The 144,179-nt window shown below is 34.8% G+C and overlaps 1 protein-coding gene across 1 annotated transcript; it reads right to left on the bottom strand.

Annotated features, from left to right (window-relative positions):
- Positions 1-49,909: 49,909 nt before the first annotated feature.
- Positions 49,910-108,336, bottom strand: LOC149560462 (histone deacetylase 6-like). Its single transcript, XM_089824692.1, has 8 exons — positions 108,216-108,336; positions 107,356-107,892; positions 76,920-77,360; positions 76,682-76,824; positions 51,144-51,234; positions 50,908-51,047; positions 50,578-50,644; positions 49,910-50,383 (listed from the first exon to the last, which is right to left on the bottom strand). Exons 2-8 carry the CDS (start codon positions 107,887-107,889, stop codon positions 50,345-50,347), a joined length of 1,455 nt encoding a protein of 484 aa, XP_089680818.1. The 5' UTR covers positions 107,890-107,892; positions 108,216-108,336; the 3' UTR covers positions 49,910-50,344.
- Positions 108,337-144,179: the final 35,843 nt, after the last annotated feature.

Below are 144,179 nucleotides of genomic sequence, written 5' to 3'. Positions count from 1 at the left end.
TCTTACAATTTTTAGAATTGTTTCCTCTCTCAATCATTTTGCCTCTGCTTTGTGCATTCAAAATATTTTGTGATGTAGATCCACCTTACCTTTTCCTATGATTTTCCTCACTCAAAATAACACCAATCACATCATCAAATTTTAGGGTATTAGATCCAGAAACAAAATTGCACACTGTCATTACCAAGCCATTTCAACTTTCAAGCAAAGAACACAAAATCAAGAGATCCCTAATTTGTTCATCAAAATTAACATTTACGAAAGATAACTGACTAGTAACTTTATTAAACTCATTTAAATGATCTACAACATATCTACCTTCTTACATCTTCATATTAAAAAAACTCTTCATGAGAAATACCTCATTTACAGTGGAGTTTTTTCATACAACCTTGCTAGGGTTTGTATCAACTGATCTATCATCTTCACTTTTTTTATATTAAATAAGTGGGTGAAGAGAAACACCATTGCAAAGTTGTTTCTCTAAAGGTATTCATGAACAACTTATTCATGAACCTATAATCATGAGAAAAATTACTATGTATAGTTTTTAAAGTCCTAACATGAATGATAGGATCACCCTTACCATTATAAGTATCAAGATAAGTTATCTCAATGTGTTGTGTGATAAAAGCATGAAGGATGTCTAAGGAAGAGGAATTTTAAATATCACATGTAGGATTGTTGTACTTATATTGAGTCAATTGAGCCAATTTTTATTGTAAAGTGATAAGTATTTGAACCAAGATACTAATGTTGGGATTAGAAGACGCAATAGTAAGCATAGATATATTGGATGTATTAACAAAGTTTTTGTAGGAAGATGAGAGAATATGTAAAGATGTTTGAAAAGGATTGGAAGGAATGAGAAGAGGATTGGAATATGTAAAAGGAATGACATTATATGAAGGTAATGAAGAAGGTATGGAAGTAGGAGGAATACTTCAGGGAAGTTTAGGGTTAGGTGTATCACCTAATCTAGTGGTTCCATGAAGGAATACTAATTAATAAATGAAATCATTCACAATACTAAAATAGTTCACACTTATGATAGAACCAAAGTTATCACCAAGAAGGAAAGCAAACCAAGAATGGTAGGCTCCTTATGGTATAACCTACAATGATGTAGATATGTCCTTGATAGATGGGGATGTATGCTCACATTGTGCTCAAGCTTCCAAAGGATGGGGGTTTTTACCAAGTAGGTATATGGATGAGGGTTTCAACAATGGAGGTATGGAGGGATTTCAGCATTATGATGGTTATTTGGTAGTTTTTAGGCTCCCAAAATAGTATTATAAGTTTGCATGAAGGTGGTTGATGGATTGTGAGAGGGAAGGGCTTTATTTATAGGCCATGGGGTAGTGAAATGGATGGTCGGGGTGCAAGTATGCAAGATTGGTGAGGGAGGGCTAAGATGCTTTCAAAGGGAAGCACATAGATTGTGCTTGTTTAGAGCCAATAGGGGAGTGACACTTGTTACAAGGAGGATGAGTGTGAGGGGATGGGATAAGGGTTGGTCAAAGGGAGTAATGAGGGAGGTTGAGTGTGTAAGAGACATGTAAGATTCATAAAGAGGGATGTAAGAGGCATTAATGGCATGTTAGAGCCATTAATTCTCTTGGATAGGGATGGAAGGGGATTAGGGAGACTTTTTGACTTTGGCCTTGGTTAGCAACTCTTAACCCTTGCTTAAAGTTGTGCAAATGTTTAGGAGGGGGATTAGACTTAGTTTAGAAAGGGGGTTAGGGGGCAAGTGGCTTAGCTTTGATGGGATGGGTTAGTTAGAAAGCTAAGTGAGGTTAATATGGGTGAATGGGTTGGATTAGGGGTTTATTAAATAATTTTTAATAAATAAAGGATATGGGATTAAATTTAATAGATTTGAGGATTTATTTAATTTAATAGAGGAATAAGGTTTTAATTTATAATTTGATTTTGGGTTATTGTTTGATTTTATCGATTGAACTATAGTTAATTTAATTAATTAATTAACTAGGGGATGACAATTAATTAATTAATTAATTAATATTTAGTCAATAATATCCTAGGAGATGACTAAATATGATTACCTAGTGGTGTAATTAGATTTAGATGTCTACATTAGGAAGACCAACACTTATAGGATTAGATACTTTTGTAGAACTCACCATGAGGTGGTGCACAAGACAAAACACTAGGAATAGAGGTGGAAATGCTAATAGAATCATTTTAATGTATGTGAAAGGAGGAGTGTATCCTAACTCTTGAGGACATTCCACAAAAGGCTTAGCATGAGTATAAATAACGTAAGATATACCATGCAAGATGGAGATGTTATTATCATCATGAGTAATAAGATTCTTCACATCTCCAATAGCAGCAACACTTGGAGGATTTTGTTTTACTTTTATAAGCTAATTTTCCATATTCTTGATATTATCTAATGGTAATAAATAAGGTATGGAAGTAGGAGGAATACTCAAGGAAAGTGCAGGGTTAGGAAGAACAAAACTTAAATGCTTAGAAACTTGTCTAGAAGTTGTCATGGGAGGTAGTTTATAATGAAAAGACTAGGAATAGAGGTGGAAATGGGAATAGAAGGTTCAACAAATGTGGAAGGAGGAGTGTATCCTAAATCTTGAGTACATTCCATTGAAGGCTTAGCATGAGTATTGATAAGGTGAGATATAGATGAAATATGGAGATGTTATTATAATCATGAGTAATAATCTTCTTCATAGACCTAATAAGAGAAACACTATTGATATTTTGGTTCACTTGCACAAGCCAATTTTCCAACTTATAAAACTCATGAGAGATCTTATCAACTTGAGAAGGAGGAACTCTTGAGGCTTCATCTTCATCATGGGAAGAGTGAGAACATTTATTCTCCATGGTAATATTGATATCTTGAGAAAAATGTTGGTATCATCATGGGTCCTAGGAAGAAAAAAGTAATTGTGATCAAAAGAGGCTATGAGTCTAAGCCTTCTCCTTATGGGAATGCTATAGATTTTACATAATGTAATAAATCTCATAAAAGGGGAGATCATGAAGGGAAACTCTAATGATATATAACCACACAAATTTCATTGTAACAAGGATCATAAAAAGAGAGATCTAACCTTACAAGATAGATAAATCTAACTCTAGAAGATATGTAAAGAAGAGAATGCACAAAGGACCACCCTAACTCCAAAAAGAGAAAGGGCCATAGGTTCACCAAAATAAGGAAAACACCTAATGCACAAAGGGAGATCAAGGGATAAAATCCAAAATTAAAAGTGGAGATGTATCGGGTTCAGTAAAATATTTTAGTGAAAAGTGTGTTGGATTATTGTCAATGATGTAAACTTATGAGGTAAATTCATCAACATAAAACTTTCCACACAATAAACATTTAATACAAGAGTAAGTGAGGATTCCAAACATAAACCTAAATATAATCCAAATTAGAAACCCAATTAGATGAAGGAGTGCCAATAAAAAACCAAACTATATCAAGGGAGTATGGAAGAAAGTTTTATTTCATTAAATATAAATTGGTTAAAGATATGCAATGTAAATGTGAAATTGAACTAATTTATTTAATGACAAGTGTAAGATAGATCTAGGTGCAAAATATATGAAATTAGCCCAATAAAAATGTGAAAATAGGTCTATGCTAAAAGATCAAATAAATCATGGATATGAACATGTGACTAAACTTTCGACTACAAATTTGTGATCATGATAGAAAAATCTAGTTTTCTCAAGCCTCTAGGAATAGGTTTACTTGGTGGTAAAAATTTTAGAAACTCTATAGGGAGATGAACATGTTCTTGGTACATAGTAGAAAAATTAGCCAAACATCTTTGAGAATGTTGAGTGAGTGGTTTTTAGATTTGTAGCCACAATTTGGATATCCTACTCTTGCCTATAGTAAAACTTAGCTTCTTTTTTTATAAAGGATTTCCTTGTTCAAGCCCTATATTGAGGAATCAACCTTAAAATTAGAATGTAAAACATGAAGAAAGAAAAATGTAAATATTCACCTTTTTAAAAGAAACCCTTGTCAATAAGTATCTTTCAATGCTTGTGTGTTGTCAATGTTGAATTTGCAATGAAGATTGTAGGAAATCCCAATAAATGCAAGGGATCTACCAAAACCACATTATGGAGTTATAGATGTAAATGTACATTAATGAAGAAGAATATCAATTCCTTAATTTAGATCTCCTTCCTTGATGAACAAAAATGCTAATTCTTAAGGAGGAAATACTCACAAAGGATCCTTGAATCTTGAATGACTTTAATGCTTGATGAAAAATCTACTTGCTTAAATACTTGGGTGCTAGAAATTGTTCCTTTCAATTTATTATATGTCTAGTGATTGTCTAGTGGATGTGAAAATGAGGTGGCTATGCTTTCTTTTGTGCTAGTTTTTGGGTGTGAAAATAATGCAATCTAATTAGATCACACAATTTCCAAATTTGCAACCTGAGACTAAATTATCCCTAGGACCTAAAGTCCATGTGGAATAGATCAACCCACGTCACCCTATTCCAAAATAGGTCAACCTGTGTTGACATACTTTGAGTATGGCCCAAAAGGAACTAACCTCAAGGTCTTATAAAGTGGATAGATGAAAATGTAAGAAGCAACATAGAATAGGAGAAAGAGGTGATTAACCATGAACCTATCCATGGTTTATAAGGTCACTAAAGGGTGGGAAATGGGTACTTTAATTTTAAGATGGTACAATGTGTGACATAGAAATTTGTATCCATTTATTTAGTGTCCATTATGGGGTCCACACCCCTATTTCTAACACATTTGATTTTTTTTTGTTGTAGTTACCTTAAATAATATAGCATTTTAGCTAAAATAATTTTCATTTGTTATTTTTCTTGGACTACTACAAATGTACTAAGCACTATCATTATATTCAGTATGTTTGTTCTAATTGCAGCAATCAATCTTACATACATATTGAAAATGAGGTAAGGGGAAAGACATGTCCCTTCACGGGACATGTCTATTCATTACTGAGAGATTAATATAACAATAATTGATTATGTTCACTATATATCTATGTGTGTGTGTGTGTGTGTATTTAAATTATAATATATATATATATATATATATATATATATTACTATTATATTAATATATAGATATATATTATATCCCATAAAAGATATATATCTTCAATAGTCTCATAGGATCTATCCAACATAAGCTATGAACATTAACACTTCCTCTTAGCTAGGGAGGATAAACATATGACAATATATTACCTCAATGAAATATAAGAATATAACAATATCAATGATCAAAATATATTCAAAATTTTGATATCACATTTAATATCATAAGTATAGATGTCCAAAAGTATTATATAAATACTTAAAATATTCATAAGGTGTTTACACATGCATTCTCAATAATGCTTACCATATAAATAGTCATGGTCTATTTAAGGAACTTAATCCACCATACATTTAATCTTGAAAGCTCAACATTGGGTGAAATGATGACCTCTCAATAGTTTGTACCTAAGAAATATGATTCTTGATGATGCTAGTGATGCAAGAGCATCCAGAGGTATAAAGGCAATCCTATGTCACCCAAAAAAAATGTACTTAGACTTAGTTTTTGTTTTAGGTGTTTTCATTTCTGGATACCCATTTAGGTCAAATAAAGGTTCCAACTCTCGCAGTTCTACTATTAGTGTTCTAAGATAGAGTTTTTAATCACCTTGGGATACGTATAAATGCTAGAAAAATAGGATTATGTAATTGAGCCATCATTTTGGTAAACTAGAAGGTTTAAATTGGTCCAAATATTTTCATTGTAATTTAGAGCATTCCAGAAAAAGAATCAGGTCAAAAGGCCCCACAGTTTGAAAGTTATCGCAGTTTTTCAATTTCTGGAGACATCCTAAGAATGCTTCAAAGTTAGGTTAGGGACATTTAATAACCTTGAATAGGGCCTAAAAATGGGGGACAAGAGAATTTGGTCCATAGGGCTATAGAGCACTTTGAGAGCTTTCCAAAAATATAAACGGTTCGTCAATCGGAGCTACGGTTTAAAAGTTATGCCTCCTGAAAGTTCGATTACCGTTTCTAGATTCTTCTAATTTTGCACCGACTTCTAATGTGACTTCTAGAGCCTTCTATTTGGTCGGTGGATGCCTACTAGCACTTTCTAGAATGTATTCCTAATCCTCAACCCTTTGGGGTCTATTTAAGAACATTTCTAGCATTGTAAAAGGTAGTTCGAAGTGGAGTTTGAGAGGAGGTACTAAAAGGAGAAATTATCTCCAGATTTATACTATTGTAAGCCCTTAGGGCATGTTTTGAGGTCTATTTTGTCTGTACTGAATGTAATAGCATATTTACATAGTTAATACAATTTTCTCTTTCCTATTGTGTCCATTCTGTGCTTGGTTTGTTTCCCCATCAAGTGGTATCAGAGCAGGTTTTCCTGAGTGTGTAGACAAAGTGCCGACTGTGAGGCAGTTTGCACTAGGATTGTGTGGTTGTGGGTTTGAGTTAAGAAGATGCCTCCATGAAGAGAGTGTGGTGGAAGACCCAGAACTATTAATCCTGAGGAGGTTAGAGCCCTCCAAAGGCAGGTACAAGCATTGTAGGAGGAGCTCCATAGAGGAACAAATGTTGCTGCAAGCGACGAAAGTGAGGATGACAATGAAGAAGAAGAAATTGGACCAGAAGGGGAATTTGATGGAAAAGTTTTGAATTGGGTAGAAGAAAGGCTTTTTAGGGCCATTACTAAGTTTGGGAAAAGACCTATAATTAATGTGGGTGTATTTTCAGGAAATTTGAAACCAGATGAGTTGATCGATTAGATCAATGAACTAGAAGAATACTTTGAGTATGAGGATATCAGGGACCTAGATAGGGTTAAGTTTGCAAAGGTCAAACTGAAAGGACGTGCCAAAATTTGGTGGCAAGAGGTTCAATTGGAAATAAATAGAAGAGGAAAGGATAAGATCACAAGGTGGGATCGCATGGTGGAAAAACTAAAGAAGCAGTTCATTCCTATGGACTACGAGCTTGATTTGTTTAAGAAGATGCATGGGTTAAAGAAAGCTGGAAAATCAATCCAAGAATATACGGAGGAGTTTTACTGACTTTTGATTAGAGTGGGACATGTAGAAGCAAATAAGAAGGTTGCTCGTTATATCAGTGGGTTGCGACCTAGCATCCAGGAGGAATTAAGTCTGGTAAGAATGACCAGTGTTGAGGAGGCATACCAATTTTCCCTACGAGTTGAAGAGAATCTGAATAAAAGGTTTGAAGGTTGACAAAGAAGGTGTGGTCAAGGAGGAAGGAGTAGTGGTAGGTCATTTAGAGGCTGAAATGAAACTCAAAAGAAAAATGAAGATGTGGGTACTAGCAGGAACCAGATGAATGAGGGTTTCAACCGCTCCCGTGATCAGGACTTTGGAAATCAAAGAGGAAGAGGTAGAGGACATGGACAAGGAAGAAGAGGTTTTTGTGGTACCTATTTCCATTGCAATGAAGAAGGTCATCATTCCTTTGAATTCCCTCAATGACAAGGAAGGACAAATAGAGAGCTGAGAGTCAAGCTAGGGTTGCTCATGTAGATGAGGATGCACAATCATCACATTTAGAGGATGCAGAAAGAGGAGAGACTTTAGTAAATGAAAGGGTCATACTAAGTGGTGAGATTGAACCAGGTAAAGGAGGAGTTTATTCCATACCAAGTGCAAGTGTGAGGATAAATGTTGTGATGTGATCATTGATGGTGGTAGCACTAATAACATGGTATCAGAGGAGATGGTCTCTAAGCTAAAGCTCAAGAGGGAGAAACACCCCCAGCCCTATCAAATTGCTTGGGTGAAAGATGATCATAAGGTCATGGTAAGTGAACAATGTTTAGTGAAATTCAAAATTGGGAGTTACCATGATGAAGTTCTCTGTGATGTTATTCCAATAGATGTTTTCCATCTATTGTTGGGAAGACTGTGGCAGTTTGATAGGCATGCAGTACATGATGGTCATGCAAACACATACTCTCTAACAAAGGATGGGGTTTGCCACAAACTGAAGCCCATGAAAAAGGAAGGAAAAAAGGTATGTAGCAGTGCTAGGATTTGTCTTGTTGATGGAAGGAATTTTTTAGATGGCATGAAACATCAGCGTATGTGCTATGCTTTGATTCCTAGGAAAGATAAAAAAAGGTAGTAGTGAAATACCACTTGAAGTTCCAGATTTACTAGGTGAGCTTGGAGATATTATCTCTGATAATGTTCCAGAAGGATTGCCACCAATAAAGAAAATCAGTCATCAGATAGATTTAATCCCAGGAGCTAGTTTTCCTAACAAGGCTGCTCACAAGATGACTCCTACTGAAACTGAGGAGCTAAACAGACAGGTGCAGGAGCTATTAAGAAAGGGCTTGATTTGAGAGAGCCTGAGTCCATGTGCAGTACCTGTAGTACTGGCACCAAATAAGGATGGAGAGTGGAGGATGTGTACAAACTCTCGAGCTATAAATAGGATAACCATCAAGTATCGATTTCCTTTGCCAAGAATGGATGATCTTATGGACTACTTGAGTGGAGCTCAGTACTTCACAAAGATAGATCTCAAGAGTGGTTATCACTAGATACGGATTCGAGAAGGAGATGACTGGAAAATAGCCTTCAAGATCAAGGAGGGTATTTATGAGTGGTTAGTCATGCCCTTTGGATTGATGAACACCCCAAGCAACTTCATGCGGCTTATGAATGAGGTACTTAAGAAGTTCTTGAAAAAATTTGTTATTGTCTATTTGGATGATATTTTAATTTTCAGCAAGACTTTGGAAGAACATTTATTTTATATTCGTAGTGTCCTTGAAAGGTTGAGGGAAGAGAAACTGTTAATTAATTTGAAAAAGTGTATCTTTGCAAAAAGGGAGTTAGTCTACTTGGGGTTTGTTATATCACCTGAAGGTCTCAAAATGGATCTAGAGAAGGTAAAAGCCATCTTGGAATGGCCTACTCCAAGGTCTGCTACTGAGGTAAGTTCATTCCATGGTCTGGTTAGTTTTTACAAAAAGTTTATTAAGAATTTTAGTGGCATATGTGCACCCCTGACTGACATAATAAGAGCGGATAGAAAAGAGTTCAAATGGACTGTGGCAGCTATGAGAAGTTTTGAAATGCTGAAGAAGAAGGTGACAAAACAACCTGTGTTGGCACTTCCAAATTTTAGAAAGGTTTTCCAAGTGGATTGTGATGCTAGTGACAGTGCTATTGGGGCTTTATTCAGCCAAGAAGGTAAGCCTATTGTATATTTTAGTGAAAAATTGAATGATACGAAAAAGAAATATTATGTTTATGATCAAGAGGTCTATGCAATAGTTCAGGCCTTAAAGAAATGGAGGCATTATTTATTGCCAAAGGAATTTGTCTTGTATACTAATCATCAGGCATTACAGTACCTAAATAGCCGAGGTAAATTGAATCAGAGGCATATGAAGTGGGTAGAGTTCTTGCAGAGCTTTACATTTGTGTTGAAGCATAGAAGTGGAAAATGTAACATGGTTATAGATGCACTAAGTAGGAGACAGTTGTTTCTTACAGTAATGCAAGTTGAAGTAGTTGGGTTTGCTGAACTCAAGAATCTGTACCCTGAGGATCCTAATTTTGCTGAAGCATGGAAAGCTTGTAAAGAGCCTGTTGTTGTAGACAGAACTAAGTGGTTAGACTATCTGATTCAGGATGGTATGTTATTTAGGGGTAGTCAATTATGCATTCCAAGGAGTTCCTTGAGGGAAAATTTGATTAAGGAGAAACACAGTGGAGGGATGGCAGGACATTTTGGTCGAGATAAGACCATTGCCATTCTCAAAGAACATTATTTTTGGCCTCAAATGTCACAGTATGTGAAGAAGTTTGTACAGAATTGCCAAATTTGTCAAGTTGCCAAGGGATTTAGTCACAATACTGGACTATATCAGCCATTGCCTATTCCATCAAAGTCATGGGAGGACATAAGTATGGATTTTGTTCTTGGATTGTCGAGGACACAAAGGGGTAATGACTTAGTATTTTTGGTGGTTGATAGGTTCTCCAAAATGGCACATTTCATCCCATGCCACAAAAATCATGATGTTGTCCATATTATAGACTTGTTTTTCAGAGAGGTGGTAAGACTACATGGTCTTCCAAGGAGTATAGTTTTTGACAGAGATACTAAATTTTTAGGGTATTTCTAGAGGACATTGTGGAAGAAGTTGAGAACAGACTTGAAATTCAGTTCCACCCATCACTCGTAGACTGATGGCCAAACAGAAGTGGTAAACAGAAGTCTGGGCAATTTGCTGAGATGTTTAGTTGGGGATAAGCCCAAGGGATGGGATTTGATTCTACCACAAGCAGAATTTTCTTACAATAACTCTATAAATAGGAGTACTAGTAGATCACCATTCCAAATTGTATATGGAAGTAGCCCAAGGACTGCACCAGAGTTGAGGAAGATAGAGCAAGGGGAGAGGACAAGTGCTGAAGCTGAAGAATTTGTTGAACATATCAAGCGTCTACATGAGGAGGTTCAGGCACACATTACCAAGATGAATCAAGAGTATAAAGCTAGGGCTGATCAAAGGAGAAGACATAAGGAATTCCAAGTAGGGGATCTAGTCATGGTACACTTAAGAAAAGAAAGATTTCCAGTCGGTACTTACAACAAGCTGAAAATGAAGAAATTTGGCCCCTGCAAAATTCTGAAGAAACATGACTCAGGAAATGCATATGAGGTGGAGTTTCCAGATGGTATTCACATTTCTCCTATTTTCAACATTGCAAACTTAACAGAGTATCATGATGATGGTGCAGATGAGGAGCCGATATTAGAGCCATGTCCAATTCCTGCTTCTAAGAAGGAGGAGATAGATGACATTCTAGATCATCATGTGGGCAGGAGTACCAGAAATAGGCAGTGTGAAGAGTATTTGGTCAAGTGGAAAGGATGGTTGATTGAGGACTCAACTTGGATATTAGCAGCTGAGGTTTCCCATTTGGGATTTCCTCTACCATTCATAAAGTGACAGGGTCACTTTTCAATTTACCCTGGGTGTCTGATGCAGGAGCATCCAGAGATATAAGGGCAATCCTCTGTCGCCCAAAAAAAATGTACTTAGACTTACTTTTTGTTTTAGGTGTTTTCATTTTTGGATACCCATTTGGGTCAAATAAAGGTTCCAACTCTCACAGTTCTACTATCAGTGTTCTAAGATAGAGTTTTCAATCACCTTGGGATACGTATAAATGCCAAAAAAATAGAAGTATGTAATTGAGCCATCATTTTGGTGAACTAGAAGGTGTACATTGGTTGAAAGATTTTCATTGTAATTTAGAGCATTCCAGAAAAAGAATCAGGTCAAAAGGCCCCACGATTTGAAAGTTATCACAGTTTTTTAGTTTCTGGAGACATCCTAAGAATGCTTCAAAGTCAGTTAGGGGCATTAAATGAGCTTGAACAGGTCCAAAAAAATGGGAGACGATCTAAGCTCATCCATAGGGCTATAGATTGCTTCAAGAGCTTTCCATAAATGTAAATAGTTCGTCAATCGGAGCTACGGTTCAAAAATTATGTCTCCCGAAAGTTCGGTTACCATTTCTGGATTCTTCTAATTTTGCACCGACTTCTAATGTGACTTCTAAAGCCTTCTATTTGATCGGTGGATGCCTACTAGCACTTTCTAGAATGTATTCATAATCCTTAACCCTTCGGGGTCTATTTAAGAACATTTATGGCATTGTAAAAGGCAGTTCAAAGTGGAGTTTGAGAGGAGGTACTGAAAGGAGAAATTATCTCCAGATTTATACTATTGTAAGCCCTTAGGGCATGTTTTGAAGTCTATTTTCTCTGTACTGAATGTAATAGCATATATACACGGTTAATACAATTTTTCCTTTCCTATTGTGTCCATTCTGTGCTTGGGTCGTGTCCCCATCAGCTAGAGTCACCCTCTTCCATTTCGTCATCAAGTTGTGCAAGCCCATATGTTGATCAAACAACAAGCTCTAAATTTTCTTCTTAAGCTACGCAAAGCTTGTTTCTTTACACAAGCAAAAAAAAACTCTTCAAATTCCTTTTATAAAATGTCACAAAAAAACATTACTCAAATTAGGGAAGGTCACTGAATTATCAAAACCATCACAATTCAATTCTAGCAGAATTAAATGTCATTCCATTTCCAATGGAGAGTGCATTAAAAGAACAATATGAATTATAATAAAACAAAGGATCTATAAAAATCTTCAAGTTTGACTATTGAAGTTTTTATTGGAATTGCTTTGTTCGAGGCAAGGGAAATTAACACTACTTTGATATCATGTTATTTTTCTCAGACTATTGCAAATGTACTAAGCACTTTCATTATATTTGGTATGTTTGTTCCAATTGCAACAATCAATCTTATATATATTGAAAATGAGGTAAGGGGAAAGGCACGTCCCTTCATGGGACATGTCTATTCATTATTGAGAGATTAATATAATAATAATTGATTATATTAATTGTGTGTGTGTGTGTGTGTGTGATATTATTTTTAGTTCCTGCCATAGGCTGGATACTATAGCATTCGTTGAAATGCAACTTTTTAATTTTTAATTTTTTGTTTTCCAATCATATTAGTTTATTTTTCAGCTACCTTTTCCATCTATAAGATATGGTGTATTTTTAATGATTGAAAAGAAATTATTTATTTGAGATTTGATTGGTTATTTTTGCTACAATAGTGGTAGTAGTTTCATACTTTTACCTTTTTTGTGCAAAACTCAATAAATAATTTTACAAACTATATACATTTCACTCTTGGAAATCAAATAAACTAATAAATAGTGTCAACCAATCTAAAAATAACTATAAATATCTTGCACATGTTATTTAATTAAAAAATTGATTGACAAAATAAAAACGATTGATTTACATGAATTTGGGTGACACTTCACCTATAACCTTTCGATTTTGTTTATTATGATAACCTTGCTAATATTGATTATTAATATTAATATGTTTTTTGCATAAACTACAAATATATAAATATATTCAATAAAAGTATATAATGATAAAAATAAATATTACAATTTTTATAATATTAGCACAAATTTTATTATGTGTATAATATAGATTTTTATTGCATATTATTAGTTCCTACAGGAAACTATAGCATTCAATGCACTTTTACTTTTTAATTTGTTTGTCCAATTAGAACACTTTATTATTCAATTACTTTTTGAGCTATAAAGTTTTCATATTTATTGTATTTAAAATAATTCGACGTAATATATTTATTGATAATTTGAGTGGTCGTTTTGTGCTACAGTAGGGAGTGCAACTTTTTCCTTTACTTGTTTGTCGAATCAAAATAATTTATTATTCAATTACTTTTTGCAACTATAAAGTTTTCATCTATATTATATTTGAAAGAACCAATAATTTATAAAAATATATTTACCTTTATTTGTTTGTCCAATCAAAACAATTTAATATTCAAATTTTTTTGCAACTATAAAGTTTTCATCTATATTATATTGGAAATAATTCATAAAAATATATTTATTGACAAATTGACTTGTTGTTTTGTAGGGCTTTTAATTATTTATACACAAAATGTAACATATTACTTTTGAGACTTTATACATTTTATTATTATATAAAATTCATATTATTTTCTTCTATCGGCAGGAACTAGACATTTTGCATCCTTGTTTAATATTTTGAACAATATTATAATTCATAAGTTTAGTCAAAATAAAACAATGTTAAAGAAAATAGATTCTTCCAAACAAAACATATTGGTATCTAGCCACTTCATCGTACAACAAAATAAGCTAATTCAATCATATTTTACTTAATTGACCACACAATGATAGAAGAAAAAGAAAAAATAGTTAAACAAAACAAAGCTCAATAATCTAAAAATTCTTTATCAAAAACTATGTTCATAAAACATTTGCAAATACTTTCTAATTTGGATATTAATTGCTTATAAAACACTATATTTATTTTTCAATGGCAGGAACTTGACACTATGTGTCCTTGTTATATTAATATCTAGATATATATTTTATATCTCATAAAAGATATATATCTTTAATAGTCTCGTAGGATTTATCCAACATAAGTTATAAACATTAACAACATTTACAATAAAGAGTGTCACATTTTATTGAAATAATGTCACATTGGATTTATGCATGTTCACATTTAATTATGTTATTCTCATCACCATTTATGACATTTTTTCTTGTACGATTTCTTGTAAATTTATAACATCATAAGAATGCCACATTTTACACAAATTTTCTGAATTTTAACTCAAGTATTTTAGCATTTTTTTTAAATTTTATCCTATTTTATTTAAAGATTGTCACATTTACTATAAATATTATCACATTTGAGCTAAATAATGTCACATTTATAGAATTATGTGTCACAGTTACTATTACAAAATTTGATATTTAAGAAATCTAAATGCTAGGGAGCACAAGGTTGAAGAAAATTGTCAAGTGAATTCTAGTATTCATTATAGGAAGGCATTGAAAATAAGAATTTATAGCTCCTGAAGGCTAAAATGGGCAAAAGAGGCAATCTTGATTACAAAAGAAGCAAACCTCTTTGACCATAATGGAAATATAATCCAAAGACATCAAGAGGAATAGAATATGTTAATAGATTTTAATGTTATTCATTAGATTGTTTTCTAATTTTTGAGTTACTAATCTATTGGATTTTACCTTGTGGCTCTATAGGTGTAAATTTTTGTACTAAACTGATTCTTTTCTTTGTACTTTCATTTTTTAATCATAGACTAATTTAGACATCTTGTGTGCTTGTGGACCAAACTTGTAGGAATATGTTCTCCCCTATTTTGGAATTTCATAATACCAAACCCCTTAAGATCCCACTTAGTTATAATGTTTAGGGAGATCAAGTGAGCTATCTATCTCAAATGAATAGTTCCATAAACACTATACCATCCTTTGACAACACCATCAATGTCATAATTATCAAATATGAAAAAGAAAAAGAACTTGTACATGTTTCCACAAGGAGTTAGGAAAAAGTGACATTGGGGGGGGCAACTAAGATCATCAAAGACATCCCTTCAACATGTTGAAAATACTGTTTGGTGGATCAGTTACAAAATATTGTTGGCAATATGGTTAGATAGATATCTTGATGGTTGTAGTTTACGTAAACATACATTTAGTATTTCATTTAAGTAGTTAGAGGTAGAAAATTGTCTAAGTATTAGATAGTTTGTAGCAGCATAGAGTACAAATCTTAAGAGTACAGATGATGCACAGAGAGTTAACTTATGCATAGTTGAGGAAATGTTTGTGATATTGTCATGATGACATTTACCAATGCACATATGGTTATGGATAGTACAACATAAGTTATACTAAGATTAACAGTGCAAGCATTTAATAGTGCAAAATAGAGCATGACACTAAACAGAGTTGTATGACTTTAGAAATAATTTTGGTTACAAAATAATTACTAAGTTATGTTGAGCCATCTATGTGGATATTATTCCATAAGTTATTTTATATTATGTCAAGCATGTGAAGGCATGAAGTTCAATAGTGCAATTTTACGATTGTGCAAGGTATAAGTAAAGATCTTATCTTACACAGAAAAAGGGGAAGTTGTGTGATTAGATGTGACTTGCGAACTACTGTGAAAACTATCTGCGAGCCTTATGTGATGTGAAAACTAATGTAAGATTAGAGCACATGCAAATTACAACAACAAAGCAAGTATTGAATGTATATCTATCTTGTGAAGGAATTGAATTGTATAATTGCATGTTAGGGTAGTGGGCTCTTCTTGCATATATTGTAATTGTTCTACCAAGTCCTAACAGGGTTGTAGCAACTCTTAATAGAGTTGAGGCTTCTAACAAGGCCTAATCCTCTAACAAGGACTCAAGACACTAAATGTACTTCATAGACTCCTAACAAGGTCAATATCCTTAATAGGATCCTATTGTTTAGTGAATCATCTAGTGGGTATCATCTCCACTGGGTTTTTCCCTTGGCCATTGTTTCCCTAGTTAAAGAATATTGGTTTTATGAGTTCTCTATGTGCATGGTTATATTTACTATTCAGCATTGTTGGTTTACTTTCATATGCAAGTTATAAAGTAATTAACAATACTCGATTGTGGGCAAAAGTTTGTAATATACTAATTCACCCCCACCCCCCCCCCCTCCCCTCAGTATTATCTATTTCTAACAATTGGTATTAGAGCATAGTTATTTTGAAGAGGCTTAACAACTTAAATAAGTTAAGTAAGATCCCAATGAATATGGAATAGTTGAAGAAGAATCTTGAAGAAGCCCTTGAACAAATTGATCTCCTTAGTGAAGAGAGAGATAACTTGAAAGATAGATACAAAGATGCAAAAGTTTACATTGGCAAACTATAACATGAATTTGATGATCTTAAATCTAAAAAAGAACCTTTTTCACAGATCGGTGATAATGATGATACAGAAAATCTCAAGAAAGAGAATGAGATATTGAAACATGAGTTGAAAATCATTAAACTAAAGTTGAGTCTTAAAATTAATGGCAATAAGAGTGAACCCAATATAAAATATGAGAATGCAGACCTTAGAACCAAGATGATTCAACTAACATCTGAATTAGATTCTATTAAGATAGAGCATGCAAAGTTAGAAAAATACAACATCATGTTGGAAATCTGATTGAAAAGATCATTATTGAAGAATGAAGAAGATTGATTGCAAAGAGGAAGATTGTTGATGAAGAATGTTTTCAATCATTGTGTTGTCACTAATGTCAAACCTGTTATTTGTTGGAATGATAATTGCTTATAAGATCCAAGTACGATCACTTAGTTGATTGATGAAGAGGATTTAATCAATAAGATGTAACAAAAGTACCTAAGGGAAAGGTTGAGTTATGGTTTTGTATTGAAGTGCAAGGATCACTTAAGACAATGGTAAAATGATGTATTGATAATATACTTCAAGATACAAAGGTTGGCCACACTTAGAAACTTTAGAAGTATAAGTTGTAACAAGGTTGACTACAAAGCTTAACTAAGTTCATTAGTGAGTGCCGAGCAACCTAATTCAAGCCAAGAAAATTTTTAGTCAGAGCTGAACAAATGCAAAATCTAGTGTGTGTCGAGTGATATAGAAGGAGTGGAGCGTGTTCAGGTGCTAAGAAAAGTAATAGGTGTTGAGCATTAGTAAAACTTAGTGGATGCCAAGTGAATCCACAGTAGGTGTCAAGCATCAGTAAAGTGTAGTTGGTGTCAAGTAACATAGTATGTGTCAAGCACCAGAATTTCAATAGTTTTGAGCTATTGCATTATTTGAAAAGTCAAAGATTCACCAGATCTAAGCTAACAAGTTTGTTACCTTGAATTTTGTGAACCAAATGGAGGATAAGGACGATGAGCTGGAGGCACAGAATTTTAGGTAAACCATTTTTGAGTGAATTCAAGAGGATTCTTCAAGATGTTTCTAGAAGGTACAAGATATGGGTTAGATTCATTGAATCCTACCTAATCCATTCGAACTAAAATTAAAGGAAGGAAGAATCAAGCGATAAAAATATTTTCTAGACTTCTATTTAAGGATTCATAGGCCAAGAAGCAAGAGTTGTTGGAGGTGCCAAAATTGCGAAGTGATTGAAGGGTGTCAAGGAGAAGACATCAAGAGGAGAAGAAGAACAGAGCACAAAAACTCTACTTTGACAAGTGGTCATAAAAAAGATTGCACTAGTACATCGAGCATGAAGACTTAAGGAGACAAATCTTGAAAGGAGAACAAGTTGTCAGAGTTGTAGAGACTGAAAGCTAGGCAAGTTGTGAAGAGTTGAACAAAAATTTGAAATTTGTAAGATAAGTTGTGAATTGTAATCAGATCAAAACTCCTTGTTGTTACTCTCTAACAATTGTATCAGTTAGGGTAAAATCCTATGGACTTAGGTTGGTTTAACAGCCATTTGTAAATCCTTTAATAGGGTGGAATTCCAAGTGAATGTTCTAAATTCCTCTAAGCAGGCCCACTTCTAAGAGGGTGGTTAAATCCTTTAACCAGGTCACATTTAACAGTTTGGTGTAGCCTTTAATAGGACAGGCCTTTCATAGGGCATCACTTCAAAAGAGTGAGAATTGAGTAGCATGTTACTAGTGGTCTTTCCCAAATTGGATTTTCACGTAAATCACTACGTTATGTGGTGATCTTTCATGTGTTATGCTTGCATGTTGATTTACAGTAACTTGCTAAGCAGGAAAAGTCTAAACTAGGATGAATGAACAGTTTGATGGGATCACTTTACTTGATGAAAAAGTTTTAATTGGACATTTGGACCTTGAATAATTGATTCACACCGCCTGCGCGCCACCCCCCCCCCCTCCCCAACCTCTTAGTTATTCTAAAGCATTTCTAACACATAATTGTGAAAGGAGAGTTGATACAAGCAGAAAAATAGTTAGAGAAACTTTACACAAGTTCTAACAAAATTGATGAATAGATATCTCATCAAAGACCTTGTTATGACAAGACATGCCTTGGATATCTTCTTGGAGAGAAGTCAGTAAAGAAAGATGGCATTATGATAGAATCATATTCTATAATAGAAATCCCTAAAGAAAAGTTCAAGTGGTCTAATGAAGTTGAGAGAATTAAATTGACAGAGAAATGTGATGAACATAGAACAACAGAGCAAGTTGAAGAACCTAAGAAAGATGATTTATCTAAAGAGGTAAGACATGAATTCAGAGGTAGATGCTACATGTGTAATGAAGTTGGACATATGAAGAAATATTTCACAGGTAAGTCTTTTAAACCTATTACTAATTTCTATTGTTATAATTGTCATGGTTATGGACATAAGGTAGTAGAATGTAAGAAACCTAAGTTTATTGATGATAATAAGAATAGCAGAATGTTTAAGAAAAATAATCCTACAAATAATGGAAGAAGTAGATCTCAGAGTAGATCTAATGATGGAGAGAAACCTAATGGAGAGAGAAAGTAGTTTTTTTGTTACAAATGTAAGAGTCCTAGACACATTGCAAGAAATTGCAGAGCACCTAAAAATCAAAATAGAAACAATCAAATGAGAAATGGATCTGTATGTCAATTATGTAATAACTTTGGACACAAAGAAAGATTATGTAGAATGGACAGAGGAAACTTTAATAGGAACCCTAAACATAGAAGGAACAACAACAGGAATGATAGAAGGAATAAAAATGGAGGTAACAATAGTTAGAAAGAATCATTCAATGAACATGTTGAGGAATTCAAAGAAGAATTTGTGAAGAATTGTAATCTAGGGAGTTCACAGACAGTATTGGAAGAGAAATTCTTTGATGCACTTGATGGAAAGTTGAAGTCAAAGATTGTTCGTGGTTCAACCTGTCTAAATCAAGCTATTATAGAGTTGTAGAGCATCAGTGGTTAGAACTGATATTAGAGAGTGAGTTAGAGATTGCATAGTTAATAGAAGGTAGAAGACATTGAGAGAAATCTATGATTCAATGTGCAAGTCTTGGTATGATTGCAATAAGCAGGAATTGTAAGAACAAGGTCACTTGTAAAGAGAGATAGTATTTTGAGTTTGTGGTAGATACACATTCAATATGTAGTGTGATTTGAAATGATTTAAGGATTGCAAGCGAGATTTAGTGTACCATTTGTTCATGTGAAGTGTCTTGAGAAAATTGAAGAGTGATTTGATAGCAATTAAAGTGCGTGGTAAAGTCTATGAAGCCAAAAGTTGCAGAAGCCCTAAATCATGAATTTGAGGTATTTTACAGAGTATTGAATCTAGTTTATTGTAGTGTTTATAGTTATTGAGCAATTTCTATTCAAAGAGTGCATGATGTTAGTGATAGACCAAGGTATGAGTTCAAGAAACACCCATTTGTTTCTTTATTAGATGATCTTATAGGTGCATTTTTGCAAGTTCCAAAAAATGTGTTACACGTAGAGGATATAAGGAGTTATATACATTGAAAAATAGAGAGAAAGAAGAAAGTAGAGAAAGATATATTCCATCCTCAAGGAATCTAGCATGTCAAGGTAGGAATTCAATGAGCTAAATGGAATTACATAGGAAATAAAGGCTAGTGAGCAGTCTAAATTGTTAGCAGCAACAACTATTGCAGTGGCAAGACCCCTAGAAGAAGTAATGGTGGCATAGCCATGTGTGCAAGCTCCTATTGCGCCATATACAACAATTTCACAAATGCAACTATTTAGAGCCAACTATGAACAATCAAGGAATCAGCTAGAGGTGGGAGCACTTGCTACTCAAAGGAAGTCAAGAAGACTAATAAAGGTTAAACAAGAACCTACAAAGAAAAGGTTCAATCATATCACCAATGGACCAGGAAAGAGAAGAAAAATCATGCAAGTGACCAGTTCTAAAAGCTTAGAAGATGATTCTAAAGATAGACATGTTGAACAAGATGCACAGGAAGCTAAGATATCTACAAGCAAAAAGGCATGGAAACCAAAGGTAGAGAATTTGAATGTGTAGATTATAAATGATGACAATTTTTCACAGTTAAATAAATTTTATAGCATGTATAGTAGTATGGATAGGAGGAAATTAGAGAATACAATAATAAGAAACATGATTCTGAGGAATAAGAGATTTGATAACATTCAGAATAAAATTCCTAAAGACCTATCTAATAGGTTGATTAATAGGAAGACAAGAGTACTAGAAGAAGAATTGAACATGAGGATTACATCCATAAAAAATTTATGTGGTGTTGGATCAAAAGAAGAATTTAATAAAATTTTAAAGGGTATTGAGCCCTTGCTAAGGAACAAAAGAAGAGAATTCCTTCTAATGGGAGGCAATTAAGAAGAGGTTAGGCAAGAAATAGAAGAGGCAATAGTAAAGTACATGTTCTTAATGCCTAAGGAGAGTGCGCAAACTAAAGATGATAACCTAGTGTATGTGGAAGTCCATACACCTTACAGGGAAGAGGAAGAATCAAAGGAAACACAACAAGCTCTATCACAACCTCATATTGTTATGGGTATTGAATCCATGCAAGTGGATATTATGCACATAACTGTGGACACTAAGGAGAACCCATTTGTAGAGTATGGAGAAAATTTTGTTGGAAACATCAGTAATATCACTAATTATTCTAGTTCTGATGATGAGGAAGAAGAGAAAAAGAACAAAGAAGAAGAGGAAAAGAGGAAGAAAGTAGAAGAAAGGAAGAAGAAAGAAAAATATGCGCAGAAAGAGGTTGAACAAAAGAAGATAGAAGAGGAACAGATAGTAGAGGCTACTATAGTTTCAGTAGTGTTAGCAGTTGGAACATTAGTAGTAGCATCTATTCCATCTAATGATGAAGATCGAAAAGAATTAGTGGGCACCTTGAGCAAGTTATTCAAGAAGAATACAACTATTAAGTCTTTGGAGAAGACTCTTGTTGAAGTCTTGGAGTGCATGTAGAAAAAAATTTCCTCAACTATAGAAAATTTAAACTTGCAAGCCAAGGCAAAAGAGCTGGTGAACACCTTTGATGAGGAATTCACAACTTTGGCTGAAGTGGAAGTAGTGCAAGCACAAACAAATCATGAAGCAACCTTATTTATCACATTGTGCACTACTATGCACAACAATTTGAAGGAACTTGATGGAAACATCAACGAATTAAGAAAATGTGTAAGAATTTGTATGGATAGTGTGTACTGTCTTACACTTACCTATCAGATTTTGATGCAAATATCAAAGGCCATATGAGTAAGCTTCAAACACTCACTACAAGATTGTAGTGACCTAAGATCAAAATTGAAGATTCTGAGAATGACATTGAGAAGATCCACAATGTTGTTGGAAACATTAAATGTGGCAAGGAGAAGTTAATAAGAATATTCTCTATTCTCAGAGAATATTCAGCACCTAAAGTTATAATTTTGTAGAGGTAATTGGAGGAATTTCTTTCAACAAAGAATTCCTATGACAAATTTTCTTATACTGACCTAAGCACAATTGAAGTGGAATTTTATGCACTTTGTGCACTCCTTAGTATATCAAATATAGTCAAAGGAAACTAGAAGAAATACTTTGATAGATTGAAGATTGATTTTGCAGATTGCATATCCAAAATGACAAACTAATCAACAACAGGCAACAAGTTTTGTGATACAATTTTGGCACTTTTGCCATTAATTTCAAAGGGGGAGTATTATGTAAAGGAAAATTTGTATATATGTAAATGTATATGTAAGGGGGAGCTTATGCATGTATCAATGTAAAGCAGTGATAAGAAATGTAATGATCTACCAAAACATGAATAAAATTGTTATGTTTTGAAGGTGATTTTTGTATAGTTACTTTTATTTTGCTTATGTTGTGTATGACATCATTTTGGGACTTATCCAATTTTCCCAAAAGTTTCCATCGATGCCAAAGCGGGATATTTTTGGCAATATGGTCAAATAGCTATCTTGATGGTTGCCATTTATGGAAACATACATTCAGTATTTCATTTATGTAGTTAGAGATAGATAGTTATCTAAGTATTAGACAGTTTGCAATAGCACAAAGTATGGATGATGTATAGAGAGTTAGCTTATGCATAGTTGAGGAAAGTATTATGACATCATCATCATGATGTGTACTAGTGTGCATATGTGTACAGATAGTATGGCACAAGTTATACTAATATTAATAGTGTGAGCATTTAATAGTGCAGAACAGAGCATGGAAATAAATAGAGTTGTACGGCTTTAAGAATTATTTTGGTTACAAAATTATTACTAAGTTATGTTGAGTAGACTATGTGGATATTATTCCATAATTTATTTTATATTATGTCAAGCATGTGAAGACATGAAGGCCCACAATGCAAAGTTTTATGACTATGCAAGGTATAAGTAAAGATCTTATCTTGCACAGAAAAGGGGGAAGATGTGTGATTAGATGTGACATGCAAACTATTGTGAGAACTATCTGCAAACCTTATGTGATGTGAAAACTATTGTAAGATCAAAAAACTAAAAGTTATAGCAGCAAAGCAAGCATTGTATGTATACTTATCTTGTGAAGGAATTGAATTGTATAATTTCATGTTAGGGTAGTGGACTCTTCTTGCATACATTGTAATTATTCTACCAGCTCCTAATAAGGTTGTAGCAACTCCTAACATGGTTGAGGCTTCTGACAAGGCCTAGTCCTCTAACAAGGACTCAAGACACTATATGTACTTCATAGACTCCTAATAGGGTCAATATCCTAACAAGATCCTATTGTTTAGTGAATCATCTAGTGGATATCATCCCCACTAGGTTTTTCAATTGGCCAAGGCTTCCCTAGTTAAAAAATAATGGTGTTATGAGTTCTCTATGTGCATGGTTATATTTACTATTCAGCATTGTTGGTTTACTTTCATATGCAAGTTATAAAGTAATTAACAATATTTAGTTGTGGGAAAAAGTTTGTAATATACTAATTCAACCCCCACACCCCCCCCCCCCTTTATTATTTATTTATCTCTAACAAAGACAATATCTCAAATATCCATATTAGGAATTATAAGTATTCTACCATCAGACAATGACATCCTAGATAAAGCTCTCATTAACATGATTGTTCCCAATAACTTGGATGTGGAAAAGTTCCAAACCATGGTGGGATTTCTCATTGCACCTCATTACATACCATTTTCAATAGAAGATGGTATGTCACCAAATCATCCTTATAATTCTCCAATACATATAGAAGTCTGCATTAATAAACATTGAGTCAAGTGTGTCTTAATAAACAGGGGAGAAGGCATAAATATGTGTACTTTGAATATGGCTCATGACTTGTGATATTCAAAGAACATAATAGATTTCAAAAGAAAATTCACTATCAAAGCATATAATGATAAGGAGAGATATTCCAAAAGTGTGTTAGTAATATGAATTTGAGTAGGTCCAATTTAGAAAGAAACAATATGTCAAGTGACAAGTAGGAGATATTTTTCATAACAAGTCAAATTATGATACTATTATTAAGATTTAACTATGTATTTTTTGAGTCAAAATCATCAAATCATGTTTCATGAGTAGTGATTCACATGAATCCATCTCTCATGATGATAAATGGAACACTTAGCACTCTTTAGAGCTAGGTGATGCTCACAGAGGTGCAACACTAGGACTTTCAGGAAGGTCACCCATCCCAGTACTACTCCAAGTCAACCGTGCTTAACTATTGAGTTCCCTTCACAATTAAACCAACTCTTATTGTAACCCCATGTGAAAAATCTTCACCAAGTATTGTGCCTTATGAAGCATTTATTAGAAATCCCCTTCAGCTCATCAACTGATAAGTAGGATATATTTTTTTAAGTAATTCAAATTATGATATTGCTATCAAGGTTTAACTGTGTATTTTTTTGAGTCAAACTCATTGGCTCATGTTTCACAAGTATTAATTCATATGAATCCATATTTCATGACAATAAATGGAAAACTTAGAACTCTTGGATCTAGGTGATGATCATAGAGGTGAAGAATCGGGACTTCCTTGGAAGTAACCCATCCTAGTACTACTCCATCTCGACCACGCTTAACTATGGAGTTCCCTCCACAATTAAAACCACTCTACTTGCAACCCCATTTGAAAAACCTTCACCAAGTGTTGTTCCTTATGAACCATTTATTGGAAAGCCCATTAATCTCATCTGTTGATAAGTAAGATATATTTGTCACTAATAAGTCAAATTATGATATCGTTGTCAAGATTTAACTATGTAGTTTTTTAAGTCAAACTCATTGACTCATGTTTCATGAGTAGTGATTCATGTGAATCCATCTCTCATGACAATAAATAAAACACTTAGGACTCATTGTATTTAGGTGATGCTCATAGAGGTGAAGCGTCAAGACTTCCCTGGAGGTCACTCATCCCAGTAATACTCTAGCTTGAGCATGCTTAACTATAGAGTTGCCTTCGTAGTTAAACCCACTCTGCTTGAAATCCCATTTTCAAAACCTTCACCAAGTGATGTGTCTTGTGAACCATTCATTAGAAAGCCCCTTAAGCTCATCAATTGATAAGTAGGAGATATTTTTCCATGGAAAGTCAAATTATGATATTGGTATAAGGATTTAACTGTATAATTTTTCAAGTCAAACTCATTGCCTCATGTTTCATGAGTAGTGATTCACACAAATCTAACTATTGTAATGTAGAGCCTAGTCAAACTCAAAGGTTAATTTTTCCCCACTTTATTCGACATGGTTTCCCCCTAGATTTTTCTATGGGGGTTTGGGGCAACGCCCCCATACTTTAGGGGTCAAGGGCCAACATCCCTTGTAGATTCCTAAGGTAGCACCCTAAGCGTGGTCAATGGGTCAAGAGTTATATTATTTTATTAGTTGAATTATTCTAGCCCTAATTTTGTAAGCATAAAAAATCTTGTATTAAAAAACTTAGAGTTAGGGATTTCGTAATGTATAGTGACATTGTAGCTTCTTGTGGAGGTATTGAACTATAAGGGATTACAAATTGTAATCAGGTTGTAATCATTTGATAATAAGAATGTTAGACTCCTTGTTGGTGGACATAGCCCAAGGGTTGGGGGTGTAGACACCTAAATCTAATTAAATAATTTAAGTAATCCTATTTATTCATCTCCTAAGGTAACATTGATAATGTATTTAATATATAATTAATTGAATGTCATCCCCTAGTTAATTAATTTGATTAATCAACTATAGCCCAATTGATAAAATCAAATGAGAAATCAAAATTCTAAATTAAATAAATGCATAATATCTATTTAATTTAATCATAAAATCTCATTTGATTTAATAAATCATTTTAAATCAATCTCCAACCTCTAACTATTCCTAAATCCCTATCAATAGTTAAATCCAACACATTTACCCATGGTAACCTCACTTAGCCAACTAATTAACCCACGTCATAAGTGCTAGCCCAAATTCATACCTCTTACATGCCACTTGCATAATAATCCCCTCCTAAGCTAAGCCTAATCCCTTCCCTAAACATGTGCACAACTTTAACCAAGGGTTAAGAAGTCCTAATCCAAAGCAAAGTCAAACTTCTATCTCATCCCTCTTACATTCCTATCCAAATGACTTAAAGGCTCTTACATATATTACTTACATTCCTCTTCCACACTCCTTCTCCCTTTGACCCTCCACTTTAACGATCCCCTCACATCCAATCCCCTTGTGATACTTGTCACAAGGCTATGGATTTGAAGAAGCAAAATCCATGTGTTTCCCTCTCCTTGCATCCTAACCTTCCCTCATCCTTCCTCCATCCTTCCATCCTAGCCCACCATCCTCACATAATTGGCCTATAAATGAAACCCTCTCCCTTCACTATTTAGAATCAATGAACTCTCATGCAAACTCATAATGCCACTTTGGAGACAAAAAATTTAGTCATGCCCTTACCATGCAAGAATCTATACTCATCTTATACACCATGTTTTACCCATTGAAGGTTTGAAGCTCATTTGAGAACACATATCATTACCTTGGACACATCTACCCATCAAACGATGCTTGGAATGTCGATCATATGGTTTTCATTCCATTTTACATTTTCTCTTTTAGTCTAATCTATATGTTTTTATTGTGTTAGTTTGTGACTGTTAGCCTAATGCTTGATTTTCTTTGCACACTAATCTAATAACATGCATTTTGGTACACCTAGTGGGACCCCGCAAATGCATCATCCATTCATCTATTTTAACTTTTTTCTTGGCTTGTAAAGCTAACAATCTAATGTTTGATAGTTTGTAGTGTTTTGTGAGTGTTTTTGTTGTTTGTACAGGCTTGGAAACATGCTTAGAAGATAGATCCATGCTTCATAGATTTCAAAAAGTGCATAAAATTTCTTCCAATAGCCCAAGTGAATTTCCTTTTTTACCATTTTAGTACATGTACTACTTCCTATAGTGCATTTGTAACTTCTTTAGCATATTTACATATTTCTGTAGTGTCTGGTGAACACTTGCATAGCACATTGGACAATTTAAATCGTGCATTTAAACCAAGTTTTTGCAAATTTAAAACTTTATTTAGCACATCTAAATCCTCCCATAATGCATCTATGCATTCCTATAGCACATATATTAAATGTTGTAGCGCATCTGCATATTCTACAATTTTTGCACTCATTGTTGCATCATAAGACCTAAAAATTATTTTAGCGCATTTGATAAATTATGTAGTGCATTTGCCTAGTCTTTTAGTGCATTTGGTAAATTGTGCAATGCATTTGATAAATTTTGTAGTGCATCTACCTAGTCTTTTAGTGCATTTGGTAAATGCTTTGGCACATTTGATAAGTTCTATAGTGCACTTGCCTATTCTTTTAGTGCATTTAGTAAATGTTGCGGTGCATTTCATAAATTGTGTAGTGCATGTGCCTAGTTTTTTAGCACATTTGGTAGATTCTGCAACGTATTTGATAAATTTTGTAGCACATTTGATGTTTTCTATAGTGCATCTATAGAACTGTAGAACCTTAAGGATCTAACTAAAGAAGAAAAGTATTTCTTTTTAACAATTGTTGTTCGCATGCTTTCATTTAAAATCATTGTCTTTGGAATTAACTTGCATGCAAAAAGGATAAAAATGAACAAACTCATCACATTTCAATTTGGGTACTAAATTTAAACAAATGCAAACTCCATCTTGAATGCTTAAGGGGGTTACAATCTTTTTGTTGGAATGAATGCATAAAAATCAAATACAATCTTGAATGCCAAGTATCAATGAACTAATGCTATGCTTCCCACTTTGAATTTGGGACTACAAACGAACAATCTCCTTATCCAAAAATTCTTGAATGCTTAAAGGGACAAACAAATCACAAATTTCATTTTTGAGTTTAAAATGAATGTTCCAAACACTTCAATTTGGGGCTTAAAAAAAAAATCACAAAATCTTGAATTCTCTTAAAGTAAAACGCTCTTATTCCCATCCTTTTGAAAAGTTTTCATGCGTGATTTCTTTTGTTGACTCGAGTTATTTTGTTGACCAACGTTATCAAGTTGGAAAGAACATTTAATGTTAATCACAAGTGTCTCCAATTCATAGATAGAAGAACCTAAAAGCTTCAAAATTGGGATGAACCAAGTGTCTTACATGTCTTAAGATGTGTTCTCCAACATATCTTTCAGCTATCTTTTATTTCTTACAAAGTAGAACCATTGAAATTACATGATGCATGTACCAAAATTTGTTAGCAAGATCATTCACAACAACCTAGGAGTTCTTCTAACGAGTTCATCATCCTTTAGGAAGTGTCTCCCCCTTGGATAGAAGCTCAAACCGGTAAACCCCTCCGGTTGGTATATTAATGAGAAGAAAGGTAATCTTTTTTCTCCATTTAGGACAAGTTCAGGTGATGTATTTTTATGGTATCCTGAGGTGGGAAAACTTTGCCATGATTTGAGCATGGTCTAAATAGATTCTTAAGTGAATCACACACGTAACAACTGTTTGACATGAATCCATGGATCTAATTACAAACCAACTAGCAGCTACCATTTTAGCCTTACATCAAATCCAATTTGACCTTAGGGATAAAGTGTGCTTGAACTATCTTATTTGAGAAATGACCTCATGGAAAATATTTGTTATGCATACACATCTATCAAAGTTGGTTATCAAATGTCTTTTTTCCAAAAAGAGATCTATTATTTATCTCCCTCAAAGTTGTTTTGTCCTTTGAGGTATTGCTTGTTCATTTGATCCAAAAATATTGTCTCAAAGTCAAACTAGGGAATACTTAGCATAGTCATTGCCTCATCAGAGATTCATCCAAGCTTCCAAAACATTGTCATCATAATCACACCCATTCTATTATCCAACATTTTTTTCCTCTACTATCATCATTTCTAAAGTTTTCAATCAAGTCCTTTTCTCATAATATCCTAACTAGCCAAGTTTTCTTTGTCATTTTCCACCCCATTTTCCATCTTCCTTGGAATCAGTCCTTCCTCCTATCATGAGCCTAATCTAAAATCCATTATGAGGTTACTTTTTATTCTTATCTAAACTTTTAGCATTCATCCCTACTCATCCTTCATCTCTATCCAATCCATCATCAAAGCATGATGTCACAATCCTATTATGATGATTTTGGTTGTCCCACCTATTCTCCCACTCCATCCATTTCCAATGATGATGAGGATCTTGTTGACCATGATGGCTATATTTAAATCTTTAGATATCTTTCTCCAAACATCCTCCAAAATCCAAATATTCCTCCAAACTACTCCACCATGCCACCATGCGTACCCACTAGTACTCCTTATCATACCTTTGACAAGGGAAATCTATTATTGCACTTATCCACACCTCCTTCCTATCTCATAACCACATATTTCCCTCATACATCAATCATGCCTCCATTTTCCTCCACCTTCATATCCCAATCTCCACCCATCCACAACAATGCTAGTATTTACATTCTTAGTCCAAACTCACCATCCCAATATCCTCCACACCATTTTCTAAATCCTCCAAACAATCCTAGTTATAAAATGTGTCACTCTAATCCCCTTACTCTTCCCAATCTAATTTCATCCATGCATCCTACATATCCCCTCTACCTTGTGTGTTAGTCTCCCATATTTCATTCCATCCCATGTTACCACAAACCCCTTTCTCAATCCACCTACATCCCTCATTCCAATTCATATTCAATACCCTAATCCATCGCTCCTCCATCAGTAAGTCAAAATAGTTAACAAGTCTCCTTCATGCCTTCATATGTGAACTATCTAGCCATGCCATCTCATACCCCTATTTCTAAACCATTGTTCAATCATCCAAACCAAAAATCTTCTACCATTCCTGTAGATAGCTTTACACACTCTACTTTTGCCAATCCTTCATCTCAACCTCCAACACACATGTCTCCAAGGATTTTTACAAGGAAACCAAAATAAAACCCATCTCCCACACCCATCATTCCTCTTCCATCATCCCATCACTATCATCCCTATTTCATATATCCCACTTATCGGTCCCCTTCCATATCCTACCTCCATCCATCAAATCCCTCCAAATCCTATCCACATATCCTCCTAGCATTACCTAAATCCCATGTAATGGACCTATTGAGTCCATCCCCCATTAACTCATCCTCGTTGAAGAACCTCCCACCCATCCATCTACCTCATTTAAAGAATTCATCCATACATCTCCTATCGCACCACCCACTCTAATTCAATCCTATCAAGATCTTGTCCAAAATCTATTATCCTCCCTCAACCCAAATCAAAATCCTATCCTTTCATCCTCTCTTCTTCATGCTCATACATCCCCTCTAATCCATGGTGATAGATCCATAGAAGAACTAACTATCATTTCTAAAAGTCCTTCCATCTTCACCCCAAAGTTCTCATCCATCTTATTCCACATCTATTTTGGGCCCTTATCCTACTACTTATTTCCAACCCTCCATTTTGGGTCATTATATACCTTATCTAAATCCTTCACCCTTTCCATCCATTTTGGATCCTTATATACCTAATATGAATCCTTTATCTCTTCCATCTATTTTGGGACCTACTCCTTCCTCGCTTACATCTATTTTAGGTCCTTGTCCTTCATTCCCTCCATCAATTTTGGGAAATTGTATGCATCCATTTCATGTATTCCAATCCATCACTCCATCCCCTCAAATCCAAAAGATATATCATCTCATCCTTGAATTGCTTCCAACCTTCAACCTCTATCATTCCATCCATAATCTCTCCATATCCTCCATGCAACTTTTTTCATATCATGGCTAATAGAAGCAAATTTGATTGCCAAATTAAAAAGCATAAATCCAAAAATCCACAAAAATCCAAGTGCCAACATGTCCCATCTAAAAAACATGTTCAAAAAGAAAATCATTTGATCCAAACAAAAAAAAAAAGCCAAAATGCCCGAAAGGCCCAAGCTAAAAAAGTCAAAAATCATGTGGATACCTTGGGTTCTCATAAAAGATATGTGTCCCAAAGAAAAATCCCAATCGGCATACATTCCCACACTCAAAAAGCCTAATCTATTCATCCTTTATCTAAATCTCCATAAATGCATCCTTCATCCCACCAATTCACTTTTAGTCCTTATGCTTCTTATCTTACATTTCCAAACCTCCATCTTCCAACTTTACTTTTGGTCCTTATATTTTTCCTACTCCATTTTCTCCTTAACCTCATTCAACATCATCTTTCCCACTACTTCATCACCTTTTTGGGTGTGTTCCAATGATGATCTTTCCAATTTCCTCATCCATTTACCCACACGTATTATGTCTTCTCATTAATTATTTGCCAACTCTCACCCACCATTCCAATCATTTAATACAATATTTTTCAAGCTTCATAATCCACCCATCCTACCAACATCTAAGAGTAAAAATCCATTGAAAAAAAAGCAAAATAAAAAATAAAATAAAGAAAAATTAAAGCGTCCACTGGTGAAAACTTGGCAATTCAAGTGCCTTGGACAAGTACCATGATGAAAACTTGGCAAATAAGTCTCATGTGTAATCCCTCAATCTAAATTATCTACACATTAAAGGGCACATTTCACTACCCACCATATCCATCTCATCCCACCATACCCACCACATCTCATCCATTTCATCTATCATCCTCCTTTGCATCTTGATAAAAATAAAGGCCACCACCAAATGCATGCTTTTGGTCACCTTTTTGACATCTATTTTCCCATCAAAGTTTGTATCCACCTAACCTTTATCCACCCAATCTTTCTTCCATATAACCCCTCCACCTCCCATTTTTCAAACTAATCCACCATCCATAGTTATCCCATATCTCCCTCACTCACTCACCCTTCACATCCTAGTTTCCATCTACCTCCACCCTCCTCTTATCGTCCAACCTTCCATCCTATCATACCCCTCATAAGAAGACCTCATGAAACACATAGCATAGTTGGGGGAACCATATTCCTTGGATACCATGTTGTGTTCTTCTTTCTATCCCCCCATTCTAGTCCTATTTCCATCTAGTCATCCTCGAATCCATTCATCACCCAATCCCTATCTTTTTGCATTCCTCTACCAAAACCTTCTATCAATCATAGCCTTTTCTTCCATCCTTGCACCTCCCACCATCTCTCCATCTTTCCATCACCTGGTACATCCCTTATTATTGGTATCTAGCTCTTGGCTATCCCCCTATACCCTCATGTCATCCATTCATATCCTAAACAATCCTAGAAATATACCATCAACTGCACCATCCCATTGCACATCTTTCAACTCATCCAATCACCTTCTTAATCCTCTTCCCATCCTTGTTGCAAGCCTTGTTCACAATCCAATAATCATCATTTGGATGCATCTTTCCCACTCCTTGTCTTAAGTTATATCATTCCCCTATTCATATCACCATATCCACCATCAATCCCAGATTTTATGTTATTTCCTCATCCTAAGCCTTTCACACTATCTCCTCATCCTGAGATTTTTCACATTGTACCATATCAAATCAATTATGATATCCCATCATAGTGATCTTTTGTACAATGCTCCTTGTAAATATCTTGGTCAAATTGTTGTATATCTAGGAGTTCATCCTTGTCTTAGTCCCATTGTCTATATCTCAATTTTTGTGTTAGTTTATGTCTAACCAAAACTTGTAGTTCCCTTGGTCTAGTGCTTTAATGCATCCTTATAGATATTCCTTGTCATCAAAGTGTTATCCTAAAGGTTCTAATTTCCCATCTCATATCATCATAGTCCCAGATACTACTGATAGGTCCTTGTAGGATGCATTATTCCTCATGTCCAACCTTGGTCTACCAGTATCCAGTCCTACTGATCTCTTTGGAAAAAGGTTCCCCTTGATACATTTTCTTTCAAGTTATTCTCTTTTTGTGATTTCAAGTTTGGTTTTTAAATTATCTTTTCTGAGAAATTTGGTTGTCTCCTCAAGGTCACCATGATCACTTTATATCATTTTGTGCTATGAATAGGAAAATTTGAGAGCAAGAACTTGATCAGGTATTCTTTTTCTTTTTCTTTTATGCTCATGAGTCAGTCAAATGTGACGCTTGCATATTCCAAACATGTGATCACTTCTAGTTGCATGATGCACTTGGGACATATCATTGTCTTGTGAGTTACCTAGTATCATTTCTACTTTGATTCCTATAGGATTCATGTATGATGGTGGGGCAATCCTTCTATGTTTGTTTTGAGTCAGTCCTATGTAATATTGGTGAAAAGGACTTGATGTTCTTCGTAGCCTTAGCATGTCTACAATATTCCTATATCAAAATAATTGTTCAACTACATGGTGGTGCTCCCCTTTGGAAAACCCCCACGCTCAAGTTTCTATGGATTCCTTCCCCCCTCCATTCCATAGAAACACGAGCCATTTTTTCAAAATCATACCAAATCCAAGATAAAATCCTATCCTAGCATCAAATCAAATCAATCCTACAATCATGATCCAACCACTCTATCAATCCCATAATATCCAAAGTTCCCCACCTCCTTTCCATCTCTCATATCACTCCCCACCCCCCCACCTCCTCCCTGAGTCCTCAACCCATGGTTACTCTTGTGTACATGGGTCTCCTTTGTCTCATTCTTGCATAGTGAGAGTCTGAGTCCCTATTAATCCTCTTTTAGCCACTCTGTATTCCTCCCTCTTGCCCCAGATTCTTGAACTTTTCAAGAAGTCATCAGGCCTTGTCTTCTCTCCCCACCACCTTCTTGAGGGGGCATCACACAGTCCAGTCTCTCCTCTTCCTGCTCAAGACTGGGGCAACTTTGTTTCTTTAAAAAATCTTCTTTATGTCATCTATCTTTGAACTTCTTTGAAATAGTTTTGTTCCAACACTATCTCAAAGAGGAGGAAAATGTAGACACCTAAATCTAATTACATCATTTAAATAATCTTATTTATTCATCTCCTAAGGCATCATTGATTAAGTATTTAATATTTAATTAATTCAATGTCATCCCGTAGTTAATTAATTTAGTTAATCAACTATAGCCCAATTGATAAAATCAAATGACAAATCAAAAGTCTATATATCAATTAAATCCCTATTCTCCTATTAAATTAAATAAATGCATAATATCTATTTAATGTAATCTCAAAATACCCTTTGATTTAATAAATCATTTTAAATCAATCTCCAACCTCTAATTATTCCTAAATCCCTATCATTAGCTAAATCCAACTCATTCACCTATGCTAACCTCGCTTAGCCATCTAATTAGCCCACCTCATAAGTGCTAGACCACTTGCATCCCTCTAACATGCCAATTGCATCATAATCCTCTCCTAAGCTAAGCCTAATCCCTTTCCTAAACATGCGCACAACTTTAACCAAGCATTAAGAAGTCCTAAGCCAAAGAAAAGTCAAACTTCTATCACATCCCTCTTACATTCCTATCAAAATGACTTAAAGGCTCTTACATGTATTAAAGGCTCTTTAAGGCCTCTTACATTCCTCTTGTACACTCCTCCCTTTGACCCTCAACTTTGACCATCCCCTCACATTCAATCCCCTTTTAACACTTATCACAAGGCTATGGATTTGAAGAAGCACAATCCATGTGCTTCCCTCTCCTTCCATCCTAACCTTCCCTCATCCTTCCTTCATCCTTCCATCCTAGCCCTCCATCCTCACATCCTTGGCCTGTAAATGAAACCCTCTCCCTTCACAATTTAGAATCAATGAACTCTCATGAAAACTCATAATGCCCCTTTAGAGAACAAATCACTCAATCATGCCCTTACCATGCAAAAATCTATACTCACCTTATACACCATGTTTTACCCATTGAAGGCTTGAAGCATGTATGAGCACACATATCATTATCTTGGATGCATCTACCCATCAAAGTATGCTTGGAATGATGATCATATGGTTTTTAGTCCCTTTTACATGCTCTCTTTTAGTCTAATATATATGTTGTTATTGTGTTAATTTGTGAATGTTATCCTAATGCTTGATGTTCTTTGCACACTAATCTAATAGCATATGGGGTGAACCACCTTAAATCTTTGTGTCTTGTGTTCTCTTCTGTGTGATTTATTTTTTTCTAATGTTGGTTATGTTTGCATGTAATTGTTATTTTTGACTTGTTAAACTTATTAAATGGTATCAGAGCAAGGTTGTTTTATGTTATCCTCTGTAGGAAAATCTCATGATTGAGTGAGAGTGATGATAGATGAGTGTAAGATGAAGGTTGAGAATTTTAATGGGAAAAACTTTTAGTTATGAAAAATGCAAATAGAGGACTATCTTTATTAGAAGGATTTATGGTGTTCATTGCAAAGAAAATCCAAGAAACTGACTACTAAGACAGATGAGGACTGGGATATTTTGGATCAAAAGAGAGTTGAAAGTATACCTAGCACATTTTGTGGCACTTAATATTATGAAAGCTAAGACAAAAGAAGAGTCGATGCAAACCCTAGAGAAGTTGTATGAAAAGGCTTCTACTTTAAACAAGGTATTTCTCATGAAGCATATATCTAATATGAAGATGGTAGAAGGTGGATCTATTATAGATCATTTAAACAAGTTTAATATAGTTACTAGTCAATTATCTTCTATAAGTGTTAATTTTGATGAAGAAATTAGGGCTTCCTTGATTTTGTGTTCTGTGCCTGAAAGTTGGAATGTCTTGGTAATGGTTGTGTGTAATTTTGTTTCTAGATCTGATGTTGGAGCCACTAAATGTTTTATCTCCCCAAAATTATTAAGTATATATCCCAAGAGAATGGGATTTATGGCCCAATTGTGGACCATCGAATATGAAAACCAATCAAAAGCCCACGTAGATAAATATTTGTTTGAGGCACAAGTACACTTCCCAAATTCCTCTATTGAGGTTAATTTATATGTAGCACATCCAAGGTCCTATGATATCATCATGGGAATAAATTGGTTTAATAATCACAAAGAAAAGGTAGATTATCTTGTGAAGACGGTAGAATGTCTAGACAGCCAAGGAAATCTTGTGAACAATCAAGGAATAATACATGAAGTTAAACCTCGTCAGATCTTAGTCATACAACTTAAGAGGTGTAGAAGGAAGAGGTGTGAAATTAATGCAGTAAAAATAAAAGAGCTGAGAGAACCCCTAAAAACCACTTACCAAGATGATTGAATCTTTGAAGATGGGGAGATTAGAGAAAGATTGAAAGAATATTTTCAAGAAAAATATACATATTTTAGAAATTTCCAAGATGTATTTCCAAAGGAATTTCTTGACCTACCCCCCTTAGGGTAACTATAGATGTGGTACACATGGTAGAGCCCATATCAAGAACATTGTACTGCATGACCAAAAAAAAATTGAAAGAATTACATGTTCACTTACAAGAATTTTCAGAAAAAAAATTGATCCGATTGAGTGTTCCACCTTGGACAGCTCTAGTGCTATTTGTCAAGAAAAGGGATGGAGCCATGAGGTTGTGCATAGATTATAGAATGCTTAACAAAGTTACCATCAATAATAGATATACATTCCCCAGGATAGATGACTTATTTGATCAAATGAGGGGGGCAGCGAGAAATTCTAAAATTGATCCAAGATCAAGTTATCACCAACTTGAAATTAAGAAAGAAGATGTTGGAAATCTAATTGAAAAGATCATTGTGAGAAGAAGATTGAAGATCAAAAAAGGAGATTGTTGTTAAAAGAATGTTTTCAATCATTGTTTTTTCATTGATGTCAAACCTGCTATTTTTAGGAATGAAATTTTCTTATAAGATCCAAGTACTATCACTTAGTTGATTGATGAAGAGGATTTAATCAACAAGATGTAACAAGAGAACCTAAGGGAAAGGTTGAGTTATGATGTTGTAATGAAGTGCAAGGATCAGTTAAGACAGTGGTTAAAAGGTGTATTGATAACATACTCAAAGATATAGAGGCTGGTCACACTTAGAAACATTGGAGGTGATTGCAAAGCTTAGACTAAGTTCATTAGTGGGTGCCGAGCAAGCTAGTTGAAGCCAAGCAAATTCTTAGTTGGAGCCGAACAAATGAAAAATCTAGTGTGTGTTGAGTGAAGATTAGGTGTCGAGCATCAGTAAAATGTAGTTGATGTCGAGTAACACAATATGTGTCGAGCACCAGTATTTCAATAGTGTCGAGTTGTTGCATTATTGGAAATGTGAAAGATTCACCAAATCTAAGCTGACATAGTTGTTATCTTGAATTTTGTGAACTAGTTGGAGGATAAGGATGATGAGCTGGTGGCACAAAATTCTATGTAAACCCTTTTTGAGTGAATTCAAGAGGATTATTCAAGAACTTTCTAGAGGAAACATAATATGGGTTAGATTCAATGAATATTACCTAATCCATACGAATTGAAATTAAAGAAGGGAAGAATTGAGTGAGAAAAGAAGTTCCAGACTTCTATTTAAGGAGTCATAGACTAAGAAGCTAGAGCTGTTGGAGTGCCAAATTGTGAAGTGGTTAGAAGGGTGTCAAGGAGAAGACATCTAGGAGAAGGAAGAATAGAGCACAGAGGCTCTGCTTCGATAAGTGGTCAAGAAAAGATTATTGCACTGGTACATTGAGCATGAAGACTCAAGGAGACAAAGCTTGAAAGGAGGATAAGTTGTCAGAGCTGCAGAGACTGAAAGCTAGGCAATGTGAAGGAGATGAAGAGTGATCTGAAATCTGTAAGTTAAGTTGTATGTTGAAATCAATTCAAAGACTTTCTAATACTCTCTAGCAATTGTATTAGATATGAAAATCCTATGGACTTAGGTTGGTTTAATAGCCATTCGTAAATCCTTTAACAGGGTGGCATTCCAAGTGAATGTTCTAAAGTCCTCTAACCAGGCCTACTTCTAACAGGGTGGTTAAATCCTCTAACAAGGTCACATTTAACAGTGTGTTGTAAGTCTTTAACAAGGCAGGCCTTTCATAGGGCATCACTTCAGAAGAGTGAGAATGGAGTAGCATGTTACTGGTGGTTTTTCCCAAATTGGGTTTCCACATAAATCACTGTGTTATGTGTTGATTCTTTATGTGTTATGCTTGCATGTTGATTTAAGTAACTTGCTAAATAGGAAAGTTAAAGCTTGGATGAATGAATGGTTGAATGGGGTCACTAGACTTAGTGAAAAAGTTTGAATTGGACATATGGACCTTGAATAACTAATTCACACCCTCCCCCCCCCCCCCCTTCAATTAATCTAAAGCATTTCTAACAGAAGATATTCATAAGATTGCCTTCAGAACTCACTATGGGCACTATGAGTTCACAAATTTGTCCTTTAGACTAACTAATGGCCCTATTTCTTTTATGAATCTCATGAATAGCATATTCCAAGATTGCTTAAAAATGTTTGTACTGATTTTTATCGATGATATTCTCATCTATTCCCAAAATGAGGAAGAGCACCGAAAACATCTTGAGATAGCATTGCAAACATTACAACACAAGTTATATAGTAAGGTATCTAGGTGTTCTTTTTACCAGAAAGAAATCTAGTATTTAGGACATTATATCAGCTAAGGGAATAGCAGTGAACCCTGCCATGATCAAGGCAATCAAAGAATGGTCAGTGCTTAGGAATGTGTCAGAAGTTAGATGCTTCATGGTTTGGAAATTTTTTGAAGGAAAATTGTTATGGATTTCTCGAGGATAATGCATCACATCACCATCCTACAAAAAAAAGGGAATAAATTCATGGGGTCTAATAAATGTCTTCAAATATTTAAATAATAATCTGATCTACGCACAGATACTTAGGGTACCAGATCTTGAGGGTCATTCTGGGGTTATAACGGGCAGATCAGGAGAAGGACTAGGGTATGTCTTGATGCAAGAATATGAAACCATTGTTAGATATATAGTCCACTAATATAACTAAGAAGGGAAGGAACAATCTTAACCATATGAGCAATATAAACTGAAACCACAACAAAATACTGATACATAATAACACCAGATATGTTAACTAGGGAAACCCTTGATCAGAGGGAAAACCCTTGTGGGGATAGTACCCACAAGATAAAGTATTGATATAAATATTCCTTATTAGAGGATAGACCCTATTACGAGTCTATTACAACATTCAGTACATATGAGTCCCTATTAGGAGACTTTGAATCCCTGTTAGGAGATTCCAACCTTATTAGGAGTTGTGGAAGGCTGTTAGACCCACTACCCAAACAGCTTCAAGGGCAAGACCAATGAACCCACTGTCCAAATGATCTCTATATTATTCCCTACAAAATAATAGAACTGAAACTGCACTTTGTTCCTCTATCTATGTTCTATCAACCAGACTTATACTCCTTCAGATCTTCTAACCAGATCTCAAATCTTACATCCAATAATCCCTTGGATCACTTACACGCAATCAGTAAGCACTATGCTTCTTTTCACACTTTGCACTTCAAGAATGATCTCAATACGCGTCATACACTATCACAATTAAGGAAAACATCTTTCCTTTATACCATGTCTTCATAATAATTTCTTGAGTCGGCCTTGAGGCTTTCCCAATTAATTAAAATAAGATAATTAATTAATTATAATTACAATAGCACTGTCAAGTCACAATCTATAAAAAACTTCACATGTGTGATACTAAGGCGTGTGCACTCGCTGACTGTCCTCTATCACTACCTGATTGTGCATCTCTTCATTACATCTCATATGTAAGATAGCCAACAAACATCAAGAACTGCTTTCCCAATACTTTGTCTCTGAACTGCTCTCTATAAATCAAGTGCAACTTCAGTACGACATTGACTTAGACTTTGCGCACTTGACCACATCATCAGGACATTATGCCAAACATGTTCATAACTACGCATGACCAAACAATCAAACCATTGTTCATACGATCAAGATCTTTGTCAGCTACTCTTCTAGTCTTTACAAAAACCATGTTATGTTGACATCAATGACAAATCAATCATGAATGCAACATATCAATACTCTTCAATTCTCAGGATACTCCCAAAGACATTGTTCAATACCAAATACCAAATACCAAGAGTCCTCAATGACTCAATGCATACTAGATACTCCCCCATACAAGAAGCATCAACATTGAGTCCAGTCAAACAATAGTGCTTTTTACTACTGGATTGATGCACTCCCCGCATCATCTGCTCAAAAGTAGGTAGGGACATAACCCCAAGCATACCTCTCAAGTACTCAAATGTATCTTTAGGAAAAGGCTTCGTAAAGATATCTTCAATCTGATCTTTAGACTTACATACTCCAATTTGATCTACTTTTCTATTGTTGTCTCTCTCAGTACATGATACTTAATAGATATATGGTTAGTCTTAAAATGTAATATAGGATTCTTAGACATACTCACTGTACTTGTGTTATCACCATAAATGATAACAAGTTCTTCAATCTCAATTATGATGTCCTTCAACATTTGCTTCATCCACATAACTTGATTATAGTTATTTGCTCATGCAACATACTTTGCCTCAACAGTACTCTGTGAAATACAATCTTGTTTCGTGCTTAACCAAGAAACTAATTTTCCTCCAAGAAAGAATGCTCCACCACTGGTGCTCTTTCTGTCATCCATATTGCCTACCCAATCAACATCAATATATGCACAAAGTGTGAAATCACTCGATTTGTCATACCAAATTCCATAGTCAAATTTCCCTTTCAGATATCTTAATATTCTTTTCACTACGACAAAGTGATATTCCTTAGGATTAGCTTGAAATATAGCTAACTGCATTTTCTATATCTAGTCTGGTGTTAGTCAGATACTGCAAACCTCCGATCATGGATCTATACTTCTTCTGCTCAACTGCAAGTGTCTCATCTTTGCTCGATAACTTGTGACTTGTTATAATAGGTGTACCAAAAGGTTTACAACTTTCCAAACCAAAACTTTTTAACAAATCTTTTAGGTACTAAGGTTGTGAAATGAATATGCCATCATTGTTTTGGACAATCTATAGTCCTAGGAAAAACTTCATTTCTCCTATCATGCTCATTTCAAATTCATTTTTCATCTCATCAGCAAATTTATCACTGGCTTCATCATTACCTCCAAAAATTGCAATAATCAACAAACCATCTTCAATCTCTTTCAGATACAAGTTATTGTCTATCATAACTTTAGCAAATCCAAGCTTTGCCAAGTAACTATCTAACCTTGCATATCAGGTTCTATGCACTTTCTTCAGACCATAAAGAGATTTCTTTAATCTGCATAGCATGTCTTTATCTTCTGATAAAAGAAAACCTTTAGGCTGCTCAATATAAACATCTTCTTCTAGTTCTCCATTCAGAAAGGTTGATTTAACATCCATCTGATAAACCTTTAATTTATTGTTTGCTGCATAAGCTAGGAACATCCTTACTGCTTCCATTCTTGCTACTGGTGCATATGTTTCCTCGTAATCAATGTCTTCTTGCTATGAATAACCTTTACAAACAAGTTTGGCCTTGTTTCTCACTTCTCCTCGCTCACAAATCTTATTCCTAAAAACCCATTTTGTTCCTATCACATTCTTGTCTTTTCATCTAGGAACTAACACCCATGTATCGTTCTTTACTATCTGATCCAATTCTTCCTTCATTGCTTGGATCCAATGATTATCTTTGACTGCTTCATCTATGCACTTGGGTTCAATGTGAGATATCAAACATATCTCCTCATTTACTTTGTTCCTTGTCATGACATCTTTATCTTTACTTCCAATTATCTACTCAAGAGGGTGATTCTTTGTCAAATTCTTGTTAGGGGTAGGAGTTGATATCTCAACCCTTATCTCTTCTCTAGGTTTAGAATTGTATTCTCCTCTATGCTCAAAAGTTGTTAAGCTTATTCTTCAAGGACCTGAAGCTCTGATACCAATTGTTAGAATATATAGTCCACTGATATAACTGAGAGTGGGGGGTGAATTAGTTATCCAACTAATATCACAAATAATAACTATAAACAATCTTAACCATATGAGTAATATAAATTGAAACCACAACAAGATATACATAATAACACTAGATATGTTAACTAGGGAAAACCCCTGAGGGGATGGTACCCACAAGATGATGTACTAATATAAATATTCCTTGTTAGAGGATAGAACCTATTAGGAGTCTATTACAACATTCAGTACATATGAGTCCCTATTAGGAGACTTTAAATCCCTGTTATGAGATTCCAACTTGTTAGGAATTGTGCCAACCTTGTTAGGAGTTGTGGAAGATATCTAGGCCCACTGCCCAAACAGCTTCAAGGGCAAGACCAATGAACCCATTGTCCAAATGATCTCTATATTATTCCTTGCAAAATAATAGAATTGAAATGCACTTTGTTCCTCTATTTCAGTCATGTCAACCGGACTTCTACTCCTTCAAATCTTGTAACCAGATCTCAAATCTCACATCCAATAATCCCTTGGATCACTTACATGCATTCAGTAAGCACTCTTCTTTTTTTTGCACTTCACACTTCAACAACGATCTCAATATGCATCTTACACTATTACAATCAAGGAAAACATCTTTCTTTCATACTATAGCTTCATAGTAATTCCTTGAGTCGATCTTGAGGCTTTCCCAATTAATTAAAATAAGATAATTAATTAATTACAATTGCAATAGCACTGTCGGCTCAGTCTATACAAGACTTCACATTTTTGATATTAAGGCTTGCACACTTGCTGACATCATCAACTAACTGTCCTTTGTCACTACCTTAATGCACGTCTCTTCATTGCGTCTCATATGTAAGATAGCCAACAAACATCAGGAATTTCTTTCCCTATACTCTGTCTCTGAACTGCTCTTTGTAAATCAGGTACAACTTCCATACGAATTCAACTCAAACTTTGCACACTTGACCACGTCATCAAGACACTGTGTCAAACATATCTGTAATTACACATGACCAAACAATCAAACCATTGTTTGTACAATCAAGATCTATGTCTTCTACTCTGTCAATCTTTATAGAAACCATGCTATGTTGACATCAATGATAAACACAGTCATGAATGCAACATATCAATACTCTCCAATGGTCAAGATATTCCCCAAAATAGTATCATCAGCATTTATGCTAACAACCATTGCTTATGAATATAGAAAACTGAAAAACTATGAACAAAATTATGCACCACACCACTTGGAGCTAGCAACCATTGTCCATGATTTGCAAATGTGGGGACATTATCTAATTAGGAAACCATCCGAACTCAAGTCAAACCATCATAAATTGAAGTATCTATTCACCCAACCCAATCTCAATGCTCGTCAGAGAAGGTGGGTAGAATTCTTAGTAGATTACAATTTTGAGACTGGTTAGATCAAGGACATGCAGAATAAAGTAGAAGATGCCTTGAGTTGTTGAAGCCATATTTCAGCTATGGTAGCAATAAATAATGGGCTCCGAGAGTGGGTACTACAATGTCTACCAAGATATAACTTTTACAATGAGGTTCGCCAAGCACTCCTTAAGGATTCTCAAGATCCCTAGTATGAAGGATACCAAGTGGAAAGAGATGGATTTTTAAGATATAAAAGTAGGATATATATACCTAAGGATCCAAAGATTCGAAAGATGATTTTGAGGGAGACGGATGTCGCCCCTTACTCAGGACACTTGAGACTAATCAAGATGTTGGTTGATATAAAATGTTTGTACTTTTGGAAGGGCATGAACAAGGAAACGGTAGAATATGTGTTAGGTAGCCTCAAATGTCAAAGGGTTAGGGTAGAGCACCCAGTTAGATTGTTACAACCAAAGGAAGTTCCCAAATAGAAATGGAAAATAATCGCAATGGATTTTATCCAATGGTTAGCCATGACACCAAACAGGTATAATACCATTCTGGTAGTTGTGGATCAACTAAACAAGGTAACACATCACCTCTAGAAATTTAGCAAATGGACCACCAAAAATAGCTCATAAGTTTGTGAGAGATTTTCCCACTTCATAGAGTGCCAAAAAATATCATATCTAATAGAGATGCTAGGATGACATCCAAATTTTGGCAAACATTGTTTTTAACTTTAGGAACAAAGTTAAACATCAGTTCAACCTACCACCCAGAAACGGATGGTCAGACAAAAAGGGTAAACCAAGTGTTTGAGGATCTCTTAAGAGTATTGTTGATGCAAAAGTTTGCACCCCTTCTTGAGGTATGCCCTCAAGCAACCTTGTGTAACATAGAAACAACCTCCAAGTGTGGGACTTGTGCTCTAAGGTTGAATCTCTACAGAAGGTCGACTTTCTTGCAATTAGGATGCATTTAAACTATTACTTGAGAGGAAAAAAGAGAAGGATTGCATAAAATTAAATGTTAAAATGGAAAGGGGGTGATGCACCAAATTATAACATGGTTAATACCTCTACCTATAGATGCACATAACATTAATAAAATACCCAAATAGATAGTTCCAAACTCCAATCTACCTTCTAAGAACTTGTATGCAGGTTAAAACTGATTAAATACTAGAAGGAAATAGATTTTCACTACACAACAAATACCAGCATAATAAACACAACTTGCAAATAAACTAAGAAAAATGAAAAGAAACAATTAAAACAAGGCAATAAACATGCACATGTTAATGACTGAAAGAAGAGGTAAAACCAGAGAAATTTCTTTAATGAGAGGCAAAAGGAATACATTCACAAAGCATAAGACTACTGCAAAATGCAAATAGAGAAGAACCCAAAAAATATTTACAAACTTTGCATTTTATAGGGTTTAGGCATAATCCAGATTTTACATTGAAGTTCAAACACCAACCACTATAGAGTTAAAGTTGCAAAGGGAAATAAATGAATATTAGAATAAAATCTTATCTTTGAAGCGATCTGATCTTGGAAGTGATAGGTAAAGCCAAAATGAGTGCATCCATCTACTGAAAGGACAATCATTCCTTTGCAAAGAATGTTAATTGGGCATGGAGAAGCATTAATGTCATTGTTACAAGGCTCAAAAAGTCACTCAACATTAAAGAATTGACCTTGGAAACATGTGGCTGCAACAAATCAAATCAAGCCAATGTCAAAAATATCGGGATGGGATGATGCGAAGTTTAACCCACCTGCACACTTGTAGAGTTGACTTGTTGACCTTCACCAATCCACTAGAAATAATTTGCTTGTGAAATGGGAAAGAAAATGGCCATTTAACATTTAAAAAGTATGCACACCATTAGCCTTGAGAAACGTGACATTGGCATGGGCCCACAACACTCCTTTGGCATAATAAATCTCAAACAAATCTGATATGGCATAGTTTCCATGAAAAGGTACCAAAAAGGGATATCATGAAAAGTTGACCCCCAGCCACAAGGCACAATTATGGGACTACCCCAAGGAAAACACTGCAACACCACCGCATGAATGGTATGGAGACATGTAGCATGGAAAATGCGGAAACACACAAAGTTAACGCCCGCCATGTGAGTCCAACTCACTTAAGTATTGAAAGGATGCACCTGATGTGAAACCTAGGACACGTAGCAATAGTGTGGGTCTTTGAGCATGAAAGAAAGAGGAATTACCACTGGTTCATTGGAATGATGAGATTTGGCAAAAATGGAGGAAGGGTTAACACGAAATGTTGACTTCAAATTTGGCGTGTTAACCCACCTGTGACATATACCAGCCCATTGAAAATTTCTCAGACCGGTTATCTATGATGGGTTGAATGGGTGAATGAATAGCCAACAACTATATTACATGGATCGACAATATCAATGAGAGATGTATCTTCCCTTCGTCGAGTTCACCTATAACAACTCATATCAATCTATCATTAAGATGGTACCGTTTGAGGCTCTATACAAGCATAAATGTAGAACCCATGTAAGTTGGAATAGAATTGAGGACTAAATCATCGTCAGGCCTAAGATACTTCTAGAGATGGAGGAACAGGTAGTTTAGATCTGTCTAAGGTTGAAGGAGGTAAAAGACCGGAATAAAAGTTATGCAGATGCAAAGAGAGTCCCTAGGGAATTCTCAATGGGAGAAGGTTCTCCTAAAGGTTAAACCACTTAAAAGTACTATCAAGTTTGGTAGGAATGCCAAATTAGCCCCAAGATATGTGGGACCCTTTGAGGTACTGGAAGTCGTAAACCCTGTGGCCTACATAATTGCTCTACCTCCAACTCTTGCCAGAATGCATAATGTACTTCACGTTTCTTATCTTCATAAATATGTAACCAGCCATGAGCATGTTATTGACTAAAATCTCTTGCAAGAATGAGAGTCATAGGTGGTGGAATTAAGCGGCTCAAAATATTAGGGGTTCATAAGCTCTTCTTGCAAAATTGAGATATCACCTAGTGCAAGTTCCAATAGGACCAGTAACTAAAGAAAATGCTACTTGGGAAGATTGTGTGGGGATATAGTGTTGCATAGCCAAAACCTACTTGGATATTAAGTTTTTCTCAATTAAGTAATGTTGTTAGAACCGATTAAGATACGATCCAATGCACCTTGTGAATCAAGAATAGATTTTTTCAGAATCCAAAGTATCTTTTATAATGCCAAGGCCAGATCGGCAGATGCATTAGTTGTAAATATAAATGCTTAAACATTCAAATTATCTTTTATAATGCCAAGGCCATATCGTTAGATGCATTGGTTGTGATTTCAAATGCTTATACATCCACCCAGTGATTCATCCAAGAAGACCAAAATGGTCAAGATGAAGGGTGCAAAATGGCAATCATTGAACTATGGTTTATGCATGCATGATAAAAGAAAGGAACCATCAATAACTTAAGCAAGTAATATGAGATGTTTAAAACATGTGTCAGCTCATGATAGTCCTTAGTATAGTCATGTTGTCAAGTCGAGTGGTGGATGATCGGGTACATAGTACTTTGACAAATCCTTGGCCAATGTAAGTTAGTGGCATGTTTGTTGTTGTGATCACTAGAGGTCAGGGTTGCTAGCAGTTAGCAGATAAGTGTATGGAAGGTATCCTAAGCCTAGTTGGCTATTTAGCCGACACTCTTAACACCAAGTTACTCAATGGCTAGATAGTGGTGCCCCAAACCTAATCCTAAGGTAGGGAGGGCCTTTCTCAATAGAGGTTGTGTGGGGAAATTTAAGGGTCCCCGATTGGGAGGTTAAGCCCTTGGCAATGCTTCTCCTCTTCTCTAGTAGCCAAGGCTTGCACAACTCAAGGTCAAAGTCTATTTGCAAGACGTCTGAAATTCGAGTACCTTACTTTATATTTATGTTATGCATTTTCATTTATGTAGTGTAGTTAGAAAATATGGTTAAGATTGGTTCTCTTTTATTTGATTAAGAAGCACGTAAATCAATTATTTCTTTACCTGAATATGAATAAATTGAAATGAAATGATAATCATGCTTAGATGATACTAAGGAAGTTATAATTGTCTTTCATGTTACCTTGAAAGGAAATGTTATTTCTGGTTATTTCCAAATTATTATATAGTATGAAAATTTGGCATGTTACACGACCTCTAGCTTCTACTCGCACTAGCAACGACTACTCATTCAACTTAATGTCATCTAGCGTAAAATCAAAACCACCTCACTTCTCCACACCCTATCTCTCCAAATCATTGATGTCATCCTCTTCAAAAACCACCTCAAGTCAATAAAGATCAGATTGCAAGTGTTTGGAAAACTATTCCCTCTTGATAAAATAAAAGTTAAGAATTGAGAAATGAAAATAATTTGGGTTATTTTTTGCCTTTAAGTGCTATTATGAAACTACAACCGAGTTCTTATCAATAACGCACCGAGTTTTTGACAAATGCTTGGCAAGTTTTTGCCAAAATATCAGCAAGTTTTTGGTGTCAGCAGACGTCATAAAAACTCATGAGCCGAGAAAACTCGGCCAGTTTTTGTAACTCGAAGAGTACTCTGCCAATACATGTATGTGACAAACAACATATCAACTTTGAAATGTTTTATATAAATTGCTATCAGATACAGGCCTTGGTATTTGGACCAAGAAAGATCACAGTTTTTTCAGATAATGGACTCAGAAATCCAAAGGAAAAAGAATAAGAAGCCAAATGTGATGATTTCTAATGGGGTGCAGCACGCTGATGACTAGGTCTTACATTATTTTTTTTCAACTTTTGGATTAACTCTTCTAAAGATGTCTTCTTTTTATCAATTTCATTGGTATGTGAACACATTATTAATTTTATTTTCTTAATAAAAACTTAAGAATGCATGTAGAAAAAAAAATATTCATACTCACTGTATGAAAAAGGGGAGAATAATTATTGTTCAAACGATAGTTGTAGCAGTAATTATATATATACATATATATATATATATCAGAATCAGATAAGAAAGAGCACGTTCTCACAGAAAATGAATGCATAAATCCAGAGGAAAACAAATCTGAAGCCTAATGTGATGTTTCAGTTCTTGATAGAGCACAGCAAGCTAATGACTAGGTCTTAAATTTGAAGAAAAAAGATAATTCTATTTTTGAGTGATTCTCTAAAGCTTTTTGTTCTCAATTTTACTGTTATCACTTATCTGCAAACAGTTATAATTTACATGTTTAATAAAAACTCTGTTCTAAGATTACTTATGCTTTTTCATCTATAAGCGTGCTTTTTCCTCTACAGATTTTGTATTGTATATGCAGATCTGAGACAAGTTTCCTACCTGACTGGGGAGACAATGGGGTTGCAAGCAGAGTGGATTTAACCATGGAGGAAACTCTGTAGTTAACCACGCTCATGCTGGAGTAGTACCGGGATGAATGACCTCCAAGGAAGTCCCAATGCTTTGCCACTGTGAGCATCACCTAGATGCAATGAGTGCTAAGTATTCTTTTCAATCTCATGAGAGATGGGTTTGTGTGAACCACTACTCATGAAACATGGGTCAATGAATTTGACTTAAACAACTACACCGTTGAATCCTGATAGCAATTTTGACTTGCTATGGAAAATATCTCCTACTTATCAAATGTTGGAATTTTCCTTGTGGTCCATCAATGATTGCCTATCTGGGAAATTGAGCAATGCATATTATTACTGAAAAATTCTCCCTGTTCTCATAGTTACTTCTCATATGTCCAGAAGGCATGTTAGCAAGGATAGGGCCTAAAAATGACAAAAAAATGTAAGAAGAGAATGCCTAGTAAGTTTCACTATACAGATACATTATGCAGTCTGTATCTGCTTTATTACGAGTAGAAATGATTGCTCTCTTTGGCGACGAGGGAGCTCTTTCCATCTCAATGAGTTTGTCACTTAGTCTGGACTCTTCTGTAATGATTAAAGCCATCAAGCTACCACTCAGTTACGAAGTCTGTATCTTCTTTTTATTATGAGTAGAAATGTTTGTTTTCTTTGGTAATGAAGAAGTCCTTTTCATTTCGGTGAATTTGTCGCTTAGTCTGCACTCTTCTGTAATGACCAGTGCCATCAAGCTACCACTCAGTTGCGAATTAAAATTCTGATCCATTTTACATGACATGATCACTGATTAAGAATGCCATTAAAGCCCATATAATCCCAATTCACCCTGCTATAGTATTCCATAAAATTTCATAGAATCTATTCTACTTTATGTTTATGGACTGTAACTTGCTTGTGGTTGTACACATAGGTCCGTAGTATAGGTTTTCTGTTTATACAGAAGAACTATGTTGTACAATGTGACCTGCTAACAAATCTTTGTCATTCACATATCTAATAAAGGGTGCTATCAAATCTCAATTGGTGGATCCTAGGTCATTGTAAAAAGAGATCTTTTAAAATTATAACAAAAGAGCAATTTAGTCATTTTGTCTGAGTAGATTCATCTGAGAGGGCGAAAGATATACACACTAATGACATGAATATAATAAATGACTTCTCAGTAGAATACATGACAAACAAAAAGCAAATAAAACTTTTGCTGTTTCGACTTCCCCAAACTGCAATGGAACTTTAATTACAAAAACCCTTCATAGCGTTACAGGAAATTGTTCAAATTTGTGAAATCACAATAGGGTTTGACATCATATTACCAAAATTAGTAATTTTTGAATAACCATTATCTGTATTCAATTTTTACAACTGTACCTAATTGGGCAAAATACACTGCTTCGAGCATTTGAAGTGGTAAAGATAAGATCTTTCATGTGACTCATTCTGTACATGTAGCTTGCACTTGTCGAAAAGAAAATTCATCTCATGAATATGATATTTTAAAAACCAAAACATGCCGATAAAATGGTTTGTCCTTGAAGATGTGCAACCACTTTCTTAGCACGAGTTATAACTTTTGCGCGTCCAAACATCTGATACCAGTTGGCAATAATTGGGTGCTTTCTTTTCCGTATCAATGTGCTCATCCAGCTTCAACTCATATCAATGTCCAACTCATTTCCATTATTTGTCTGCTTATAACATGACATAGTTTCAAAAATTCATGTTAATTCTTCTATAATAATAGAAATGTGAACTATATAGAGATTATACCAAAAATTTCTCAAGTTATAGCTCTTGTTTTCTGACTTCCGCTTATATTACCTTCAAAAAAATGGAAATAAATCAATAGTTCATTTTTTAAGGGTAAACATTAAGTGCTTACGGTAGGTGCACCACCTTCTTCGTTTACTGTTTTCATGGGCTCAACACTAGAAATAGGCACTAATGTTCTGCAACCATTAACAACTCTTTGTCATATATAGTAATTCAGAAATGCTTCTGTTGTAGAAATAGATCTACACCAAAATAGCAAAAATGCTAGAGTACAACCAAACCATAGTTCAAAATCTCCACTATAAACTTTGCAAAACTAGTAAGCATGATAAATTTGTCCTGTAAAACTATGGAGCATGTTTCATGCTACTGTGATTTTGGTAACGAAAGCAACTCAAGCAGCACTTATAGAGCAATAAGTAAATTAATCACTTATTACTTGTTTTCCTGCTTGACTACAGATCTCTCACAACCATCTGCATCACAACTTTGGGCTTTATGGTCTTCCTCAGACTCTGAACCAATATATTCCCCATCCCAGATTCGACAATTTGACTGTCGTTCCATCTCCTCTTCTTCCTATTGAAAGAGAAAAATCTTATATTAACAGGAAAAGATGTCTGTGCTAGATTCAAATAAAAAGGTTCAAACAGTCATTAAAAGCATTAAACTTACTTCTTCAGGAAATTCTGTATCTGGTGGCCTTTCTTGAAATGGTACACTGGGAGCATGTTGTATTTTGCTCAGCTGTTCTAGCAATGCATTTCTGTAAAATTCCACCACAACGCCCAAATAAATATGCATAAAGATCAAATGAAGATTTCTAATTCTCCGTATATAAATGTACTTCATATATCAAAATAATATCTTAGAAACATAACAACAGAAAATTGTGTTAATTTTGATGTTCATAATTCGTGAAGTTTAATATGGCCTCAAAGCACCATGAGTAGCATTCTGTTAAAAACATAAGAAGAAAATATTTAACACATTAACCCCCTAAATTCCAACGTGAAATTGACTCACTCGGCGACTACGATGCCACATTCACCTCAGCCTTGGAGAATAAAGAGGAAATAAAATGTGCTATCACCAATATTTCATCTTACAGTAAACTACTCAGAAACAATCATATTGGCAGGGTCAAGCTTATCACTGGTGATAACAACAAGAGCATAACAAATCAAAGGAGCTTCAAATTTGGAACAAGGAGTAGAAAGAGTTAAGGGAGAAAGTGACACAGCATGATTGCAATCCTCCAATTGATCCAAAATTTATGGACGTGTCTTCTGAGCATGTGGCTACAAATGGTAGTGCAAGTAGAAAGTGAGTTCATCTGAGACCTGCTAGGTGCACTCATTTGGCACCTTGCAATATTAGTAGAATCCGCCCAAGGCCAAGCCTATCCCAAATAAAAGAAATTGAAGTGTGAACCTCTTTGAATCTTGACAGGTCAAGTAATTTAGTTGTGTAGTTTTGGTCTTAACGGGTGGCATTGAAAAATTGACATGGAGAAGAGACAATAAGTGAAGACGGCCTCAACCATTTGTTGTAGAACTAATTTCTAACAAGCCGTAAGTTTTGACTGTTGATTCACGAATTCAGCATGATGCGACCTGCCTTCATTTGTAAGAGGACAAATCCAACTGCTCGAGGGTGAGTCTTGAAGATGTTCTAAATTGCTTCGTTCAGGGAGATTTTAAAATAACATTGTCGGTTAGTTGAACTTCAATGCCTTCGATCCATTTTTAGAATCAACTAGTGTGTATAATTTGGATGATCTAATGGAAGTTGTTGAAGAATATCTAATGATTACTCAAAGATTGAAGTTTTAGTAATTTCATAGTATTCTCATTTTATCTGTGTTTTTAAATAAGTCGAAATCTCACATTGTGAGAGGAGAATATAACAGCAATATTCCATTTTCACTCTGCATCAAATCATCTATAGCCAAGGTAATTTCCAGTTGCAATGGCAGTTTCCAATGGTGTTAGAGATCGAGTGGCAACCATCAATAATTGTGGCTACAATAGAGAACACTGTAAAAGTTCCCCTATTAAGTTGGAGAGGAGGATAATAGAGACATATTGAAAGATCCCTAACAAATTCTGAATACGAATTGCTTTAAGCTTAACCAATTACACAAAAAGAAACAAACTTCCCAGATTTCAATACTGTAGCTTACAGCAATACAGAAGTGAAACATATTCAACATGATAATGCCCAGATCACACAGCTTCAATACATTCTCAAGAATCATATATATGTTGTTGATCTTTCATGAAGATAGAGCAGTTTAAAATTTACTCGATTTATCATTTTATCTAACAGTGGGAACTTCTAAAAGAAAACATCATACTGGTATCTCCCACTCTGGCTACTCCCAGATGACCATAACACAGCTTCCCAACTCTTAGCTTGTCCACTAGAGTATCCAATCATCTCCTGCAAGCCTAATCCTCCTGTAATGTGCTTCCAGGTATGATGCAAATACAGTACTTGTGACAACACCGCTACTTCACTTCAATATCAGATGGAAAATCCTCTTCACACTGAACCAACACACCTAATATCTCCCTCGCGATCAGAACTGGAAAAGGGGAACAAACAGAATGAGCTAATGGTAAATGGTTTCAATCTGCTTACTGAAACTAGTGGACAAACTTAGAATGGGCATCCTAACCTGCCCAGGCAGAGAGGCTTCCATCTCTCCTGCTCTTCGTGCAGAGGCAATTGTAATTTGACCAAGCGAACCAAAACTAAAGACAGCATCCTCCTAAATAGGTGAATAACACCTAAGGAAGCAAGGTAGGCCCAACATGAAATAAACAAACAAAATACTTTTATTTAAATTTATTACTACCCGCCTAAGTCAGTTAAGGCTGAGCCAGCTATTTATTTCGTAGTGTAATTAATAGGCAAATAAAGGATGCCTTAAGAGCACTGCCAGCCTGGCCGACCGGTGCTTTATTTCAGGTTCATCACATATTTTTGATATTGTAACAATTTAAACAGTTGTATAGGTGAGCAGCTGGCTAACAAGTTCCTCTAACTAATAAACTTTTTGGAAGTGTGGTTGACTGGTGATATGTTAACTGAATTGAAAGTTGGATAAATTCTTGTATGTAGGTGATCATGTGTAGCAAAATCCACATAGTAGTATTGATGCAATGATGAAGGGAGCATAATTTCAATTTATAAGTTTAAAAACATTGTGGAGAGAGAGTGACGAAAATTAGAGGAAGAAGAATAAAAATAAAAATGGAGAAAAAAGGGAAAAAGGCATTTCATTTACCAAGCTATATATGATCTGATTACTAGGATCTAGGACTATGACAGAGGAATGCTAACCAATTACATAAAGTTAATTTAAAACTTTTAATGAATCAAATTAACGTAATTGCAAATAAAGGACAACACATAAAGAAATAATAGAAGGAAAAAGGAGAGATAGAGAGACAAAACATTTGATTTCGAAGTTCATCCGGTATGGACTACGTCTCCGGGTCCAACTCCAATAGGGGGACCGATCCAATTAACTCCAAGAATCAATTACAAGTGTTTGAAACAATTCCCTTCAAGCACATTAACACCATTATTCTCTAATGTGCAGGAATAATCACCAAGTCTCCAAAATCATAGTCTCTTTCTCATCATCTGGATGTTCTGAATAATTTTCATGCCTTGAAAATGGCCTCCGACCCCCCTTTTAAATACAACATTAGCCTAAAATAGGCTAAAACAAAAGAATATAATAATAGACCTTTTTAACAAATTACATCTCGTCATAACCCCTTGGCCATTTTTCAAATATGGCCTTATTCCATTTTCAAGGGCTATCTTAACAAAATAAACCTTATTTAACTAAGGTTGGCGATTAAAATAACTTTCAAATAGCATATGCATCGCTCAATATCATATTGCTATAAATGGCTCAATGGTGACCCCCCATTTTGGGAGGCCGGTGGTCAGGGGTTCAACCCCTGACGGCCTCCATCACTCTATTTGACGGTTTGTTATAATTCAAAATGAAACTCCCTCCAAAGTATAGTAAATTTTGTTTGTGGCGTGGCGGTTGTTTAGAAAAACCGTTTGGAAAGTGGTTGTGGGTTCAAATCCGACCATGTACTTTTTGAAAACAAACCTTCCTTCCAGATGCCATGTGTCAGATGTTGATAGCTTAAAGCTGCCATGTCACTTTGCTGATGTCATCAATATTTGTATTTTTCTTCCAAATTCAAATGTGCATAACTTCAACATATGAGCTCCTTTTTCGACAAAATGAACGTCGTTGGAAAGCTCTTGACAAGCTCTTCAATTTGAAATCCATTGTTGACCACTTTTGAGATGATTAATTTTTCACCTTTTATGGCCTTTAGTCCTAGATTGACCAAACTTTGACCGGTCATAACTTGGTCATTTGGACTCTGATTTTGCCTATTCAAGTTGTGTTGGAGTCATAATTTTGAACACTTTGTAATAATGTTGATTCTCGAAGCATTGGGAACATTGTATTTTTCACTAATTTTTATCCCCCAGATCAAGCCTCCCTACTAAAGAGCTTTCAAATCTCTGAAAGTTTGATTACTCCGAAAGTAGGTGAGGGTATAGTTCCCTCACTTTACCAATCTCCCTCCATCTTGTCTTGCTTGGATGCATCCCCTTCAGTCCACTCAGAGGTATTCAATTGGTCCTCTTCGTGAAGTTCTAACATTCCTGTCTAGGACAACATCTTCTAGCAATTCTGACATATACTCTGGTGAAAGATCATCAACTGATGGAACCTGAACATCGATGTCTGTATCCAAGATCATTGGAGGCTCGTACAACTTCAGGTTCTCCACATTGACAACTGAGTAAATGTGCATGTATGGAGGAAGATTAAGGCGAAAGGCATTGGTACCAAACTTTTCCAAGATTTCAAAAGGACCATACCTAATAGGCTTGAGCTTCCTTCCTTCACCTTGCATTCTTTCCTTGCTGATATGTAACCAAACTCTATCACCAACTTGAAACTGATGATCAATGTGATGCTTATCATGGCGAGCCTTATATTTTGCCTAGCTCTACTCCAACTGTGCTTCTATTGCCTGATGGATTGCTTGAACTTTTTGGATGAACTTTAAAGCCCTTTCTGCATCATGGCATCCATCGATAATGTCATCCTTGCCAAAAGCAAAATCCATTGGTGTTTTAGGCAAGTAACTGAAGCAAGTCTCAAAAGGAGACCTCTTTGTAGAAGAATGTGCCGCATGGTTGTAAGCATGTTGCACATAATGAAGACTTTCATCCCACAACTTAGGATGCTTGCTGCAGTAACCTCTAAGCAAATGCAAAACTGTCTTGTTCACTACCTATGTCTATTCGTCGATCTGTGGATGGAAGGCTGTACTTTTCTTTAGCTTGGTATGCACGAGACCCCACAATTCTAACCAAAATTACCCTAAGAATCGAGAATCTCGATTTGATACAATGAAAGTGGATAACCCAAAATGAACCCATAAATTTTGAAAGTACATATGGGCTGTCAGTTCAGCAGTGACCTGCTTTTTACAAGGCATTAAAATACACATTTTGCTGAACCAATCAACTACTACATACAAATAATCATGACCCTTCCTAGACATAGGTAAACCTCCCACAAAGTCCATAGACACACTTTCCCATGGACGGGATGGTACAAGTAATGGTGTGTACAAACCAAATTTCCTATTACTTGGTTTGTTAGTTGCACACATTACACATCCTTTTATATACTTAGTGATAGTTTCTTGCATACGAGAACAGTAACAATATTTTTGCAATTGAGCCAATGTCTTACTTACCCTGAAATGTCCTACAATCAAAGAGGTATGTGCTTCACGGATTACCTGTGCTTGTTCATCTTTAGGAATGCATAATTTTCCAAAGTGATACAATAAGTTATTCTGCACATAATAGTCTTTCTCTTCTACATGTTTACCCTGGATTAAAGCTGCATAGATATCCTTAAAGTTCCCATCATTAGCATACTGAACCTGAAAACTTTCATGAACCGTAGAACTATTCTAAGGCTTATCAAAGCATTCATAACAAGAGGCCTAGAAAGCATATCTGCTACTTTATTATGGACACCTTTCTTGTACTTAATTACCAAATGAAACTGTTGTAGAAAACTCATCCACCTAAAGTGCCTACTTTGTTGCAATTTAGACTGTGAGTGCAAATATTGAAGTGGCTAATGATTAGTGTGGATTACAGTTTCTTTCCCCATTAAGTAGTGTTTCCATTTCTTAACACTCTGAACTAAAGCATAAAGTTCCTTATCATAAGTGGGATAGTTACTTACTGCTCCTAATAAAGTTTCAAAGTGGTAGCAGATTGGTTTACCTCTTTGCATGAGTACAACTCCCATGGCAAACCCTCTTGCATCTGTCTCGATCTCAAATGATTATGTAAATCTGGTAAAGCCAGAACTAGTGCGGTGCTCAACTTTTCCTTCAAAGTGTTGAAAGCCTTCTGCTGCGGACCTCCCCACTGAAAAGTTGTCTTGGTAATGGTTAATGAATGCAACGGTGATGCAATATAAGAGAAGTTTGCAATGAACTTCCTCCAGTACTGGACTGCACCTAAAAAGCTCCTAACTTCTGTAACTATACTTGGCTTAGGCCATTTTACAATACATTCGACCTTCACAGGGTCTACTTTCAACTAACCATCTCCTACGACATAGCCTAAGTACACTAAGGATGTCTTAGCAAATTCGCATTTTGATGTCTTTACATAGAGTTTTTCTTTTCTCAGTACATCAAATATTTTCTTTACATGAATTACATGATCACCCCAAGGCTTACTGAATACAAGAATATCATCTAAATAGACTATGACAAAATCATCAATAAAAGGACAAAAGACATCATTCATGACTCTTATGAATGTAGCCGGTGCATTACAAAGCCCGAATGGCATAAACAACCACCCATAAAGTCCTTGTTTTGTCTTAAAAGAAGTTTTCTAAATATCACTTTCTACAATTCTTATCTAATGATATCCGCTACGTAAATCTAGCTTAGTGAAATAAATTGCATGTTTCAATTGATCAAGTAAATCATAAATTCTAGGCAAAGGGTACCTATTCTTTACCGTTATCTTGTTCAGAGCCCTATAGTCAATGCACATTCTCCAAGTCCCATCTTTCTTTGGAACCAACACAATAGGAGAACCACAAGGAGAAGTACTAGGACGGAAAACTCCTTTCTTGACTAGCTCTTGAACTTGCTTCTTGATTTCTCCATTCTGCAAGACTAATAAACAGTACATGTCGATATTAGGAAGTGGCGCATCTGGTTGTAATTGGATCTCATGTTGTATCTCTCTCTCTCTTAGGAGGCAATCCTTTCTGTTCTTGAAACAAGTCATCATAAGCTGAAACAACTTTGACCATCTCAGCCTTATGTTTGAGATCACATCCCTTGAATGCCTCAAATGTTTCATCTTCTTTGGCTTTTACAATCGTCAACACAAAATTCTTACTAGAGTTGACTAACCTTTTCATTTGACCCACATTAACTAGGGCCAGATTAGTCTTTGTTTTATGTGCCCGTACAATGTATTCAATCTTATCTTTATAAAGATGATACTTATTTTCCCCCCTATAGAAGATAGCCTATTGGTCATACAAAAAGGGACTCCCAAGCACATGACCACAAATATCTAGAGGGACTACATCAGCTTCTACCTCATCTACAAAGTTTGCAATGATAGCAAATCTTAACTTACATTGCTTGGTTACCGGTAAATGCACATCATTGCAAACCCATCCAAGAGGATATGGCTTTGGATGAGGTGTTGTAGGCAGATTAAGCTTCTTAAAAACTTCCTCAGATGTCAAATTAACTTGAGAACCCGTATCAAATAATGTATCAACCTTATTATGCTTGATGACAACTCGAATGTGAAATAATTCATTCCTTTTCTTATCATTCTTAGGAGAAGAATAATGTATCAACCTTATTATGCTTGATGACAACTCGAATGTGAAATAATTCATTCCTTTTCTTATCATTCTTAGGAGAAGAATCTTTACTCGTACTTGCACTTATGCTAGAAGAACTGGTAGCTGATGAAAGAGAAATATCTTTTCCTTTACCTTGGATCCCAGTAGCAACGATTTGCATTTCATCTTCAGAATCAAATCCAAGATCCTATTGAACTACAGCAGCAGTCTTTTGTTTGCCTTTATTTCCACCAAATCGCTTCAGCCTCTTTTCAGGATGCAACTTCCAGCACTTAGAATCATCATGCCCTTCTTTCTTGTAATGTGAGCATGTGGGTTTCTCACCCTTTTTCTATATTGTAGCTATCTTTTTACTCTTTCCTTTGCCTTTGGACTTTTCCTCAAACTTAGATGGCTTTTTATCAGACTTATCAATGAAAGTACCCTTACCTCTTGACTCTAAATGTGTTGCCTAGACACATACTTCATCGAAATTACAAGGATTCAGAATGAGAATAGAATGCCTTAGGTAAGATGAAGACCGCCTATATACTTGAGTAAGGTGTCCTAGGTATACAATGGGACATTTAAGGAAATAGCGTTTTTACAGAACTCATGAGTGTACTCCTGGACAAACTAACCTTTCCCTTGCCTAAAATGTTGCCAATTCATCAACTATTGCATATGGCATAAAGGGTAGAATTGCTTCTTTAAAGCACTAACAAATTCTAACCAAGACAATTTGAACTTACCATGCTGTGAAGTTTCAACCCGAGTCTTACTCTCCCACCAGGTTAGAGCTACACCACCTAACCGATGAGTGGCTAACTGAATTCTATCAACATCATCTACAAGGTTTTGAACTCTACAATGGACTTCTACTTGCTGAATCCAGTCATCTAATGTCTCGGCATTTAACTCCCCGCAATACTTCGGCAAGTCAAACTTTACATCCAACTTGATTTGAGGCTTATGTCCACCCTTTAAAATATCAGAAGATTTAGAATGCATAGAAGAAGGAGAAAAGGGAGAAGATGGAGAAGAAAGAGAAGAGGGAGAAGATAGAGGTGTCTTTGGAGGATCGCGATCAGCGCCTTTCTTTTTCCCTTTGTTTCCATGAGTAGCACGTTTCTGCAACCTTTCTTCTTTTTCCTGTAACAAAACTTCTAAAATTGATTGCAAATTCTAAAAAGTCCTTTGGATACTTTGGTCTTCCAAACCTTGTCCACCACCTTTATCTTCCATCTGGGACGATGCATTAGCTCTTCAAGGTCACCTTCGCCTTGATTCAACCTGGATCTTGTTAACATTCAAATCTGCAATACTATTCCAACAAAAGCTCTAATACCAAATTTGATCTGATTACTAGGATCTAGGACTATTACAGAGGAATGTTAACCAATTACATAAAGTTAATTTAAAACTTTTAATGAATCAAATTAACGTAATTGCAAATAAAGAACAACACAAAAAAAAAAATAACAGAAGGAGAGAGAGAGAGAGAGAGAGAGAGAGAGACAACACATTTGATTTCGGAGTTCGTTCGGTATGGACTACGTCTCCGGGTCCAACTCCAATAGGGGGACCGATCCGATTAACTCCAAGAATCGATTACAAGTGTTTGAAACAACTCCCTTCAAGCACATTAACAGCATTATTCTCTAATGTGCAGGAATAATCACCAAGTCCCCAAAATCGTAGTCTTCTCATCATCTGGATGTTCTGAATAATTTTCATGCCTTGAAAATGGCCTCCTACCCCACTTTTAAATACAAAATTAGCCTAAAATAGGCTAAAATAAAATAATATAATAATAGGCCTTCTTAAGAAATTACATCTCGTCATAACCCCTTGGCCATTTTTCAAATATGGCCTTATTTCATTTTCAGGGGCTATCTTAACAAAATAAACCTTATTTAACTAAGGTTGGCGGTTAAAATAACTTTCAAATAGCATATGCATCGCTAATATCATATTGCTATAAATGGCTCAACAGTGACCCTCCATTTTGGAAGGCCGGTGGTCAGGGGTTCAACCCTCACCGCCCTCCATCACTCTATTTGACGGTTTGTTATAATTTAAAATGAAACTCCCTCCAAAGTTTAGTAAATTTCGTTTGTGGTGTGGCGATTGTTTAGGAAAACCGTTTGGAAAGTGGTTGTGGGTTCAAATCCAACCATGTACTTTTTGAAAACAAACCTTCCTTCCAAATGCCATGTGTCAGATGTTGATAGCTTGAAGCTGCCATGTCACTTCGCTGATGTCATGATGATGTCATCAATATTTGTATTTTTCTTCCAAATTCAAATGTGCATAACTTCAACATACAAGCTCCTTTTTCGACGAAATGAATATCGTTGGAAAGCTCTTGATGAGCTCTTCAATTTGAAATCCATTGTTGACCACTTTTGAGATGATTAATTTTTTACCTTTTTATGGCCTTTAGTCCCAATTTGACCAAACTTTGACCGGTCATAACTTGGTCATCTATACTCTAATTTTGATCGTTCAAGTTGCGTTGGAGTCATAATTTTGAACACTTTGTAATGATGTTGATTCTCGGAGCATTGGAAACATTTTATTTTTCACTGATTTTTATCCCCCGGATCAACATAGGTGGCATTATTTCATGTATTTAGTGTTTGTTGCCAAGTCGGCTTGTAGCTCGAGGGTTTATTTAATGTAAGGGTTTATTTAATGTGTAACTTGCTAGGTTGACTTGTGGCTTAGTTGGGTATAAGTGGAGGGTTTTGTGGAGTCTAGAATCATTATTCATCCAGCATGGAGAAGAAGAGTAGCAGAGAGGAGCGAAGTTTGTTAGCAGAGCTAGTGGCTACAGATTGGGAAACAAGGAGGTTGCTTGGTGGCTTGCAAGCACAAGTTTAGATTCTTCTTGGAGATTCTACCAATTTGTGGATGTGAGCTAGCCAAGGTTTGGATCTTGCAAGATCTTGCGAAGTAGTTGTTGTATTTGCTTATGTATTTGGCCGTAACCCAAAAGGCCTTACAGCCAGGCATGTTGGATGTAAATCTTATGATTATATTAGGAGAATTGACTAGGTCTAAATCTCTATGTTATTGTAATTCTTGCACTATGTGGTTATTTGTTGGGGGCTAGGACATCTCCTTTGGTGATTTTCATGCCATGTACTTCATCAAGTATGCAAATCTAAAAGTATGTATAGGCTTGTGATTTTGTTCTATGTTACCGATGCAGCCTCCTGGAGGCTAGAGGCGGAAGCTGATACGAACAGGTGTTGGAGGCTAGAGGCGGAAGCTGATACGGACGAGTGTCCTGTGGGTGCCACCCGGATGCCACTCACAAGTTCCCAAATGCGTCTAGATGCCTGAACAAGCATCCGGACACATCTGGGTGCCTATGAGTGGCATAGGGCATCTAGACACATTCAAGTTCCTGTGAGTGGCATCCGAGTGGCACCCACAAGGCACTTGGGAGCAACCACGGGCTTAAATCATGAGTAAAATGAGTGAAATAATTAAACAAATGTAATGAAAAATAAGAGCCAATATGACAGATTTGGACAACAATGAGACAGAGATGCCTCAAAGAAACTCTTTGTGGGTGAAAAATTCAACCAAATGTGACTATATGCTTAGTGCTTAAGTGATTCCACAGCTCCTTTGGCTGTCTACAAAACTCCAATAATGTCCAGCTCCCCACAAACCAATTAAATTTGGCTAGTTAAGCTTATATGGAAATGCATTTTGTGAAGCTTTTCAAGTTTGATGGCATTTTAAGTTGCCATTTTTTTGACAAACAGTGAAAGGAAATTCTCTCTTCAAATTATAGGGCAAGATTTTTTTTATTAATCTATTCCTAATCTGAAACAAGTAAACAGATTGCAGATTATGTACCTTGTACAAATAACTTTCTAGTGATTTTGCATCTAAACAAAATACTTGAAAGAAACAGTGTAGATCATTTTTTGATCTTGAAGGTAAGAATACAAGACCGAAATTACTTACCTCATTTCTTTGTGTATTTATATATATATATATATATATACACCCTTCCGCATCTGCATCGCCCAAAAAACTCTGATTCTGTTTCTAGTTCATGTAATGTACTTTCTCCCCGTGTTCACACTAGAAAGGGGGGTGCCAGCGTTCATATGGGTTAGCATAATATTGTATGCTAGAGGGACTAAGGTGAAGAAAGTTGTGAAGAAAGTTGTAGTAACAACTCGCCAAACTGTTCTGTGTGAGAAATAATTATTTAGTAGGGTTTGTTTGTTTGTTTTATGAGTTTTTAGTTCCACAACATACTACCTAACCTGAACCATTTTAGTAGGTTATCAAGATAAATTATGGTCAACCAAGACGCTTAGGAATATGATCATTTGGCCAAGAGATGGTGGTAATATAATTGATTTCAGACAATGAGTCCATGAGGTCATGGAGACATAAGAAGTCATAAAGACTCTTAATGAGTCTGGTGGTGACAATGACAGCACAAAGTATGGTGCTTGTACCTTTAAAACTTTCCGAGGAGGTACTATGCTACTAGTAGTAATCAGCAATCACTAGAACGAATAGGGCAATGTCTAGCTAGAAAAGTCGCCCTGATAGGCAAAGATGTCTACAAGTTGACTGGCTAAGACAGTTGTAGGTTCTGCACCAAGTCTCGAATGGCATAAAAAATTGAATCCCATGTTTGCTTCCCTGGGAAGAGTCAGACCAATTCTGTATAGAAGTTGTGCGGGGCCCTGTTAGGTCAAGATTGTAAGATCAATGATTGGGTGATAGAAAACCCCAAACAATCAAGAGAGGTTCCATGGTTTATATGTTGGCAATTATTTCAGTTAACACTTACTTTATTTCAATTATAAGAAATGGAAAATTATTAATTTCCTCTTCATGTGAAATCAGTTTGTTTGATTCCTTCTTTTCATATTAAAGAAAATGAATAACTTAATCAGATTTTTATGTAAAGTTAGTTGTTAATCTTCTTTTTGGTTAAATAGCGAACTTCTATTATTCATGTCCATATGAAAATGAAAGCAGTTATTTCTGTAATTTTAATTTAAAGAATATTTCCTTTATTCATTGTTAACTCCTTTTCTTCTTCTTCTAGAATGTATGTTACGAATTTACACCAGTAACCCTAGCATCTGAATAGCTGAATCTGTCCTCAATTTCAGGGAGCTAAAGCTGTCCTCAATTTTGTCTTCAAATCTGCTCTCCAACTGTCAAAACCATTATTTGTGGCAATGATCTATCCCTGAAAACTTGGCACACTTTCCAATTGGACATTTTCCAAAATTGACTCAAAATTGTTGCCACTCACAACTGCATTGGTATGGCATGTTTAGGAATGAAAGACTGATGAATTTGATCTTGAATTGGCCATCCAACATGCCCAAAATCGTCACTGTGTCTTTTAGATTCGTTTAAGCTAATTCCTAGATGTGGCACTCCAATTTATAGACTAAATCTTTGATTGCAATCTGAAATTAGATCGTGTATGCCCAGATCTAAAGGGTTTTCATCCTTGAGTTAAACTGAACCCAAGTCCAATGCTCCATCAAGTTGTGGACATCAGAAACTAGAATGGTTGATCAATATCCCTCCTCAATTGACCTCTCTTATACAGAGCTTTCCTCCAAAAGACATAACTCTTTGAATTTCCTTCATGGCTCTTGATTGACATTTTAAAGGAATAGTTTAAAATTAACTTTAATTATAAGAGACCTTAGTTTATAGTTTCACTTTACTTTGGGCCCTCTTTATTATAGTTACATTTTATAACAACACTTATGCTTTATGACATTATGATCCTCTTGAATTATAATTTATTATTAAACTTCAATTTTCCTAGTGCAAAATCCCCAAGGCCCAAAAGAAATGAATCATGAGCATTTGGGTTTCAATTTGGCTTCTTTGAAAAGGGAACACTAAAGTCAACCATTCCAAAGCTTATTTGTCTTTGCACAATTGCAACTAAGATGCTCCAAAATTTATTCTCCACTTGATTGAATATTTCTCGAGTTATTAGGCCCTCTTTATTACAATTAAATTTTATAATAACACTTGTGTGACTCCTTGTTGATGCGAGTTTTGTATCACTTACATAACATATTAGCAATTGAACATTTGATATGGAGTATCAAACATACAATTCCTCTCTTGAAAAGTTATTGCTCATGGGATATGAGAATAACTCCAATGTTCCTTACTCTTGTGGATACTCGCTCAGTTTTATCGATGTGATTTGCTGATAATCATGTAGGCGGCCTTACGCTATTCTTTCGAGAATGACTTAGACTTTGGTGGGATGAAGGTGATGGTGGCTCGGTTTGTGAAATGTGCGGGTGGCAGATAATGTTGATGGTAGTGATGATGGACGGTGTGTCTGCCGATGATGATGTTGATGGGAAAACGGTGGTTGTGGAAGGTGAATGGATGTGTTCCGATGCTTGACTTACCTTTCTAACTTCTCTCTCTCTACTTCAACTACCCAACTACTCACTATTCTATTCCTACTCCTATGAATGGAAGGTTAGCAAATGGCCGGAGATCGAACCTAATGAGAGCTGACCAACGGCCTCACTTTCACAAGTGCAATGATTCAAAGGAATGATAAACTAGCTTACCACACAAAGCTTCCCAACCAGCCGCTAGGATGCTAGTGGTCTAGTATTGGTCCCTATCAAACATTTACCAATGCTACCATACAACTATCCATCTACTTCACTCCTACTTAGCAACTTGAAATGAAACCAACTTTAACAACTTGAAAGGAAATCTAACTAAGTGGGAGTAGAAAACATGCAATAATACCCAATGTTCTTAATCAACATGCAAATCGCAACAATGAAAAAGAGAGCAATCTTGGTATTATCTTCGCAACAATTTCTCCAACCCTTTACAAGTGAGAGCAAATGGCCTTTTATAGGGGCCAAAAATACAATGGACGGTGGAGATCAAAACAAGATCAACGATCCAAATTAGATCCTTAAAACCCTAATTAGGGTTGCCACCCCATCGGCCAATGAGAAGCTGCCACCTCATCAATGGACCAATGAAAAAGTGCAAAAAGTGGCAACCAATGAGAAGGCACCAAAATGGTGGCCAATCAGAAATAGACACTAGTCCTATTCTAGAAGAAAGGAAAATTGCCACTTGGGCTTACATCAAATGATCTTCTAATATAAATCTTCCCTTTTCTTTCATTTTCTTAGCTAAGGCAATGAACTTAGCTAGCCTTTCGTTAACTTCTTCCATAGGAGGACAAGGTGTGTGCTTCGCCCTAAGTTCTGCTGACTTCGCCACGCTGCTCGCTACTTGTAGTATCCTTTCATGATCCTTCTCATAGTCTTTCTCAAATCCAATAAAAGCACTGAGAGAGGAAAGGGTGCCCAAATGTTTCTTCCTGATGGCAACCTTTCCCAGCTCATCCAATCTCGATCCAAAATCTGTCTCATTGATATCCTCTTTGCCAAAGGGGATTGTCCTTCCTTCAGTCTTTCCCTCATCCGTATCATGTCCACTGTACCGATATTGGTGTCGGTTATTCTCTTCATTTTCGAGAAGAAGGAAGTTTTGGGCATCATATCCTCTTTGTCTTTCTTAGTGTTTGCCCACTTGGGATTCTTACTTGCACTAACATCCTCCATGCTCGTCGCCCTATTACGAGATGGTAGAGTGGTGGACCAGAAGGCAAGAAGAACCAAGAGGAGCAATCCTTAGACTAGAACGAAAGAAGGATGTCATCTTAAGGACCCCTTGCAACTCTAGATGATGAAAATTCACCTTAACCAATAATCTTACAACGACTTTTCGGAATTAGGACTTGACCTTAAGAACTTCAAATCCCTTGCAAATCAAAAATTTATCATGCAATTCACCTCCAAATAAAATTACCCAACCTAGGGCAAAAATCGCAGCCTCTTGAAAAAATTAGAATTTTATCTTCCACAAATTTCAGCTCCCACAAATTTCGCCTTCCACAAATTTTGCCAAGCAAGAAGAGTGCAGATCTGCTCTTGCAAAATCACCAACACCTTGAGAAGGAGAAGTGAGAAGTGAGGAAGAAATGGGAGAGAGGCCTCCTCTTATACCCAATTTTCTTACTCCCCCCAAGCTGGCCGACTTGGACCCTGGGAGAAAGAAAAACAAATAATTAATGCAAAATTATGGCCCACAATTAAATACTTAACCAAAATTAATTTTGCCAAAAGGAAAATTGCATTTTAAAATTGCCAATTAGTTCTTAATTGCAAAAAGAAATTAAATGGTGGCTTGGAGATGTTAAATATTTCCATTTAATGAGGGTTTAGTAATTAATACGTCATTAAATTTGGATTTTGGCTAACCAAAAGCCATTTTTTTAATATTAAATTACCAATTTTGTTAAAGGCAAAAAGTTTTCAAGGCAATTTTAATCTATTAAAGCCAATTTTTTGAAATTTCTCTCTAAATCGATTTGGCTATGCCAATAAAAATAAAATAAAATTGCATCTAGAAGCAAAAATCGATTTTTTGCAATTTAGCCCCATTTCAACAAAATTAAAATTTTCACCAAAGAAAAATTTGAGATTTTCCAAAACTTAAGTCTAGCAAAAAATTTTTCTTTTGAAAGAATTTTTAAATTTACGCATTTATATCTAGATTTTCAAAAGAAAATGTCTAATTGCAAAATTTACAATTTTATCCTATCAAGTTGGAATTAACTTTGAAATTTGTTCGGCATAAGAATAGAATTGGTGGCTTTGGAAAATCAAGTTGAAACTGGGTAAAAATAAATCTAACCTTTCTCCCACTGGCCCGAAAGTGTCCAAGGCTCAAAATTCTCAAAATTGTTGGACAATCCAAAAATTTGCCGAGGCGATCAAAAAAAAGGGGGGTCCCCAAAATTTTGGGGCGATGGTGTGAAAACCTCACAACACTCCTTTTATGAGATTTTGATCCTCTTGAATTATTATTATCATCCCAATTTTCTAGTGTAAAATTTCCAAGGCCCACAAGAAAGGAATGATGAGAATTTAGGTTTCAACTTGGCTTCATTTTGGAAAGGGGACATTACAGTCTGAAGCAATCACAACTAAGATGCTCCAAAATTTCTTCTCTATTTGACTGAATACTTTTGGAGTTATTAGTATCTGAAATCACCCCTGTAAATTTATGCATCCATCCACTTGATGTGCCTGGCTGGCTAACATCTTCAAATCTAACCTCGTCAATTTGCCTCTCCAATTATATGTTAATTTTTTGCAAAGCTTCTATATGCTTGGTTGACTAATATCTTCAAATATAATCTTGAATTGCCTCTCCAACAGACTCGTTTCTACACTGCTTCGTTGTGAGATGAATGACCTGTGCACAGAGAGTTTATATTTATAACTGGCTGATTGTAGTTGGATGCTTTCATACTTTTTGCAGCAATCAAGTTAGTTTTCTCAATAGGAAGTTCCGTAAGTGTTACCTCCTTTCCTTCATAATAAAACATAAATTCCGAAGATTGAAAGTTGTGTGTGATTTCCCTAAGAAAACACAACCACTAAATGCCCAAAACTAAGTCAATTTCTCCTAAGATAATACTATAAAAGTCATCACACGTCTAATGCTCCTCTACAAGAATGTTGAGCTGTCTAATTTTCTTTTTGCAAGGGATTATAAGTCCATCAACTACTGTCAAATCAAGTTCTTCAAAGTCTTCAATTTTATATTGTTAGAAATGGAAAAAGAAATCTGCAAATAAACAATACCAGGAAAGAATCTAAGTGAGTAAATGCATGAAAAGATATTACCATAAAATAGGAGAGAGAAAGCTTCAAGCTCCAACACCATGAGACAAGATATTTGGAAAGGGGAAAGCAAAGAAAACCCCTTGTGACATTATGAATGAGGCATGAAAAGCCTAAGAAGAAAGAGAGAGAGAGATAGAGAGCAATGCTCATACAATAATTGAGAAGAGGAAGAAACCTCATTGTTAAATGAGAGAAGAGGGTCATCTCTTAAATAGAGATGAGAGAGAGGAGTTAGAATGTAACTCCCATGTCTATGAATGCCACCATTCATAAGTGTGTGAGGCTAAGTGTGAGATTCCTCTTAAGGAGGAATAATCTAAAATTAGAAATTACAATATATATTTGTCCTTACATATTCCACTAGATGACAAAATAAGATGTAGTGGAAAAAGGACAAAAAAGAAATATATTAGGATACCTTGGCTTATATCCTAATATATTACAACAATAAATAAAGAAGGTCTAACCTTGGTTTATAAATACACCAAGGAAAGATTACAACTTCTAACACCCCCCTTTAATCTTTACTTGGGGTAATTACATCAAAGGGTATTAAACCCATAATTTACAAAAATCTGCAACTTAATCTTCAATATGAAGTAATTTGATTGTCTTCAAGCCATATGGAACATTTGTAGATCCAAGAGAAGTACATGAGTCCTTTGAATTTGATCAAGTGGAAGCATAGACACCTCTTCATATGTGTAAAACCAAGAAGGTTTCTTGATGGATCACCTGAAAAACAAAGAACAAGACAAATATCCACAAGTAGAATGCCATCATATATGCAAATTCGAAATCCTTTTGAATAAGGATGATAAAAGTCTCATAGAGAAACAATGAGTAAAACATGTTACCACAAAACAATGGAGATAACCTGATATCAAGATAAAGTATATGCTCAAAAAATTGTCAACAAGGGCAAATTGAGTAAAAAGCTTGATCAATGCTCTCATGAAAAGTATATTATACTAATGCACAAATGACCACAGACAAGGCCAACTAATGATACTTGCATCAATCTTGCATCAATCACGTGGATATAGACAGTCCACTTAATGAATCATCCCACTACAAGCTAATGGGGGCATCCCTCCATAACATGCATGACTCATGATCTAAGCAATAAAGTATGCAGATCATTATCACATTAATATATAAAAATAACATAAAGGAGAGACATGCTGATCAAATTAGAATTATCATGATTCGTTAGGATAATCAAAAGAATGGATTATAAGGATATAACAACATATTGCCTTCAAATTGGATGAAATCATTTGAATTTGGAGGGAAAACTCCAATAATAACATCCTCTTCATGGAGGAACAAAAATGGAACAACATGGAGGGAAACTCCATAAAAATATTATCCTATCAAAATGGAACAGATAGGATCAAATGGAGGGAAACTCCATATAAAATGAGTGCATACCCAAAGTAACAAGAATCGGAATCGGATCGGAATCGGCAAGGCCGAATCAAATCGTGAATCGGCCATGAATCGGAATCAAATCGGCCATGAATCGGAAAATTAAAAAAACCCTTGAAATTTAGTGAGTAACTTATTTCATAAACCCTTTATCGCTGATTCGATTCACCGATTCACAAAAAATCGTTTGGCTTGAATCGAATTGCCGAATCGCGTGAATCGCATGAATCGCCGTGATTCTTGGAACTATGTGCATACCAATATAGGATGGAGGGATACTCCATGGGCCAGATAAGGAAACTATGTATCAGTTATACTGAGGGGACCTACATAGTTATCCTTGAAAAAATTGGCTCCCTATGCAACTCAAAACAAATATCATATAAATCATGTAGATCAATGGTATAAAACCATAAAGTGCCAACACGGGCATAGAACAATGCTATAAAAGTATAAAGGTGCAACTATGGGCACATCAAAATATCAAAATGAAGGCAAATGTGTAAGATTACTCATAATCCAATTAAGTAAAATGATTTAAGGAAGATCAACTAAATATAGATATCAGGTAGAAAACTCCATTGAGGGTAAACATGAGGATTTAATTCATTTTGCAAAGGTATATATATTAATTTTTGAAATATTATAGTCATAAATTATATATTTATCTGGGCATATAGGTGGGCCCCCATATATACTCAAATAAATATACGAAAATAGATTGGTTAAAGAAAATAATCACCTTTCCATACTTAATATTTTGGAAAGGCACAATTTATAAAAAGTCACAATATTTACCTTTAACAAAAAACATTGAGAAGATACTTTTATAAAAAATATATCAAGAAGAATGAATATGATGAAAAAAAGACAAAGTCTCTTATTAATTTTTGATAAATGTGAAATAGCAAAATCTAATTACAATAATTAGTAAGATTTTTAAAAAATACTGCATTTTCTTATTAAAGAATGTAGATTTACTTAACAGGCATGGCCGAATAAAGACATACAAAAATAACACGAAGACCAAATAAAGAATGAAAAGGGTCTATTTAATACCGTGATGTGCATGAGAGTCGTCCTGCTGGTAGTAACTGACAGAGCAGTTCTGCAGGTCTTACCATCATTTGGGTGCTATTTTTGACATTGTAAGATATGTCTGGGTAGCTGTCAGGATTTTTTTTGGATAGAATCAATTTAATCAGTAAAGCGAGAAGTGAGTTTTAATCCACTTTTCGCTTGCCAAAATATATTTTAGGCGAAAGCTCAGAAAAAAATTATTGCCAGAGATAGTTACAGACTCACATGCCCAGAATGTGCATTCAATGGTCACTGACTGCATCTATACTGTTGAACCATTTCAAGTGCCCTGGATGTGGGAAATATTTGGACTCTAGGTTCACCCTTGGGACTGAAATTCTGATAACAAAATACTTATAATTCTACAATGAACTTACCCCACTACAACACCCATACGCTTTGTCTACATACAATATTAGTGGGGCTGTCACTGCCAAACAATGCAGGTTCCACAACTTTGCTATTAATCTGCAGAGAGAGACTGGCATTTTCAACATATCAAATGAATGTGAAAAAGGCCACCTAGAACTAGGACCGTCCATAATAATATCAGATGCCTGTCAAATTGCACAACCAAAGATTAGGTCCATCATTTCTCTATATCAGAGAAGGCTGCTTCAATATCATGAAAATTTTGTACCACCCACCATCAAACTATGTGGTTTGTCAATGTACCCACCTGAAGTTAGCTCCACACTTTTATTACGGAAAATATCCGACACTCAGACATGAGATTTAATAAACACTGGCTTGAGATTTTTGTCAAGAAGAGACTCAGTAGTACTTCCATTTTCACTACCATTCATATTGCCATTGCTACCGTTGTGTGCTTTCACTTGCCACATTTTTTCAACTTCCTCAAAACTGAGGCCTTTTGTCTCAGGAACAAAAGCAAACGTAAAAATGAAAGCAGCCATGACGATCGCAGCAAAAATTAAAAACGTCTTGGAAGTCCCCACTGCATCACAATGTCATTGCAGGATTGTTTGACTACGTGCAAAATAATACAAAGGACAACACCTGCTTAGAAGTTAGTGTGTCTAGTAGGGGCGTATGCCGCTGTGAGTGGCGAAGACACGGTATACATTGAAAGATAGATTTGCTCGTGCCAGTCAGCGGCTTCGGGCTGCATGTGATAAGCTCAAGAAGGGTTTTTAGTGCCAATCCTGAGGCGCCGCTTAACATTGAGTGCCTAATGGATGAAAAGGATGCGAGAGGATATATCAGAAGAGATGAGTTTGAGCAGCTTTCACTTCCCATTCTTGAGCGCGTTAAGGGGCCCTGTGAGAGGGCTCTGTTTAATGCAGGGATTACTGCGGATAAAATTCATTCAGTCGAGGTTGTGGGTTCTGGTTCGCGAGTTCCTTCAATAATGAAGATATTGACAGAGTTCTTCGGCAAGGAACCAAGAAGGACAATGAATGCTAGCGAGTGTGTTGCTCGAGGTTGTGCCCTGCAATGTGCAATTCTTAGCCCAACATTTAAAGTGCGGGATTTCAAGATACAAGAAAGTTTCCCTTTCTCAATTGCATTATCCTGGAGGGGGTCTAATGAGACAGAAGATTGTGGTCCGCAACACTCTATTGTTTTTCCAAAGGGTAATGTGGTACCAAGTATGAAGGCCGTAACTATTTTCAGGCCGGGAAAAAGAAATATGGAAATATCATTTTTTTTTAAAAATAGATATATTTGAAACCCCATGCAAAAAACTTATGCGCTTAATGAAGGTAGCCTCTGCATTCAAGTGAGGTATAGATATATAAAAAAAAATTAAATTCAAGAAATGAAATGGATTAAAAATATTTTAAAATATGAGTAGACTAAGATATGAATTTGAAAAAGATAGGAAAACCCTTTGGCGGCAAGCCTTCCAAAGGGGGTTAGCTGAAAAATAATAGAAAATAAGAAGTAACCTGCACAAATTAGAGCAAACAAAAGTTAATCGGGTTTGGCGGTAAACCAGCCAAACCCAAAAAAAAAATTCAATTTCTTCCATCTTAAGAAGATTAAAGGAGAAATTAGTGAAATCTTTCTCAAGAGTCTCCTTCGAATCGTACCTTCATGCAAACACTCAAAACAAAGATTAAACTGCTCTGATACCATGTTAGAAATGAAAAAAGAAATCTGCAAATAAGCAATACCAGGAAAGAATCTAAGTGAGTAAATGCATGAAAAGATATTACCATAAAATAGGAGAGAGAAAGCTTCAAGCTCCAACACCATGAGACAAGATATTTGGAAAGGGGAAAGCAAAGAAAACCCCTTGTGACATTATGAATGAGGCATGAAAAGCCTAAGAAGAAAGAGAGAGAGAGATAGAGAGCAATGCTCATACAATAATTGAGAAGAGGAAGAAACCTCATTGTTAAATGAGAGAAGAGGGTCATCTCTTAAATAGAGATGAGAGAGAGGAGTTAGAATGTAACTCCCATGTCTATGAATGCCACCATTCATAAGTGTGTGAGGCCAAGTGTGAGATTCCTCTTAAGGAGGAATAATCTAAAATTAGAAATTACAATATATATTTGTCCTTACATATTCCACTAGATGACAAAATAAGATGTAGTGGAAAAAGGACAAAAAAGAAATATATTAGGATACCTTGGCTTATATCCTAATATATTACAACAATAAATAAAGAAGGTCTAACCTTGGTTTATAAATACACCAAGGAAAGATTACAACTTCTAACATAAATCCTTTACCTACTATCAAGCCTTCAGTAATACAGCTACGAGTGGCTCCACCATCAAGGAGCATCGAAATTCTACTGCCACGTACAGTCCCTTGATAGCTAAAAGAATGGTATCTTGGTGCTCCTATAAGAAATTCAAATGTTCCTCCATTATTTAAATGCATTGCGAGTTACTCTTTTTCTTCCTCCTCATCAAAAACTACCTCAAAGTAATAATTTTTTCCCTTGCCCATACATCAACAACCAAGTTCACAAGGTTCTCTACAATTTAAACACAAACTCTTCCTTCCAGGATCATTTCTAATCTCATTTTCTGTCTGTCTTTAACGGTATGCTCTACAATTGCGAATAAGGCTCTTCCTTCAGTGAAACCCCCTTCAATTGGTCCTGTGATGGCGTCTTTGAGTGAAATTTACATTTGGGAACTGTAGACTTCAAATCTAGGGCTCTTTTAATAGCCTCGTGGAGAGACAATGTATCAAATAAACAAATCCCTAAGAGGTTTAGTAAACCATTCTATGAAGAGGGCAATTAGTTTTCATTTTGTTACATCAGACAACCATAACAAATATTTGCTTAAATTCCTCCACATATTCCTTTACTTTACCCTCTTGCTTCAATTGGGCCAACTCTCTAAAATGAACTTTAGGGTATTTTCTATCAGACCTTTCAATCAGCCATTTGTAAAAGTAAAACTTATCATCTATGTCTATCAGACTATGAACTTGGGTGACCAACCCATAGTATCACCATTTGTGTGCCATGCCTTCCAAGTGAAGGTGATGAACTTAATGGCATCATCTTCAGTCATAGGTTTCAAAGGTGTATATCTTTGCACCCACAAAAAAGCAGTACACTTATCATAACCATCGAAACAAGGAAGTATCAACCTCCCCATGGCTTGTTGATTGCCATTCTCCCTTGCTTGAGACCTAGGCTCAATTCTTGATCCACTTCTACCTCTTTTTATTAATATAATTTGCAAGTTGTTGCTTCTGGAATCTCTGGAGTGATATTTCTATACACTACATGATATGAGGTAATATCATCTTGCATTTTACTTCATGCTTCTCCCATAGGGACTTCCTATAAATGAAAGTAGTACGAAGAAGGCTATCAACAATCCTAACCATGTTTCTTTATGTGTGACTTTTCTGCTTATAATTGTTACTATCACCAGCTCCAAAATAACTTTCCTTGCTACTTTGATTATTAAATTTCTTAAATTATTCTGTGTCTTTTGATTGTTATGTGTCATATGAAACATCTCCCTCATCATATCTATCATCAAGCAAAAACTATTTGCAGGATCCTCTGGAGCTTTCCTCTCTCTTTCCATATTTGCTTCTTCTACCTCAAATTCCGAAGGAGTTTTTGTTTCTTCGTTCTTAAGAAATTATGTTGATTTTTAAGTTTCTTTTGATGATACAGGTTGGCTCTGCCACTTACTATATATGAAGGACCATAAGTAGCAAGGTCCAGCTATAATACCATTGTAGTATCCAAAATATTCATTTTTGCACAAACTCATCAAACCCTAGCCTAGAAAGATGGCACTCCAGCAACAGGTGAGAGTGCTCAAATAGTGGATGAATCCCCAAGGATTTTCAATTAATTTTGACCAGTAAACTCAGTGGCTGAATTCATCCTCAATTTGAGAGCTCTGATCTGCCCTCCGACTGTCAATATCATTGGAGTTTGTAGCACTGATATGCCCAAAATCTGGCACACTTACCTCTTGGAAATCTTCCAAAGTTTCCTCAAAACTGTTGCTTTTCACTGCTGAATTTGAAAGGCATGTTTGGAATGACAGAGTGCTGAATTTGATCTTGAAATTGCCCCCACCATGCCCAAAATTGCCACTGTCATGCATGATTGTTCCAGCCATATCCTAGATGTGACATTCCAATTTGAAGAATGAATCTTTGATTGCAATCTAAAATTTGATCAATTATGCCCAATGGTGATCTCTATAACAATTTGTGTGAATTTGTGTTGACTGATCAGGAAAGTACTGTACATTTTTCATAAGCCGTGGGGTTTGGGTTAACTCGTCAAACATTTTCAAGTTGACTCATCAACGAGTATGTTTAGGGTTTAAGCCGACATAAGTCATGTAATATTGGCTTAGGGTTAGGGGTTCTTTCCTAATGTAAATATATATATATATAGCTTCTTGCAGCAGTATTGAGCTGTAAGGGAGATTGAAGATTGTAACAAGTTGAAGTTATTGGATAATAATAATGGACTCGTTGTTTGGTGGACATAACCCAAGGATTGGATGAACCACGTTAAATCTTTGTGTCTTCTGTTCATTTATGTGTGCTTTATTCCTTTGTGATATTGGCTATATTTGCATGTAACTGTTATTCTCTGTCTATCTAATCCTAACAATTTGCTTTAGGGACTTGTGCCATTTTGTCCACTAATTTGAGACCTTGAGGGTTTTCCTTGTCAAGTTTAATTGAACCAAAGTCCAATGCTCCATCAAGGTGTAAAAATCAGAAAATAGAAAGGGTGATAAATAATAATTCTCCTTGCTTGGCCTCTATTAAATAGGGTTTTCCTCCAAAAGACACAACTCTTCAAATTTTCTTAATACTCCTGATTGATATTTCAAAAGAATTATTTAAAACTAACTTCAATTGTAAGAAATTTTATTCTATAGTTTAACTTTACTTGAGGTCATCTTTATTATAAATACATTTTTATAACACTTACATGGCTTCTCTTATAACATTACGGTCCTCTTGAGTTATTATTATAATCCAATTTTCCTTAGTGTGAAATCCCCAAGGTCCATAGGAAGTAAATTATGGGCTTTTGGGTTTTCAACTTGGCTTCATTTCAAAAAGAGACGTTACAAAGGCCCTTGCCTTTAAAGGCCAAAATCCTTCTGTCGATCTCAACCTAGTAGCCCACCGATGGAGACACAATCAATCTGATAATGGCAATAGTAGATAGAGAGGCAGGAGATGAGGGCAAGATAAAGCACACCTTTTGTCTTCAGCAATCAGCATTGTTTTTATATGCTTCTATATTCTTTGTAGTGGATATGGTTGTTGTGTGGTTTTTGTAATAAGAAAAGGCGGCATGTATTGTATCCTTTTTACAGTTCTATAGCAGCTAAGCCACATGTCCAGGTTTCTATAGCCCATGCGGCACTCAAGGGTGAGTATCCAAAATGAAATCCCTATCTATCAAAAACTAAAGTTCATTATTAATCATTTACTGAGATTTTTGTCAATTGAGAACAATCTACCTCATTTTCTCCAAATCATTTGCATTATTCTCATTTGGCATGTTAGCTGGAGCTACATAAAGTTTATAGTCTGGCCCGAAATATTCATAATATTCATTATAAGGCAACTTATTCTCAGGCTCGACACCTACAGCAACAGCAGTCTGTGGCAAACAAACAAGAAACTTAATGAATTAGCATCCCACTATAACAAATTGAACAGTTGCGCATAAAAAATCACAGGTTTGCATTGAAATACCTCATAGCACCAGCAACGTGCAACATTACGAATGGTGTAACCACCACCACCAACCAGCATCAGTGGTACATTGAACGAACGAAGAAAATGTACACAATCAGCATGTCCTCTAACTGATAAATTGAAGACCCCTAATCTGTCACCTGAAAGAGAGTCTGCTCCACATTGTAGCACAACAACATGTGGCTGATATACTTCCATCACCTTCTGAATAATTGGCCTGAAGAGATTCTTGTAGCTCTCATCATCAATTCCATTATTCAAAGGGACATTCAAGGCATAGTATTTCCCTTTCCCATGTCCCACATCCTTAATGTGGCCTGTCCCAGGAAAATAATCCCCAAATTTGTGAAAAGATACAGTCATCACTCGGTCTGTAGTGTAGAAGGCCTCCTCAACACCATCCCCATGATGAACATCGATGTCAATATAAAGCACACGCTGTCAAAGTGAAGACCACGAACAACTCATCAATATCTTCTGAAATTATTAATTGTGTTCCATTCTTTAACTTATAACAAGTAAACACCAAAAGCAAGCAAATTTGATTAATACTTAAAATACAGATAGTGGCATCAGTTAAGGGCTTTCATGCTACATTATCAGAAACCAAGGAAAGAAATTTGCTAATGTTTCAAACATTTTACAGATGTTAGTGAATTAATGGACAACAAGAGCCAAGTTAAGCCTCAGAACCACAATATTGGTATCAGCTAACCTCCCAGAATCAGAAGTGGCAGATTTCATTGAAAAATAACACATTCAACTGCAAATTTTAGAAGTCCATAGACATTGTATCTTACAAGGCCAATATTGCTTAACTTAAGCAAAACATAATATTATCTGTTGTACATTATAAAAATATTTGGTGAAAAAACATGATAGCCACATGCCAATGTCTGGAAGGAAACCATTACCATGTTGCAGAAAACAAGAAAACGCTAAGTTTTAAGGCAATTAAATATGATTGATGTCAGTGATATGATTGATCCAAAATAAACAACAGTTTATGTCAGTGATATGATTGATCACCCCATCATATCCACTGCTGACGTAAGGATGGACTCATCTCTTCCACTTAGTGGTGAGACCATCTTTGAAGTAACAGCCTATTTTGATTAGATTTAAAATTCTTTCAATAAAAATCTAAAATTTAGAATAAGTTAAAGAGTCATTATTTTTTTGATGAAAGATATTATGTGTATGATATTTAATTTAATTTTATGGGTACTAACAAGGACTAATGTGTTAAAAGTTATTTTCGTGAGTGCAACAAATAGGTTGACACACCACAAGGGAGAAGGTCGTCATGTAAGACACATAGATTTTATTTTTTTAAGTGAAGGGTTGTGATGGAAAACACACTCATTTAGGAAGGTCCTATTTCAATTATCTTAAAGAAAAAATGATATTAGAAATACACTAATGGAAGATAATTGCAATGGTTAATGTCTATGCAGTTATCATGTTACTGTGGTCTTAAGAATTTTGCGACAGAACTTTGTTACAATCATTTTGATATTATAATTATCATTTTACATTTTTAAATATATTTAAATTATTTTACTTGATCAAAATAGAAGATAAACCTTTCAAATGGATAGAATTCATCAAACCTCAATTAATGTTTCATTATTGAGAACCATTGTATCAATGGTGGAGGATGTGAAAAAAAAACCAAGCGATATAAAGGGTGTGGGGTAATGTTTCATTCCCTTAAAAACTGGAAGTAATAGATAAAAATTCGATGATTGGAAAGATGAAGCAAACATGAAAAAAATATTTATTTATAGGGCACAATTATGACTTTTCTAAACTATCTTTTCCATTCTTTTGGCCCGAAGTCCTTTATTTCTTGACAATTGAATCTTAACATATGACTCACGAGTTTGGGCCTAGAGTACCCAGCCGGACTCTCCAAAACTCAGCTTGTGAATCTTGGGCAAGTCAAGTTGACCGACATTAGAACTCACAAATCTCGCGAGTCCTATTGAGTATCCAATGAGTCCTCTATATATGAGATATAGCATTTTGTCTTACTATTTCAGACCTTATCAATTCTATGATGAGATGATCGAGACCCATCTCATTTCACACGTTTTTAATTAAAAGATTTATTAGTAATACGATGGTTTATCAAGCTATTTTAATCATTTGAGTAATTATATTATTATTTTTGTTGATAAGGTGATAGTGAAGGAATTGGTCCTTGTTATTTTGTTTAGATTTGAAAATATAAAATATAGATACTAATATTGACTTAAAAGTATCTCTTACTCTAATATGTTAGATATTCTTCCTAGATGAATAACAAATTATCTATAAAATTGATAGGTTTATAGAACTTTTCTGATATTATAATAGTGTAGCTATATGATAGTATTACTTTGAAAATGCTAGGCCAAGCATAAAATCAATAGGATCCAACAAATATTATAATTAGCTTAACTGATAATATTTAGATTTTATAGATGCCTCTGTTTTGGTCTTTGTCAAAAAAACTTATGATCTCCTTGACGAAAATTAAGCTATGCCATGTACTTAAAAGAAATTGTGTACTGAATTCATTTTCTTTTGACATTAAACGGAAGTTTGGGTAGAGTTGAATACAGAGCAACAGAGAAAGGTACGTTTCAACTACTAAGCCATCTGTCGATATGAATTCAAAATATGCTTTGGCCAAAGCCGACAAATCATTAGTAATAACTACTAATGGATTGATTTTCATCTCTCTACCATATCATAACATAGATAGATTAGCATCTTGTTATGCATTAGAATGTTAGAAATATCATGTTGCACAAAATTTCACCGCACTTGCAGATTTTAGTTAGCTAGGCCCTTTGTATAGGCTTGGGAGTTCTTCAATAGAGGAACACCAAGAAAGTGTAAGCTTGGTGGTTGGGTGGTAAAACACTTCAATGATGTTCTCACCCTTGTGAGATCATACAGGAGAGAGTGCTTGACAGAGTCAATCATTGGTGTACCTGTTTTTTAAAGTCTAATCAAACTTATGGACCAAAATATTTCCTATTGAAAAAGCAAGCTTGCTTGCATTGTTATAAATCATCTATGAAAAAAATATGAAAAATATTACATTACTGCTTATATTGGGTATGTGTATTCTTTATGTAATTTATTATTTCTATTCTTTGGAGGTCCATGCATTTCCAAGTTATTGCTTCACTTTTGAGAAGTGAGTAAGCATGATAAAAGCAGAAAAACAGCATGCCTCTACACAAAGAGGCACATGCAAAGAAGCATTATATTCTACTGCTTGGTTGGGACATAGATTCGTTCACAGTTATAGTGTTTCTTTGTCAGCGATCATGTCATCGATTCAAGAAAGGAAGCTATGAAAGTCCATAAGCAACAAATTCATACATTGTACTGTAATTTAATAAAGATCTTGACGTATTTATCCACTCTTTTATTCCTTGTTAAACACTATTTGCAGCACTTCATTTTTTGTTGCACTACATTTTTTCAAGCCAATGTTAACTTCACATTATGTTGAATGTTACATGGTCCAACAATCATGTCACTCTTGGGGAAGGGAACAAGATTGTTGGTAGTGATGTGATGTTAGAAAGCCTCCTATTGGTGTGTATTTTTTGACACAAACAACTCAGAATAAAATAACAAGGGTACTCCGTCCTCTTTTGAACAAAGCCTCCAATGTGCTACACTATGTGATTGCAAAGTTCACTCCAAGGTTCCAAATGTGTTTGATTTTGTAATTCAAGATTGACTACCATGAATGATTTGCTGAAAACCTCCAAGGGGACTTACATGATATAATATCAATGTCTTCAAATGATTTTTCCTTTGAGCTTCTAGATTATACATCTACCAACACTTTTTCAAAAAATAGGAAAAGGTGTAAGGGTTGAGGAAGATTATTCTAACTCTAAATTAGACCTATGAACTTTTGGAGATAATTTTCCAAACTTGAAATCTAAACCAATCCTTGCTTCGCCAAATTCAACAAATACAGAAGGAAGGTGCTATCTTCTAAGGGATTCAAAGGATTTTCACATTACACATGCTCACCAACATTTGAACAGTGAAAATGTTAATGGAAGTTAAGTTTTCAATCGCAAGTTCAGACTAACCTTGCATAATAGTTGAAAATCATTCAAATATCAAAGATATGAACATATTGATTCCACAATGAACATTATCATCAAATCCTTCATTCAATTTAACAACTCAAAAATAAAAGTTACTCTAAGTGAGAGACAAAAAACCATGCAACTTGCAAAAGATATCAAATTCAACAACAATTAAATAATGAATTTACTTAAGAAGTGTTTATGTAAAAATATTTTTGAATCTCTCTTTACAAATGAGAGAAGTGAAGTTTATATAGGAATTCAAAAACAAATGAAGGGCCAACATCAAATTTAAGATTGACAACTAAGATTTTAGGCAACTATACCCTAATTAGGGTTTATAGTGATTATCAATGAGAACGAATGAAAAATAAGCAACTTAGATGGAGCTTTCTTCTAATGGAAGAAAAGCTCAGGTTCATTGAACTTGGATGCATTGTCCTAAAATTATCTGATTGGTGATGGAGACAAGCAGTTACCACCTCAATATGTTTCTCTTTGAATGCAGTTGGCTTTAAACAATTCTTCTTCAATTTTGGGAATTTGGGATTTTGAAAAAAATATTTCCAAATTGCATCAACTTTAACCTCCTTGAGCTCGGAATCTTTTCCCCTTTTGAATGTTCTTCTTCATCTTCAAGGCAGCATCTTGGACTTCTTGGTGTGAACTTTGAAATCCGAAATACGTCTTTGAAATCTTCCCTTGTTCATCCATCTTTCTTGTCTTGGAATTTTTCACATAGGTGGTGAAGTCCTTGGTTGTGTTTGTTTTCCTCATCACAAGTTTGCATCAGACTTCTAAAACAACATTGAGAAAATTGTTAGTAACTCATTAAAATGACTTCACCAATCTTTTCTTTAATCGAGAAAAGAACTTATAAATTTTAGAAATGATGAAGTCTCGTCCTTGGAATACACTTTTAAGTCTGAATTTCAAAAAAAAAAACCATAAGCAATTTTCACTATTGCTTCCTTAGTGATTCACTCTCTTTTCCATGGCATAAACTTAACATTTTTCCTGTGAAACTTGGCCTTTCCCTCTTTCCCACTTGGAATTTTCTTTGGATACATGGTGATTTCAACATTAGATGGCTTTGGGCTCCACAATTTTCCAACTTTCTCTGGCTCCAAAGAGTGAATTTCATCTCTTGATCTGCATTCTTCACCTAGGTTGTCAACACTTGGCCAATTTTTTGGCATGAGAGGAAAAACTTTCACAACATTTGAGGAATTTCCAACACTTACAACTATTTTCTTCTTCTTGGTTGGAACGGATTTCATTGTGTTTCTTGTATTTTCATGCTTGGAAGTGTTGATGTGAGTTTTGTTCCACTCAACATGCAAAATCAAATACTTAATGTTTCAAGGAGAAACACCAAACACTCAATCTTCTCTTGATATAAGGTCATCTCTCATACTAAACTTGCAACATAAGATCATGAAATGACTTCAAGGTTCCTTCTTAATCGTGGACTTCACTTAGTTTTATGATGTGATATGTTGATTATCACAAAGGGACTTACGCTATTCATTCAATGGATATCAACTCTTGCACCTCTAAAGAATTGGCTCTACAATGTGCAATGAAAATATGATTTTGATCTTCAAACAACCACTTCAAATCAAAATTAACTTCTAGTACTACTATATCTAACTAGGAATGCAAAGAATCATGGATGACTTGGACTCTACTAGGTGTAATCTCACCAGCAACTCCACCCACTCCACCCACCTAGTGCAAGCTACTATGGAATACACAAATGATTTTCACATCAATATCCTCTCTCCAATCCCATCACCTGGATGCAAATCAAAGATTGAACACCAATTGAAGTTACGTGGTTTCATCGACTTACCACGCAAGGGACCCTTTCCATCAACAAGAGGCTAGTGGCCCAGATTTGTTTGAGTCGAACAAGAAAACACTCACAGTAACTTCCATTCAACTAAACTACTTCAGCATGAAAAGAAATCTACTACAAGTGAAAGATTGAGTAAACCATACAACACTTCAAAGCAATAACAAGTAATTCGCCATGAAGAACCAACAATGAATTATAAACTTATAGCAACAACTTCATCAAGTCTCTCCTTTAGCTAGCCTACTCTACTCTAGCTCTCTACGCTCACCCCCTAAACTAATAATGACAAATGAGAAGGCCTTGGCCTTTTATAGTTGCTCAATTACAATGAAGGGCAAAGATTGATTCAAGATCAAGGGTTGAGATTTCTTCCTACAAACCCCAATTAGGGTTGCCAAATTTGCAACCAATAACTTTAAGACACCAATTTGTGGCCTAATAAGAAAATTCCAATGATTTTGATAGCCAATGAGAAAATAGGACACTTGGCACGTTGCGATTGCCTGTGGTTGAAACTGAAATTTTCTAATTGGAGGAGGCAATCAATTGCCACCTCATCATCTTTATCCTATGCTCAGAGCCTTGGCCTATAGAGTAACCCCAACATTTGTGATTTTATCCATCCTTCAAAATTTCCTTATGGAATCAACTTGAATCATTTGCACCTTTGTGAACCCATGAACTTGATCTTTCTTGATTTTCCTTAGATATGTCCTCATGTAGTTGGATCCCCTGTGCTTTCCTAAATTTTCTCTTGATTCCGACTTGAGTTTGCTGGTTGATAGCTTGACCATGAATCCTTCCTTCTCACTTGAGTCCTTGAGCTTCAGCCATCTTTGTGAAGTATCCACTTGAAGTTTGAGGCCTTGACCATCACCTTGCCCTCGAGCTTCTCCTTCTTGAATTCACCTTCCAAAACGAAGGAGAAGAGCATTAAGCTTGTGAAAAAACTGAAAAGTGAAATCACATCAATAAACAAGATTCATCCCATTTTGCATTAAAATTCATTTCTCTCACAACTCTAACCATTCGATTGGTCTTGAAGTAATTCAGATTTCCCTTTTAGATCATCCAAAGTTAGGCACCTTAGTGGTGATGACGCCCGGACTTTTAAATTTAATTGCAAAAATAAAATCACCACCCTTGGAGCTAGGGTTACCTTAACACCATCAATCTTGGATTTTCACTTTTAGGAGGCAAAATATATCCTGTTGAACAATTTTAGCGCTTGGTAGTAGATGGGAAGGGATGAGGGAGATTTTGGAAGATGCAAAATTTCCACAAAAGGGGAGATTTCGAAAGAAGCAAAATTTCCATCAAGGGGGAGATTTTGAAGGATGCAGAATTTCCACCAAGGGGGAGATTTCAAAAGATGTAGAATTTCCACCAAGGGTGAGATTTTGGAAGATGCAAAATTTCCACCAAGACTTGGCATTCTTAAGGTTTCTTCATTCTAACACTCCTTGGCAATTCCTTGCTCTATTCTTGATCATGATGTTGCCTTCATGCCATAATCCTTTACTAATGCCTTAGAGGATGGTGGCACTTGGGAGACTCAATGTGGGGGAAATTTCAGAAGATGCAAAAATTCCATCGGTGGAAAATTCCGAAATTGCAAAATTTCTACCAAAGGAAAAATCATTTGAGAAAATTATAAATTTCTTCCCCTCATCATTCTAATATTGCAATGTCTAAGTTGCTACCAAATAAAAGGCCTGAGTCTTAAAATTTTTGGGAGAAATGGGGGGGGAGATTTCGAAGGATCTAATATTTCCACCAAAAGGGGAGATTTCAGAAAATCTGAAATTTCCACCAAAAGGGAAGGTTTTGGAAGATCCAAAATTTCCACCAAGGGGGAGATTTCGGAAGATCCCAAATTTCCACCAAAAGGGGAGATTTCTGAAGATCTAGAATTTCCACCAAGGGGAAGATCTAGGAAGATACGAAGTTTCCACAAGGGGGAGATCTAGGAAGACCCGAAATTTCCAACAAGACTTGGTTCTCTCACAAACTTCATCCCCTTTTCCAACATAGAAACCCATCTCTCCCAAACCAAAGTAAAAATCACTCTCCACTTGGACTTAGACCATGAAAACTCCCCTGAGTGGCATCAAAATGCTTATACAAGCCTAAGACCGAAATCGCTTCCTACTGAGCCAAAATTGCCCAAACTCGTCCTGGACTTGAAGCCTTGAAAAAAAAAAGTTGCCAACAGGAAAGTGGGATTTGATGTGCTTGAAGGGATCTCCCACACTTGGATAACTTTTTTTTCCTTGCCTTCCACTAACACTTCTCATGGCGGACTTTAGCTGAACTACGGAATTTCTAAGTTTCCTTGAGTAGACTTGGTGTCACCTTGTAGATTATGCCCTTCCTTAGACAAATTTATCATCTTTTTAAGGTGGACTTATCATGGTTTGAGGAATTTATCAATACTTAATAAATTTTCACAACCTTCTAGACGTAAGCGGATTTTGTTATGAAATGAGGATTTTCTTGCTTGGATGGGCAGAATTCAATGTTGATTTGTGGAATTTCCTCATTTGGCAACACTCAGCCAAATTTGAAGTCATCCTAGGCTGTGCGAACTGTATCCTGGTTTGAGAAATTTCTTCACTGTATTATCTTCATTGTGTTGACATCTACCTCCTCTGATCCTTCATAAATTTGAGCTTTCATTCAAAGAATTGGGTCTATACATATGAAAAAACAATGATGAACTTGCTCAAAACTAGTTCAACTTCTATCCTAAACTAATAAATGACAAGAATTTGCAGATTGAAATCTTGAATTTAAACTGAAAATATCTTTGAGTCTGCATAAAATTGTTTTGTGCCTATAAATCAAATTAGAAAACCTTAAGAAAATTCTCAAGAAATTTAAGAAAATTGCCTATAAACTTGAAAGAATATGGAATTCTTGAAAAGAAAACTTTCAGCATATATGAAATCTTCGATTTGTGCCAAGAAATTATCTTAACTAGCATAACATTCAGTCCAAAAATCATCCAATGTCTCCACTTTGCCATTGGAATCAAAATAAAAATTATCCAAAATTGAACTCCAAAGGTTCGATTTCCAACTTGTGAATAAATAAAGTGCCAAGTTCGTGTATATATAGCCACAAAGAGATCAATTTGTTTCTTTTTTTCTTCTAGATATTCTAGAAATTGTTAAAAACTGAATAAGATTGTATTAACAATGCACAAATAAATAGAGTTTTATAGGAGCTAAAAATAGTTTTAACTAAAAAGCATGTTCTCTAAATAAAGACATCATCTAAAAATAGACCAAATTAAGAAAACGAAAAAATAAGCCGAAACAACCATTGACTTAAGGTTTAAGAAGAACGAGCTAAATTTAGCAAGAACCTAGGATACTAAAAATAATCTAATACCCTCCCTTAATGGTAAAATAATCTAATACCCTCCCTTAATGGTCATTCTATCAACTACCCAATAGAAGGCAATATAAATCCTTCAGAATATTTTGTTGCTACTAAGACCCTCCCTAGATCTGCACAAATGTCAATGATGAAGAGTAGCCTAAAAAAAAACCAAAGAACTTTGTCCCATTCTTCAAAATGGTCTACAACAAGAGAGTATAGATTGTTAATGACATTGCCACCGATCCTCCCAAAACATGCAAAACTTCAAACCAAAAATCATCACAAAATGTCCAACATGATGTTGGATAACAAAACTATCCTTCCTTGTAGACACAAACACACTATGAACAGCTGTCACGATTTTGAGGAAAAATCAGCAAGCCCTTCAAACTTTTGCAGATGAGCAAGATGCTCAAAAACAAACTACAAGATACCATGCTTTTAAGTTTACAAAGCATCATTTTTTTGAGTTTTTTTTTTAGTTTTTTTTTTTTTTGTTGTTGGGGGGGGGTGTGTGGGTAAAAAATCGAAAACACAAATTCTTAATGGAAAATCCCACACGAATTTCACGAATGAAAGAAACCAGGAATATTTTTTAAGGAGAAAAGCTGACCAAAAACAAACATGATTATTGAGGTGAAAAAACAATCAAACCAAACACAGAATCCAAGACATGGATAGGAGTACATAACTTCATTTCTGAGGAAAAATGGTAAAATCTTTATAAAATATTTTTTAAGGAAAAAGTCAAGAAAACCCACCAGATAATTTTTGAAGAAAAATTTTAAAGCCCAAAATATACTTTTTTGAGGAAAAGATTATTAAAATCCTCCCATAAAGGAGTCATACCTAGACTGGCTCTTGCTCGAATACCATGAAATTGTTAAAAACAAAATCAATTGTATTAATAATGTACAAATAAATAGAGTTTTATAGAAACTAAAAATAGCGTTACCTAAAAAGCAAGTTGTCTTAACAAAGACAACATATAAAATTAGACCAAATTAAAATAATTAAAATAAGCATAGATGACTATTAACTAACGTTCTAGAAGGACGAGCTAAATTTAGCAAGAACCTATGATACTTCAACTAATCTAATACTTCTCAAGGTTGCGCATACTTAACTTCATGCAAATTTACAAAAACATCCAAGCTTGGGCACACTAAAATTGTGATTGTGGATTTATCAAATATCTACACTTTGGTGATTTTCAAAGCTCCTAGACTTGGGGGGACTTCATCATGCAATACGGATTTTCATGGCTTTTCCTTGGGTGGACTTCATGCCAAGCTAAGGAATTTCCAAATTCAATGGGGTGGAGTTTAGGTTGATCCATAGAATTTCAAGCTTAGAGGGCAAAATATATACATAAAATATAACATTTAAGTATAACAAAGATATTTTTCTTTCTTATAGTCTAAGTTATAATTTATGTACATACTGTCAAGATGTTTGAGAGTGGTTTCAGATCTCTAGGAGTTATAATGGATATTCTAGATTTTAGCAAATCCTAAAAGATTTCAGACGAAGTGAAATTTCAAAGAATCTCTACACTTTTCTTGAGTTGAAGAGCAATTTTGAAGAATATCTATGCTTTTCTCAAGTTGAAGAACAATGTCAATGTGTTTTTCCAAATCCTCAATGACATGATGAACACCTAGCTCTTTCTAAAAACAGAAAATCCAAAAAATTGAAAAAGCAAAAAGCAAAAAGGTAGGTTCCGTGAGTATCAATGTCAAAAATGCAACTTTCGAAAAATCAGAAAAAAAGAAACTTTTCCTAAGAAATAGATGTCAAAATTGATCCCAAAAATTGTGTTTCTACTACTTCAAACTTTGTAAACCCATTCATGATACTAGAATGCTCATATGACCAAGATTTCCCCTATTTGACTTGATCTCTCTAACTTTGATGAAAACTCCAAGAACTTGACTCATTTGTCAAGGCTAGAGACAAGAGACTAAAACTAAAACCCAAACACGACCATAAAAACAAAAACTAAGGGACCCCATTTACAATGAGCTAATGTGTGATTACATCACAATAGACCAAAGCTTCATCATGAGGACCTACAACCTTTTGGTGTAGCTCTCTTTATAGTATCAAGATTCATTAGCAATGTCTATTTTTTTTTTTAACTTACTACCTATTATTTATGCACAATGTAGTGTTTATGAAATGCGATCCAATTAGCCATATGAAAATAAATAACAAAAATCTATATTCTACAATTCATGGGCTAAATTCTCAATCCATGCTATGGAAATGCCTTTCAATTTCACAAACAAGTTTTAATACCATTTTCTAAATTTTTATTAAAATCCATTTTTTTTTTAAATTCTTATACATTTGATTTGCCAATTTTTTACTGATGCAGGGGCATCCGAGGGTCAAAGTTGTTGACTCATATTTAGGTTTTGGTTAAAATTTACTTCCAGGGGTCATAACTTTTGACTCGGATGTGGGTTTTGGCTGAAATTTTACAAGCAGTTGCGTGAGGTGGAGTTATTTGGATTGTCGATTAAGCTCAGCTCGATAGGTGGCCGTTTTGACATTTTTCCGGGAGCCTGAAATATCGTCTTGACCTCCGAAATTGGTTTTTCGTGATTCTTCCAGGATTTTTAGAAAGTTGTTTTTGTAATAAATCCGAAATCAGTTTTTTTGATTTCGTTGATTATTTGGCAATTCCTCTTGCTTTAGTTGGGGGTTTTTCTTGCGAAAAAACAGGATTTGTAAGATAGGTTTTTAAAATTACCAAAAATGGAAAAATCCATTTTTCCCAAAAAAAAATCAAATATGGTAATTTTCAGAATTGTACTAAGTAGGTGTTTTATTTCCTTGTAGAGGCAGAGTAGGGTTGCGAAAAGTATAATGAAGGATTGTGGCATTCTGAAACTTTTGTGTTGTGTAATTTTTTGATTTATTATTTTTGGTAATTTTTAAAACCCATCCTACGAATCTCGTTTTTTCCCAAGAAAAGCCCCCAACTAAGGCAAGATGAATTGCCAACTAATCGACGAAATAAAAAAAATCGATTTCAGATTTATTACAAAAACAACTTTCTAAAAAAACTAGAAAAAACACGAAAAGCCAATTTCGGAGGTCAAGACGATATTTCAGGCTCCTGAAAAAAATGTTGAAACGGCCATCTATCGAGCTAAGTTCAATCGACAATCCAAATAACTCCACCTCACGCAACTGCCTATAACATCTCAGCCAAAACCCACATCCAAGTCAAAAGTTATGACCCCCGAAAGTAAATTTTAACCAAAACCCACATCTGAGTCAACAGCCTTGACCCTCAAATGCCCCTGCATCATTTACCTAGAAGATTTTTGCTGCTATGCTTTGAGGGTTTTTTCCTTGAGATAACTAAAACCAAATGATAAGTCTTACCTTGGGACAAACCATACCCAATGCATAAGCAACTTTTATTTGATCACTGCTAAGCACCTCTATGTTGGCTTGTGGTGACGAACCTCTATGAGCAAAAGCACTAACCATGTAGAGACTAATAATGCTTACCTCTAACCTCTTGAGCTCCTCAATGCAATCTCTCACTTCATGCATGGATGTGACAGGAATAGTAATAAATACTTCAATTGGAATGGCAAAAGGAACCTATCAAAGATCAAATGGCTAAACAACTAGATAAAAATTCTTGGGAAGATTAAATTGTTAAATCAATATTTCATGTCAATGTCCATGACTCTGAAAATATAAGGACCAGTTGATGGACTTTGAACATTTGATGCTAAGGCTATACTACCTACCCATTCAGATTCAAAAATGTGTAGTTAGAATGCCCAAGTTTCAAGAAAATTATCTTGGAGTGGTGCAAAAATGGGACAGCATGGAAAGTGTCCAAAATGTTCAAATTCATGGCTATGTCAAGATTCATCAAGCTCAACCCCAAAGTCTAGAACAAAGAGACATTCAGAATACCTTTTGTATCCAGAAATAAACCTGAGAAACATGTTAAAGAAATTGAATCCTTCACAGGAGAAGTGACCTCTCACACAATATCCTGACCAAAGAAGAGGAAGCTATGCTCCAATTAGATCAAATCTATGAAAATAAAGGAAATTTAATGGAGACAAGGATCTCAGATACAATGGCTTCGGGAGGCAAACAGAAATATATGACTCTTTAACCCCAACACAATCCTTAGAAATTGAAAGAAAAATCACGTTCCTTGTATCAACTGCATAGGATATTCTAGAATCTAAGAGGATATTAGTAAGCAGTATGATTCCTTGAGGATCTTATGAGGACAATGTTGATTAAGTTCAAGTGTGGAGATCCTTATTAGAATTTATCACTCAACTCGTTTCCAAAAGCGAAAACTCTAATCTAATGTAAACAATATCCGAGAAAGAAATAACATTTGTTTTCAACCTTGAAATTGACAATGACCAAGGCCGAGTTGATTTCCCAGCATCTTTGTCTCAACACTTATCATAGTTAATTAGAAATGAGCTTGTCATGAAAGAACAGACGAATATTGTAAGTTTTGAAAGGTGTTAAAAGCTTTTAACTATCCTTTAATTGTATTAATTCCAAAATCTGAAGAGGCTTGCTCCTCGAAGAACAACACGCCAATATCAATCAATAATACAATGTAAGAGTTCATTTCTAAAGCAATTGCTTACGTGATCAAATTATTCTCCCTTTGATCTTCTTCCAAGAGCAAGAAGGGTTAGTGGTAGGGAAGCAAAAAATGGATGGTATAAAGCTAATACACGAAAAATAATGAAAATACACGTTGGCATTCTATTGCTTGAAAGTTTGAAATGGTTAAAAAGGCATGCTAATCAAACTGGATATTTCTAGGGGGCGCGATTGGGTAAACCATGAAGTTCTGGATCAAGTGGTGGATGGATTTGTCTTCTCTAGATATTAGAAGTGTTGAATGAAATTGTCTTACTCCAACCCAAGAATTTTGATATTCATAAATGGAAATCCCAGGGGTTTCCTCCGCTCTTCAAAAGGTTTGTGCCAAGGGGTTTTTCTCCCATTTTATACATAGTGATGTCTAAGAGAGGTCTCTTGTGGAAGGGAAAAGAAGAAAACAAATTAATTATATCAAACCTAGCTATCAAGGAAACTAATAACTAACACCCAATTCATGGACAACACAATGGTGAACCTGAATCCCTCAATTACAGAATGTAATAAGATCAAAAAGATATTAAGAGAGTAAAAACTGGCTTCAAGATAATGCATTAATAGCCATAAATTAAAATCCTTCTTTGTGAATGTGGCAGGAATAGAGCATGTTTTGCTAGAAGGCTCATACGATATGAGAGGCCTTTCTTTCCACATAATATTGGCATCTCACTGTTTCAAGGAAAGGGAAAGGTACTATTGGAAGGATTGACAACCAAAATCAAGAACACACTATCAGGTTGGAATGTTAAGTAGATATCTTCAGCAGAGTAGCTAATCTTGATGAGATGTGTGCTTCAAGCAATGCCTAATTTCATGTGGCCTATCCTTAGCTAACAACAAATCCTGAGCGCTTTTTTCTGCCAGGGAAAAGACAAGAAGAAATTCCCCTAGAGGCATGGTCTAAGGTATTTGTGAAACCAAATTGTCCAACCAAGCCTTGCAAAAGAATGTTAGATTTCCTATAATAACTGAAGGTATCCATGGATTGCAATCCTGCAGGAAATGTATTTAGACAGGAAGGGTCCAGAATATTTCTTGACTCCACCTCGTCTTCCTAGAAGCTCGGCTATGTACAAAAATATATGCAAATGACACATCCATTAGTATGCCCTCTTTTCAATAATTGGTACAATGGATTTACTACTTTTGGAATGGCACTTCATGCAAACAAAACCCATGTCCAAAATAATTTATGATAAGCAACTTCAATTAAAAAGTTCAAGTGTAGCTTGATTCGAAAATTAAAGACTACTAGGAAGAAAATGATGAAGGTTTATACAACAGCAGGAACTGAAAGGGCACTGGCTTCCTACTAGGATCTCCAGGGGCAGAAAGAAAAGTGTGATGGTTACATCAAAAACTATAATTTGAACTACTCAATCCCAATCTATGGACTGTTATAGAAGTTTTAAAATTCTGATCAATATTCAGTTCAAGACCACAAGTCTTGAAATTGGAAAAAGTGTGAGAATCAAAGGCATGGCTCGCATAAGTTTTCCTCGTAATTGCAATCCAAGGGAAATTTCTTACAAGCAAGGAACATCGTGAAAAAAGGATTTCAAAGACCACCAAGATGTGAGCTTTGAAAAGGATCAGAGAGAATGTCGAACATCTTTTGGTCAATTGCAAATTTTCATGTGAAATATGGAACAAAATCTTAGAAACTTTCAACGTTGACTAGGTTTTCTTGCAAAGCACTTCTAAAATCTTGAAAGTTGGTATCCAGAAACCAAATCTAAGGATTGGAAGGACTGGATCTTAATTCCTGCAATATTGTGTTATTCAATATGGAAAGAGTAAAATACAAGAAAGTTCTTCAGGAAAAGACCAGCCCTCTTTAAGGTTCTCCTCAAAGTTACTTTATCTGTTAAAGAAAGGATGATCTCTATTAAAATTATGAAAAGAATAGAACTGGCTCCTTGGGACCATTAAGAAACAATCATTATGTAATGAGGCCGACCAGGATAAGGGTGATGAGACAAATTAATGTCTCAAATTTGATATAGTTTTTATATAGTCTGAACTTACTCTTTGAGCCATGAGAAAAACATTTACAAATACTTGTTTTAAATGTCTTATGCTGAATGCAGCCAGAACCTATTAAACCTATGGATAGTGGATATGACGTACTTTGCTTAGTATTATATATGAAGTGCAGTATTTCATATAAATGTTTTAAGCTATGTTTTAATATTTGGATGAGAGTAGAAATGTTGTTGTATATGTTCGAATGTTTCTAATTTGCAGGAAAAGAGGGAGTGGCACGAAGAGTGGCAAACACTACATTAAAGGAGGAGTAATGAAGACAGGTCATGGCATAAGAAGCGCGGATCAATTCTGCTTGATAAGCCGCATCTGCGAAAGGAGTTATTTCAAAGAGCTGACTTGATTACATTATTTGCGGGCCGTTATTTTGTTACTCAATCAATGTTCTAAAGTCATGGTTGACATCCCGTCCTTTTTCTACTAATGATGTTTACTTATGAGTTTTATGTCATGTTTTTGTAATAAGTTCCAATCCTCTATATATATGGAAAGTTAGAGTAAGTGAGGAGATTCGAAGATTCTGAAGTTGTTTTCTCTGTTCCTTACGAATTGTTCAGTCATGTAACAAAAGCAGAATTCTAACGAGAAAGTGATTTTGGATGTAGTGCCTGCCCCTAGATCGCATTTCTGTTATCATTGTCAAATTCTTTTAGGTTGATTTTATGTATTGATTAGTTTAGAGATATTGGATTTACAATATTATGATATTATTTCATGTCTTGAATTACAAATATATTGGTTATTATTGCTTAGTTGATTTCATTCATGTGTTGTTAATGATATTTTAATGATTCCTAATTAGTAAATGTGGTTTCTTTTGTAACAATGTTAACGTGATGTCTTTAATGATGATTATGTTGTATTGATAGAGATGCATTATTATATGTACGCATTTGATATTAGACTTGTGATTTTTACAATACTTACCCCATACTTGCATGTGTATGGTGCGCGTGTTTATTTTATCTTTCTGTTTGACGTGTTTGATGTGGTTAAGGGAGGGAGTCATAGTCACCTGCTAGTCGGGATCTACACGATGAACCACTCCCCGCCATTGTCTGTTTAGTTTAGATATATCATATACATGTACATGCTCGTCTTTTATGCAAGATGCAGGTACCGGGCATCGACTTTCCTGAATTGCCAGGATGAGCATGCCCTATTACAAATACTCAAATGGTGAGAATGGGAAGATAATGATCAAGTCCAATCCTAGCCATAAGCCTATAATACTTGTCCTGCAAGGAGGACTCATAACAGACTGTCTACCTTTTTTAAAACCCGTAAGTATTTTTTTGTGCGTATGTTGTTTTGTGAGTCTTTGATGAATTTTCTGTTAATTAAGTCTAATTAAAAGATTAAATTAATAACTTAATTTAATGGAAATTATTATGACATTTTAATATTTAATTATATTTAATTAATTGAGAAATTAATTAAATATAAAGAATTGGATTTGAAGATAAAAGTTTTAAGCTTAAATTTAGAACATGATAATATTTATTTAATTTAATAATAATATATTTAGAGTTCATTTTTAAATAAATGCTAAATATTATTGTTATTTAAGTTAATAAATATTTATCAAATTAAACGTTCAAAATATATTAAAAAGGAAAAAGATATTAATTTATGGAAAAGATTTAAGTTCGCATGAATGAGTTTTAAATATAAGAGATTAATTTAAAAGATAAAATATGTGAACTTGATTAAGATATTTTATTATAGTGCGCATGAGATTAAAGTTATAAATTTATTAAAGTAAAGTAAAGTAGAAAGTTAAATAAAGTAATTTAACAATTCACTTAAAGTGCATGAAGGAATAATAAAAGAATATTTTAATTTGAAAAGGAAATTAATTGTGCATGAATGAATTAATTAAATAAGAGAGAATTAAATATTGGAGATAAAAGTTAAAGTTTAAATTTAGAACGTGATTATATTTATTTAATTTAATAATAATATATTTAGAGTGCATTTTTAAATAAATGCTAAATATTATTGTTATTTAAGTTAATAAATATTTTATCAATTAAGTTTCTAAAAATGAAATTAAAAGTGAAAAGATATTTAATTATCATAAAGATTATAGTTCGCATGATTTATGCATGAGTTGAAAATAAAAGAAATTAATTGAAAAGATTAAACGTGTGAAATTAATAAAGATATTTAATCGCATTAAGTGCGCATGAGATTTATAAGTTATAAATTGATTAAAATAGAAGTTGAGTGGAAATTAAATAAAGAGATTTAATAATTCATTTAACGTGCATGAAAATATGAAAGATAAGATAAATAAAGGTTGATTTGAGAGTTAACAAAATTGATCAAGAGACCTCTCGAGTAAACGCACAATTAGTGCCCCGATTGTAGGAAGAGAACTCCTTATCAAAATTTGAGGGTTCATTTTTCAAAGAAGATTTTTGGGGGACAAGTTTTTCAAACACAGATTTCAGGACACACACAGGTTTCAGGGAACACACTTTTGGAAGAGGAACAAAGAAATTTTCGGAAGTTTTGAAGGGTTTGGTTTAGCAAGGGATCACCAGATTGTTAGCATCAGATCAAGGTAGGGTTTGTGAACCATTCTAGAAACACTTTCGGATCTCTGTCTTCTTCGTGCTTGTTGGAAATTGCTTTCTCAAATTTTATTGAATGAATCTTGCTACATTTCTTCTGAATCTTTTGCGATTTGATTTCTTCTGGGAATCGGGATTGAAAAACTATTTAGATAACCTCGTTCTACAATTGAAAGGAATTAGTGTTAAATTGAGATCTGTTCCTTGGATCAAAATAGAAATTAAGAAATTTAAATTTGGAAGGGTTTGTTTTTGGAAATGAAAATCTTAGGATTGAGAATTCAAAGGGTACGATTTATTTTTTCCTATTAGACTGAAGTTTCAATCATGGATTAAATATATATATATATATTTTTTAATATGAACTGGAAGAAGTATTGTGTAAAAATGATACATAATATATATATAGTGTTTGAATTTAATTTTTATTAAATCGTAATAATACTTTAAAAAAATTTAAAATTATATATATTAAGAAGGAGATGGTGTTGATTTTAAAAGAATTTTAATATTTATATTATTTACTAAATTGGGGGAAACATTGTTTAAAGGTTTTTTTTTTAAATTAAAAAAAATAAAAATAAAAATAAATAATAATATATAATAATATGTTGGGGGGGGGGTTTGACCACCCCACCACCTTACCTGGCTGCCGTGCGTGCGCAGGTTGACTGCTGCACGCGGCAGCAGTTAATACTGCTGCCGACGGCAGCAGACAAGCCTGCAGACACGCAGGCAGCCGCACGGCTCTAATATTATGGCCGACGGCTTTTTCAAGCCCTCCAGCGATTTTAAATCGCTCAAATAGATTTAAATTGCATTTTATTATATATATATTAAAGTTGCAATGAATGAAGTATTATTAATATTCATTAATTAATATTTGTTATTTAAGAAATATTATATGTAATAATACGTTTATTTAATATTTATTAGTTTTATTAATTAGTATTAATAAGTATTAATTGTTAAATAATGTTTATTATGAGTTTTTTTTAATTGATTAATAATTAATGAATATTAATTAATTAAATAATTTTTAAGAGTTATAATTAAACATAGAAATTTGGATTATAAATGGTGCTAATTCGAAATTAATGCTAAACATTAACTGATAGATGTTAATCATAATTATTGTTGTAATTATTAACAATTTTATTAAATAGTTTTGTTAATTATTAAGTAATTAATAATTAATAATATATTAATATAATTGTAAATTATAATTAAATTTATTAAAAGATTTAAATTTTAATGATTAATTAAATGTTAATTATCTAGTTATTTTATAAATAACTAATAATTTGCTTTATTAAATTTTGATTTCATTGAAAGGGAGTAATTTTGTATTTTATTTGAACATAGAAAGGGGTTAGTTAAAAAGGGGTAATTGCAAAAACTTAGTTACTTGAAACATACGTTAAACTGGAAACTGGAACCTTACATTTAATTCAACCAAACTATGAAACTGTATTGTTTTGCTTATACTGTTTATGCTTTGAGATTTTGGTGTGGATTAGATGTCGACCAGTCTAGGATGTACACCAGAGGTTTGTGAGTTTTCTGTTATACCATTTATGTGACTGGATGTCATGATATGTCTTGTGATTCAGTTTGAAAATTATAGTTATGAGGTTTACTTAATGAAGCATTTATGTGTACTTGGATGGGAGAACCATCTTGTAATCAGGTTGCCTGTTAAGGAACCGAGTTTGATCTTTATAGGTGTTGTGGTATGGGACACAACTGTGGATTTATGTGCTTAGGAGAGGTTGTCTAGGTACGTGACTTGGGAGTGGCTTGCATAGGGGTCCGGGACCCAAAGTGGTCAGTGCCAGGGTAACCTAATGCAAGTTATGTAATAAGTGATAATCTAGTAATTAAAACTTGTGGGGGGAAAACACACTAAAAAGATAAGTTAGAGATTTTTGATCCACCCATGCCTTGAGTGCTTGTATAGACTAAGGATGGGAATGAGATGAGTGCCTCGTCTTCTTGAGAGGGCTTTCTAGTTTCCATATGTGTGATGTTGAGGGTCCGGGGTTCAAAGTAACCAGTCCAGGGTAACTCAACGCTTGAGGGTCCGAGGTCTTTTAAGAGATCAGTCAAGGGTAACTCAAGCAGCCATGTGATGACACTCCCTAGTATGTAGCCTGAGTCTCCTCTATAGATTTTGTGTACCTCTAGTGGTGTATTTATTGTTGGATGTGTTTATTGTGGTTATTACTTTCATTGAGGATGATTGGTGATTCATGGATGTTGTACTTTTGACATGTGGCTTTTGACTTGAGGTGATTATCTTTCGTTGACTTTATCTTATGATCTTGGTATTTGGTTTATACTTGGTTCATGTATGATGTTTGGTTATGTGGTGTCGGTATTGGATTGAGCGTTCTTACTTTTGGATTATTTTATCTTCTTAAGTAGTATGTGTTACCTTTGAGGTAGTTTTGGCTATTAGGGGTACCTTGCCTAGGAATGTTTTATGTTTGATTAGCCGTATGTGGATCATTCATTATCTTCCCTGCACGGTGGGAGTGGAAGCCTGACTAGGTAACCACGCAGTCGGGAGGTAGTGCCTTCTTACCATTTGGGTTCCCCCTTACATTGCCAACTGTTGGATGTTCGTTGCAGAGGATGTACCTTTATCATTCTTATTTCTTATCTCAGAGACTTCTTTTCTGATGATGTATATATGTTATCATGTATTCTGATTTATTGTATCTATTTTCACATACCCTGCGACATGTGTAGTGGATGTTATTTAGTGGATGTACTTTCATTGTATTAGATATACTTATGCTTTGCTTATGCGATTATGTATCTGTTATTTCTTTGTGATCATGAGACATTGTACTTGGAACTAAAACTAATTAATTTAAAATCATTAAATGTGACTCAACGTAAAGGAACTCTTGAGGAATTGAAACTATATCTGTAATTGATTATGTGTGTTTGATGTGTATGTTCATATTGCTTCCGCATTAATGTTATCTTGATGTTGTTTAAACTTTAAAAAAAAAAAATAGTTCAGTAAACTTTGTAACATATTAGGTTTAATTCTCTTGGGTTCCCGAGCGGGGCGTTACATTGGATTACCTGTTGTGTTCTTAGTTAGTTGAAGCCAACCAAGGGGGCCCACTTGGGAGGTGGAATAGATTTAGGTAGAGTAGATTTGTTTCTTGTAATTTCCTATTTAAGATAGATTTACTGTATTAGTCCTGCAGCATAGTTACTGTGAAAGCTCTTGCAGCACTTGTGGAAAACTGTCATAGTGAATGTTTGAACTGTTAACTAGTTTAGAATTCCCTTTTCTGTAGTTTCTACAGTTCTCTGTTGATAATCCAAGTATGCTTACTGTTCTGTATCAGTAGTATAGGTTCCTTTCATGCATTTTACTTTCCTGCAACATAGGTGTTAAGACTCTTTAAGGAACTTGGTGCACATACTGTGCTGACCCATTTCAAGTCCTACATCCCTGGGTTGACAAGTCAAATGTATTTTCATAGAAGAATAGATAGTTCTCAAGATGGATAGAGTACCCCTTGTTAGAGGAATAGTAGTGCGATTATCTTGATCTATTATGGAAACCTGCAAAGGGCAGTAATCATAAATATAAAATCTGGTTGATTTGTTTATGAACAAAGTGTTGGTGCATAATTCCAACTCCAAAGGCAGAATAGACGTGGCCAATGCAAATGCTGAGACGTGGTCAATGCAAACGCTGATTCACTGTTTTTTAACTACAGCACCGTTTTTAACTCTGAGTTTAGATTGTCATGCATCTTTGATTGCAGCGTATGTAGGGGAAGGTTTGCTATTCAGTTTATATAATTATGATAACTGCTGTAAATGAAATAGAGATTTTTTGTTTTCAATAGCTCTGTTTTCTCTTTTATTTGTGCAATTTGTCTTCTTTCTTCTATCAAGATTCTTCTTTTTATTTTCAGACTTAGCTGAAAATCTTACATGGTATCAGAGCTTAGTTGGCTGGAAGAAGAAGTATTATTTTTGTTGCAGGTATTGCAGATTAGAGCTTGTTTAAAATGAAAAATTTTCATTACATCGGGGGTTGTTAATGTGTTTCTATTTGTAATCATGAACCGAGAAAAAGTTCCATTTTGGAGGAGATCAATGATGTCTAGTATGTATTTTCATCCATCTGTTGTCAAGCTAACCTCAGAAAATTATTTGTCTTGGAAAAAAGGGATAAAGGATCATTGCATTGACCAAGATCTAATGCCCTATCTCCTTGGACACATTTCTGAGCCAAGCGAGTATGAACGGAAAATTGCATGGTTTAATAGTAATGATATTGTCTATGGACTAATATGTTTTACTATTTCAAAGGATATTTTATATCATATAGAGCACACGAAGTGCCCTTTCATTGCTTGGACCATCATCCAGCAATTGTATGGAGACGTTGATTCTTCATCTGAAAGTGATGATTCCTTGGATAACCAAACTTCTATGGGTGATACTAAGATTTCAATTGCCTCATCTTGTATGAACACATCCTTTGTGGATGATCAATTTATTGATGACCTTGGTGCATCTGTTGTTTCTTTAGAGATTAGAGTTGCTTCATCGAAAGCTTCCAATGCTTCTTTGCAACAGGATCATTTGTGTCTTCCAGATCCAGTTCATTGGGATAGATTTCTACTAGACATATCATTTTTGTTTGTAGAATCCCTCATTTTGGATCTAGATGATAGCATTGATTTTATTCATCTTCTCTTTGATGAAGGTGACTCTTCTTTAGTTGTTGTGAGGGAGTCTCCTGGCTCTCTTCTTCCTTCTCTACATAGTCATTCTTCACATATTGATATGAGTTTGGATACATTTACACAACATTTTAAGGAGATCTATTTGCCTTTTGCGGTGAAAAATGTGTCTTTTGATTATGTTCTACAACAGTTTCTAAAAGATTATAGCCATTTCAAGATCTATACAGAGACCATGGAGCAATTGTCAGAAGCATCATACATCTTGAGATTTCTTCCTTCATATTCCTTTTAGGATTGGGGAGACTTCATTCATACATCTTCAGTTATGTTTCTTCCTAAAGGGAAGAATGTTGTTTGAAGATCATGGACCACGTTCTGCACCCAGTTTCGAGTATCTACCATTGACTACACATTGCGGAGGGATCTATCTTCTCTTCCATTTCACTTTCTTGGAGATCTTCTCGAGGTGAAAGAAATTGTAGCATGGTAGTTGTATTACTTTATTAGCAACTATTTTGAGGGGGGGTTTAGTCGCACTGGGTTTTCCCTCTTTCCTCTTTATTTTCCTCAAAATTTTCTTTTCTCCAAAGTTAGAATTAAGGGGGGGTGTTGGTGCATAATTCCAACTCCAACAATAGAATGGACGTGGCCAATGCAAACGCTAAGACATGGTCAACACAAATGCTGATCCACTGTTTTTTAACTGTCAGCATTGTTTTTAACTCTAAGTTTAGATTGTCGTGCATCTTTGACTGCAACATGTGTAGGGGAAGGTTTGCTATTCAATTTATATAATTATGATAACTGTTGTAAACGAAATAGAGATTTTTTGTTTTCAATAGCTCTGTTTTCTCTTTTATTTGTGCAATTTGTCTTCTTTCTTCTATCAAGATTCTTCTTTTTATTTTCAAACTTAGCTGAAAATCTTACAGGAGATCATTGATGTCTAGTATGTATTTTCATCCATCTGTTGTCGAGCTAAGCTCAGAAAATTATCTGTCTTGGGAAAAAGGGATAAAGGATCATTGCATTGAGCAAGATCTAATGCCCTATCTCCTTGGACACATTTCTGAGCCAAGTGAGTATGAACGAAAAATTGCATGGTTTAATAGTAATGATATTGTCTATGGACTAATATGTCTTACTATTTCAGAGGATATTTTATATCATATAGAGCACATAAAGTGCCCTTTCATTGCTTGGACCATTATCTAGCAGTTGTATGGAGACGTTGATTCTTCATCTGAAAGTGATGATTCCTTGGATAACCAGACTTCTATGGGTGATACTAAGATTTCAATTGCCTCATCTTGTGTGAACACATCCTTTGTGGATAATCAGGTTATTGATGACCTTGGTGCTTCTGTTGTTTCTTCAGAGATTAGAGTTGCTTCATCGAAAGCTTTCAATGTTTCTTTGCAACAGGATCATTTGTGTCTTCCGGATCCAGTTCATTGGGATAGACTTCTACTAGACATATCATTTTTGTTTGTAGAATCCCTCATTTTGGATCTAGATGATAGCATTGATTTTATTCATCTTCTCTTTGACGAAGGTGACTCTTCTTTAGTTGTTGTGAGGGAGCCTCCTAGCCCTCTTCTTCCTTTTCTACATAGTCATTCTTCACATATTGATATGAATTTGGATACATTTACACAACATTTTGAGGAGATCTATTTGCCTTTTGCGGTGAAAAATGTGTCTTCTAATTATGTTCTACAATAGTTTCTAGAAGATTATAGCCATTTCAAGATCTATACAGAGACCATGGAGCAATTGTCAGAGGCATCATACATCTTGAGATTTCTTCTTTCATATTCCTTTCAGGATTGGGGAGACTTCATTCATACATCTTCAGTTATGTTTCTTCCTAAAGGGAAGAATGTTGTTTGACGATCATGGACCACCTTCTGCACTCAGTTTCGAGTATCTACCATTGACTACACATCGTGAAGAGATCTATCTTCTCTTCCATTTCACTTTCTTGGAGATCTTCTCGAGGTGAAAGAAATTGTAGCATGGTAGTTGTATTACTTTATTAGCAACTATTTTGAGGGTGGGTTTTATTCCCGCTAGGTTTTCCCTCTTTCCTCTTTATTTTCCTCAAAATTTTCTTTTCTCCAAAGTTAGAATTAAGGGGGTGTGTTGGTGCATAATTCCAACTCCAATGGCAGAATAGATGTGGCCAATGCAAACGCTGAGACATGGTCAATGCAAACGCTGATTCACTGTTTTTTAACTGCCAGCACCGTTTTTAACTCTGAGTTTAGATTGTCACGCATCTTTGACTGGAGCTATGTAGGGGAAGGTTTGCTATTCAGTTTATATAATTATGAGAACTGCTGTAAATGAAATAGAGATTTTTTGTTTTCAATAGCTCTGTTTTCTCTTTTATCTGTGCAATTTGTCTTCTTTCTTCTATCAAGATTCCTCTTTTTATTTTCAGACTTAGCTGAAAATTTTACACAAAGAGCAGCAATATTTTTAGGGCTGAACTCCCTTGACTTTGAGTAAATGTAAATCAAAAACAATAAGTACATTTGAAATCCAAAGCAGGCCAACCCTACTCTACTTTGGCGCCCTTTGTAAAATGCAAAATGAATTAAAACTTAAAAAATCAGCCGACTCCATTATGATATTTACAGTCACCTCTTTTGGTAATGAGACATGAAGGGTATGAATATATGCTAAAGTAGGAGATAAAAGAAGAATAAAAGGAATCAATATCATTCAGATTTAGGGCAGAGCAGCAGAGCAGATTTCTTACGAAGAACCTTAAGAAGATAATACTCTAAGTCGTAAGAGCTACATAAGAAGAGATAGGTCACTAACAAGAACAGCAAATAAAATGCAAGGAGAGACATCAATTAAGGAAGGTCTTATCAGCAAAGAATTTCTGAAGAAAGGCATTAAAGATCAGAAGAGATAAGATTATCAAATACCAAAGTAATTGAGAAAAGAAGCAAATGAACACCACCAGAAGAAGCAAATACATGTACAGCAGAGGCCATCGTGAACATAGCAGAACAACTTATTTGTAATCTCTTAATTGTTGTGGTATGAATAAATAAATATACATATGCTTTTATAGTTATACAAAGATGAGAATACATGAACACTTATATCTGATTATATGTAATTAATGAATTCTTAAACTTAATGCCTACACATTAATCAATATGAAATTTTGCAATCATTGATCATGCTGAGGGAAGAAAGGAATTGCATAAAGGGGGGAACAGTGAAAAATCCCTCACTATTTATGGCACCTCATAGAGATGGTTAAGAACCATGAGGCCAAGGAACCTAAGGTCCTACCCTTGGGGCCTAAGGTAGAGGGTTGATTTTAGGGCACCCCATTGCAGCTCTCCTACTATCGCTACATGGATCAATTATTGAAGTGAACTACAAAGGATCCTCAATCATAAGAAGTGAGAGGTTGACACAATGGAGGAGAACAATGTAAGGTCCTCACTAAGTACATCACCTCATGAGAATGGTTAAGGAACACAAGAAGCCAAAGAGGATAAGGTCTTGCTGTTGGACCTAAGGTAGAGGCTACTGGGGCACCTCATCATGTCATCCAGCACAACTCTTGTTATATTTAATCTCCCATGTAATCATGGAGATTCGATTGTGTAGATTGATATATATTTTCTAAACCTAGAATTCGATGTATTTCATAATTATATATAGATTATTATCTACTCTGATTCAAGTTCCCTAAACAGACCTATCTTACTCTTAATTAAGGATCATATCTCTAACTATATTATGCTCTATATTTCATTTATATCTATGAATTTAGGGCAAAGTACAAGGCGATCCAAGAAAGGGACGTTCGAGGTCATTATCATGACATAGAACAGTTGAACAAGGTACATATACAACAATGTACAAATATACAATAGATTTAGACTCTAAGAGTAAGTTGTTTATGAAGAACACACAAAAAACACAGAGAAGTGGGGGTGAATTGATATTTTAAACTTTTAAAAACATGAAACCATATAAAACATAAGAGAGAACAAACATCAAGACACAAACACCACATTTCACATGGAAAACCCTTTTGAGTAAAAAGCCACGGCATACAATAGCTTTCTTTAACAAAATAGGCACCAACCCAGATTACATAAGTGAGCACTAACTCACTAAGGGCACCAAATCCTAAAGAGCACCAACCCTTCTCAAAACACCAATTCTGATCAGGCAAAGCACCAACTCAATTGCAAAACTATATAAATTTTAGAACATGCACAGCGGTATATAATGACAGCAGCTTTTATTTCATGAATACCTTCACACCAATCTTTTCTTTTTTACACCCAGCTCCTTCAATCCACTCCAACCAAGAAATCACACACAGATTTAAACCTATTGCCTACAAGTCTCAAGTCGATTCTCTACATAATGTCTTCATGGCTTATTGTTGAACACATTTCACACAAGAATGGCAATAGAAATCGAGCACACTGGAAATATTTCTGATGCTATAACTGAATCTCATGATTGATCAGAATTAAACCTTACTACAGTTCTTTGCATTCCGTCACAACCAGAAGTCGCTACATGGTCTCCATATTCACATTCAAGGTATGCACAAATGCACACCAGACCTTTGTCCTATTTCTTCCTCAACCCTCGTCTGTGTATTCACACACAAGGTTGCACACTAATAACTTAGGCAGTGCAAGAATGTTCAAATCCATTAATTTTAATATTTTCTCACGGCCTACCAGAAATTACTCTGGACTCCATAAATGAAAAATTGAACCCAATGTCACAGCAATAATAATTCTGCTCCAGTATAACCCATATAATGATAATGCAAAACAGTTGTTCACAGAGCTATCTCAAACATAAACCATTACTCCAAAACCAAACACCTAGCGAATTTCAAGAATCATTATCGCACACTTCAACACACCGTCCAGCAACAATATCATAAAAAAATGACACTTTCTAAATAGGCTCGGCTGAAGAATTTATCTCTGTTTTCAGAATTCAAAGACGATTCTTAAATGCCAATAGATGTTACAAAGCCGTCAATATAAAGAAGCCCCCCAACTCACAACTTAAGTTGTCGCACCAAACATAAGAGAAATTAAAGAATTGGCTAATCAAAATTAGAAGATCATGCTGGCATTATAATGTAAACGTCCCTCCTGAAGCCACCACAATTAAATTTCATAGAGGTTGGCCCTTTTAAATGTTCAATGGTGACATGGCATATAATCAAACTTGGCACAACCAAGTAGGTGAAGTGGACAAGCAACCAGCACAAACAGGCAACCAGGCAGCTCAAGCACGCAACCAAGTAGCTGTGAAGATCTGATGAATATTCAGCAGCTTGATAAGCATTTAATTCCAATGCTCTATTACTTTAAGTAATCCTCCAAAGTTTGTACAACCATGATCATCAACCGTTGGCATCAAGTACAAAATATTCAACAGCGTATAACTCCATTAGTGTTGTGCTTTATTGACTGAACTTTTGTTCCTTCCATTCAAAGTACGATTCTAATGGGAAGGTTGCAGGATGGCTGGACGGGCAAAGGGAGCAGGGTGGTTAATTCAAGATACTCTCCACTGCAGTAATTGGTTACAACTCATCCTTTGATCATACTGAGAGAGTTGATATTATAAAAATTATTTTTTCAAAGAAAAATAGGTGATTGTGTCAGTGAGGATTTCATGTCTCCTCTTAGCTCGTAAAGGCTCTAATTGCTTAAATCTCCAATGCCTTGAATCATGCATAAACACAGAAGAGTAAGAGAAATGAACATAACTTGTAAATGATTCTGTATTCTTAAAACATTTGATTTTAGCTGGAAAATATCTATAATGCTTGTTATATGCTGCAGTTTTCATATCCCAAAAGCACACTCTTCAATTTCATCTTATGAACATAGAAAGGGGTTTTCATTCTACTTACATTGGGACAAGGTCCCTTTTATTTTTGAGACTGATATCACACTTAAGTTAGAGAAAGAAGTTAGACAGTCTTGACAGCGGTTATGATACCCATTTTATCAAAAATTGGACCAGAAAATGGTTTTTCACACAAAAACTCATGATTTCTGCAAAGCTCATGCCAGAAGATTTATTCCCAAAACAATTCCAATAATCATGTTTTCTGGCAATTATATTGTAAATGAAAATAATATTGGGAAAACTAGAGGCTTTTTGGTTAAAAATTAGGGTTTCTGAGTTTTTTTAATTTCTAGGTCACATTTTTATTTTCCCTAACCCTAAACATTTTTTGGCCAATAAAATCCCTATATTACGAAAAAACCAATTATGTTTGATTTGCCAGTTTATTGCTGAGAAAGATTTTGCTTCTATGAAGTCTAGTCAAGTTGAACCTGCAAACTCCTTATTTCCAATTGCCTGAACATCCGTGGCATTCATAAATAAAGAGCTTCAGATTTATATTTTTTTGAGTAGTTTTGTGATAAGTTAAAATGTCCTTAAGTAAATAATGGTGACATGTGGCTAAGCACAATAGCTTTCCCGAAAAAAAATCCACCAACAAATGGCAGCCCTGTCCATGAGTTATGGTGTAGGGGAACAGCAGTTAGCGTGGCACAAGTTCAAACCCTCCTCACCTTAATCAGAAGTCCCTTAATCCCAAAACAATATGATGTAATAAATATAAAGAAAAAGTGGCATACTCCACGTTGCCTATATTTAATTTGCTGTTACGGCCGTGGGTGCTCCATACCCTCACTCAAGATTTACCATGCAAAGGCATATAATATATACTTCATATGCCACTTATGCATGAGGGCAGAACAAAGCTTGTACTCTTCTTACAAAGCCCCGGGTAAGTTAGATGCCCTGACCATTTTTATCTCCAATAATAATATTTCTTAATGGTGCTCATGTGCTCTTTAGATCCGCTTAGTGATGCATCAATTGCAGGTGTGAACGTTGTTCTAGCCTAGTTTAAGTTTAATTTCACGTTTATCTACCTACCAATTAAGAAAATTATTTTCTGCGAAAATTAACCAAAGCAGGGTATGAAGAAGGCCCACTTACCTGGTGAACCTTGAGCAGCTCCAGAATTCCAAGAACAATATCATTGACATAGCAAAAACCTGAAGCCTCACATTTCTTGGCATGGTGAAGACCCCCGGCCCAATTAATAGCAATATCAGCGTCCTTCCTGTTTAGCTTCACTGCTGCCCCAATCGAGCCCCCTGCAGAAGCCTGGCAGAACCTAAACAGACCGTCAAAAACAGGGCAATCCTCCCCCACACTGAAACTCTTAAATTGCCTGGCGTACTCTTGCTGTATCTGGTTATTCGGTGTTACTGACTCTAGAAAGTTTACATAATCTGCTGAGTGAAATGCTTGCATATCACTGTTTCCTGCAAGGCAAGGCCTGCAGACTTCCATTTTCTGGTGTAGGCCGTAGTGAACGATAAGGTTGTGGGCCATCCTTATTCTATGTGGCTTCATTGGGTGGCCTTGACCATAGTAATAGTTGCCTATGTCTGCGTCATAAAAATATGTGACTCTTCTCTTCTTCCCATCTGGCCCTGTGGCCAGAGAATTGCCACTGTCTCCCATTATCTATATATAAATACAAATAGATCAGAAATTTGCTTATAGATCAAAATAGTAACTCGGATACATTAGAAATTCAAAATCCTCGCTTTGGGTTTAATACACAATGAGAATCCTGACGTGTGTGTCGTGGAAATACAGAAAACATGTATTTCTAAAGAAAAAATCAATATCCGAACGTAGCTGCGAATGAAATTGAAAAACCTCGTACGGGTAATGGCAACTTAGCAGATGAGTAGTAAAGATTGGACCATACAAGGAACGAGAAAACATTTAAATTTAAAAAAGAAAAAATGAAAAAAAATTATAGTTTTCCTGAAATAAGTAACCTGAACTGTTCTTCGATTGAATCCGACTTGATTTCTCAGAGAAGGATCCCTATGGGACCTTCTTTTCGGACAGGATGGATAAATACAGAGTTTAAAGAGGGTGTTATATAGTTACAACATTGAACTACTTCATTTTAGTTGCCCTATTTTATACCTGCCCATAGGCACGTAGCGAGCAACCACGAATGATGTTTTCATTAGGTTATGAATAAATTATGATTCGGTACTTTTTGTAAGGGAAAAAAAATTGCAAAAAGTTATAGCATTTTAATACAAAATTATTATTATTAGTTCCTATTTATTCAATCTAATTTTTAGATTGACTAGAAATTTATATAGAAGTTACAATGTGTATATCTATTTTTCATTTTTTCTTATTTTTATAAATAACATTTTGTGTTCATTCTATTGAGCCATAATATTATTTTTGGTAGGAAGAAAAATCAAATTTCCTTAACAAAAATATACATATTTTTCCAACAACATTAATGCAACAATAATGACATGCATTAATGATAGCTTTATCTTTTCACAATTGTGACAAATTAATTAAAGTTTCTAAAAAGTAATTGTGACATAAATGCATCTCTAATCAATAATAACTAAATCATTTTTCTTACCAAAGATTGTAAATATATCAATCTAGGTTATTTTTTAGTATAAGTTTATTTAAAACCTCACTAAAAAACTAATTATTATATCATTTAAAAATACATTTACTTAATTTTTCCTCCATAATAATTTAAAATTATTTTATTCTAATTTTAAAATTAAATTTTTTATTCTAAATTATATTTAAATTAATTTATAACAAAAGTATATTTCTAAGAATATAATGATTTGATAAATTTTGTTACAAAAAATTTTTATTTAGTTTTTAATGTTTTATTTCTTCTTTTTTAAATATATTTATTAGTTTTACATTGTCTTTTACTTTTGTCAATCATAAAATGCTAACTTTTTTCACACTATGTTTAACTAGCTATTTTTTTCAATCTTGTTTTAAATAACTAATATTATTCTTCAAACTTACTAACTCTTTTGTTGGTTTGGATCAAGTAGTTAACAATTTATATTTTAAAATTTAATATTTGAAATTATATTAGAAAAGGTAAAAATAAATACTTCATTGATTTAACTCAATTTTATATTTGTTATTTAAATATTTCTTAAAATAACATAATCGTTAGTCTTTTTTTATTCTATTCCAACTATCTCTATTCATTGTCCCTATAATAACATATCATTCTCTCTCTTTTAAATCTCTTCCTATCCTTTAGTTCTATCTATAAATCTCTATTTTCAATCTGTCTTCATATATATAAATCTCCATTTTCTTTCTTTTCTAACTATTATGAGGAATATATCTCTTTAACTCTCTCTTCAATGTGTCTTTAAAGTACAAATAATAACGGCTTCTTTTTTTTGGATATACATGACTCAACAAAAGAATCACACATGTGGAGTCCCATATTGTATCAAATTTTTTTATAAATGATTCATTCATCACTTCTTGTGAGTCAGAAGGCTTTCACTCTAGCAACTTTGTCATTGCTCATGTGTCACCGCAATGTACTTCCATCGGTGTAGTCTTCTAAGCTTGTTAAAAGAACCTATAAATTTTAGTGGCCAACACTCAAACAATGGTGTGGCTAGCCTAGGGCGATGAAGTCCTCGTGCATTTGGCTATTAACTAGCAATAAGATCACTACTCCATGTTCATCAATGCACATCTACTAGTTTTTTTCTTACTTCTCTAGATTTTATTTTTTCCATCTTATTTCTACTTTTTATTGTTCCAACCCACAACACTGCAACCATTATGCATATGGCAGGAACTATGATGCTTGTATCTCTTGTTAAAAATGGTTTATTGCAATATGATGGGTTAGAGATAATTTATGAGGAACTTTAAAATTATGTATCTAGTTATAAGTGTTTGTAGTGTTTCTTGAAAGTACGAAAAGTTGTTAGTAGATTAAGAATATTTTAATTTTATTTCATTGAAAAAATCATATAATAATATGTCAATTGATTATTTTGTATGGGAATTGTGCACTTAGTATAATTATATTTTATTTTCTAATGTTTCAAAATGATGCATTTAAATAGACAATACTATGTGTTAAAAAAAGTTGATAAGAATACTAATAGAAATTTGATTATAGCCTTAAAAACCATATAGAAGGAGAGCCTTTCTAAACTAACTACCTTCTACAAAATGTGTTTCCATAGAGGGTAAAGGATAGTGATCCCTAAAGGAAGCCCTATTGACGTCACAAAAGCCTATGCATAGCCTCATTTCTCCTTTCTTTTTTCTTTGTCTCCTTTCTTTTTTCTTTTTGGAACTGGGTTTGTCACCCAATAAGAATGCTTAATGGGAAATAACATATTGGCCTCTATAAGTTTGATTGATACTTTCCTTGTTAGGGGCTCAAATTTAGGGTTAACACACCTTTATTTTTGCCTAATTAGCTTAGTGTTAGGATCTAACTCAATGGTATGTTGGGTTAAACTAGGATCAGAGCTTGTAAGATCCTCATAGGTCAATGCAAACATGTCATCGTCAATAGATTAATATAGCCTAATTAAATCTTGTCACTCAAATTCATATTATATCTTTCCTGATTTCAAAAATCTATCTTCTACTGCAACCACTTGCTCATAGTCTTCTTCTTTGGCAACCAAGTTCATATCCCTATATATAGATTAATCATCCAAGTTAATGATGGTTTCTAGAGTGATGAGACCTTTTTTTGCAGTTTGTTGGTATTAAGCTGTATGATATAATTACCATTGTTTCTTATAATCTAAACTAATTTTTAATAGAACATTATATCTCTTCTTGGAAAAAAAGAAAAAATTGTTGATGTAGTGTCTCCCTCATTTGTTTTTCTACACCATGTTCATTTCAATGTGTATTATTGTATGCCTTATTCTAGTTTTGGATGTCATGTTATTCCTTGTGTAATTATTTGCGCTTATTGTATGTTTGATGGATATATGTTAGTTGACCATGGTGGGCCCAAGTTGTTTTGGTTTCTTCTTGGCGATATGGATTGCATTATTGTATAAGCATGTTGCTTATAAGATATGAGATAGACTTTCAGTATGGTTATTATATGATTGTTCACATATCATTCTCTTGGTATCGATATGTTGGTGATGCATATGGGTTATTGTTATATTCTTACGTTCTTTAGATAACACAAATAATATAGATATTAGATTGTATATGTGATCCCAATGATGATCATATGTATGCATTGACTTTGTGATGATGTATGAATACATTTGCATGCAATGATAATATTTTATCCCTTATGGAATTCTAGTAATTTAACAATGAAAACTAACATTGTTTGTGTGTGTGATTGTCAATGTGATGATTTATGATGGATCATGTTTCGATAGTGACTTGATTTAGGAATTTATTATGTGATTATTATTTCCATCATGTGTTTATCATCTCAAAATGTAAGGAATCGTCATTTAAGACCTTTTAGCTCCCACCCTTTAGTGATTTTATGGTCCATGTATGCATTTAAGCTCAAACAACTCTTTTTTGTGCTCTTTGCTTTTTTCCTTGAATTTTTTTGCACCATCCCTAAGACCCCAAGATTATCTCTCCTTAGGATAATCCTAGCATAGGTTGACTAGGTCAACATGTACACTGACCTATTTTAGTCTTAGGGCTAGTTTTTTCTTAGGTGTTTAAATTGTTAAATGTTGTGACCTTGTCAACTTGCTTTATTTTTTATATTGAAAACTAGTATACAAGGGAGCTTGAGCACTTCATTTTTACACCTAGTCTTACCATAAGAATATCATATAAGGACTCACACATGCATAAAGGACATTCAAGTAAGCATATTTGAGGCATTCATCAAGTTTTCAAGGCATTCTCAACCTCTTCTCAAGATTCAAGGATCCATTGTGAGCATTTCCCCTTCAAGATATAGCATTTTGTTGGCAATCAAGGTAGGAGATCTACATTGTGTGTAATGACTGCCCCTAGTTCACTTCTCATGCTATTTTGTTGAATTCTTTTAGGCCAGTTTTACTATTATGTTTTATGTTTAGCGATACTTGGTTACCAAATTTGATTGGATGTTATTTCACACTCAGATTACATATTTGATGAGCTACTTGATACTCAGTTATTTTATGTGTTCATGATTACTCTTTCAATGATGTTACATGTATGTTCATATAGTGATTTCAGTTATTTTCATGATGATAGTTAGATGGATGATTTATATGTTGTTTCTATGGATATTTACCCCATACTTGCATGTGTATGGTGTACATGTATGTTTCACTTTATGTTTGACGTTTCTGATGTGGTTGAGGGAGGGATTCGTAGTCACCTACTAGTCAGGATCTACATGATGCACCACTTCTCGTTATTACATGTTTAGTTTAGATTTACATGTATACGTACATGCTTGGCTTTTATGCAAATTGCAAGTATCGAACATCGACTTCCTTGAATTGCTTGGATGAGTGTGCCCTATCATAGTATCTCAATAGTAAAGAGGGGAGATAGTTCTTGAGTCTACATCCTAACCCTAAGCCAATTGTCCTAGAAAGTAGGAAAAGTTTTTGAGTTATTTACCCTCTGAATTTGTCAAGTGACATGAATTTGAGATTTTGACCCTTGAGTTTAATTCAATACTTTGTCTTTATTATGGGTTTTCTTATTTGGATTTGTGGGTCTGTTGTGATTTTCAATTATAATTAAATCAAATAAAAAGATTATTAAATGATTTAATTTAACAAAAAAAATTATAAAGAAAAATTAATTTTTTATTGTATTTAATTAATTGAGAAATTAATTAAATAAAATAGTTAAATTTAAAATATTTAATTAAAGTCCTAATTTTAGCATAATTATATTTATTTAATTTGATAATAATTTATTTAGGAGTTTCATTTTAATAATAAACTCTATATATTATTATTTGTTGAATTAATAAATATATTATTAACGACGCCTTGTAATTTAATAAAAGAGAAAGAGAAAATAAATTTAATAAATTTTATTTTAATAAAAATGCAAAAAGGTTGCACAAGAAATTAAAATAAAATAAAATAATAAGAAAATGGTTCATGTGATTGTAAAACTAAAACCCTAAAGGGAGAATTCTCTTTCTTAAGAAATTAGAGCTCATTTCTCCACACACAAGTTTGGAGGAGCACATTTTGAGAAAGAGGGTTTTCAAGAATATAGGAATTTCTTGCGAGCTCCAAGTATTCGTCTGGTTAACATCAAATCAAGGTAGGATCTTGTTGAGTTTTGCACAGTAATTTTCATTCGAAATTTCTTTGTCTTCTTAGTGTATGTATGGATCTGATTTCAAAATTTATTTGGGTTGAAACCCTTGTCTTAAAATTTACTATTCTTTGAAAATGTCTGTGAACAAATTTAAATTGGAAACCCTTGTTTGAGAAACTCAGTGATTCATAATTTTATTGATTGAAATTAGGACAGCAGTGTAGAAAAAAGAAAACTAATTTTAAATTATTAAATTTGATTGTTTTAAATTACTGTGATAATTATAAAATATAAAAAAGAAAAAATTGAAATTGTTTATGCGAAGGGGGGCATTGAATTTGATTTGGGTTTTTTTTTTAATTATAAAAGATTGGGAAGTGGCCCACCACCCCCCACCTCCCCTCCTCCTTTCTACTAGCGGCCTTTGTAGTTTTGTGTGCAATAGACCTGCTACTATGACAACGGGGTTGCTATAGCACCGCTTTCAGCTTACGAGCTTTAAATTAAAATGTGAGGTAAGTTTTTTTTTGTTTTTTTTTATTTATTAATATTTTAATATATATTAATGTATATAAATGTTTTTATCTATATTTAATATTAATTATTATTATTATTATTAATTAACATTATTTTATTAATAGATTTAATAATTGTTTTATTAATAATTTAATTAATAATTAATAATTATTATCATTATTAATTTAATATTATTATTAAAATTTTAATAATATTATTTGAAAATTTAATTAATTACTTTAATACTTAAAATCTAATTATAAAGTAAATTGATAATCATAATTTAATTGGAAAAATTGATGGGTTTTAATAAGGCTCGAAATTTTAGAAAAGGGTTCAGTTTATAGGATAACAATTTTTAAACACTAAGGAATGTGGATATTCTTGTGAACTTGAAAACCTGAGCAGCTGTGACACTTAGTAAACGAAAAAATTGGAACCCTATTTGTAAATTGAAATCTTATGTTTTCAAAACCTAATGATTTATGAAACTACTTTTAATATGATGCACGGTTTATTTTACTGGGGTTCAAGTTTGACTTAGTACATTGACTAGTCAAGATGTTTACCAGAGGCTTGGAGGATTTTGTTCTATGATGATGTTATGTATATTTTGGTCATGATCTTTTATACCTGACCATTATGATGTATTTACATATTTCTATGATGAGTTTTGATCAATTTCTTGTTAGTGCTTTCTAGTTGCTTGTATAGAACTAAAGTAATTATTGTGATCTTCTTGCTATAACCCTTGAGTTTCGATTGTTTATCTTTTGGTGCTTTCCAGTTGCTTGTATAGGGCTGAGGTGAATATTGTGATTTATCCATAGGTGCTTTCCAGTTGCTTGCATAGGACTGAGGTGAATATTGTGATTTATTTTTAGGTGCTTTTTAGTTGCTTGTAAAGGACTGAAGTGAAAATTGTGATTTTATGAGTTGTACTTTTTATGAGCTTAGGGTAGGTAATCTATGTGTATGTTGGGAAGTTGCTTGCAATGAAGGTTAGAGCCTAAAGAGGCTGCCTAGGTAACCCATAGTAAGTTATTTTAATAAGTGATAACATTTCATTAAATGAGTTAAAATGAATTAAAAAGAGTCAGTGTTTTACCTCACCCATGCCTCAAGTGCTAGTATAGGCTAGGATGGGAGTAGAGAGGATACTTGGTTGTGACTTTGCCTGATTGGTATGCCTTTTTTGTATGAAAGGATACTGATGTAGCATAGAGACACTAGGGGGTGGAGTCTAAAGAGGTTGTTAGGATAACCTTAGAGTTGGCTCGTGCGATGACACTTGCCCACTTACATAGTAGATTTCCTATGTGTCTTTTTTGCCTCTAGTTTAGATGTTATTTGTGTCTTGGTACCTTTGAGATAGATTGATATTAGAATTGCCTTGACCTAGATGTTGGTTATGACTTTTGGGATTAATATACGTATGGTACTTGAGACTATCTCCTTAGCATGGTGGGAGGGGGCCATTTAGATTCGATAAGGTTGAGTGGTAGTGATTCTTATACCATTGAGATCTAATAGCTGGATGTACTTGTGTAGTTGTTCCTTTCATTCTAATCTTGTGTTTCTATTGGATGGTTATATTATGTTGTATTGTACTTGATTTATTTATAGATCTTATGAGATGATGTATATGTTTTGAGCTTTTCATACCCAGTTACTTGTACAATGAATGATTATGCATTCTGGTTATGCCAAGTGGCATCTTATGTAATTGTATATTATTTAATTAGATTTGTACTTGTGGTTATTCAATGATGCAGATTTGTTATGTATCAGATTTAGTATTAATGAAGCTTATATATGTGATTCAACATTATGGGACCCTTTAGAGATTAATATGTTTATAAATTCTATGAATGTTTGTGAGCTATTGCTTTTGCTATATTATCTCTTGTTGTTATTATCTTTCAAAAGAAATGTTTGGCAAAGTTAGCGAAACTTTACATTAATTTCTTTTGGGTTCCCTAGCGAGGTGTTACATTATGGCATTCATCTTCTTCTTTATGCACATCTACATCCATGGCTCCATGATTTGGTATTGATTAAATTCATTTCACTTTCTGGAGATTTTGTACATTCCTATTGAAGACTTAACATCAACAACATCTAGCAAAACAAAACTCTTCCTAACAAGGGTTTCGTCAAATGAGGTAGATTATTGCATGTTTCTTACTTCTTTACACATGTTTACATACTTTTATCTTTCAAGGTTAGATCCTAAATGGGGACTTGACCAAGGCATGCTCCTTCACCCCCCTCACCCCCAAAATATATATATATCTTGTGTACAAAAACACATTATCAGAATTGCAAATTTGGAATCAGAAGATTTAGAGAGATCTGAGGCTAACTATGATTCTACCTTTTGGGAACATGTCGATTTCGTGGAAAATATCCTGGCAGAGGTTGACTAAGTTGATCAATATGTTGTGATGTGGATCCTAATCAAACTTAAAAGTTTATTTGGCATAGTTTCTCCCCAAATTATTTCTATGGAGGTTAAGATGGGGTCAAGAGCAATGTCCTAGGGTGGGGTCGAGGGGCAATGACCTGAAGCCAAATATAACTTTATATTGTAAAAGACATCGACTACTATTTTTTCTACTCGATGACTTATTCTACCCCTAATTTTGTAAGCGGTAAAAACTTTGTATAAAAAGGCTTAGGGTTAGGGATTTCATAATGTATGATAATATTGTAGCTTCTTGCGACAGTATTGAGTTGTAAGGGATTGTGGATTGTAATCATTGGATAGTAATAATATTGGACTTTTTGTTGGTGGACTTAACCCAGGAATTGGGTGAACCACGTTAAATCTTGGTGTCTTTTGTTCTCTTATGTGCGATCTATTATTTTCTGATCTTGGTTATATTTACATGTAACTATTATTTTTGTTTGTGGCTAATCCTAACAAGTGGTATCAGAGTCAGATTGTCATCATTTTTTTTTTAGCCAGACCATCATCATTTTTATTTTAGCGATCCTCTGTAGGAAGGTCTCACGATTGATTGGGAGTGATGGTAGATGAGGATAATCTAAAGGTTGAGAAGTTTAATGGGTGGAAATTTCAATTATGGAAAATGCAAACAGAAGAGTATCTTTATTAGAAGGATTTATGGAAGCCATTAGAAGGAAAAACAAAGAAATAGGGTTCACTATGACAGATGAGGATTGGGAGATTTTAGATAGAAAGGCAGTTGGAAGCAATTGATTATGCCTGGCACCATTGGTGACATTTAACATTACAAAAGAAAAGATGACAAAAGAGTTGATGCAAACCCTAGCAATATTGTATAAAAAGCCCTTGGCTTCAAATAAGGTATTTCTTATGAAGTGTTTATTTAATATGAAGATGGCAGAAGGTGGATATGTTGTAAATCATTTAAATGAGTTTAATATTGTTACTAGTTGACTTACCTTTTGTGAATGTTAATTTTGATGAAGAAATTAGGACTCTCTTGATTTTGTGTTCTTTGTTGGAAACCTGGAATGGCTTGGTAATGGTTTTGAGTAATTTTGTTTATGGATCTAATACCCTAAAATTTGATGATGTGATTAGTGTTATTCTGAATGAGGAAACTCGTAAAAAAAATTTAGGTGGATCTACATCAAGAAGTTTTTTCAATACACAAAGCAGAGGCAAAATGACTAAGAGAGGAAGTAATTATAGAAATTGTGAGAAATCAAGAAGAAAGTCAAAGGGGAAGAGGTCTTAATCCAGAGGACCAAGAAAAATGAAGGAGATAAACTAGAAGGAAACAAGGAGGCAAATGTGGTAAGTAACAAATCCAAAGAGGATGTTTTGCTTCTTTCTTTAGAAAGTGTTGAGGATTCATGGGTTTTAGATTATAGGGCTTCATTTCATCCTACACCTTATAGAGGTTATTTTATTGATTATGTCTAAGGGGATTTTGAGCTTGTTTATTTGGGGGATAATGAACCACGTCAGATTATTGGAAATGGAAAAGTTAAAATTAAGTTGCAGAATGGGAATCATTGCCTACTATATGAGGTAAGACGTGTCAAGACTAAGTAGGAGTTTAATTTCATTAGGGCAACTTGGTGATGAGGGTTGTGTAGTTACTCTTAATGATAAAAATTGGAAGGTTTCAAAAGGTTCTCTTGTAGTAGAAAAAGGTGTAAAAGTAGGCACCTTATATATTTGTCTAGGTCATAATGTTCCTTCTACTTTTATTGTTTCAGAGAAAAATGAATGTTTAGGAACATTTGCTGAAGTTGAGTAGGGAGAACAAACAAATGCTATAGATTCTGATACAATGCTATTGCACTATAGACTTGGGCACATCAGTGAGAAACGTATAAAATTACCTCATTCAAAGAAAGTTTTAGCAAGTTTGAAATGTGTTAATATGGATTTTTGTGAAATTTGTGTGTATGGAAAACAAAAGAGAGTGAGTTTTGTGAAGAGTGTGAAGGAAAAAAAATAGAATTAGAGCTTGTGCATACATATGTATGGGGACTAACTCAAGTATCTTCTCTTGGTGGCTCTCATTATTATGTTATATTTATTGATGATGCAACTAGAAAAGTATGGGTTTATTTCCTTAGAAAAAAATATGATGTACTTTAAACTTTTAAGAAATGAAAATGCTTGGTTGAGAATGTAATGCCCCGCCAAGGGATCCAAAAGAATTAACCTAAAGTTTTACTAAGTTTGCTAAACATTTTTTTTTTAAAGTAAGAAAGTATAACATACACATCAAACACATAGTAGCGGAAGCAATAACATGTAATCATAAACAAACATACATAACAGGTTACATTCCTTAAGGATCCCAAGACGTTGAGTCACATTTTAAAATAATTAATCCTAAGTCTAACAACTATCATATCCACATGAAAGAATAATAAGAAAGTCTAATGTCCATATAATATACATTTGTTCTGAATGCCTTTTGGCAAATTAAGTTCGGAATGCTCATTCATCCACTGTACATGTCACAGGGTATGAAAGGCTTAAAAGAATATACATTTGTTAAAGTATAAATACATCACCCTCTAATCCATGATACAAAGTACAATAAAATAAATGAAACTAATAACATACATGATACATCAATCCATCATAAAGATATAACATCATAAAACACAACTAATCTAAGTGCATGGTTCCTCCCAACCGTCAATAGCATCATTAGACCATCATGGGTCCTAGCCATCCCCCACGCATAACATCCCAAATCACCGAAGAGATCATCAGTAATATAGTAATAGGGACATCACTCCTAAAACATACTACATCATATGCATAAAGAAATCTAACATACTAGAATAAAGCATAGTAAACAACATCATCTATACATGATAAACAAGCATACCAAGAAGCTCCAGCCACGGTAGCAACAGACGGATCTCAAATGGTAAGAGTAAAAAGCACTACCACCCGACCGGGTGGAACCTAAATGGTCCACTCCCACTGCGCTGAGGAGATAGTCTCAAGTCCCAAACATGATATCAAATCACATAATCACAAATACTCTCTAAGTCTAGGAAATCCTAAAAGTATACTAACTCAAAGGTTCCAACACATAGATCGACATCTAGACCCAAAGGCACCACAAAGACACATAGGAAACCTACTATGTAAGTGGGAAAGTGTCATCGCAAAAGTCACATAGAAGTTACCTGAGCAATCCCTTAGGAATCTTGGGTCCCTAGTGGTCCCTGCGGCCACTAGTATCCTCTCATATTGACGAGGCATACTACGAAATGCAAGGTCGTAACCAAGCGTTCTCTCTACCCCATCCTAGTATGTACTAGCACTCAAGGCATGGGAGAGAACATACAATTATCTTATTAGGTTCATTTTAATCCCCATTTAGTGTAAATGTTATCACTTATTAAAACAACTTACAATGGGTTTGTCCAGGCAGCCTCTTAGGGCTCTGACCCCCATTGCAAGCCACTTCCCAACACTACACATAGATAACCTACCCTAGGCTCATGAAATCTCAAATCAAAGAATCATAATAAAATCACCTCAGTCCTATACAAGCCACTGAAAAATATCATAAAAGATAAGCCACAATAATTACATCAGTTCTTCATGAGCAACTAATAAGCATCAAATAATAATCATATGATCACAACAATTCTATATCAGCAACTGAAGGCATCAATGGTAAATTACAATATCCATCGGTTCTCCAATGAGCAACCGAAAAGTATCCCACAATAAATCACAATACTGATTGAAGACTCCAAAATGGTCAAGTCAAAACATGTCACCACATGACATCATCAAGAACATAACAAATATTTTAGTCCTCTCAAAGCGAATGGAAAGTAATCCAAGTATAACTGATCGATGACTCAAAAATGGTTATCAAATATAACTAATCGAGACTCAAAAATGGTTAAGTCAAGTATCTCATAAACATACACCTCAGCTTCACACAAGAAGACTTAATAAGCAATAACAATAGTAAATACAAACATGTCATAGAGCATAGCATCACATTACCAAGGTTAGGTATAAAAGATCGAGATCATCATAACCTCACATTCACAAACCCCTGAGCCTCTGGTAATGACCTAGGACTGGTCAAGCTAATACAACCCCAAGAACCCCAAAACACAAACAACATACATAAAACAAAACGTAGGTATCAAGTTTTGGTTTGACTGATAGTATACTATTGAGTTAATGTAATGTTTCAGTTTTAGTTTCAAGGTATGATTCAAGTTCAAAATATTTCTAGATAACCCTACAAGTTGACCCAATCACTTGTTCAAATGAAACTAGAATTACCCTCCCATCATGTTTTAAATCAATAATATAATTCTACAATTTTATCAAATAATACCCATTTATTAATTAACTTTAATTCAATTAATTTTGATTAAATTAATTAATAATCATTGATCTAAATTCTTATATTAATATCTTCCTTAATTATTAATTTATTAATATTTAACCAAAAATTATTAATAAATTAATATTTACAACAAATATATTAAAATGCATTAATATTTAAATTATTAAATATTAATAAAGATCATTAATAAAACATTATTAAATGACATTTATTAAATAAGTATTCATAAATTAATTAATTAATATTAATACTCTATTAATAAACTTTATTAAATAAACATTATAAATTAAAATATAATTAAAACTTTTAACAAATTACTTTAATTAAAATATTAATAAAATTTTATAAGAAACTTTAACATGTCTTACTTTAATTCAAAATATTAATAAAAAACTTATAAACTTAACTTAAAACTATCTCATTTTAATCAAGATATTAATAAAAGTTTATAAAGAAAACTTTAACGTATCCCTTTTCTAAAATTTATACATAGCCTACTTATTAACTTTATAAAGTTGATATCCCCTTATAAAAACAAACTCTAAATTAATAACAAGAACACTTGAAACTAATGCCGCCGGTTATTATGAACTCCACGCAATCGCAGTATACTACGATTCACAGTCATGCGTGAAGGTAAAGTAAGTGGGGAGGGTACGTTTAAATATATATATATAATTTTTTTATTACTTTCTTTAATTAAAACGTTAAAAGCAATTACTCCCCCCTCCGATGTGCATAAAGATATAAATATATATTATTATTATTATTTTTATTTTTATTTAAAAGATTTATGTTTGATAAATAAACAATCCAACTTCCATACATTATAATAAAATATTTTGTATTTTATTTTTATTTATTTATTTTTTGACATAAATTCTACTTGTATTATGATAGGAAGAACACAACGAACCAATTGAATTTTCAATATAAAATTCTCATATTATTCAAACCCTTGTTGAATATAATTCTAATTTCTTTTACCTATGGACGAGGTTCCAAATTGAATTATTTTTCTTTCAATTCTATTATACAAACGAGATACCAAACACATAGGACAAGAGAATAAGAAATTCACGCAATGAGATCTAGAGACTTGATTTCAACAATCACAAAGAAGACTGGAACACCATCTTGCTTAATTCAATCAGTGATCAAAACACAAGACCCTACCTGAACCTGATGCTAACACGCAACCTTCCGAGAATTGAGAGAAGATTCACTTCCAAAATTCGTCTCCAAAATCTCGTGTCCAATATCTGCGGTCCCTCTAAAATGAACCTTCTCATTGTGATAAAGAGTTCTCTCCTTAAATCGGGGCACTGATTGTGCGTTCACCCGGGAGAACTCCTTGCTCACAACCCTTAACTCCATATTAACATTTTATTCATCTTTGCTTTATCTTGCATTACTCTTTTTATCCTTTCCATGCACGTTAAATGCATAATTAAATAACTTTATTTAATTTTCCACTTGACTTCTATTTTTAATTAATTTATTACTTTTAATCCCATGTGCACTTTATGAAATTAAAATAACATTATTATTTTCGCTTATTTTATCTTTTTAATTAATTTCTTTTACTTTTAAACTCATGCATACATCATGCGAACTAACAACTTTTCATAGATTAATATCCTTTCAATTTTTAATTTATTTTAGGAATTTAATTGATAAAATATTTATTAACTTAAATAACAATAATATTTAGCATTTATGAACTCTAAATATATATGATTATTAAATAAAATAAATATTATCACATTCTAAATTTAAACTTTAACTTTTATCTTCTAATTTAATTCTTTTTATTTAATTAATTTCTCAATTACTTAAATATAATTAAATATTATAATGTCATAATAATTTTTCCATTAAATTAAATCATTAATTAATCTTTTAATTAGACTTAATTAATAGAAAATACACCAAAGACTCATAAAACAACATACGAAAATCCATCATTGTAAAACACATACCAAATCAAACAAAATGGTTATAATCACGAATTAACGTCATTCAACACATTTAGAGGGTACTGACTCAGATACTTGTCCTAATTTTCAATTAGGACAAATGGCTTAAAGGTATGCGATTTGGACTTAAGAATTTATCTCCCCTCTCTTACCATTGAGATAATGCGATAGGGTACGCTCATCCTGGCAATTCAGGGAAGTCGATACCCGGTACCTACAACTTGCATAAAATCCACGCATGTACAGACACAATATTCTAAGCTAAACAGACAATGGTAGGAAGTGGTGCATCGTGTAGATCTCGACTAGCAAGTGACTACGACTCCCTTCCTTAACCACATCAGAAACACCATACATAAAGAAAATAAACACGCACACCATACACATGCAAGTATGGTGTAAGTATCCATAAGAAAACACATGTGATAATAAACCATCAATATCTGAAAACATTGTATAATCATCATGCATATATGAAATATAGAGTAAAAATCAACTGAATCTAAGACAATATCTGATAATCACCAAACAATACTACTAATCATTAAACATAAAATTAGCCTAAAAGAGTTCGACAAAATAACGAAAATGCAAACTAGGGGCAGGCACTACAGAGAATGAGACTAGTAAAAGGATAAAATATCTTAGATCTAATAATGGTAATGAGTATTGCAGTCATGAATTTGAAGATTATTTCTCCACTAATGGTATTCATAGACATAAATTGTTCCAAGGATTCCACAAGAAAATGGAGTGGTTGAACGCATGAACAAGACAATAATGGAGCATGCAAGGAGCATGGGATTGCATGTTGGGCTGGCCGTAAACATGTGGATAGAGGCTGTGAATACTATTGTATATTTGATTAATAGAGGTCACTCTACTCCTTTAGATTGTGGTATTCTAGAGGAAGCATGGTCTAGTATGAAGGTGAGTTATTCTTTTCGTAAAACCTTTGGATTCTAAAAATAGAACCAAACTAAAAGCTAAGTCAAAGTGAAATATCCCCGACAGGATTATTGCTCCTTTGAACACCAAGACCTTATTCACTTCAAGAGTTTGACATTTCGTCAAACAATTAGCAATCGAGCTCTGATACCACTGAAACCCTTAGTCTAAAGGCCACTAATTCTACTTGTATTTGGAGACTTATGCAATGCAAAGGCTCCACCGTCAACAGCTACAACGATATCACTCGGAACAACTGATACAGTTTCCACCGTGGGGAGTTCTGTTACTGCACGAAAGTGCTATCAGGACCCATGGTTTGAAGTCGCACCAGTTTATACAGCCGTTGTGAAGGTTAGTACATACACCCGTGTGAAAGTCCCTTCTCTGTTAATTGCGTATGCCTCACTCAGCTCGGAAATGCCTTTCCCAAACTGGTGATGGGCGCTGAAGGTTAGGATTGTGGCTTAAATATTTGCTCGCCTGCCTTCATGGAACTCGGTGATAATATTAGGTAATGTCCAAAGTGCCTTCTCTACCCGGACTATGGTATGTGAAAAATTCTTTTAAAGCCCGGTCCTCCTCCTTCATACAATTGCTATCAGTCTCTATTAGACTGAATCCTCGAATCCGATGTCAACCAATATCTTGCAATAATTTGTGCAGATGTTGATTAATTCCACTCTTACTGATCCAATCAATGAATAGTGATGCATAAACCCTAAATTTGGCCTTAAGCCACCAATAATCGCCCTGATGAAATGACTGAATGTCACCTCCAATCTGCAATAATTCAGATGATATTTCACACCCTCAAAATTGCGTACCAATTGAGAGTTATCGTTCTCAATGGCCAGTTGTGACAATTGTAGAAACCCTAGGTTCCACAATGCACCCGTGATTGAATCACAATCTGAAAATGAGAGAGATAAAAGAACTGCCTGATTCAAATGGAGCCCCGGGGTGCCTATTTATTCTTTTCCCTCCATCCTCTCCAGAGACTTCTAGAACATTTTTGATCTTATCCCTCAAGTGACTTTATTAAATACTTTTATAATCCAAGTCACTTTATTAAATATAAAGTTATTTATTTATTTAATTAAAATAATTAATTAGTCATCCTTGGACAACCAGTATTAATTAAATTAATTAAATCGAACTGTCACCAAAAATTGGGGACATGACAGTCCGCCCTTCCTAAAATTGCTTGTCCCCAAGCAATGGCTGAACCATGAACCAATCAGTCTTCCTGGATCCCAAATGTAAATCTGTGTATCATCCCAATCCTTACCATACTCTCGTGGAGAAATCATCAATACCAGTATCTGAGAAACTGTACTCAACATCCAAACAACTGACAATTCTGATGAAATCATCTGAAAACCAACTGTAGATGTCAGTAGAAGAAGCCATTCTGCGGAACTCAAGCCAACTGAAACATCAACTCCATCAAAACTCAAGCCCCTGTCAAAAAGACACCTGCACCCAACTGCATTGTAGATATGACAACAGCCATAGGTACCTGAATCACTGCCATCAAATCCAATCTCTGAAAAACTGCTCCGGGCGTGTCGATGCTGCAGGCCGAGTAACTTGCTACTACCAGTTTTATTTTCAAAAGATGGTGCCAATCTATCCCCTAATGGATGATAAGAAACTGGAGCCAATCTATATCTGCATGAAATAAAATCTTTTATCTCTGTGTCAAAAGAACAATGATGAGCGTACCCTACCGTATAATGCCAGTAAGAACCTCCAAACTCTGCTGCTGGCTCATCATCACTGAACTGGGAATCAATAGATGGCTCCATTTTCTGACTCCGAGTGACTGTAGGTCGGATAGGTCCCTATGCACTCTGCTCAACAAACCCCTCCTCGAGATCCCTATGAGGTAGCATAGTAGAAAGGACCCCTATAATCTTCTCAACCAATCTGCGAATAACACTAGTATCTCAGACGAGAACACCTTCTGTCACCTTATGCGAGTCTAACTGAACACATGCACTATCCAACAAATACTTCATGAATGGTTCAGTGCAGTAAAAATTATATGAGGAAACATCAACATACTCTCCTTTACACCACAACTGGTCCTCCTGTAAGGGTGGCATACTCAATTGTACCACACTATCAACTATCTGAGAAGAATCAACCTGGAGACTTGACTCTACCGGTATCCTGAACTCATTAGAACCAGCTACTACCAAATCTTGAATATATGTGTCGGCCTTAACAATATGCTCCTTAGTAGTAACTACGAAAGTGTACTTACCATCATCCACCTCAGTAGTCAAATGAACTGGGTCTGGGGCTGGTTTTGACCGCAAATGCTCCAACTCCACGGTCACCTCCTTCAACTGAAACTGCGACTTCTGTAGATCTCACTGTGTGTCCTCTAATGCCTCAGTAGTCACTATGAGCTCTTGGGAAAGCTCACTCACCTCCTCTTCATGATCCAAGAGTGCCTCATATGCTGTACTTCCCCACTCAACCAAGTGATCACGGTCGGCTACCAATCGTAAATAATCCTGCTTCAAAATCTGAACAGCTTCACGCAAGGCATGAATCTTTGCCAAAGAAAAGTAACCACCGCTGGACTCATCTGTCATAGAAGAACCCCAACCAGTAACAGCCAACAACTGACGAGCAGTATCAAAATGCTCACAAGCGATAGCAATGTCTCGCTCACTAACTTTCAACTGGCTAACCACATGATGGCTCTGGCTAGACTGTCTTCTATAAACTCCCTCTGACGCATTGCCCAAAGGAGTATCTTCAAAGATACTGGTCTCTGGATTATTACCATCCATATTTTGCGAAAAACTCATATCCACATCCAAAGTGTCAAAATTTGTAGTTCTGTTGTCAAGCTCTTCTGTACCTAAAGAAACTGTCAAGGAGGCTGAATCTTCAAAACTATCCACTTCATCCTCCTGGATGTCATCAAGGCCGAAACGATCCTGGGACTCATCAGTACACACTGGAAAATATAAAAAATCTTCAACACCTTTAAGCAAGAACGGTCGTCTGCATATATGAACCAAACCCAACAACGGTGTATAAAGACTAATACCAACATCGGACAAACTGCTGGCACAAGGAAAGACAACACTGTGTATTCTGCTAATCAAATCCATGATAGCATCCAAGCAATCATTGCTACCATTAAAACATCTCCAGTTAATTGAATCCCAAATGTTGCTGAAACATTCTCGAGTCCATATCCATAAACAAGAAACAGCTGGTAACTCAAGCAAACTCCTTACCTGAGTAATGTGACCAATACCAACTAACTTCACATACCTGTCTGCCATTGTCCTTGTATCCTGGATGTGAATGCATGATGAACTCGTAACATTATCAGCTACCATATATGATCCGTCTGCTGCAGGGAGCTGAATGTCAGGCATGTAAGATGAAACTAAGCCCAGCTCCATGCCATGCTCATTTCTATACCTCTCCCAGTCCTGTAATGCCAAAGTTGCTCGAGTGTCCTCAAGCTCGCAAGAAAGCTTGACAACTTCCTCCTCCTTCCTCCTCAAGGCATCTGAATAGTCTTTGGTAAGGCTAAGAAGATAGTCACGGTCTGATAGAAGATGCAAATAGCTCAACTTCGTCGTTCCCATTCCTTCACCAATTGCATGTAAGTCACAACAAGAAGATTTTGCTTGAACTCCCTTATGTCTTCCTTGTAACTGAATCATCTGGATGTGCTCTTCTAACATCTCCCGCATCCTGTCATGATGAGATAAAGAAGCCACAATACTATCTTTGCTCACCTTCAGCTGGCTGGACCAATCATGTGAAGTACCACCAATTTCATCCTCATGTGATGAAGCATCTAACTGAGCCTGGTACTCTTTGTCAGCAAAATCATAAATGCTCGATGTCTGCTCATTTTCACCAGGTATCTCCTCATCATGCACAATGATATCTTCGTCATCATCTGAACTCACTTCACTAAAATCATTGCTTGTCGGAACCAAACTACCTTGAGCTGAGACATCACCCTTGGAAAGCTCGTATTCAATTGTCTCAACTTGAGTGTCAAGTTGACAGTTACTATCCATCAGCGTAATGTCCTTCACTGCTTCTTCCTGTGACCGAACTGAAGCCTCTGACCGGTTGCACACTTGTTCCTCGAATTCCTCATTAAGGTTCCTAGTAACATCTCTTATTGTATCAGTCAACGCTTTGTGAGAAGATTTGTCAAAATGAAATCCAGTTGATTTATTCACCTTAGCTGGGACGGACAGCCTGTCAAGCATACGGTGGTGTTTAACCAACAGTTCAGACATGTTATGTTTGATTTTTCTGAGCTCATCCTGAATACCTGAATAGTCCTCCTTTCCACATTTCTGACTCTGAATACTCTGTCTATTACTTGTCCGAGATTGTGTCCTTGGAGACTTGGTGCTGTACCTATACATCTTGGTTGAAGTCGAGTGCTGATTACTCATGTAATTCGGTTCTCACCCCACAGGATGGCAAGAAAACCGGCTCTGATACCACTGAAATATCCCCGACAGGATTATTGCTCCTTTGAACACCAAGACCTTATTCACTTCAAGAGTTTGACATTTCGTTAAACAATTAGCAATCGAGCTCTGATACCACTGAAACCCTTAGTCTAAAGGCCACTAAATCATGAGTGTAATAATGATAATCGAGAAACCCATAATTTTTAGAGAAGATCAAACTTCAAATGTAATAACAAGGTCTTACACTGATTGCAATGACTGAAAGTAATGAATTATAGTAAGATCTAGAAGGTCTCCAAATGCAACAGAAATTGGTCTTGCACAATAACTCGCTCACTGGACAGATCCAAAACTTTGGCGCTTTATCTACACTTCAAACATTGAATCTCAGCTTCAATAGACTAAACGCAGAGATTCCAGATCTGAGTATATTAACGATCCTGCAAGCTCGGGACATGGAGAATAACTGTTTTCATGGAGCAGTCCCAGAGAGCCTAGGAAGTCTGACAAATCTCCACTTATTAGACCTGGGAAACAATAACTGGAATCTTGCTGAGCTCTTTGAATAAGTCCACTTTGAGCTTGAGAACCAATCACTTCTACAGATTTCTCGAGACTTTGAATCACAACTTCATTCAAATATACTTCTGTACGAGCCACTAGATTTTCATCTGCATAGTCCTCGGTCACTTGAAGATACTTGGCAACACAACAATGAGCAGTCACATTTGAAGTGGTGATCTCAAAATTAATGTCATAGCAGAACTTTGCTGCGAGTTCAAATGCCTCTGCTCCACCGGGTAAGTTCTGTAACTTGCAACATCCGAGTCCCTTCCATCTGCTATAATTTTTTGAATCTACCCACTTCGTGAGACCAAAGGAAACTTATGCAATGCAAAGGCTCCACCGTCAACAGCTACAACGATATCACTCGGAACAACTGATACAGTTTCCACCGTGGGGAGTTCTGTTACTGCGCGAAAGTGCTATCAGGACCCATGGTTTGAAGTCGCACCAGTTTATACAGCCGTTGTGAAGGTTAGTACATACACCCGTGTGAAAGTCCCTTCTCTGTTAATTGCGTATGCCTCACTCAGCTCGGAAATGCCTTTCCCAAACTGGTGATGGGCGCTGAAGGTTAGGATTGTGGCTTAAATATTTGCTCGCCTGCCTTCATGGAACTCGGTGATAATATTAGGTAATGTCCAAAGTGCCTTCTCTACCCGGACTATGGTATGTGAAAAATTCTTTTAAAGCTCGGTCCTCCTCCTTCATACAATTGCTATCAGTCTCTATTAGACTGAATCCTCGAATCCGATGTCAACCAATATCTTGCAATAATTTGTGCAGATGTTGATTAATTCCACTCTTACTGATCCAATCAATGAATAGTGATGCATAAACCCTAAAGTTGGCCTTAAGCCACCAATAATCGCCCTGATGAAATGACTGAATGTCACCTCCAATCTGCAATAATTCAGATGATATTTTACACCCTCAAAATTGCGTACCAATTGAGAGTTATCGTTCTCAATGGCCAGTTGTGACAATTGTAGAAACCCTAGGTTCCACAATGCACCCGTGATTGAATCACAATCTGAAAACGAGAGAGATAAAAGAACTGCCTGATTCGAATGGAGCCCCGGGGTGCCTATTTATTCTTTTCCCTCCATCCTCTCCAGAGACTTCTAGAACATTTTTGATCTTATCCCTCAAGTGACTTTATTAAATACTTTTATAATCCAAGTCACTTTATTAAATATAAAGTTATTTATTTATTTAATTAAAATAATTAATTAGTCGTCCTTGGACAACCAGTATTAATTAAATTAATTAAATCGAACTGTCACCAAAAATTGGGGACATGACACAAAGAAATGTGTATTTGTTGGATATGGCATTGATGAATTTGTTTATAAGCTTTGGGATTTTGAAAATTGTAAAATTATAAAAAGTAGGAATGTCATATTTAGTGAGAAAGTGTTGTACAAAGATCTGTTGCAGTAGCATGAGAAGAAAGAAAATGATTATGTAGTGTTGGATGATACTCCAAAAGATGATGTTCCAGTAGTTCCTCATGATCTGCAGCAATCGTAACAACAAAAACTACACACCCCAGAGAATGTTAGATGATAAACAAGGTTAAGTAGACCTCTAAAAATATTTTCTCCTTCTTTTTATTCTATTTCACTTACTAATGTTGGTGAACTTAAATGTTATGATGAAGTTGTGCATGTGGATAGAAAGATTTAGTGGGAGTCTATAATGAAAGAAGAAATGGAATCTTTACTGAAAAATAAGACATGGGATTTATACAAGTTGCTTGTAGGTAAAAGGGATTTACAAAATAAATGGGTTTATAGGTTAAAAGAAGAGGATGGAGGTAAGAAAAGATTTAAAGCCAGGTTAGTTGTAAAAGGATTTGCCCAAAAAAAAGACATTGATTTTGATGAGATATTTTCTCCTACTGTTAAAATGACTTCTGTTCAAATTGTTTTAAGTATTATGGCTACTAAAGATTTGCATTTGGAGCAGCTTGATGTTAAAGCAACCTTTCTTCATGGTGATTTGGATGAAGAGATATATATGGCACAACCATAGGGATTTGAAGTCCAAGGTAAGGAGAATCTAGTATGTAGATTGAAGAAAAGTTTATATGGCTTAAAGCAAGCACCTCAGCAATAGTATCTAAAATTTGATAGTTTTATGCATGAGCATGGATACAGTAGGTGTCATTCATATCATTGTGTTTACCCTAAGAGGTTAGATGATGACAACTACATTATTTTATGTTTATAAGATGATGATATGCTTGTGGTTGGGTCTAACATGGATCACATTAAGGGGTTAAAAGAATAGTTGGTACATTCATTTGCTATGAAGGATTTGGGGGTATCAAAGAAAATCCTTGGTATGAAAATCTGGAGAGATAGGAAAAGTAGAAAATTGACATTATCTCAGGCTGATTATATTGAGAATGTGTTGCACCATTTCTCTATGGAGAATGCCAAAACTGTCAACACACCTTTACCTGGTCATTTGAAGTTGACTAAGGAGATGTGTCCAAAGACAAAAGAAGAGGAGGATAAGATGTCCAAGGTACCTTATGCTTCAATTGTAGAAAGCTTGATGTATGCTATGGTATGTACAAGGCCAAATATTTCACATGTAGTTGGAGTCATTAGCAGGTGTATGAGTCATCCCGAGCTTGAGCATTGGAATGTAGTTAAATATATTCTTAGATATCTGAGAGGAAGATCTAGTAAGTGTTTACATTTTGGGGGCTCTACTACTAATTTATAAGGCTATGTTAACTCAAATTTGGTAGGGGATAATTATACTAGGTAGAGTACTGTAGGTTATGTATTTACAGTTGGTGGGGCAACAATGAGCTAGGTTTCTTGGTTACAGAGGGTTAATGTTTTATCCACTACAGAGGTAGAGTATGTTGTTGCTACAGAGGTAGCTAAGGAGATGATATGGCTTCAATTCTTCATGGAAGAATTGGGACACCCATAGAGGGATAATTATTTTCTCATAGATAATCAAAGTGTCATTCATCTTGCGAAGAATTATGCTCTGCATTCAAAGACAAAACACATACAGTTGCAGTACCATTTCATTCAGTCAATTTTGGATGATGGACAGTTAAAGATGGAGAAGATACATACAGATGATAATCGAATAGATATTTGTACCAAGGCAGTAACAAGGGAGAAGCTAAACTCCTCTTCAGCTTTGGTTGGTCTTCTAGATTGAATAGAATAAAAGAAGAATAGAGTCTAGGGTGGTTTGATATTCTAGTGGGAGCTAGAGGTTTAGCAATGCCATGATCAATCTCTAAGTGAGAAGTTATTGTTGTGGAGTCTAATCAGTCTCCAAATGGGAGATTGTTGTGATGTGGAGCCTAATTAGACTTGGAGGTTTCTTTGGCATGATTTCTCCCTAGATTGTTTCTATGGAGGTTTGGGGGCCCCCAAGAAGGGGTCAAGGGGTAGTTCCCTAGGTACACTCCCTATCATAGTATAGGGTGGGGTCAAGCGGAAATGCCCTCGTGGGGGTTTTGGGGGGCAATGCCCCTAAAGCCAAAAATGACCTTATATTGTAAAAGGTGTCGGTTGCTATTTTTTTTGTATTGGATGACTTATTCTAGCCCTAATTTTGTAAGCGGTAAAAACCTTGTATAAAAAGGCTTTGGGTTAGGGATTTCATAATGTATGGTGATATTGTAGCTTCTTGCAGTAGTATTGAGCTATAAGAGATTGTGGATTGTAATCATTAGATAGTAATAATATTGGACTTGATGTTAGTGGACGTAGTCTAGAGATTGGGTGAACCACGTTAAATCTTGGTGCCTTGTGTTCTCTTTTGTGCAATCTATTATTTTATGATATTGGTTATATTTGCATGTAATTGTTATTTCTGTCTATGGTTAATCTAGACACTATACCTAGAGGTCTATTTTTTAGAGATTTCAAAGTTTTTTTTCATGATTCTAGAATTGTTATTAGTTTATGTTTTGCAATTTCTATTTTTATTTTTTTGACTAGAAAGGTGTCTTTTACTAACCTTGTTCAAGGTTAGTCACTTTCTCTTTCATCCTTTTGTGTCTCAGATCTAATTTCTTGATTTGATAGGGTTTTACATGTGTTTCTCATATTTAAGTCAATCAATCATAGGCAAGTTAATAAATCTAGCACTTAATCAATCAAATTCATTTTAATCACATTCCAAATCCGAAGGTTAATGAACATTGCATGAAAGAGGACTTGCTTGCATGCTTCCTTGATATAATTTGGTTTTAGTGTTGCCATCCCTTCTCCTTAGTTAGGTTTTACAATTCTAACTTTATATTGAGAGATATGTTTGGAAGCCCCTCTTTCTCTTGTATTAAATGGATTAAGGTGAAGATGCTTAAGTAATGGACTGATCTCATCTATGTTTAAACTAACAATTTCATCACTTCCATTTCCCCCCTAAATATTTTTGGTGAACTTGACTTGTATCCCTTTTCTCTTTGTGGACTTAGATTGCTTCTTTTATGCATCTAGATCTACTTTGTATACTCCATCTTGCATTAGTAGTATTTGGATCTTCTTTTTCATTTTTGTGATTAGATCTCATCATATTATCTTTCTGTGATCTTCACTTTATGAACTTTATAGCAATAAGTCCAAACTATAACATTCTCATTAGAAGAAGTTTTAGACTCATGGGCTCTCTTGATCATGACTCCTCTTTCTTTCATAGGACTCATGACGATACCAACTTTCTCCCTCGTTATATTAATCCTATCATAGAGAATAACTCTTCTCACTATTCACATGATGTAGATAAAGCCAAAGGAGTTCTCCTTCCAAAGATCAATTTGATCAAATGGAAAATTGACTTGTGCAAGAAAATAAAAATCCCAATAGTATTGTTATTATTGAAGCCATGAGGTAACTTATTAATAATGATGAAAATAATACTTCCATTTTGTGAGGCATTTCTATCTTATCGATACTCATGATAATCCTTTAACGAAATGTTCTCAAGAGTTAGGATACAATCCTCCATATCTGAATTATGATTCCATATTACAACACCAAGTGTGATACATGTGTTATTATTGATACTAATGCAAATAGAACAATTTTTGGAGAATATATTATGCAAGTCAAAAGTAATCCATCTCATTCAAAATTCAAGTTTATACAAAGTATGATGGATCTAAAGGGTCACTAACATCCCTTCAAAAAGAGTCCACATAACATTTATTACAAAATAAAATACCAAAACTATGAAAACTAATAAAAATATATTTTAAAATTTATGTCTACTTGTAAAAGTCATAACTTTCTACACATAGCTTGAAAATAAATGTCATGTACACCATTGGAAAGATAATCAAATTATCTATTGTTAATCTTGAGGAGTATAAGACTCTTCAAAGCTTTCAAGGCCCAAAATCCCCCAAAGACCTCTAAAAATGCCAATTAGTAGAACATAAAAAATATCAAAATATGATTTCAATATTTTCCCATTTCTACTTCTATCAGCCTCCTCTTATTCATCATGAACCATTCTGATCATTTCTCCCCCCTTTAGAGGTAATGGGCCCCATTGCATCCACAATCTACAATAGATGTAGAAAATGAATCTAAATTTATTCATGTAAAATTCACTTCCTTTAATGGGCACGCTGACTAGCTTGTACCACATGATACATGTAAATAGTCTAGTTCTTCAAGTTCTTCACAAACTTCTCCACAACTTAACCAATTTAGAGTGGATTATCCACTTTTATATTTAATTATGTATGCATGATATCCTAGAAACATCTCAACATCTAGTAATGGAGGGAAATAAGACTTTAATAGTTCAACATTCAAGACTAGGTGAATGCCCAAGAATGTCAGAAAATTAAGTTCAAAAGCATTTTTGCCAACTTATTTGATAATCTTGTATGAACAATAATGAAGGGGATGCATCTTTTTGTGAGGGCCTTGCAATCTCTTCTTCTAAAAATGAAACCATGCCTTATCCCCAACTTGAAAATTATGCAGAGTTCAATGCTCATCGTGCCTTTATTTATACTTCTTAATGGTCTACTCCAAGATCTCATGAACTTGTTGTAAATGGTGAATTTTGTCAATAACCTTCATTGCTTTATCCTTCTCTCAAATTAGGCTATATAATAGGGATAGAAATATTTTTTGGTGCCAATGGTTGATATCTAAGACAAGTTTCAAAGGGGATATGGCTAATTGAAATGTGATTTTCCCTGTTGTAGCTATGGTGTACATAGGGGAATCTTTCATCCCATGTGCGAGAATGTTTTGAGTGATACATGTGCAACATTTGAATGATCATGTGATATTTGAGTGATACATGAGTGATATTTTAACCATATATCTAAGGGTGGAATACAATGGACTTTATTAGTTTTATGTCCATCATTGCCCATAATGAATACCAAAATTTACTTAGAAACCAATTATCCTTGTCTGAAATCTAACTTGAAAATAACTAGGTAAACTACCAAGTACCTCATATTTGGGTGCCTCAAAGAGGTTTTCACCATTATATACATCTTTATTTTTACTATTTTTAGGTTCTAACACCACCACAAAGTGGTTTACACCATCAAAGATCCTCTTTTTTATTTTTATTTTTATTTTGTGACTAAGGTACTTGATATCTATTTATGTCATGTTGATAGCCAATTTTGTGATGGAAGAGACTATGCACTCAATGGCGTTAAGGTAGCAAGTGATCTCATAGTCATTTTGAAAGGATAATAGCTTGGGTGGTTGACATTGTATAAATCAATCAATGAGATTGAGATGCATAAGAGGTAGCAAGGTAGAGGATTTTAGGTTACTAATGCTAAGGGAGTCATCTCCAGTAATAAGATAGTTGGAATCTATAAGGAATTCTTCAAAGGTACCTGAATCAACCCTAGGAGAATTAGTGTGGTTCACTAAAACAAGTTGAGAATCCAACTCATCAAACCCTATTAAAGACTCATCAACTACAGTTTGGTTAGCATAGGCATGCATAACATCTATCCCTAACTCATTAGAACTGGAAGAGAATCCCATTCATATTCATCAGAGTCAGTGCTTTGATTACATTGTATAAGGTGAACAATGTTATTTTTTATTATGTCCCTATTATGATCCTACACATATGATTCATCAAACTCTAGGTTTCTAAAAATGGAAGCCTCAAAACTATGGCCATTGTTTGGTTCATCTTCACCCAAAAGAATGGAAGTGGAAGGCATGAGATCCTCATTTTCAAGAGTAGTTGTGGCAATAGGTTGAATTTCAACTTCTGAGTCACTAGAAGTAGAAGGTTCTTCATCATAAATAGGCAGATTTTCATTAACAATATAGCCCAAACCAATAGTGTCCTTTCTTTTGCATCCCTTGGTGTGAATCATGGGCTCAATAAGAGAATCTTTACTATCAGTCAAAGGTCCACAACTTAAATAAACTATCTTTCTAAGGAACTCATAACCTTTTCCATATCTCTTAGGAGAAATAGGAGTTGTGAGTGTGATCTCATCGGATGTCTCTTCTTCCCTATAAATCCAATCCCAAATAGCTTGATCTTACTTTTCATATTCTAAGGGAACCTAGGATTGGATAAAAGTGCCATAGATAGTCATAGTTGAAGATGAAGGTTTCATGTTTTTAGATGGTTTCTCATAGGAGCAAGCAGGAACTAGAAGTGCAGTAATGGAGTCAAGACTATATTCCCCTATACCAATATTCGTCATTTTCAGCTTCTTCTCACAATCAACAAGTGTGGTTCTAGCTTCATTAGCATCTCTATTGTTTGCAACTAAGGATTCAACAACAATTGATTGACATAGCATTATCCTTAGGAATAAAAACTTTTATACCATTAAAAGGGAACTTGATACATTGATGATAGGTCGATAGGAAAGCCTACATGTCATATATCTAAGGCCTTCCTAGGAAAATGTCATATGCGAGCGAGATGTCAAGAAATCGAAACACCACAACTTTCTCTATAGGTCCTACTTGAATAGGCAGCACAACTAAATCTTTAGAAGAACACTCAAATTCATCATACGCCTTGATAGTAATATTTCTTCTAGGGTCAATAGCAAACTCAGAGAGACCCAACTATTGCACAACATTGAAGGAAATGATATTTAACCTCACACCATTGTCTATTAACACACACCTAACTTAGGTATAGTAGATTTAAACCTCAATATGAAGTGCAAGGTTATGTGGGCACTAAGCACTTTTTTGTCTTCTTTAGAAAATATTAGGTGATGTGGAGTGGAGATGTGATTAACCGTAGCTTGGAACTTGTCTACATCAATGTCAGTAGGGACACTAGCTACTCACAATGCTTTCTGTAAGATCTCCTTATGCAAAGGGGATAACTCTATTAGCTCAAAGATGGAAATCTATGTAGGGGTATGTTCCAATTGATCCACAAGTTCATAAGTGGACTTAACGATGGTAGATATTTTCTTAGATAAGGAGGAATACTCCACTTGTTTAGAATTTGAATGTTTGGAAGTATTTACAAATTTAAGGACATAATGAAGAAGATGTTATTCATCCATCTTAGATGGATGATGTTTTCAATGCCCTTATTTTTAACAATCAACCTCTTTCTTTTTTGTCTAGACTAGAAGTTGCATTAGTTTCCCAAGGACATTCATTATTTATTGAATATGCCCAAATTTTAGGAAAAAAGTGTAGAATATCAATTTCTCCCTAATTATTTGATAAAGATAGCATGCCCCCTGACCTACATGAGAATAAAAAAATATTTAATTTGGATTCCTCTTCACCTAGGATGGAGGGCTTTCAAAATGTTCCTGATCTCTGCATGGCAATCAAATAGTCTCCTACTCAAATATATAGACCTGGTCAAACTAGGTACTTTGTTGATTCACCTCTTGCCAATATTAGTTTTGATTTCTCCCAGAAATTGTTTGTGCTACAAACCCCCCTCTCATCCTCTCTAAGTAATAAATCTTCAAATCCTAGGGGTATGCCATCTAAAGCTACAAAAGATAAAGAAGAAGTTGTTGCAGGGATTTAGTCAACTTTGGATGGTAAATTTTCTACCTCTAAATGATTGAGAAGGAGTACCAAGAGTTCTCCTTGTCAATTACAAAGATCCTCTCATGGAATGTCAGGGGCATTAATGCCCCTGACAAATGTAACAAGATCAAGTAGTGTCTTGACTCTATCTAATGTGATCTAGTCTTGCTTTAGGAGACTAAGCTATCAACAAATAACTTTTAGAAATCTATTGGATGTTGGTTAACATGGAATTCCACACATGTTCCTAGCTTAGGTGCTTCTAGAAGCCTTGTTGTATTATGAAATCCTAAGACTATCAAGGCTCAACATCTTCATTAGGGCACTAATTGGAAAATGTTATCCATTCAACATTAGGAATTTCATTCAAATTGATTAATGTTTATGGGCCTACCCTTATGTTAGATACACAAAGTCTATGGCTTACTCTTACAATTTTTAGCTAACAATTAGTAGGTGCCAAATTAATTTTCCTTGGTGACTTTAATGTCATTGTTCATCCCAGGGGTAAGAATGGAGGTATTATTCCCCCTCCTAGAGCTACCCAGGACTTTAATGACTTTGTTGATAATAATGCCTTATTTGATGTTCCCCCACAAGCTAGATCTTTATCTTGGACTAATAGAAGAATTGGGCTCCACCAAATTGTAGTTAGATTAGATAGATTTTTGTGTTCACAATTTTGGAAATTGGCAAATTATACTGTTTAATCAAATATATTCTCATACTCTGAATCTGATCATTTTCCTATTCAGTTGTCCATTCTTCCATCATATTCTCCTTTTACTAATCTTCTAGACCATCTTTTAAGTTTGAAAGTGTCTGGTATCATCATCCCCATTTTGATGGTATTTTAAAACAATGGTGGAAGGATGCTCCACTAGAGCTAGGAACCAAAATGTTTCAATTTCACAAGAAAATATAGTATGTTAAAGGGCTTATTTATTGGACTAACCACCAGCCTTCCCCTTCAAGATTCATGACATGGCTTAACCGCTTCCTGTTTCTATAAGTCTAGTGGTTTTATTAGGCATTACAAGGTCAATCTTTTGGTGCAACGACAACTCTAGCTTGTAACAAGAGGTATCAGAGCTTGGTCATAAGTTTGAATCTCCTCAGGTAACACTGAGGGGGAAATTGTTGGACTAACCACCAATCTTCCCCTTCAATATTTGTGACATGGCTTAACCACCTCCTATGTTCTATAAGTCTAGTGGTTGTATCGAGCATTAAAAGGTCAATATTTTGGTGCAATGACAACTCTAGCTTGTAACAAGTGGTATCAGAGCTTGGTCATAGGTTCGAATCTCCTCAGGTAATGTTGAGGGGGGAATTATTGAACTAACCACTAGCCTTCCCCTTTGATATTCATGACATGGCTTAATCGCCTCCTATGTTATATAAGTCTAGTGGTTGTATCGGGCATTAAAAGGTCAATCTTTGGTTGCAACGACAACTCTAGCTTGTAACATTATCAAAATCGAGAATGAAAATGTTTTTAAAAATATTTTTGAGGAGAAAAAAGTAGTAGAAGAAAAACTAGCTAAGATTAATCAACATATATTACTCTATGGTTTAAATGTTGATATGCATTCAAGACAAAAGATATTGCAAGAGGAGTGGTCTAAATTGTGTAAGCGAGAAGAAGAGTATTGGAGACAAAAGTCTAGAGAATTGTGGCTTCAACAAGGGGATCAGAATACTAAGTTTTTTCATGCATCTGCCAAACAAAAGAAGGCTAAAAACACAATTTTTACAATTCATGACCATCTAGGAAATTTGATCTTAGAAGCTAAGGGTATCCAAAATGAGAGTATAAGGTTCTTCTCTAATCTTCTTTCCCCTCTACCTCAGAATCCCCCCCTTTCTCACCTTGTGGATGATATCTTGGATTCCATTCCCTCATTGATTACACAACAATAAAATTTGGTTCTAATGGCCCCATTTACTCTTTTTGAGATATGTGTTATGGTTTTTTGATGCCTCTTGATAAGGCACCAGGCCCGAATGGGTTCATCGCATTATTTTTGTAGAAATTTTGGGATGTCAATTGTTTTGAGTCACTTGAGATGCTTGAAGAATCTATGAAAAATGTTTCCATTTTGAAGAACTTTAATACCAAAAATATTGTTCTCATCCTAAAGGTTAATGATCCCTATTCTTTTGCTGATTTTTGCCCTATTTCTTTGTGTAATACCATCTATAATATTATCACAAAGGCTATTTATTTGTGACTTAAGCCTATTATTCCAAAAATTATATTGACAAAACAAGGGGGTTTTGTTCTTGGTCGAGAAACAACTAATGGAGCCATAATAGCTCATGAGACCCTTCATACCATCAAGAACATAATATTGCAACCTTGTTTGCCAAACTAGATATGATGAAGGCATACAATAAATTGAATTGGTCTTTTCTACTTCTAGTCTTTTGTCAGTTTGGTTTCTCCTGTAGGTGGTGTAAATGGATTAAAGCTTGCATTTTGGGTGCTTATTTTTCTATTCTTGCCTCTTTCCAAAGAATTCATCAAGGTGACCCTCTTTCTCCATTCTTGTTTATCATTATAACAGAGGCCTTCAGTAGACTTATTAACTCTTTTAATCGAAAGGGATTGTAAAAAGGTGTCAACAATATGGGTACATCCTTGTCCATAACTCATTATCTTTTTGCGAATGATACTTTACTCTTTGGATCATCTACATATCAAGAAGCACAAAGTATTAAGAAAGCCATTGATCTACATATGCAAGTTTTGAGGCAATATATCAATGTAAGTCAATCTAAAATTTATGTTTTCAATACATCCCAATTGGTTACTCAAAGAATAATCCACATGCTTGGTTTTCCCTTAATGATCATTTGCCCTCTACTTATCTTGGTGTTCCCTTTTTATGGGATTAAACAAACCCTCTTACTGAAATCTATGGTTGATCGTATCAAAAGTAAAATTAGTGCTTGGAAGGTCATTGGTTATCACTCTCGAGAAGAATTTTGCTTATCAAAATTGTTCTCTGCCATTCCTAATTACTATTTCTCCATTTTACAAGCCCCCAAAGGCATCATCTCTCAAATTGAAACTTTAATCCATACCTTTCTTTGGTTAGAAAATACGAATGGATAGAAGAAAATATCTCTAATTTCTATTCATGCCATGCCAACCTTGTTGAAAGTAGGAGGTGTCAGACTTCCCAACATTACTAATAGGAATATGGATTTTGGTGCTAAGCTAGTCTGGCAAATGTATGGCAAATCCTCTACCAAATGGTGTCACCTTTTACAAGAGAAATATTTAGATAACCCATAACCTTCCAAGGTTTTAACCGTCCTAGACCCACCAAAGGGCTTTGCCATTTGGGATTTCATAAAGGCTTCTTGAGAAGTTATTACTTCATTCATATCAATGGGGATAGTGTAAAATTTTTATTTGATTCATGGAATTGGTTCCCCCCCTGGCCACTATGGATTCCTTACAAGATTTCTCAAACGTAGTAATTTAAGCTTGGGGGACACATTTTTCTAAATATGTCTTAGCTATTCATAGATTCACAAGACTAGTTGTTTGGAAAGATCCCTCAATTCTTCCTATATCCCAAAATCAAGCTGCTTGTTTCAAACAAGTATTAGCTGATAGGAATGTTTTTATGTCTAATCAACTAGATTATCGCTTTTGGGTTCCGTTTAAAGATGGTAAATACTCTATTAAACAAGGATACATAGCTCTCCAACATAATTAGTTTAATCAAACCACATATTATGCTTTTAAATTATGTTGGAATAGTTCAGTTCTGCCAAAAGCAAGATGCTTTACATGGCTTTAATTAAAGAACCAAATTTTAACTAGTGACCGACTTCATAGATTGAGCATTTTTATCCCTTTAATTGTGTGCTATGCCTGCAAATTACAAAAACAACATATCACCTCCTCTTGAACTGCCCTTTTGTCCAAGATTGTTGGCATTTTGTTCTTAATCAGCTTAATTTTCATATGTCATTACCTAACTCTCTATGGGATTTATTCTAGGCATGGAAAATTTTACATTTTGAATCAATGTTTTCATATCTTTGGAAGTACATCCCTACGTCTATAGTATGGGCAATTTGGTGGGAGAGAAACAAGAGATTATCTAGATAGACATCATCTCCAATTCCTCTTTTTGGAAGGATTAGAGAAATCAATTGTTGAGTTTGTTAATGCTTCATTAAGTAAATATAAGGGTAACCATATTTTTTCTCCTTGGGATGGTAATATTATTCATCGGTGGAAGGGTTTACTTTTTCCTCATCTTCCTACTCCATTGTGTCCATCCAAGATTCCTTTTATCCAAGCACAAACTAAGTGGATTCCCCCAAGTGAGGGTTATTACGATGGGGCCTCTAGGGGAAATGTAGGTAACTCTAGCTATGGCATAGTCATTAGAGACTTTAAAGGCCATGTGATTACAACAAAATCATATCTTCTCCCTCTAAGTACTAATAACAAAGTTTAGGCCCTGGCCTTTCTTTTTGGTTTAGAACTTAAAAAATCACTTTCTATATCTAAGTTACATGTTGAAGGGGATTCAACCATTATTATTAATATGTGTATTAATGTCATGTCTATATTGGTCCATACAATATATATTGCATCAAGTATGGTCACTTCTTGATTCAATTTTTGAATGTTACATCTGCATATTTATAGAGAAGGTAATGTATTAGCTGATTGCCTGGCTAATTTGGGTATTGATGGGGTTTATATAACTCTTTTCTTTCCCCACTTAGTCTCCTTGATTTCCCCAACTTGGTTAATATTATGAGAAAAGGAATATGTTTAGAATCTTACTGAGACCTTCTCAAATATTATTTGATAGTAAATCATGGCATCTCTGTTATTTCACATATTTTTCTTTTATGGATCTCACTTGGTTTTTTGAGATATTGCATGCAGTTCAAGGTCCTTGATTGAACTTGCATTGTATGACTTTTTTCTTATATCATGGTCTCATTTGGAGTTTTGGATGAAGATCAATGATGGAAAATTTTATGAATTTTTTTGTCTTGGCTCTTGGTGTTGTAATCATACGAGTTTGGGCTCTTTGTAATCACAATGTTCTAGATTTTGGGTTCACAATGACACGATTCATTAGTATTCATAGATACTCTCTCTTGATGTAGTCTTTCTTCTTCTACTTCATTTTTGTATCAAGCAATGACTGGAGTTTTCTTTACTATTTCTTTTCTCTGGGAGCCATTTTTGAACCAGTTATTATTATTCATATAACTATAAAGTTTTTCCAAAAGAAACTTAAAAAAATTAAGGTTGACTCCTAGTAATGACGTTTAATATTTCATCATGAGAAGATGAGGTGGGGCCAATGACTCTCAAGATAACATTAGGAATTTCATCATCCATGTCATAGTTAGGCTCCTCATCATACTTAAGTCTCATAATTTAGGTGCTCTCATTAGTAGGTTGAAGCATGTGAATCATATTATCAACGTTGGTGTAGGTATAGTTGATCTTAGCATCATGGTTTTTATTATTTGCATTTGATGTTTCTCCATGTTCAAACTAAGCGAAAGGATCCTTGAAATCCTTATGATCAGAGTTTTTAACTACCGTATTGATACCAACATTTTTTTCATCAATAAGATCTTATATAACATCCTTAATCTTGAGACAATTATTGGTGTTGTGACTTTTATGCCTATGGTAGTTACAATAGTGATTGTCTTTCCACCAAAGAGGGTTAACAGTGGGATCATAAGGTCTTGAATATCTATTAGTATAATGATATTATTAGCAAGTAACATATTTGGGATTACCTCATAGGAATGAGCCAACAAAGTGATATGACACTTAGGCTTAGATGGTCGTTTAAACTTAGGCTTGTTGGAATCATTGGTCTTTGCAGACTCTTGTTGTTTAGTAGCTAGAATAGCATTAGTCAATTTAAATATAGGCTCTTTGGTTTTAGGAGCATCAACTACCCCATCACTAACAACATGCTTTTTCTTATTCCAAGGTTTACCTTTGCCTTTAATATTTCTATTTCTATTATTTTTATCCTTGTTCAATTCAATTTCCAACTTCTGAACAACAACATTCTTTATATTATATGCACTCTCAATCATGCCATTAGAAGTGAGGAACACTTGTTTTCTAATATCATAATTTAGATAAAGTATAAGAGTGCTAAAAAAGATGTTGATCTTCTCATTTTCAGGGATTTGTTAAGGGTATCTAGCATGCAACTTGTGCCATCTTTGCAAATAGATGACAAAAGGTTCTCCTTATTTTTATTTGATGTTTCATAAGTCCAACATAGTAACAAGGTGATATAT

This window comes from Cupressus sempervirens, chromosome 4 (genome assembly GCF_028749045.1).
Source record: "Cupressus sempervirens isolate cs-2001-9-10 chromosome 4, ASM2874904v1, whole genome shotgun sequence".
In the NCBI taxonomy this organism is placed as follows: domain Eukaryota; kingdom Viridiplantae; phylum Streptophyta; class Pinopsida; order Cupressales; family Cupressaceae; genus Cupressus; species Cupressus sempervirens.
The sequence above is the reverse complement of the archived record's forward strand: the minus strand, read 5'-3'. Positions and strand labels throughout refer to the sequence as shown.

Excerpts from the sequence above, each read along its gene's own strand:
- LOC149560462 (XM_089824692.1), bottom strand. The coding sequence starts at position 107,889 with ATGGGAGACAGTGGCAATTCTCTGGCCACAGGGCCAGATGGGAAGAAG. Across the intron at positions 76,825-76,919 it reads CACGTTGCTGGTGCTATGAG|ACTGCTGTTGCTGTAGGTGT; the intron begins GTATTTCAATGC and ends TGTTTGCCACAG. Across the intron at positions 51,235-76,681 it reads AATGATTTGGAGAAAATGAG|AAATGCATTGCTAGAACAGC; the intron begins GTAGATTGTTCT and ends GGAATTTTACAG.